The 144,179-nt window shown below is 49.9% G+C and overlaps 1 long non-coding RNA gene across 1 annotated transcript; it reads left to right on the forward strand.

Annotated features, from left to right (window-relative positions):
• Positions 1 to 1,121: 1,121 nt before the first annotated feature.
• LOC140411626 (uncharacterized) lies at positions 1,122 to 66,082 on the forward strand. Its single transcript, XR_011940904.1, has 3 exons — positions 1,122 to 1,184; positions 26,785 to 26,935; positions 65,954 to 66,082. It is a non-coding gene; the product is annotated as an uncharacterized lncRNA (long non-coding RNA).
• The last annotated feature ends 78,097 nt before the right edge of the window (positions 66,083 to 144,179 follow it).

Raw genomic sequence — 144,179 nt, forward strand, 5'->3', positions numbered from 1 at the left:
CCCTGCTTCATCATCAATCAATGGATTAGATAAATGTTTTGCTGTTCAATTAGTTGTGAATAAATGGTAAACAATTAAAACCATTAACATTAGGAGGTTGTGCCAATGAATATTCCCATCCTCCGTTGTAGTCCAGACATCGGTTCAAAAAGCGAGGCTGAAGTGCTTGCAACCATTTTTGGTCAGAAGTGCTGAGTGGGTGATTCAACTTGGCCTACTCCTGAGGTCTCCAGCATCACAGATGCCAGTGTTCACCCAATTCAGTTCACTTCATGTGATACCAAGAGCACAATGGATATGGCAAATGATGTCGGCCCTAACAATGTAATGTTGAAAACTGCTCTGGACCTAGCCGCAGCGCTAGGTAAGCGTTACCAGTATCACGGCTACTTGACAAATGACAACGTTCACATCTACTTGACAAATTGGGAAATTGCCCGTGAATGACCTGTCCCCTAAAATCAGGAAAAATCCAATCCAGCGGGTTACCGTCCAACAGCCCTACTCTGAATCTTCGGCAAAGTGATGGAAGGTGTCATCAGTGCTGTTAGCAACATTTACTCCCCTTCTTATCTATAAAAGGGAGAAGGGATGAAAGGAAAATGAGATTGGGATGAAAAGAGAGAGGGCAATGATGAGGAGAGTGTGGAAAACTAAGGAGAATGGATGGTGTGAAAATTAGGCAGATGGGGAGAAGGAGGGCTCTGAGGAAAGGAGAAGGACTGGAATAGTGAGGAGCAGAGACGGATAATGAGATGGGGAAAGGGAATGAATGAAGAAAGAGAAGAATGATAAGGGAGGAGAGAGGGGAAGAATGAAGGAGGGACAAAGGATAATGAGAGGGAAGAGGAGGAGGATAAATTGGAAGGGAGGATACTTGGGCAAAGGAGGGTAGAGAAAGAGTGGGACTAAGTGAGGGCAGTGAGAAAGGTTTTTAATTAAAAAAAATATATGTTGTGCTAATAAATGATTACATTATCTATTGGAATGTTGCCTTCAATCTAGGTTTTCAAACATATCACGGACTACAAAGAAATCTTTTCAATAATTTTGTACATTATTATAGAAAAATATCATTCATTTTTCTGCATCGCTGTTTTGACATTTTTTATACTTTATAGTTAAGTGTCAGCGACAGTGACCGAGCTCCCCATGATAAGTATGGACAAACTGAACTGCATAAGGTAAGATTTGCAGTATCGTATTTTATTGTCGTTAAACTGAATTGTTGATCTGTTACAGATGTCTGCTCAGCTCTTAACAGTGGTAAGAGACGGAACCAGATGTCATAACCTTTTAAGGTTTTAAGATGGTGTAGAAAGATAGATTTGTTCCAGGAGTGATAATATAAGAAATAGGCATTGGTTATTTTATAAACAAACTTTATTAAACGAAAAGAAAACAATATTTAAACTTCAATTCTAACACTAACAAATTACATGTAGATTCTTAACCTTAATGCACTAGTTCCCATTAAACACCACTTTAAAGAAACATGGAGCTCTTGTTCCGCTTTCACAGACAGGCAAACACAGTACTTGCATTTATCAAGCAATTTTCCTTCCATGAGGGATATTCTTTCAGAATCCTTTTCCAAAGCCTACCTCGGTGGCAATTCTTATGATCTCTCTCAGTCAATTTCCAAAGCCTTCTACTCTGTAACTGTTCAGAACAGCATTCTTTCTCTCTCTCGCTCTCTCTCTCTAAGCTCCACTCAGCCACTCACACAAAGGTTCTCTGCTGGGGTTTCCAGGCTTGAACCTATCATTGGTATCTTGGCTGTTCGATTACCAACTCCCATATGCAACTAACCTCCCATTGATAGGCAAAGAGGCCATCCGAGTGTAATGGGCTAATGGCTGGTCAGACAGGAATGTCCCGAAGAACAATGGATCCTGGGCTTCCTATGTTTTCCCACCAATGAGTTTATGTCTGATTGGGACAATGTAACTCAACCAGGTTTGGGCTCTGACTTCATGCTAGCAGTTTTTTTCCCCTCAGTTTGTTCAACCCCTAAATTGCCTACTACATTTGGAGTCTAATTTCTGGACCCAGTTTCCTCATATCTCCCTCGCGTAACCGATCTGATTTTAGTTTCTGCATGCTATCAGTAAATGGTTTCTATCTTAGGAATTGCAAATAGCAGAATAAATACTTGCCGTGCCACTGTACTGTTTAAATTATAAATTTAGAACACCTGTACAAACCTATAATTATGCTACGAGAGCTTATAAACATACAAATTAGGTGCAGAAGCAGACCACTTGGCCCTTGAACCTGTACTGCAATTCATAATATCTGATTGTAACTTTAGCTCATTCCTGCCTTATCCCGATAACCTTAATCAGCCTCTGCCTTAAAAAAGGCAAAGGTTTTTTTGAGGAAGGGAGTTCCAAAGACTCTCCATCCTCTGACGAAAAATAATTCTCCTCATCTTTGCCTTAAATGGGTGACCCCTTAATTTTGAATAGCGACCCCTAATTCTATTTTCCTACTGGAGGAAACATTCCCTCCACATCGACCCTATCATGACCCCTCAGGATTTTAAATGTTTCAATTAGGTCACCTCTGACTCTTCCAAACTCCAGCGAATACAAACCGAGCCTGTCCAACCTTTCCTCCTAAGACATTTCTCCCATTCCAGATATTAGTCTGGTAAACCTTCTCTGAATTGCTTCCAGTGCATCTTGTTACCATCCCAGTTGATACTCCTGGATAGATCAGATCCCAGGATGGAACCTGGCTTTATAGATCCTAACTTTTATATTTTGTTTTGATACGTGGATCAGAGACGCCTGATGCACTTTTAAAAAAGAATAAAACATTTCTTAAACAGGACACGATGAACTATATACACTACTCCTTCACTCCAACTATAGTTATAGAAATATATAAAGTAGTAGCAGGAGTAGACCATTTGGCCCATCAAGCCTGTTCCACCATTGAACGTGATGACAGCTGATCTTCTATCTCAATGCCACACACCCGCTCCCAGACCATTCCCCTTGATGCCTAATCTATTTCTTTCTTAAATACATTCAGTGACTCAGCTCCCACAGCCTTGTGTGGTAAAACATGCTTCAGGTGTACAGATTCGTAAGGATAACTTAAGTTAGAAAATCTATATCCCCCCCGCCTCCACCCGATGCTTGTCATCTTTCAAACTTGAGTTTCCAATTTCCACTCTCGTAGAACACATCTTGGAATCTTCTCCCAAACAACGCTTTCTCTTGGATGTCTTTCCTAAGGATCCACCTACAGGGTTGCAACCTCTTCTTTTAATATTTGTCTGCCCTGGAACACCATGTACATTCAAGCTTCGCCTTCCGCGCAATCTCTCAGATATTTGCCAACAGAACACCAGTGCTTCACAGGCCAGTAGTAAGGAGTCACCAACCTTTGGATCTCCTTGGACCTTCTGACTTTTTGCAACCCCCCTTTGTCCAGGTTTTTTGAATCACCTTTAGTTTGGTATTTGCTTTCTGTGACTTTTTGCATTATTTGTTTTCTGTCCCTGTTCTGCCACTTTCAGTGGAATGCTTCTTACATATGAACTAAAACTGCCATTTCTCTCTGTGGGCCCCGTGTTGCAAGACAACAGCATTTTTTTTTTACCCCCTAAAATCTTATTAAAATGCAGGCATCCTTTAAAGTGGAACTAAGTCTTAATACCGAACTTCAAAAATATAAATTAACTTAAACCTTAAAGCCATATCTTATTCCTAACACCCACAAAATACAAATATAACTTTCTTAAAACTATCTCTGTTTCCTAACAATTTACATCCTTCCTTAAATAAGGAGACCAATACTGTACACTGTGTTCCAGATGTTGTCTTACCAGTGCTCTTTATAACAGAAGCATGATCTCCTTACTTTTGTATTCACCTTGTAATAAATGATAAAATTCTGTTAGCTTTCCTAATAACTTGCTGTACCTGCATATTAACCTTTGCGTTTCATTCATCCCCAGATCCCTTTGCATCTCTGAGCTCTGCAATATTTCACCATTTCGATAATATGCTGCTTTTTTATTGTCCCTGCCTAAATGAACAGTTTCACATTTTCCTACCTTGTATTCCATTTGTCAGATCTTTCCCCACTTATCTAACCTATTGTATCCCTTTGTAGCCTCCTGATATCCTCTTCACAACTTACTTTCCTACCTATCTTTGCACCTTCGTAAAATTTAGCAACCATACTTTTGGTCCATTCATCCAAGTCCCTTTATTTATATTGTAAAATGTTGAGGCTCCAGCACTGATTCTTGTGGCACACCACTTGTTACTTTATCCAATCAGAAAATGATCTGCTTACGCCTACTCTCTGCTTCTTGTCAGCAAACTAATCTTTTATCCATGCTAACATGTTACCCTCTACATCGTGAGCTTTAATTTTCTGCAATAACCTTTGATGCAGCACCTGAAAATCTAAACATCCACCTCATATGTAACGTCTTCAAAGAACTTCAATACATGATTAAACATGATTTTCACAAAGCCATATTGTCTTTGCTTGATTACCCTGAATTTTTCCAACTCCTCTGCTATAGCATCTTTCATAATCGATTCTAACATTTTCCCTATAACAGATGTTAAGTTAATTGGCCTATAGTTTCTTTCTTTAGGGAGAGGTGATGGTGTTGTGGTATTGTCATTGGACTGGTAATCCAAAGACTCAGGACACTGCTCTGGGGACCTGGATTCAAAACCCACCATGGCAGTTGGTGAATTTTGAATCCACAACATCTGGAATTAAAAATGTCAGGAAAACAGGTTTTAAGGGATTTATACTTGTATTGTTAAATATTAGAAATAAATCCTGAAGGGGGAAGTGTGAAACCTTGATGGAAACAGCTAAGGGAAAGCATTATTTAAAAGAAGATTTGACAGCGTGTCTTTTTGAAAGTGCAATTTGAAATTATTCATGTGGAAGCTGGAGTATATTGAGACAAGGTGGCTCAAGATATCAGATTCATCTGGAGGGATTTTGAGAAATGCACAGAAATTCATTCAGGTTCAGAGTGGAGTGTGTCTGACCACAGCCAGCCTGTGTGTTTAAAAGTGTTACTGAGACCATTATAGTCTAAGGTATACTTTGTAACCTGTGTTCACCTTAAAATCTGTATATACTAGTCAAGCTAAGGGGAGAGGGTAAATGGGGAGTAAAGGAGTATTGTATCATAATCAAATGTTTCATTTTTAATATGTTCTTATTGTTAAAACTAATTAACGGTCCTGTGACTTTGTCCCTCCAACCTTTCTTTAAAAAAGTAAAATGTTACGATCTTTTGAGCCAGGGATCGTCCTGCAACATCAACTGGGGTTGTAACAAAAAGACTAATGATGACCACAAAAAAATTGTAAAAACCCACCTGGTTCACTAATGCCCTTTAGGGAAGGAAATCTGCCGTCCTTACCTGGTCTGATCTACATGTGACTCCAGGCCCACAGTAATATGTTTGACTATTAAATCACCTGGGAAACCACTCAGTTTAAGGGCAATTAAGATTCGGTAATTAATACTGGCTCAGCCAGCAACACCCACATCACATGTACGAATAGAAAACATTCACTCTCTTTCCCTTTTTAAATAATGGAGATCCATTTGTTATTTCTAATTTTTTAAAATGTTTTTATTGGCATTTTCACTTTTACGTAGTGAAACTTTTGTGTCCGATATTTACAATTTATACGGTTTCTTATGTACCTACATCTTTCTTTCATAGAATTTACAGTGCAGAAGGAGGCCATTCGGCCCATCGAGTCTGCACCGGCTCTTTGAAAGAGCACCCTACCCAAGCCCACATCTCCACCTTATACCCATAACCAGAACCCCACCCAACACTAAGGGCAATTTTGAACACTAAGGGCAATTTAGCATGGCCAATCCACCTAACCTGCACATCTTTGGACTGTGGCAGGAAATCGGAGCACCCGGAGGAAACCCACGCACATACGGGGAGAACGTACAGACTCCGCACAGACAGTGAACCAAGCCGGGAATCGAACCTGGGACCCTGGAGCTGTGAAGCAGTTGTGCTAACCACCATGCTACCGTGCTGCCCCTTAAAAATAACCTTTTATTGTCACATCTTTGGACTGTGGCAGGAAGTCACATTTGCCCCTTGTCGCCACATTTCGGCGCCTGTTATAAGCCGGTACGGGAATTGAACCAGCACTGCTGATGTTGTTCTGCATCACACACCACTTGTCTAACCCACTAAGCTAACAGGGGTGTTATATATCTTCTCCCCCCCTGCCCCCTTCCTCCCTCCTTGGTAACCCCTCTTCCACCCTGGGTGTTCTAACACTGAGCTCCTGTTCTCCCCTTTTTTCCCTCCTTCTGTGATTTTTGTTGCAGGTCTTGTGGGTTCGGGGTGGGGGAGGAGGGGATGGGAGGGAGGGTAGGGGGCCCTCCCCCCCCCTCCTCTCCATGCTTCTCCCTGTGGTTCCCCTGAGTTTCCTCTTCATTTCTACCCCCCTTCCCCTTTGTACCACCTAGCGTTGTGTGTTCTTGTCTGCTCTCCCCGCCTCTCCCTCGTTCCCTAGTCGGTTTTCTCCTCGAACAGGCCGGCGAATTGCCCCCAAGCTTTGTGGAAGTCTTCTTCCAACCCTCGGATGGTGTATTTGATCTTCTCCAGATGGAGAAATTCCGCCAGGTCTGCTAGCCAGTCTGCAGCTGTGGGTGGTGCTGCTGATCGTCAGCCAAGCGGGATTCTCCGGCATGTGATTAGGGAAGCGAAAGCAAGTGCGTCGGCCTCCTTCCCCTTGTGTAGCTCTGGCTGTTCCGATACTATGAAGACTGCCACTCTCGGGCATGGCTCCACCCTCACCCCCAGTACCTTGGACATTGCCTCGAAGAACGCTGTACAGATCCCTACAAGTCTGGGGCAAGCCCAGAACATGTGGGTGTGGTTGGCCGGGCCTCCCTGGCACTGTTCACATTTATCTTGCATCTCCAGGAAGACCCTGTTCATTTGGGTTCTGGTTGGGTGCGTTCTGTGCACCACTTTAAACTTCATGAGGCTGAGCCTTGCGCACGGGGAGGTGGAGTTGGCCCTGCTCAGTGCTTTGCTCCAGAGTCCCCAGCCCACATCCGTCCCCAGTTCGTCCACCCATTTTTGTCTGGCTTCGTCCAGTGCTTGTCTCGCCCTGTCTAGTAACTGTCCGTAGATGTTCCCGCAGTTCCCCCCTTCCTCACTGTCCGTGTTTATCAGGTCCTCTAATAGTGTGTTTCTTGAGGCCCTGGGGTACCCTAACGTCTTCTTGCGGAGAAGGTTTTACCTGAAGGTATTATTTTCTAATCTAATGGAACTGTACACAAATCTTGAGAATGATGGAAAATTAAAACCAACATATCAAATATTTCACTAGGCACTTTTTTAAGATTCTGGACGACACCCATCAGAACCTAGGGACTTGTCAACCCGTAACTCCAACAATTTTCTCCCACCACTTCCTTTGTGATTGTAATTTGCCTGTGTCCCCTCCCGCCCCCCCCCCCCCCCCCCCCCCACTTCCATTTCCTGATTTTACAGGTATTTCTGCTATGTCCTTTTTTCCATTATTAATTCGTCAGACTTCCTTTCTGTCAGGCCAGTGCTCACTTTGTTAACTTTTTAAAAATATCTACAGAAATATTTACTATATTCTTTTATTTTTCTAGTTAGCTTTCTCTTGTACTCTAGTTTTTTGCTCCTTATTAATCTTTTAGTCATTTTCTGCTGTTTTTATATTCTGTCCAATCTTCTGATCTGCCATCTATATTTTCACAATTACATGCTTTTTCTAGAAGTTTTATACCATCTTAACTATGGATGAAGGTACTCCCCTTGGAATTTTTTTGTCATTGGAATATGTCTGTTCTTTGTAATCTTGAGATATCTCCTTACATGTCTGCCACTGTATCTCTTGTTGACCTATCCCTTAACCTAATTTGTCAAACCACTTTGCCTAGCTCTGCTTTCATGCCCACATAATTACCCTGATTTCAGTTTAAAATACTAGTCTTTGACCCATTCTTCTCTCCCTCAAACTGAATGTAAAATTCAATCACATTGTGATCACAGTTCCTTTTGGGATACCTTCACTATGAGGTCGTTAATGAATCCTAGTTCATTGCACAATACTAGATCTAGTATAGCATACTCTCTGGTTGGTTCCAGAATAAGATGTCCTAAGAAACTATCTTCAACATATTCCATGAATTCCTTATTTAGGCAACCTTTGCCCATCTGATTTTTCCAGTCTTTATGTAGATTTAAATTCCCCACCTTTCTGACAAGCTCTCATTGTTTCTTCCTTTATACTCCTTTTGACCGTGTGGTTACTATTTTGGGGCCTGTGCACCACTCCACAAGTGACTTCTTGCCTTTATCATTCATCATCTCTACCTAAACTGCTTCTCCTGGGTTTCCTGAACTTGGATCATCCCCTCTCTAGTGTGCGAATATCATAATTAATGAAAAAGTCACTCCTTCACCTTTCCCTAGCTTCCTGTCCTTCCTAAATGTTATGTACCCATCAATATTCAGGTTCCAATCTGTGTTTCTGCAGCCATGTAATAGTTATTGGTTTGCACTTATTTATTTCGATTTGGGCTATCAGTTCATCTGCTTTGTTTTGAATGCTATGTACATGCAGATACAGAGTATTATATTATTTTTGTAACTTATCTGCTGATTTACTCTTAAATTTTTTTTCGCTATCCCTTCCTGTCACAGTCTGTTTATCATTTTCAATATTTATATCTTTCTCTCTTGCCTTGCCTCTAATCTTTGATTTACCATATCTTCCCAAATTTGATCCCTTGCCCCAATGAAGTGATGAAGTGCGCAAGAGGGCATGACAGGGGCAGCACCAGGCATACTGAAAAATGAAGTATCAACCTGGTGAAGCTACAACACGAGACTACTTGCCTGCCAAGCAATACAAGCAGTAAGTGATGGACAGAGTTAAACAATCCCTCAACCAACAGATCAGATATAAGCTCTGCAATCCTGCCACATCCAGTCACGAATGGTGGTGGACAATTAAACACCTCACTGGAGGAGGAGGCTCCATAAATATCCCCATCCTCAAATGATGGAGGAGCCCAGCACATCAGCGCAAAAGCGAAGCTGAAACATTCACAAAATCTTCAACCAGAGTGGACCATCTCGATCCCCTCCAGAGGTCCCCAGCATCACAGATGCCAATCGTCAGCCATTCGATTCACCTCACGTGATATCAATGAACGGCTGAAGGAACTGGATACTGCAAAGGTAATGGGCCCTGACAATATTCCAGCAATAGACTTGTGCTCCAGAACTTGCCTCGTCCCTAGCCTAGCTGTTCCAATACAGCTACAACACTGGCATCTACCCGGTAATGTAGAAAAACTGCCCAGGTATGTCCTGCACACAAAAAGAAGGACAAATCCAACCTAGGCAATTACCGCCATATTAGTCTACTCTCAATCATCAGTAAAGTGAATGAAGGGGTCATCAACAGTGCTACCAAGTGGCACTTACTCAGCAATAACCTGCTCACTGATGTTCAGTTTGGGTTCCACCAGGGACACTCGGCTCCTGACCTCATTACAGCCTTGGTTCAAACATTGACAAAAGAGCCGAATGCCAGAGGTAAGATGAGAGTGACTGCCCTTGACATCAAGGCAGCATTTGATCGAGTATGGCATCAAGGAGCCCCTAGCAAAACTGGAGTAAATGGAAATCAGGGGGAAAACTCTCCATTGGTTGATGTCATACCTAGCATAAAGGAAGATAGTTGTGGTTGTTGGAGGTCAGTCATCTCCGTCCCAGGACATCACTGCAGGGGTTCCTCAGTCCTAGGCCCAACTACCTTCAGCTGCTTCACCAATGACCAACATTCCAACATAAGGGATGTTTGCTAGGGCAGCAGGGTGGCGCAGTGGTTAGCATTGTTGCCTCACGGCGCCGAGGTCCCAGGTCACTGTCCGTGTGGAGTTTGCACATTCTCCCCGTGTTTGCGTGGGTTTCGCCCCCATAACCCAGAAGATGTGCAGGGTAGGTGGATTGGCCATTCTCGCCACACAAATGCCAGGCAATGACCATCTGCAGTAAAAGAGAATCAAACCATTGCCCCTTTACATTCAATGGCATTACCATCATTGAATCCCGCACTTTCAACATCGTAGGGCTACCATTGATCAGAAACCGAACTGGATTAGCCATACATAAAAGCACGTTACTGTGGATGCTGGAATCTGAAACGAAAGAGAAAATGCTGGAAAACCTCAGCAGGTCTGGCAGCATCTGTAGGGAGAGAAAAGAGCTAACGTTTCGAGTCCGATGACTCATTGTCAAAGCTAACAGACAGAAAAAGTGGGAAATATTTATACTGTGGAGTGAGAATGAAAGATTAGTCATAGCCACAGAAACCCAGGGAAACCGGGTGCTAATGGCCACAGAAACCAAGGGGAAAGAGTGCGAATGGCAGTCCCCAGAGAGAACAAAAGATGTGAAAGGTCAAACAGCAGGGAAACTAACATCAGAGGATGAACTGTAGATGTGGGGGGAGGGGAAGGGGGGAAGCAAAGAGGAGAAAGGTGAAGGAAAGGTGGATAATATTGAGGGAGGGGGTGAATTAAATATATATTAAGAAAGAAAAATGGTAAAAGACAGTTAAAATGAAATGGGATGAAAACAAATGGGTCGAGGTGGGGTAGAGCTGATCATCTGAAGTTGTTGAATTTGATGTTCAGGCTGGAAGGCTGTAGCGTGCCTAGCCGGAAGGTGAGATGTTGGTCCTCCAGTTTGCGTTGAGCTTCACTGGAACATGGCAGCAGGCCAAGAACAGATATGTGGGCATGGGAGCAGGGCCTTTGGTTAAAATGGCAAGCAACGGGAAAGTCACGGTCCTGAATGCGCACAGACCGAAGATGCTCATCAAAGCGATCACCCAGTCTCCGTTTGATCTCTCCGATGTAGAGAAGACCACATTGGGAGCAGCGAATGCAGTAGACTAAATTGGAAGAGATGCAAGTGAAACACTGCTTAACCTGGAATGAGTGTTTTGGGCCTGGGATGTTAAGCATGGAAGAGGTAAACGGGCAGGTGTTACACCTTCTGCAATTACATGGGAAGGTGCCATGGGTGATGGGAGAGGTACTGGGTATGGTGGAGGAGTGGACTAGATTGTCTCGGAGGGAACGGTCTCTGCGGAATGTTGACAGAGGGAGTGAAGCGAAGATGTGTTTGATGGCAGCATCACGCTGGAGTTGGCGTATGCTTTGCATACGGAGGCTGGTGGGATGAAATGTGAGAACGAGGGGGACTCTATCCTTGTTCTGGAAGGGAGTGGAGGGTGCGAGGGTCGTAGCGTGGGAGATGGACCGCACACTGTTGAGGGCCCTGTCCACAACTGTAGGTGGGAAACCACGGTTGAGGAAGAAGCACCATTTTGGAAAGTGGCATCATCGGAACAAATGCGATGGAGGCGAAGGAGTTGAGAGAAAGGGATGGAGTCCTTACAGGGTGTAGGGTGCGAAGATCTGTAGTCCAGATAGCTGTGGGAGTCAGTGGGCTTGTAGTGGATATTAGTGGATAGTCTATTGTCGGAAATGGAGATAGAAAGATCAAGGAAGGGAAGGGAAGTGTCTGCGATGGACCAGGTTTAAAGTGATGGAGGGGTGGAAATTGGAAGCGAAATTGATGAATTTTTCCAGGTCCGGGCGAGAGCATGACGTGGCACCAAAATAGTCATCAGTGTATCAGTAAAGGAGTTGTGGGAAGGGGCCCGGATAGGCCTGGAACAAGGAATGTTCCACATACCCCATAAAAAGGCAAGCGTAACTAGGTCCCATGCGGGTACCCATTGCTACACCTTTGATTTGGAGAAAGTGAGATGAGTTAAAGGAGAAGTTGTTGAGAGATAGAACGAGTTCAGCCAGGCAGAGGAGAGTGGTGGTGGATGGGAATTGTCTGGGCCTCTTTTCGAGAAAGAAGCGAAGAGCTCTCAGGCCATCCAGGTGTAGGATGGAGGTGTAGAGGGATTGCACATCCATGGTGAATAGAATGCGGTTAGGGCCCGCGAAATGGAAGCTGTCAATATGATGCTGTGCATCAGAGGAATCCCGGATGTAGGTGGGGAGGGAATGGTCCAGAGGAGAGAGGATGGAGTCAAGATAAGAGGAAATAAGTTCGGTGGGGCAAGAGCATGCTGACACAATGGGCCTGCCGGGACAGTCCATTTTGTGGATTTTGAGAAGTAGGTTAAAGCAGGCTGTCCGGAGTTGGGAGACTATGAGGTTGGAAGCCGTAGGGGGAAGGCATCCGGAGGAAATGAGGTCGCTAACAGTGTTGGAGATAATGGCTTGATGTTCAGTCGTCTGGTCATGGTCCAGGAGGAGGTAAGAGGAAGTATCTGAGAGTTGGCGCTCAGCCTCTGCGAGGTAGAGGTCAGTGCGCCAGACTACAACTGCACCCCCTTTGTTGGCAGGTTTGATGACAAAGTCAGGGTTAGACCTGACGGAGTGAAGAGCAGAAAGTTTGGAAGGAGAGAGGTTGGAATGGGTGAGGAGGGCAGAAAAATTAAGACGGCCAATGTCGCGTCGTCAGTTCTCAATGAAAAGATCAAGGGCAGGTAATTGTCCCGGCAGGGGGGTCCACGGAGGCAGAATGTTGGAGGCACATGAAAGGATCAGTGGAACGGGGGAGGATTCTTGCCCAAAGAAGTGGGCACGGAGACGAAGGCGGCGAAAGAAGAGTTCAACATCACGTCGAGCCCGGAATTCATTGAGGTGGGGACGTAAGGGTGGATTAGCCATATGATACTGTGGCTGCAAGAGCAGGTCAAAAGCTAGGGATCCTCTGGCGAGTAATTCACCTCCTGACTCCCCAGGCCTGTCCACCACCTAACAAGGCGCAAGTCAGGAGTGTGATGGAATACTCTCCACTTGCCTGGACAAAACAGCTCTACACAATCCAGGACAAAGCAGCCTGCTTGATTGGTACCCCCTCCACAAACATTCACTCTCTCCACCAATGATGCACAGTAACAGCAGTGTGTACCATTACAAGATACACTGCAGGAACAAACCAAGGCTCCTTAGGCAGCACCTTCCAAACCCATGACACTACAATCTAGAAGGACAAGGGCAGCAGATACCTGGGACACCACCACTTGGATGTTCCCTTCCAAGTTACTCACCATCCTGACTTGGAAATATATCGCTTTTCCTGCACTGTCCTTCCCTAATAGCACAGTGGGTGTACCTATGCCACATGGATGAAGCGGTTCAAGAAGACAGCTCACTTCCACCTTCTAAACGGCAATTAGTGATGGGCAACAAATGCTGGCCTAGCCAATGAAGCTCACACCCTGAAAAAATGAATTTTAAAAAACTATTTAGTTAAAAAACCTCTTTACTTCCCTAGTATTGCAGCTGACTTGAACACTGCACAGTTCAGATGTGGAATATGTGATGAGTATAAGAATGTATGTATTTGGTGCAGAAAGGTTAAAAGCCTGGGTTAGTGTGTGTGTGACTGCTGCAGTAATGTTTTTTAAAAAGCCTTGTTTGAAAGGTTTTGTGAGTCAGAGGTGCAATTCAGATATAAAGACTTGAGCTAATGGAGTTTTGTTTGGATTAAGGGAGTTCCCTGTGGAGTTAATTAAATACATTTAGCTTGGTACAATTATGCCATTAATGGGAGGAGCTAAGGTACAAGGCATTTTGCAGAAAACAGTTTAGTTGTGTTTTTGATTGGGATGTGAGCAGAAGTCACTGCAGTTCAGTTAAAGATATGTCTGTAGACAGATTAGCAGTTTCTTTCCAAAGAGTTCAGAATTGTTTGGCGGGAAGGTGAGCTGTAACCAGCTGATAAGCAGCTTCTGAAGAAATAAAGCCAGAATTTCTGCATGGTTCTGATTCAGGTATTTTCTTTAAAGCAGTGTCAAAAGATCTCTCTTTCTCAAAGAGTATCCAAACATAGAATATAGAACATACAGTGCAGAAGGAGGCCATTCGGCCCATCAAGTCTGCACCGACCCACTTAAGCACTATCCCCGTAACCCAATAACCCCTCCTAACCTTTTTTTTTGTCACTAAGGGCAATTTATCATGGCCAATCCACCTAACCTGCACGTCTTTGGACTGTGGGAGGAAACCGGAGCACCCGGAGGAAACCCACGCAGACACGGGGAGAACATGCAAACTCCGCACAGACAGTGACCCAGCAGGGAATCGAACCTGGGACCCTGGCACTGTGAAACCACAGTGCTAATCACTTGTGCTACCGTGCTACCCGAAGGACTTCTTTGTACAGAATTTATTCCTGAGTGATAACTGTATTTGAAAGTGGATTGGGAACTGAGATGGTTTTGTTATTTGAGTGGGAATAAAGATAGCAGTTAAGAGTTATTGTGTCACTATTGTTGAGCATTGTGTAAGGGGTATTGTAAGTTGCAAACCCTGCGACACATCAGGGAGGGGAATGGTTACTTGTGTGATATTAAAGATATTTTATTACTGTGTTAGTAATACAGTTTGTTTTAATAACCCTATTTTGCATGAAATCACTCCTGGAGTGAGGTATCCTTTCTTCACAGTCTTACAAAATTAAAATAGAATTTTAGGGTTTTTGCCCAGTAACTTAGCCACTGTTGGGGTCTAGTCTGGGATCGTAATAAGTGTCCCACTGGTGCAGTCCCTACCTTTCCCAGTACTGGTGCCAGGGCCCCATGAGCCGGAAATCACCTCTGTCACACCAGCCTTTGAGCCATGCATTTATTTCTTTAATTTTATGTTTCTATGATAATTTACATGGAGCTCAGGTAGTAATCCAGAGATGATTACCTTTGAGGTTCTGCGTCTTAGTTTGGTGCCTAGCTCCTCATAGTGATTACGCAGAACCTATTTCCTCACCCTGGCTATGTCGGTACTGACATGTACCAAGCCAAACTAGAACCTATTTCCTCACCCTGGCAATGTTGGTACTGACATGTACCAAGCCAAACTGGATCCTTCCCCTGTCACTGATAATTCATCTCCAGTTATGAGTAGGTATCCCAAACCATGGCACTGGACAGACAATGTAGTTGTTTGGACTCTTGCTCTTTGCTGCAAGGAACAGTGTCAATTCTCCCCTGTAAACTGCCCTCTACTACCACTACATTTCATTTTTGCTCCACTCACTTGAATGGATGCCTGCAGCACTGCGCCATGTTTTGTCAGCTCATCCATCCTGCAGCTACCACTCATCCAAACAAGCTGAAAAATGTCAAACCTGTTAGACAACTGCAAAGGGTCCGGCCCTCTGGGTTCCTTACCTGCTTCCCTTGCATTCACACTCACCTGTCCCTGATCACTGATGAAATCAGAAGACTCTATCCTAACGGTTATGACTGCCCCCAGAACCATCCAGGAATCTTTCCCCTCCCTGATGTGTCGCAGGGTCTGCAGCTGAAGCAAAAGCTTACCGCAGATGTATTTGCCCTGGATCACACTAGCTTCCAAAAGCAAAATGCCGCAGCCGTGGCACATCACTTGTCCTACGCATCCTTTTTTAAAAAATACTTTTATTCTCCTTTTTTGCATTTTCTCCCATATTTGCACCCACCAACAATAAACAATAAGCAGTAACGAGTATAATGTCAGTCCCCATATCAACAACAACAATCCCATCCTCCCACCAAGCCCCAAACAACTGCCCGCATGTTAACATAAACAAAAGGGAATCAGGAATCACCCTTAATCACCACTAACACATACAGTCTACCCTCACCGCCCCACCCCCCCGCTACGAATGTTCGATGCTATCCAATTCTTGAAAGTGCATAATGAATAACGCCCATGAATTGTAGAACCCTCCATCCTTCCCCTCAGTTCAAACTTAACCTTCTCAAGAGTCAAGAATTCCAACAGGTCCCCCTGCCACACCAGGGCACAGGGTGGAGAGATTGCTCTCCATCCCAACAGGATCCGCTTTTGGGCAATTAATGAGGTGAAGGCTACAACATCTGCCTCCGCGCCCGTTTCCAACCCGGCCAGTCCGACACCCCGAATATGGCCTCCCGAGGGCCCGGGTCCAGTTTCACGTGCACCACTTTATTACCCTGGAAACCTCCTTCCAGTAACCCTCCAGCTTTGGACAGGACCGAAACATATGAATGTGATTTGCGTTCTACATGTTCTACCCCTTCAAAGAGTCGGATCATCCTCGCCCTTGTGAGGTGTGCTCTATATACGACCTTCACCACCTTTCGGGCAGCATGGTAGCACAAGTGGATAGCACTGTGGCTTCACAACGCCAGGTTCGATTCTCCGCTGGGTCACTGTGCGGAATCTGCACGTTCTCCCCGTGTCTGCGTGGGTTTCCTCCGGGTGCTCCAGTTTCCTCCCACAGTCCAAAGACGTGCAGGTTAGGTGGATTGGCCATGATAAATTGCCCTTAGTGACCAAAAAAGGTTAGGAGTGGTTGTTGGGTTACGGGGATAGGGTGAGGGCTTAAGTGGGTCAGTGCAGACTCGATGGGCCGAATGGCCTCCTTCTGCATTGCATGTTCTATGTTCAGCTGTATCAGCCGCACCTCATGCACAAGGTGGAGATGTTCACTCTCCGGAGCACCTCCTCAATACCCTCTCCCAACTCTTCCTCCCACTTTGCTTTGATTCCTTCCAATGGTGCCTTGTCCTCTTTCAAAATAGCTCCGTAAACCGCCAACACTACCCTCTTCTCCAGTCCCCCTGTCGTCAGCACCTCCTCCAGCAATGTGGAGGCTGGCTCCTCTGGGAAGCTCTGTATCTCCCTCCTGGCAAAATCCCGAACCTGGATGTATCTAAATATTTCCCCCTGCTCCTCCAGCCCATACTTCGCTCCCAGCTGCTTCAATCCTGCAAACCGACCCCCAAGAAACAAATCTTTTAGTGTCTTAATCCCCTTCTCCTCCCATTTCTGAAATTTCCCGTCCCACTTCCCTGGCTCAAATCTGTGGTTCCCCGAATCGGCATTTCCCTTGACCCTGCCCCCAACCCGAAGTGTTAGCGAAACTGCCTCCAAATTCTCAATGAAGCTATTATTACCGGATTCCCTGAATATTTCCCCGGGGCCATCGGGAGCGGCGCTGTTGCTTGTGCCTTCCATCCCGGCCCTCTACACAAATTCTCCTCCATTCTGACCCACTGGGAATCAGTCCCGCTGACCCAGCTCCGCACCTTCTCCACATTCGCCGCCCAGTAATAATACATCAGGCTTGGAAGAGCCAAACCCCCTGCCTGCCTTCCCCTCTGTAGCAGCACCTTTCTGACTCTGGCCACCTTCCCTCCCCATATGAATGAGGTAATCCTTCCTTCAATCTCTCTGAAAAATGCCTTTGGCAGGAAAATCGGCAGGCATTGGAAAATAAACAGTAATCGTGGCAACACGTTCATTTTAACCACCTGTACCCGATCTGCCAGCGACAGAAGGAGGCCATCCCACCTTGTCAGATCCGTTTTCACCCTCCCCACCAAACGAGTAATGTTATACCTATGGAGCCCCCCCCAAACCCGTGCCACCTGCACCCCCAGATATCTAAAATGAATCCCTGTCCTACGGAATGGCAGCCCCCTACCCCTACCCCCGGCCGAGACACCACAAAATACTCACTCTTGTCTAGATTTAATTTGTACCCCGATAAAACCCAAACACCCGAAGCAGCTGCAATATTCCCCCTATTGACACACTCGGTTCCGACACGTATAACAACAAGTCTTTGGCATATAAGGACACCCTATGCTCTATGCCCCCCAGCACTATCCCTTTCCATACCCCCAAACTTCTTAACGCGATGGCCAACGGCTCAATCGCTAGTGCAAACAGCAGGGGGCACATAGGACATCCCTGCCTAGTTCCATGGTGGGAGAAAAGTATCTCGAGCTGATGGTTATTGGTTCGGACACTCGCCCTTGGCTCCCTATATAGTAGCTTTACCCAGTCCACAAATCTTGGTCCAATCCCAAACCGTTCCAGAACCCCCATTCTACCCGGTCAAACGCTTTCTCGGTATCCAGTGCCACAACAACCTCTGTTTTCTTCCTCTCCGCCGGTGCCATAAACATGTTCAATAACCGTCTAACGTTTGAAAACAGCTGCCTCCCTCTCACGAACCCTGTCTGATCTTCACCTATGACCTTCAGGAGGCACTCCGCCAGTCTACGTGCCAGTACCTTTGCCAATACTTTTGCGTCCACGTTTAAAAGTAATATGGGGCTATACGACTCACACTCCATCGGATCCTTATCTTTTTTAAGCAACAGGGAAATCGATGCCTGCCCCAAGGTTTGTGGTAACAGCCCCTTGCCTCCTCAAACATCCCCACCATCAGGGGTGCCTGCTAATCCTTGAATATTCCACTGGAAACCCATCCGGCCCTGCCACCTTCCCCGACTGCATCCTCCCAATCGCATCTTTTATCTCCTGCTCCACTATCGCTCCTTCCAATGTAGCCCTGTCCCCCTCCCCTAACCTCGGGTACTCCAACCCATCTAGAAATTCCTGCATCTTCTGGTCTCCCCCAGGTGGCTGTGACCTGTACAGCTCTCATAGTATTCCTCAAAAACCTTGTTAATCAGATCCGGAGCCACCACCAACTTCCCTGCCCTGTCCCTCACTTGAACAATTTACCCTTGCCCCCACCTCCCTCCGAAGCTGACCCGCTAACATACGCCTTCTCTCCATGCTTGTAAACTGCACCCCTTGCTCGCCTCAGTTGGTGCACCGCCTTCCTGGTAGATAGTCGGTCAATGCTCGCCTGTAGTTCCTTCCTCTTTTCCAACTTTGCTGGGTCCTCTTCTTCTGCATAACTCCTATCTACCTCCAGCATCTCATCTATTACCCTCTGCCGCTCCAACCTCTCCTCTTTGTCCATCTGGCCTTAAATGAGATCACCTCACCACCGCCTTTAGAGCCTCCCAGACAACTGCCTTCCACACCTCACCCCTACAGTTGAAACCTACATATTCCTCAATTACTTTTTCAATTTTGTCACAGAACCCTCGGTCCCTCAACAGTCCCACATCTAATTTCTACCCCGGCCTCTGTACTACCCCTTCTCCAGTACCATATCCACCCAATGTGGAGCATGATCTGATACTGCAATTGTCGAGTACTCTGCCCCTTAACCCCAGCCAGAAAAGCCTTCCCCACCATGAAAAAGTAAATCCGCGAGTACACCTTATGGACTGCTGAGAAAAACGAGTACTCCCGTTCCCGCGGGTGCAGAAATCTCCAAGGGTCTACCCCCTCCTATTTCCACCATTAGCGCAGCCAACGCCTTTGTCGCCCCTGATGGAACCAGCGAGCGTGGCCGTGACCTGTCCAACCTTGGTTCCTGCACCAAGTTCCAGTCCCCCCTCCCCACTATGAGTTTGTGTGTGTCCAAGTCGGGGATGGCCCCAAACACTTTCTTCGCGAATCCCACATCGTCCCAATTGGGACCATATACACTTACCAGCACCACCAACCTCCCCTTCAGCGCCCCTGTCACAATCACATATCTACCCCCTGATCTGCAACCACATTCTCCATCTGGAACCGTACTCTTTTGCTGACCATTACCGCTACCCCTCAAGCCCTTCCGTCAAATCCAGAGTGAAACACCTGACTAACCCAGCCCTTTTTAAGGTTCAGCTGGTCCTTCACCCTCAAGTGAGTTTCCTGCAGCATTGCTACATTGGCTTTCAAACTTTTAAGATGTGCAAGCACCCGTGATCTCTTGACTGGACCTCCTAACCCCCTCACATTCCACGTGACTATCCTAACTGGAAGTCTCTCACCGCTCCCCTTATCCACCATCATCATACCACCGGGCCCTGCCCCATGAGCCTGACCTGCCCCTATCCATTATTAACATTGAATCCCTTCCCCCCTCCCAGAATCCCCCCCGCCCCCCGCGCTGCCTCTCGAAGAAACATCTCCCAGTATCGATCCCTTCCCCCCCCCCCCCCCCCGCTCGCCTCGTAGGCCTATCGAAACCTGTTAACCAGGCTCCAATGTCCGCAGCCCTCCTCTCACTTCACCTCCATTCATTAGCCAACTTTAGTTGGCTAGCGTGGGTGGTCCCCCCCCCCCCCCCCCCCAGATTGTGCCACCTTGGGCGGTTCTCCAAGTCCTCGAGCTTTGCTCGGAGTCCTCTGATGACCTCCACCACCCTCCGCAGCTCGCCCCCATCGAGGTGAGCTGGTTGCAGTGACATTGAACTTGTGTGCTGGGCCTTTCCGGACATATCCAGCATACCCAAGTTTTCTTGGAATGAGAGCATCTGGTGGACCGCAGAGGACATTTGCCCCAGAAGAGGCAAGTACATCATATTTTCACTCAGTGTGAACAAGGGGAATGAGAGGGCAGTTAGCTTTGCCGCGATAGCAAGATCCTTGACAGTGCAGGATGCTATTGACAGCTTACACATACGCAGCTTTGCAGGGACCCCAGGACAACTGGGGAGATGTACAGGAATTGCAAGGCTACTGTTCTATCAATGTGCGATTTGTATGTGAACATACCATCAATATAATGTCAGTGATTGCCCTTTTATCCTGACATGATGCATTTGAACTGCGGTAGTCCATCATATCCACTGAGTTTGTCTCTCTACGGAAGTAAAGACTGCCATTATACTTATGACTAATGCCCCATTCCCCACCCATTGATAGTGACAACAGCCTGCATTCCCTTGTGTGCTGCCCCATCAATATCCTCATTAATGCCCCTGCAACTTGTCTGCAACTTCGATCTGTGGTAAGTGGCACATATGACAGTCCTGATTCTATAATACCCTGTAAATGTTATATGGAATGTCAGTATCTGAGTTGGTGGCTGTGAGAACAAATGGAGCTGCTTCCTCATTGTAGCATTGGTGTAAGGTTGCACTCTATTTTCAGCTTGGGTGCACTATGGCTCTCCAGGCAGTTTTTTGATATCTAGAAGCATGAGAACAGAAGGGAAAAGTAGGGATGAGGAAGGTGGTGTGTAGCTTCCATTTCTTGCTTGATGTCAGAATGAGAGTGAAGAGGGAGTTGTAAAGGGACGCATTGTTATCCTATAGAGTTTTGGTGGCACTTGAAGTTACCCCTCTGTCCAATTTTGCTCAACAACTCTTCACCTGCCTCCTCACTGCTCTGTCTGAGGTTTGCACAAATTTTCAAGCATTAAAATGGGGTCACAACGTGGAAATGTTTGGAAAGTACTTTACTTTCCCATCATGCTGATATTTTGGGCTTGGTTTCTGGCTGTAGATTCTGTTCTTTCCTTTCCATTTGGATGCCAGCTATTCAGGATTCCACCACCCATGCCCCCTTTAGACATATTTTCTTTAAATATTCCATTTGTAGTTGCTGCAACATGAAACCTTTAGTCATTTAATATCTCCTTCCTTCCACTCTATCACATACCTTCCTTTTAGTTCTTCTTCCCACCCTCTTCCCTTTTTAATTTCTCAAAATCTATTACATTTCTAACATTTCCCAGTGCTGAAGTAAGATCACAAATCTGAAACTTTTCAGTAGAACTTTACAGAGAGGCATTGGCTCCAGCTGTGCCCCCCACTACCACCAGTTTAAAAGTCAGGGCAAGTCCACATCCATCAAGATGATTTAACATCCATTGGTCTGGCAGCTTTCTGGACCCTGCAGCACCAACAGGAGTGATGAAAGAGAACTGGGTAAGAGGTTGCCATCAAAAACTGGTTGTAGGTTCTGTGACCGAGAACACATTAAATATTGCGTTGCTCAGTTCAATAGCTCAGTCTGCTCTTTACTATCCGATTAGCAGCCACACAGAAAGTAGCTCTGCCCAAGTTGTACACTTCGCAGAATCACCAAATTGATATGGCATAGAAGGAGGCCATTTATCCCATTGTGTCTGCACTGGCTCGCCAATTGAGCATTATGACTTAGTGTCATTCTCCTGCCTTTTCCCTGTACCCTTTCACATTGTTTCTACTCAAATAATCATCTAATACTCTTGATTGAACCTGTCTCCACCACACTTCCAGGCAGTGCATTCCAGATGCACTCTTTCCAGTGCGTTCAGATCCTTCCTATAGTGTGGCAGCCAGAACTGTACACACAACTCCAGCTGAGGCCTATCCAGTGTCTGGTATAAGTTCAGTATAACTCTTGTACTCTATGCCCCAATTAATAAAGCCTACTTTATGCTTTATTAATTGCTTTCTCCATCTGTCTTGCCACCTTCAATGATCTATACACATACACACCCAGGGCCCTCTGCTTAAAAATTGTACCCCTATTTTATATTGTCTGCCAATGTTCTTCCTACCCGAATTGATCACCTCGCGCTTCTCAGCATTGAACTTCATCTTCCACCAACCGCCCACTTCACCAACTTGTCTATGTCCTTTTGAAGTTCTACATTGCCTCCTCGGTTTACAGTGCTTTCAGGTTTTGTGTCATCTGCAAACATTGAAATTGTCCACTTCACACCAAGATCTAGATCATTAATACATTTCACAAAAAGCAAAGGTCCCAATACTGACCTATGTGGAAATCTACTACTATCTTCCCTCCAGCCTGATAAATATCTATTAGCCATTTCTGTTTCTGATTACTCAGCCAATATTGTATCCATGTTGTCCTTTTCATTCCATGAGCAATTACCTTTCTCGCAAGCCTTTTGCGTGGCGCTGTATTGAATGCCTTTTGAAAGACCATGTACACTACATCAACAGCAATACCCGCATTGACCCTTTCTGTTACCTATTCAAAAAAACCATAAGTTAGTTAAGCACAATTTTTATTTAGATATCCATTCTGCCTCTTCCTAATCAACTACGTTTTTCTATGTCACTATTAATTCTATCCTGAATAATTGTTTCTAGAAGGTTCCCCATCACTGTAGTTAAACTGACTGGTCTTTAATTGGTGGGCTTGTCCTTTTACAGCCTTTTGTGAACAAGGCCCCCATCAATACTGCTTATGTTGGACGTTTTGTACAAGACTGATTCATCTGTGTGCCTATCTCAGCTTGTAAAGTCAACACCACCAGAAAGATTTAATTGTACGGCATCTGTTTTAAGCCTGCCAACTTCTGTGAAGGAGTACCTCATTATCCTGGATCTCACGTGCGACACTATTTATTTTCTCTGGACTCTGTACTGTAAAAACATTCTTTCCTCCTTCCATCCATCTCTTTGTCGTCTGGGTGTGGAGGGAACGTTGCAAACCCTTCTCCCCAAGTTTTGAGTGCTGCAAATATACTAACCCTTCAATCTTGAGTTTGCTGTGGGCCTATGAATGGAAATTTGGATCACACAAAAACTGGGTGGCTTGGGATACCTCACACTACCTCATTATAAAGAGGGAAACAAATCAAAACACCTATCTGTGTACTGACGGGTAATGAGAGGTGAAATTAATGCAGTTTAAATTAACCCCCTCCTATCCATTACAGAAGACAGCATAAAAAAAGAATGAAGTGTAAGAAAATCACTATTTTGCCTGGAAGGAATGTTTGGGGTCTTGGGTAGTGCGAAGGGAGTAAGTAAAAGGGCAGGTGTTTTACTTCCTGTGCTTGCATTGAAAGATGCTGTAGGAAAGTGATGTGGAATTGGGGGTGACTGAGGAGTGGATCAAGATTTAGCAGAGGGATTTGAGCTTTTGGAATGCTGAAAGGGGAGGACAAGATGTGTCTGGTGACGGCATCATGCTGGAGGTGGTGAAAATGGCAGAGGATAATCCATTGAATACAGAGGCAGGTGAGGTGGGATGTGTGGACAAGGGTTCATACCAAAGCTCTGTGTGGGGTGGATGGAATGAGTACAGAAATGCATGAAATAGAACAGGCACACTCAAGGCCCTGTTCACCATTTTGAGGAGGAAGTTATTTTTTGAGGAAAAAGCAATAGATAGCACTAATATGCAAGGTTACATCATCCAAATGAATGGGATAGAGACATTGAAACTGGGAGCATGGAATGGAGTCCTTACAGAAAGCATGGTTTGAGGGAGCGTAAGCAATCACCACAGGGTTCCCACTGGGTCTTCACCTTCCAGACTCTTTGGGCTATAGATCAGTGATGAGCAATCTAGGCTAGCGAATGGACAACATAAGCGGCCTTTCTTCACCTCAGTGGACCATAAGGGCACACGCACTAACTATGACCTCATGAGTAGGATCAAATACATTTAATATATGCCAAATATTTTGTATGAGATATAGAAAATGCTTAACTATTCATATGTTAATAGAATTATCATCAACTTCAAATGGTAAAAACAACAAAAAATTATGCTTTGATTGGATTTAGGGCAGCACGGTAGCACAGTAGTTAGCACGGTTGCTTCACAGCGCCAGGGTCCCAGGTTCGATTCCCGGCTTGGGTCACTGTCTGTGCGGAGTCTGCACGTCCTCCACGTGTTTGCGTGGGTTTCCGCCGGATGCTCTGGTTTCCTCCCACAGTCCAAAGATGTGCAGGTTAGGTGGATTGGCCATACTAAATTGCCCTTAGTGTCCAAAAAGGTTAGGTGGGGTTACGGGGATAGGATAGAGGCGTGGGGCTGAAGTGGGATGCTATTTCCAAGGGCCAGTGCAGACTTGATGGGCCAAATGGCCTCCTTCTGTACTGTAAATTCTATGTTTTATGGATCACTGGTAGAAAAAAACTGCATGGATGGATACCAGTGAAATCTGGCAACCTTGCCCCGTGGGTGATGATCAACAAAATGTCTTGTGCGCCACCCTTAGAACCCTAATGGGCTGAAGTTTGCCCACAACTGCAATAGATCATTCTCTGCCATTTCCACAACCATCATCAACCAATGCTGAGATTTTCTGATCCTGCCCCCTGTGGGGTGAAAATGCCCACCTGAAGCCAATGGACCTTTTGCTGGTCTGTCAAATTTCACCTCCTGTCCACGCCGATTCCTGTGGTGGGTGGTATCGGAAAATTTAGGCTTGCATCTTTCCCTCCCATTAGCATTCTAACTGTCTTTTTGGAACACCTCGTTCAGTTTGCAAGTGTGCCCCTGTGCTCCTTGTCAGTTTTAATTACCACCTTACTTCACTTTGAATAGAAATTCAATGCAAGCTTGAAGACCAGCACTTCACCTTATGATTGAGCACTTTATAGGCAAGCATTTTAGATCATAGCCTTTGCACCTGGCACACTACCCCCAATTATGTTCAGTTTTTCTTTAGTCTACTTTTCTCCCTTCTATTTTCTCTCATTTCTTTTCATTTGCTTTCAAAAGACAGCTGCCATTTGTACCTCCCCTGGACACATCTTTTCTATACTTGTCTCATTGCCACTTCCTTTGGCCTTGCAACACAAGAGGTTTTGTCTTTTGATTTCCACTCTGTAATGGACCTTCTCTTTTGTTCTCGTTCCCACCTTCCCACTTTCATTTGCTGGAGTGTTATCACATTTCTAATTTTTCCCAGTTCTGTTGAAATGGCATAGGCATGAACCGTTGCTCTATTACTGTCAGAGCTAACTGATTATTTCCAACAAATTTTGTTTTTATAAGTTTTATAAAATTGTTTGCCTGATGGGAATGGGAATCTACCAAGGTCCAAGTTGAAAATTGGGGCACAGCGATCAGTTTGTTCAGCAAGATGTGATGTGGAATTTTGGATAGAATATCTTTTACGTCCTTGCTGGCATTCCTTTTTGAATTCCCAATTTATGGTCACAGTGGAGAAAGCTCCATGCTGGGAGTGCACATTTGTAGCTGAATTATGAGTCTGGCCAGAAAAGTTGTCGCATAATTAAATATCATCTGTATATCACTGAAATTGAATTATTTTGTATTCTAGCAATGTGTTTTCAGAGTAGCACCAATTAGATAGGAATGTATAAATTTATACAATACAGCATATTAGTGAAGGCAACTATACATTGAAACATTTTTAGATCTCATTATTGTCCAGAATGGCATGAACAATGTTAGAGTATAGCCCTTTATAATATGCAGTTCCCTAACAGAATTTCAACATTTATAGATACTGCTCTAGAGAAGTTAATTTACATAAAGTATGTGTCCACCATCATAGAATACTGCTAAACATTGCTATGATTGTTTTTGGATGCTGCATGCACTTCGAATTTGCACGGGTCTAATTTACTGATGGACAAGCATTTGATATCCATTCCTAATTGCCGTTGAATTGAGTGGTTTGCTAGGCCATTTTAAAAGGCAGTTACGGATCAACCACATTACTGTGGACCTAGAATCACATGTAGGTGAGGCTCGGCAATGATGGTAGATTTCCTTTCTTAAAGGGCATTACTGAACGAGATGAGTGTTTACGATGATCAATGATAGTTTCAATTCAATGCTAGCTTCAATTCCAGATTTTATTAACTAAATTTAAACTCCACTAGCTGCCATCGGGGCTAGTTTAGTGCAGTGGGCTAAACAGCTGGCTTGTAATGCAGAACAAGACCAGCAGCGCGGGTTCAATTCCCGTACCGGCCTCCCCAAACAGGTGCCGGAATGTGGCGACTAGGGGCTTTTCACAGTAACTTCGTTAAAGCCTACTTGTGACAATAAGCAATGATTATTATTATTATTAGTGGGATATGAAACCATGTGCCTAGAGCATTAGTCTGGGTTTTTGGATTACTAGTCCAGTGACATTATAATTAAGGCACCATCTGCCCCAGAATTAAGAATTCTCTGAGAATTATGCAGAGTGAAATTGGTGTAACATCAACATTTTGTAAAGGATAAGAATAAGTGAGCTTTTTAAAATGCAAAATTTATTTTAGCTGGATATTGTGCCATTGCATTTAAAAGTTCTTCAATTGGACTTTACTTTCAGGTTGCCCACTCACGCACAAATGAGTTGGCATCTTTGTTGGCCACAAATAAATTTGATATCAACCAGGGTGACAATCAGGGAAGGACTGCACTCCACATTGCAGCTGCTATGGATAATTTGGATGGCGTTGAGTTGTTACTTAGGAACAGAGGTAAACAAAAAATGGTTGCTTTGTCATTGATGTTGCTGAAGGAAAGTTTATTTTCTTCTGTGAATTTCTAATTTATTGTTTTGAACAGAAATTTGTACCAATAATGCAAATGGAAAGGAAGATATTTCTTTAGTGCTACCCACTGTCAACATATGGCACTAAATGGCCTGTTCTGGTTCTAAAATTATGCTTTTACCCCAGTTTCAGAAAGGCACCCGTTAGTCATGGAATTTATCTGCATCAGTCATCCTACTTTCCAAACCTCATATTTTCAATCAGAGGGATGCAGACTGTACTGTACTTTTATGCAACTCGGTTTAGGATTCTCAAAATGTTAAGTGTAGGTGAAAGATTATGGCCGGGATTCTCCGGTATCCGGCGTGAACCACTCCGGCGTCGGGCCGCCCGGAAGGTGCGGAATCTTCCGCACCTTCGGGGGCTAGGCCGGCGCTGGAGTGGTTGACGCAGCGCCAAAGGGCCTTGGCCGGCAGGCGTGAGTTGGCGCATGTGCAGGAGCGCCAGCGTGTTCCCAGAACCGCTGGCATGGTTCCTGCGCATGCGCTGGGGTTTTCTTCTCCTCGCAGGCCATGGCGGAGCTTTACACAGGCCGGCGCGGAAGGAAAGAGTGCCCCCATGGCAAAGGCCTGCCTGCAGATCGTTGGCCCCAATCGCGGGCCAGGCCGCCGGATCACCCCGCGCCTCCCCCGAGGACTCCACAGGCCGCCCTCAGAGCCAGGTCCTGCCGGTACGGACCTGGGCTAATCCACGCCGGCGGGACTGGCCGAAAACGGGCGGCCGCTCGGCCCATCGGGGACTGGAGAATCGCCAGGGGGGCCACTGCCAACGGCCGGCGAGTGGCATGGCGCGATCCCCAACCCCGCTAAAAAAACGGCAGCAGAAAATTCGGCAGCCGCCGTCGGAGTGGCGGGGCAGGATTCACTCCGCCCCCCGGCGATTCTCTGACCCTGTGAGGGGTCGGAGAATCCCGCCCTATGTATATGCTTGAAAAGTAACCTAAAAACTCACTTCAAGATGTGCAAAGTTATCGCAGTTTCAACCTGTAAAGAAAGTAGCTAAGTTATATATAGACTCCGATTAGCAACACATTGGGTGGAATTTTCCACTCCCAAGACTAATTGCTTTGTCGGGAAGAAAAGATGGCTCCTTTCCCGCTGTCTGACATGGTGGATTTCCCTGCCAGATTGTTTGCCTTTCTGTTCATTATGTGTATGTTAACATGATGCATGCCAAATGTTGTAGCGGATTGGGCTTGGATTCATCCGCCCTGCCGTTACCCAGTCGGCTCACATTTCAGGGTGCCATATTTCCAGGTGACCTATTTAAAAGGCACCTGTGCACACATTCACTCTCTACAGCTGGGACTTGTGGCAAGCACAGGAATGTCTCCCAAAAGGAAGAAGCGCACACTGACGTTTGTCGATACTGCACTGGTGGAACTCCTTCAGGCAGCTGAGGACTGGTGGGAGATACCTTTACCCCACGATGGGAGCCAGGAGTCCATCAATCTCACCAAGGCTTGTGGAAAGGTTGAAATGCACTACCGAAGAGGACTGCAATCTAGTGCAGAAAGAGGACGAATGATCTTATCCCCTCTCACACGGTAAGTGACCTTCTCCTGGCACTCAGTTCTCACTCTCGCAAAGTCATCAAGCATGGGGCAACACGGTAGCACAGTGGTTAACACAGTTCGTTCACAGCTCCAGGGTCGCAGGTTCGATTCCCGGCTTGGGTCACTTGTCTGTGCGGAGTCTGCACGTTCTCTCTGTATCTGCATGGGTTTCCTCTGGGTGCTCCGGTTTCCTCCCACAGTCCAAAGATGTGCAGGTTAGATGGATTGGCCATGATAAATTGCTCTGAGTGTCCAAAAAGGATAGTTGGGGTTACGGGGATCGGGTGGAGGTGTGGGCTTGGGTGCTCTTTCCAAGAGCCGGTGCAGATTCAATGGGCCAAATGGCCTCCTGCACTGTAAATTCTATGATTTGCAGGGTTACAATCCGGTTCCAGAGATCTCTCACACTATCAACACAATGGACATCACCATTCACTTTTATATATTCAACTCTGGTAACATTTTGCACAAGTCATGTCTTATAGAATCATAGAATCTCTACAGTGCAGAAGGAGGCTATTCGGCCCATCAAGTCTGCCCTGACCCTTGGAAAGAGTATCCTCCCTAGGCCCACGTCCAGCCCCTAACCCCGCAACTCAGTAACCCCATCTAACCTTTTAGACACTAAGGGGCAATTTGGCATGGCCAATTCACCTAACCTGCACATCTTTGGACTGTGGGAGAAAACTGGAGCACCCGGAGGAAGTTCACGCAGACACGGGGAGAAAGTACAAGCTCCCCACAGACAGTCACCCGAGGCTGGAATTGAACCTGGGTCCCTGGTGCTGTGAGGCAACAGTGCTAACCACTGTGCCATTGTTCCACCCAAATCAGCCTTAATCAGTGAGTGCTCACAGCAGGGACACATGCTAGCGCCTCCTTTTATATCTGTTCTGCTCACCCTGTCCGTGATTTATTTGGATTTCAAGAATGCCTTTGACAAAGTGCTGTATCGGAGACTGTTATTAGTTAAGAGCCAATTGGGCTTAAGAGTAAAGTCTTGGCATGGATAGAGGATTGGCTGATTGGCAGAAGGCAGAGAGTGGGGATAAACGGTCTTTTTCAAGATGGCAGTCGGTGACTAGTTGTGTACCTCAGGGGTTGGTGCTGGGACCACAAGTTTTCACAATATACATTAATGATCTGGAGGGAGGAACTGAAGGCACTGTCACTAAGTTCGCAGATGATACAAAGATCTGTAGAGGGGCAGGTAGTATTGAGGAAGCAGGTGGGCTACAGAAGGACTTGGACAGGCTAGGAGAGTGGGCAAAGAAGTGGCAAATGGAATACAATGTGGAAAGGTGTGAGGTTATGCACTTTGGAAGGAGGAATTTAGGCATAGACTATTTTCTAAATGGGGAAGTGCTGAGGAAATCAGAAGCACAAAGGGACTTGGGAGTCCTTGTTCACAATTCTCTTAAGGTTAACATGCAGGTTCAGTCGGCAGTTAGGAAGACAAATGCAATGTTAGCATTCATGTCAAGAGGGCTAGAATACAAGAGCAGGGATGTACTTCTGAGGTTGTATAAGTTTCTGGTCAGACCCAATTTGGAGTATTATGAACAGTTTTGAGCCCTGTATCTAAGGAAGGATGTGCTGGCCCTGGAAAGGGTCCAGAGGAGGTTCACAAGAACAATCCCTAGAATGAAGAGCTTGTCGTATGAGGAACGGTTGAGGACTCTGGGTCTGTACTCGTTGGAGTTTAGAAGGATGAGGGGGGTCTTATTGAAACTTGCAGGATACTGCGTGGCCTGGGTAGAGTGGACGTGGAGAGGATGTTTCCACTTGTAGGAAAAGCTAGAAGTAGAGGACACCATCTCAGACTAAAGGGATGATCCTTTAAAACAAAGATGAGGAGGGATTTCTTTAGCCAGAGGGTGGTGAATCTGTGGAACTCTTTGCCGCAGAAGGCAGTGGAGGCCAAATCATTGAGTGTCTTTAAGACAGAGATAGATAGGTTCTTGATTAATAAGGGGATCAGGGGTTATGGGGAGGAGACAGGAGAATGGGGATGAGAAAAATATCAGCCATGATTGACTGGTGGAGCAGACTCGATGGGCCGAGTGGCCTAAGTCTGCTCCTATGTCTTATGGGCCATGCCCCACATTTGAGGATTTGGTATTAGAGCCTGGTCCCTCTCAATGCCTCCTCTGGAGTTTGGAGATGGAGTTGCTGGCAGACAAAAGATATGATGAGTGCATATCCTCTGCCATTGGAGAGTATATTATGTTTAATAAGAGTCTGTCTCACTTTCTACGTTGTTAAAGGCCCTTAAAGTGGTAATTACGGGGGGAGATAATTTCCTACAAGGCACACCAGGGGCATGGTAGCACAGTGGTTAGCACAGTTGCTTCACAGCCATAGGGTCCCAGGTTCGATTCCTGGCTTGGGTCACTGTGCGGAGTTTGCACTTTCACCCCGTGTCTGCGTGGGTTTCCTCCAGGTGCTCCGGTTTCCTCCCACAGTCCAAAGATGTGCAGGTTAGGTGGATTGGCCATGCTAAATTGTCCTTAGTGTCCAAAAAAAGGTTAGGTGGGGTTACTGGGTTGCGGGGATAGGATGGTGATGTGGGCTAGGTCTGGTGCTCTTTCCAAGGATCGGTGCAGACTCGATGGGCCGAATGGCCTCCTTCTGCACTGTAAGTTCTATGATCTGTGAAAGGATTGGGAGGGTGGAATGATAGAGGCTGGTGAATTCCATCCTTCAAATGGACCATCAGTACTCACTTCCCCTACATCGAGTCAGAAGAAGTTGCAGACACAGTGTGATTTACTCTCAACGTGTAAGGTGGTGAGCCAGCTGCGACGCTCGAGGGTGACGTTCTATGCACACTGGGCGCAAGCCAGTTGCCTTTTAACGTACCAGCTGAGGTGGCAGGATTGTGCAGGTAAGGGTCTCAAGTAAGTTTGTTCTCCACCCCACTGAACGTTAAAGCTGCTTTTGAAGCCTTTTATCAAAGTCTTTATCGGTCGGAGCCCCCACAGGAGAGTTTGCCCATGAAGCAGTTTTTGGGTGGATTATCCTTCCCAGTGGTGGAGGGGGCGAAGAGAAGGAAAGAGTTGGACTCCCCATTGGGCCCTGAGGAGCTTATGAAGTGTATAGGTTTAATGCAGTCAGGAAAAGGTCCGGGCCCAGTTCCCTATCAAGTTCTATAAGAAATAAGATATTGGACATGTTTAATGATTCCTTGTCCTGGGGGGATATTGCCTGGTACATTAACACAGGCTTCTATCTTCCTGATTCTGAAGAAAGACGAGGACCCTGTGGGATGTATCGGCCTATCTCATTGTTGAATGCTGATGCTAATGCTGATGCTAAATTGCTGGCTAAAGTTCTTGCAGTGCGGTTAGAGCCTTGCCTTCCAGAAGTGATCTCAGAAGTACAGACAGGTTTTGTTAAGGGTCGGCAGTTGTCGGCCGGTATATATCGATTGTTAAACATCAGTCCTCTATCTTTTTAAAAGCATTTTTAGTTCAAATTTTCAACATTTTTACAATTTACAACAGTAACAAAACCCACCCAACGCATTAAACCCCCCACCCACACATACCTCCCCCTCCCTGCCCTTCACTCAGCAGCCAATGGTAAACGACTCTCCATAATGCAAAATGAACAATCCCCAACTTTTGTAGAACCCATCACCCGCTCCCCTTAGAGCAAATTTCACCGTCTCCAGGGCTGAAACCCCACCAGGTCCACCTGCCATGCCAAGGCACAGGGCGGAGAAGTTGACCTCTACTCCAACAAGACAAAGAGCAATCAGCAAGGCGAAGGCTTAGACATCTGCCCCCACACCCGCCTGCAACTGCGACTGGTCCGATTCCCCGAATGTGGCTTCCAGGGGACCAGATTTCATATCAACATGCAAAACCCCCGAGATGGTGCTGAAAACTGCACTCCAAAACCTTTCCAGCTTTGGGCAAGACCAAAACATATGCACATGGTTCGCATGGCCGCTCCCACATTGCTCGTAGACATCCTCTATCCCCTCAAACAACCGACTTCTTTGACTTTGTCAGGTGCGCCCTGTACACAACTTCAGCTGTTTATCAGCCGCAGCCTCTCACACGAAGTTGAGGCATTCACCCTCCTCAGCACCATACACCACAATCCCTCCTCCAGCGCCACTGCCAGCTCATCCTCCCATGAACACCTTATCCTCCTCCAATATCCTCCCATAAATCGCCGAGACAACCCCCCTCTCCAACCCCCCTGGTGACAGCACCCCCTCCATTACCGAGGAGGCGGACATTCTCGGAAAGGTCGGGAAGACCTTCCTTGCACAGTCCCGCACCTGCATGTACCGGAGATTCTTCTCCCGCGCCAACCCAAACTTCTCATTCAGCTCCTTCAAGCTCGCATACCACCCTCCCAGAAATAGATTCATTTCACTCATCCACTTCTCCCATCGCCAGAACCTCGGATCCATCCTCTCCAGCTCAAGACCGTGATTTTCCTCTGATCAACATCTCTTCCCCCCCCCACCCCACTCTCGACCGAAAATACTGCCGAAACTGCCTCCAGATCTTCAGCAAGACCACCACCTCTGGACTGACCGAATACTTCCCTGGGGCCATCGGGAATGGTGCAATTGCCAGCATCTGCCTACTCTGATCCCCTACATGAGCCCGCCTCCATCCTTACCCACAAAGGCCCCACCTCCCTATTCCATCCCTGAACTGGCTCTATATTTGCCGTCCAATAATAGTACATCAGCTTCAGGAGGCCCAACCCACTCCCAACTGCCATCCCTTGGCAATATCACCGTCCTTATCCTGGCCACCTTCCAGGCCCAGACAAACAAAGAGTTCAGCCTATCCACCCCTTGAAAAAGGACTTAAGCATAAAAGACCGGCAGGCACTGAAACAAAAACAAGAATCCCGGTAAAATATCCATCTTCACCGCCTGTACCCAGCCTGCCAACGACAGAGGAAGACTATCCTCCTCAAAAAATCAGCCTTCACCCTCTCCACTATAGACAATAGACAATAGAACATTACAGCGTAGTACAGGCCCCACCGCCCTCGATGTTGCGCCGACCTGTGAAACCAATCTAAAGCCCATCTACACTATTCCATTATCATCCATATGTTTATCCAATAACCATTTAAATGCCCTTAATGTTGGAGACTCCACTACTGTTGCAGGCAGGGCATTCCACGCCCTACTACTCTCTGACTAAAGAACCCACCTCTGACATCTGTCCTATATCTATCTCCCCTCAATTTAAAGCTATGTCCCCTCGTGCTAGCCATCACCATCCGAGGAAAAAAGCTCTCACTGTCCACCCTATCTAATCCTCTGATCATCTTGTATGCCTCTATTAAGTCACCTCTTAACCTTCTTCTCTCTAACGAAAACAGCCTCAAGTCCCTCAGCCTTTCCTCATAAGATCTTTCCTCCGTCCCAGGCAACATCCTGGTAAATCTCCTCTGCACCCTTTCCAATACTTCCACATCCTTTCTATAATGCGATGACCAGAACTGCCCGCAATACTCCAAATGCGGCCGCACCAGAGTTTTGTATAGCTGCAACATGACCTCATGGCTCCGAAACTCAATCACTCTACCAATAAAAGCTAACACACCGTATGCCTTCTTAACAACCCTATCAACTTGGGTGGCAACTTTCAGGAATCTTTGTACATGGACACCGAGATCTCTCTGCTCATCCACACTACCAAGAATCTTACCATTAGCCCAGTACTCTGTATTCCTGTTACTCCTTCCAAAATGAATCACCTCACACTTTTCTGCATTAAACTCCATTTGCCACTTCTCAGCCCAGCTCTGCAGCTTATCTATGTCCCTCTGTAACCTGCAACATCCTTCCGCACTGTCCACAACTTCACTGACTTTAGTGTCATCAGCAAATTTACCCACCCATCCTTCTACACCCTCCTCCAGGTCATTTATAAAAGCTACGGTAATCAATCTTCCGAAGATCTGCCCAATCCCGGGCCAGCTGCAACCCCAGATACTTAAAGTGAGGTGCTGCCAGACAAAATGGCAGCCCCCCACCTCAGCTCCCATCCCTGGAGAGGAAATCACAAAGTACTCACTTTCTCCCAAATTCAGCTTATACCCTGAGAACCTCCCAAATCTTTAAAGCCAGCCCATTATGTCTCCCACCGAGGCGTCCTTCTCCGAAATATATAACAACAAATCAACCGCATACAAGGACACCCTATGCTCTAAATCCCCCCCTCCCCCCCTCACAATCCCATTCCGCAACTCCGAGCTGCTCTATCACCATGCAAACAGAAGGGTCGACATGGGTGACCCTGCCTCATTCCCCGGTGCAATGAAAAATACCCTGAAGTCATATCATTTGTGCGCACACTCGCCATTGACTCCTTATATAGCAACTGCACCCATGCCATAAATTTCGGCCCAATCCAAAATTTCTCCAACACCGCCATCAAATAGCTTCACTCCACCCGGTCAAACACTTTCTCCGCATATAATGCCACTCTAACTCCCTTCCCTCTGCTGGAGAAAGCACCAATTCAACAGCTGCCTCACATTCGATGAGAACTGTCTCCCCCTAACGAACCCCATCTGATCCGCCCCAATCAGCCTCACCCCTCAACACTGCCTTCATAGCCTCCCAAACAACCAACGGCAAGACCTTCCCCGTACAAGTGAACCCAACATACTCTTCGATCACCTTCCCTATCTTATCACAGAAACTCCGATCTGTCAGCAACCCCACATCCATCCTCTATACCGTCTTCTGAGTCGCCCCCTTCTCCAGTACCACATCCATCCAATGCAGAGCCTGAGCCGAGATCACAATTGCCGAATACTCTGCCTCTTAATTGCGGCCAACAGTGCCTTCCCCACCATGAAAAAGACAATCCCAGAGAACACCTTGTGCACTGGGGAAAAATAAACTAATACTCCCGGTCCCTTGGGTGTAAAAAATCTCCACAGGTCCACCCCCATCATTTCCCTCGAGCCCGGGAAATCAACTCATGGGTATCCAGATTCGGAATGGCAGCCAGTGTTCTCTTCACGAACCCCGCATCGTCCCACTTGGGTGCATATATGCTTTCCAACGGCACAAACCTCCTCTCCAGTGTACCCGTAATCATCACAAGCCTGCCCCCTGATCCGCCACCACCATCTCTATCTAGACCTCATCGCTTGCCCACCAAGATCGCCACTCCCGGAGTCATAATATCGAACCCCGAATGAAACATCTGGTTCACCCAACCCTTCCTAAGTCTCATCTGGTCCTTCACTCTGAGATCGGTCTCCTGCAGCATCACCACATCGGCTTTTAAACTCTTCAAATGAGCAAAAACTCATGCTCTCTTCACCGGTCCCTCTAACCCTCTTTGGACGTCGCGAGGCGGTGCGATCGGCTAGATTCTGTGTGCGGATTGTCCCGGCTTCGTGGCAAGCTGCTTTTCCGGGGCAGTGTGGCTATTGGATTGCGCCCTAAGTGTCATTTGATAGTGGTGGGAAACTCGCGAGCAGAGCTGGTGGGAAACACCCTGCAAAACTCTCCTAAATGAACCGGATTTTTTCTGTTAAATTCTGCTCATATGTTGAGAGGTGGTGGATTTAAAACTGAGACGAGGAGGAGCTACGTCTTGCAGGGCGTGGAGAATTTGTGGAACTCGCTGCCTCATAGTTGGGATGGAGTCTGAGTCATTAAATGGTTTCAAGAAGGAGATAGATATATTTCTGATTAAGAACGGGTTAAAGAGATATAGAGAACAGGTAGAGAGGTGGATTTGAGACCAGGAAGAGATCAGCCATGATCTGATTGAATGGCAGAGCAGGCCCGAAGGGCTGAATTGCCCACTTCTGCTCCTAATTTCTATGTTCCTCTACTGCAGTGCACGAACTGAAGGTGATTGTCTCAATGGACGCCGAAAAGGTGTTGTGGTAAACCACTGTGTTCCTATATTAAGGGTTGTACGGTAGAACCTGCACTACAGGTTCACCTGGGCCACTGCACGCTAGCTCCGCCCAGGAGCCGGGTTATAAATATGCGTGGCCTTCAGCTAGCAGCCATTTCATCAGCTGCTGTAGGAGGCCACACTTCAGATACTAATAAAGCCTCAGTTTGAATTCAACTTCGTCTCCAGCCAAATTGATCGTGCCTCAGGTGTTTGATAGAGTGGAGTTGGGGTATCTCTTTCAGATTCTTGGGAGGTTTGGTTTTGGGCCAAAGTTCATGGGCGGGATTCTCCGTTTTGCCGGCCCCCGGGGGTTTCCCGACAGCGTGGGGCTGCCCCACAATGGAAAATCCCATTGACCGGCCGGCATAACGGAGAATCCCGCCGACGGGTCGGGGCAGAAATGTGGCGTGGCGGAGAATCCAGCCCTATATCTTGGATTCATCTTCTGTCCAGGGCCCCCACCGGAAGTGTTTGCACAAATGCCTTGAGCTTGGGTTACTTTCAGTTGAATAGGGTACGAGGCAGGGTTGGCCATTGTCTCCACTTTTGTTTGATTTGGCTATCGAATCATTAGCCATAGTGTTAAGATCTTCCACTGAATGGAAGGGGATAAACGGGGAGGGTGGAAGCACAAAGTGTTCTTGTATGCAAATGATCTGCTTCTTTATAACATGTACCCAGTCTCCTCCATGGATGAGAAATGAAGATTTTAGGTGTTTTGGCTGCTTCTCTGGGTGTAAGTTGAATTTGGATAAAGAACAAAGAAAAGTGCAGCACAGGAACAGGCCCTTCGGCCCTCCAAGCCTGCACCGACCATGCTGTCTAACCTAAAACCTTCTATACTTCCAGGGTTGTGTCCCTCTATTCTCATCCTATTCATGTATTTGTCAAGATGCCCTTAACAGTCACCTCCTCCGGCAATGAGTTCCAGACACCCACTACCATTTGTGTAAAAAAACTTCCTTTGCACATCTCCTTTAAACTTTGCCCCTCATACCTTAACCCTTGTTCATGTAACTGGCTCTTCCGCCCTGGGAAGAAGCTTCTGACTATCCACTATGTCCATGCCCCTCATAATTCTGTGGAATTCTATCAGGTCGCCCCTCAACCTCTGTCATTCCAGTGAGAAAAAACCTCAAGTTTATCCAACCTCTCCTCATAGATAATGCCCTCCATACCCAGGCAACATCCTGGTTAACCTCTCTGTACCCTCTCCAAAGCCTCCAAATCCTTCTAGTAGTGCGGCAACCAGAATTGAACACTATATTCCAAGTGTGGCTTGACTAAGGTTCCATACAATTGCAGCATGACATACCAATTTGTATACTCCATGTCCTGGTCGATGAAGGCAAGCATGCCGTATGCCTTCTTGACTAACATCTCCACCTGAATTGCCACTTAGTGATCTATGGACCTGGACACCCAGATCCCTCTGCCTGTTAATACTCTTAAGGGTCCTGCCATTTATTGTATATTTCCTACCTGTACTAGACCTTCCAAATTCATTACCTCACATTTGTCTGCACTAAACACCAACTGCCATCTCTCCACCCAAATCTCCAATTGATCCATACCCTGCTGTATTCTCTGACAGTCCTCGTCACTATCCGCAATTCCACCAACGTTTCTGTCATCTGCAAACTTACGAATCAGACCAGTTACATTTTACTCCAAATCATTTATATATACTACAAACAGCAAAGGGCCCAGCACTGATCCCTGCAGAACACCACGAGTCACAGCCCTCCATTCGGAAAAACACACTTCCACTGCTACCCTCTGTCTTCTATGACCGCGCCAATTCTGTATCCATTTTGCCAACTCACCTCTGATCCCATGTGACCACCTTCTGTACCTGTCTTCCATGAGGGACCTTGTCAATAGCCTTACTGGTGTAGACAACATCTACTACCCTACCTTCATCAATAATCTTCGTCTCTTCATAGAACTGTTGTGGGAAAAATCAACCACTTCAAGAGTCAGATTTGCTGTGATCAGATAAATGCAGTTTTATTGTTACACGAAGCTTCGGGAGAAAGCGTACGTACCCCGCGGTACAGTAGCCAGCCTTTCTCCCGGTTTGAATGGCAGTCATTAATTTTATACTTTGGGTTCACAATGAGCCCAGATACAAAACAATTATCACCTTGTTATCTTTAAACAGCCACTTCGGGTTCACAATGAGCCCAGATACAAAACAATTATCACCTTGTTATCTTTAAACATTTTATAGATTGTACATCGCTATCACAATGAGCCCAGATACAAAACAAGTATCACCTTGTTATCTTTAAACAGCCACTTTGGGTTCACAATGAGCCCAGATACAAAACAATTATCACCTTGTTATCTTTAAACAGCCACTTCGGGTTCACAATGAGCCCAGATACAAAACAATTATCACCTTGTTATCTTTAAACATTTTATAGATTGTACATCGCTATTTGTAAGCATTTTGCCATTTACACATGGCCACAGTCAAAGAGGTTTAACAGGTTACAGGCAGCAGCAGGAAAGTAGTATTGATTGTCCCTTTGTTTTAGGAAATGGCCCAAGGCATTTGTATTAGCATATCATTGTGTACACCTTGGCTGAAGTCAGCTTTATTCAAGTGGTGTCCTGCATTTATGTATTTCTTAATCTTCCTGTCTGGCTTCCTTTGTCCTGGATCTGTTCCTATCTGTCCTACTGGCACCCTGCTGGACTCCAGGCATCAGTTATGTCTGCTTTATTCTCTGTGTCTCCCTCTTGTGTGTCAGGCAGCCATCTTCTGTGCCAAGTGCCCTTTTGAACCATTTCCCACTTCAACCCCTCCTTTTGGTCCGGGCTGTTGTCGCCCCAACAGCCCCGTAGACCAACACAACGGTACTTCTCATAGGTATAGGTCCACAACTTCCCATCTTTCTCCACATCTCCTGGAGTCTTCGAGGAATATCGTGGTTTCGTTAAGGGTGACACTGGCTCCTGACACGACCTTTGTTACGGTACTACAGCAGATATTTAGACACTCAAAGCTATGGCAGCACACCAGTATGACCGATATGAACATGACCAGTCCGTGTATTAAATAGGGTCCCCAGATATTTCCCGCTAGCCACTCTAGCCAGCTACTTCCTTTTGTGGGTCCCTGTCTGAGGTTATCCAGTTGTTCCCTGATATTGTGAATGGCCTCTGTAATATTATAGGATTCGTCTATGACATGGGTTATACATTTATCTCCTATGATTGGACACACTCCCCCTTGTTGGGCTAACTGGTAGTCTACTGCATACCGTGTCTGTTGTGCATATAATCTGAGTTCAGCCATTTCTTGGTTGACAGCCTCTAGCGCTTTTGAGGTACTGTTTCCCAAGATTCTTAATCCACAAACAATTACATTTCTGTTCTTAGCACTAATCACTCCTGCTGCTCCCCCCAGAGATAGAGTCCCGAGGAACCCGCACCCCAGGGATGATCCTAATGTGCCCAGGGTTTCCCAATCAGCGCAGAATTCCTTGCTGATAGCCCGGGTCACTATTCTTCTCCGAATATGTCCCTTCTGAGGGCATGGTACGGTGAGTGGTCCTATGGTTCCCACTGCAAAAAGGCCTGGGAGATGTAGTGTTTCTGTCGCGTATGTTCCATTGAAGAGGAAGACGTATCCCTCCTTTGCCCGGTAGCATGTAGTGTCCTGATTATGAGTCTGCCTGTATTCCCAATTTTTCGGTTCCCCTGACTCCCCGTTGGATTCCACCACCTGGTAAGTATCAAACGGGTATGTCCATGTGGCTGAGCTTACGTGACTCCCATTGCACTGCCCACACAAGAGCTGTCTTCCTGCGGTTATGTTCAGGCATTTTAGTTCATTGCAGGTGCAAGTAAACTGCCCTTTATTAACCCGACAATGCTGGCGGATGCACTGCATCTGTATGCAGGAAGTATTTTTTTGGGCCCAGGGCATAGGCACATCCCCATCCTTGCCCTGTGAAACAAAGCGGATAGCTTGCTGTATCTTGACCTGCTTTCCCGCCCTCCTTTTGGAGCTCCCCGCCCCCAGAGTCGGTAGGATTTACAAGTTTCACACATCTCCCCTGTATCCCCTTTTTATACTTTCCAATTTTTCCCTTACAGGGTGCACCTGATGTATCAACTACATATAAATTGCTCGGGATCCACCCAGGGGTGGCTACAAATAGGGCTTCTACCGACTGTGCTAATGGGTAGCATACAGTTCGATTCCCGTGTAAGTTTATGTGGGCTTTGTAAAATAGATTATCCTCTAGCCCAGTCAAATTTACAGTCGCGACAACGCAAAGTATCATAATCACACCCGTGGTTACACACATTTTTACAACGAGCAAGTATCAATTCTAACACTATAGTTTATAATCTGTCTGTATGCTTGGTTGCAGAACTGTTCTACACTTTCCGAGTACACTGATCCTTCGCTCGCGGTCTCCTCCTGTGTTTGGGGGAAAGCAATCGGATTAGTTCATTCACGTTCAGGTTTATACAATTTGAGCTGGGTCCCGTGTTTCCATGTTCCCTTCCCTCTTATGTCAATACAGGCACAGGTGTCTCCACTAATTATGACTTCATATGGCCCATTCCATTTTGGGGCAAATCCTGGCTTAACAGGTAGTGTTTTTATTAGGACGCGACTTCCCACTGCTGGGACATCAGGGAATATTTCAAGCTCCCTTTGTGTGTCTTTTTGTTCCTGATTGTCTTTTACGAATTTGCGCATCCCTTTTAGCTGGGTGCTCAGTTCCGAAACATATCTCCAGATTCTGTCTTTTAGCGGACCTACATCGGTCCCACCTGTTATGATGTTTTCTGGTAATTGCATCGCTGTCCTGTCATTAGCTCATAAGGGGTTAATTCGGTTGTCTGGTTTGTAGTAGCTCTTAGCCTCATTAGTATAGTGGGCAACACCTCTGTCCACATTTTTCCCGATATTTGCATGGCTTTAGCTAATGTATTCTTAAGTATTCTATTCATACGTTCCACCATCCCAGAACTCTGTGGATGATAGGGGATATGGAATTTTTGTTTGATCCACATCAGCTTACATACTGTTTTCATCACTTTCCCAGTGAAGTGTGTCCCCTGGTCCGAATCAATTTGTAGGGGCACTCCCCATCTAGGGATTACTTCCTCTGCCAATATTCTGGCTACTGTGGTAGCAGTACAATTTCTGGTTGGGAATGCTTCTACCCACTGGGTGAATTGGTCTATGATGACCAGACAATAAGTTTTTCCATGGGATTGTGGTAGTGGCCCTGTGAAATCCATTTGCAGGTGTTCCCAGGGTCCCTTGGGTCTGGGTTGGTGTCCCATTTTAATTTTGATGGGTTTACCAGGGTTGTGTTGTGCACATATCACGCATCGGTGGCAGTGTCGGGCTACATCTCTTCCCATCCCTTTCCACCACCATTCTCTTCCTAAGCTGGTTATCATGGCCTCTCTACCCACATGCGAGAGCCCATGGTGTAATTCCAATAGGGTGTTCTGTATGCATTCCGGTGCTATCACCTTATCCTCTCGTCTCCAAACATTATCAGCCCCTTTGGCTGCACCCTGCGCTTCCCATCTCTCTCTCTCCTCACTTGGGGTGTTCTCCTGTAATTCCCTAATATCTATATCTTCTTCTACTGGTTCTGTAGCTGCTATTGGTAGCTCGCTAATCGTTTTTTGTTCTAGAGCCAGTTGTGCTGCTGCATCAGCTGCTTGGTTTCCTTTGATATTCAACCAATCCAGGTTGTCTCTTCCTGGCTCCTTCTGGTGCACTTTAATTTTGATTACTGCGGCTTCTCGGGGTTTCTCACTGGCTTTTAATAGCGCCTTAATTATTTGCTGATGTTTGATCGGGGTTCCGCCAGTGGTTATGAACCCTCTCCTTCCCCATGTTGTCATGTAATCATGTATAATTCCAAATGCATATCGGCTATCCGTGTATATGTTCACGGTTTTTCCCTCAGATAACTCTAGTGCCTGTGTGAGCGCCACTAGTTCAGCTACTTACGCGGATTGACCTCCGTCAATCCTTCCTGACCTTATGGTTTCTAGCTTATCATTCACTACTGCTCACCCTGTCCGGGGTGATCCTTCCACATATTTTCGTGACCCATCTACAAAGAGGGTCTCCTCAGCTATTGTTAATGATGTGTCTTTTATTCTACCTTCTCCTTCATCTCTGTCTACATCTCCACAGGTGTGTGGCTCTCCTGTATCTAAAATCCCTTCTGCTGGATTCTACCCTATATCTCTTACTATTACTACGGACTTGCTTGGGGGTAGGAGGACAGCTTCCCACTTGGCCCTCCTTATGTTCGAGACTGACCTCAATTTCCCCGTATTTAACATTTCCACCAAGGTGTGCTTGGTGTGGAGGATTATGTTCCCTGCCATCACTACTGGTTCGCTAATTCTTACGGCACAGGCGGCACAATCTAAAGCGGCTATGCATCTTGGCAACCCGGTGACTGTCGGTCCCTCTGCAGTCGAATAGTACCTTATGGGTCTCCTCTTGTCGCCATGGTCCTGTGTTACTACTGCGGAATAGAATCCTCCCTCATTGCTACAATGGATATGAAAGTCTTTATTCAAATCTGGTAACCCTAGTCCAGGGGCTGATATTAGTTCTGTTTTTAGTTTACTGTAAGCCTCTTCCTGCTCTGGTCCCCATTTTACGGGCTCTAACGCTGGTTTTCCCCCTTTGACTAGTCCCTGTATTGGTTCGGCCAATTTTGTGAACCCCGGGATAAAACTTCGGCTATAGTTGAATAACCCTAACACCTTCCTGACCCCTCTTCTGGTGATGGGTCGTGGCATTTGTTGAATTGCCTGCTTCCAATCTGCTGGTATTTCTTTAAGTCCTTGGGATATAAGGTGTCCTAGATATAGGACCTGTGCCTTCCCGATTTGTGCCTTCTTGGGGCTTACCTTTAACCCTGCAGATTCTAACTCGTGTAGGATTAGGTACAGTGCTTCCTGGTGTCCCGACTTGGACCCTGAAGCTATTAGGATATCGTCTACATATTGTAGGGCCGTGCTGCCCTCTGGTAGTTCTACCCTACTCAGGATGTCGCTCATTACCCGATGGAAGATAGCGGGGCTGTTGTGGCATCCCTGTGGTAGGCGAGTCCACGTGTATTGTCTGTCCCCTACTGTAAAGGCGAAATTGTCCTGGGATTCTGGATCCAATGGTAGGGACCAGAATCCATTGGCTAGGTCCAATACTGTGAATATTTTATGTTCCTGCGACAGTCCGTTCAGGATTGTCGAGGGGTTTGCTACAATGGGGTGCAATGTGGGTGTGACTTTATTAAGTCCGGTATAGTCTATCATGAGCCTATAGCTCCCATCAGGCTTGATTACTGGCCAAGTTGGGGAGTTAGTGGTGCTTGTGGTCTCCCTTAGGATTCCCCTCTCCACTAACCCTTTGACTATTTCTACTACGGCCTTTTCTGCCTCTGGCTTAATTGGATACTGTCGGTGGGGCTTATGCTCTGGTCCTGGTACCCTTATCGGGTCCGTTTTAGTCAGTCCAGTATCTAATTTTGTCTCCGCCCACACTCTGGGGTTGGAAGCACAGATGGCTCCGAACCCCCCTGTCTCTAATTCCCAATTTCTGGCGGTGACTGTGGCCACCTTAATGATTTCCAAGTGATTTGTAAGTTTCCCTATTTTAGTTTTCTGACCGTCCTGTCTTGGTCAAATCAATTCTCCCTTTCCACAATCTATTAAAACTTTATATTCCTTCATTAAATCATTTCCCATTATTGTCCCCTCGTTATTTTGGCATACATAGAATCTCATGGGTATATACAAATTATTTATTTCTACTAACGTGGTTTCGCTCAGGTAGGCGGGTGTTTTGTTCCCTCCTATCCCGGTTAGGTGAATCATTTTGTTTGTATGGGGTAAGGGTAGGTTGGTAACAGATATGGATGCTCCTGTGTCCACTAGCATCTCACATTGTCTGCCCCCTACTAGTGCAGACACATAAATTCTTCCCTCCTTTTTACCCTTTTGAGTGGGGGCTGAAGACAGTCAGCCCTGCTGACCTTGAAGGTTCCGTGATTCCTCCAGTTCTGTGGTGGTCCTGGATCGGGTCGTGGGTCTCCCATGCTTCTCCCAACACACTGTCTCTGAGTGTCCATACTTATTACAGTGGCTGCAATGCTTCCCACTGTCTCCTGGTCTGTCTCCTTTCTGTGGGGCCCCGCAATCCCTCGCATAGTGCCCTTGCTGGCCACAATTGTGGCAGGTCAGTTTCGGCTTGGCCCAGTTCCCGTTACTGGGGGTTGCTACTCTTTCTGGTCTTGCTCTGACCTGGGACGTCTCCTCTACCTGTACACCGCTAGCCCACTCTACCAACTCGTCATAATCCTGGGACATAATCACTCCCATTTTTAGGAAAGCCTGGTGGGCACTAGAGAGTCCATCTTTAAAAGTTTGGATGAATGCCCGATCCCCACGACATTGGTTCCCTTGCCCTGAGCACTCTTTGTACACGTGGAACAATCGTTCCCCATATTCAGAAGCTTCTTCCCCTTTCTGCTGTCTTGTGGTAGTGATCTTGCTCCAGTTAGTGGGAGCGTTCCCTAACACTCTCTGGATTTCCATTTTAAATTGGGCGAAGGGGTCCTGCTGTGCATCTATCTCTGCTGTTAAAGCGTCGGCATGTGTCCACCGTCCCCCGTTATAATCCTGGGCTGCAGGAGTGGCGGGTCCGCCCATACCTGCCTCCACTTATCTGCTGGACAGGCTGCCCTGACCAGCTGGTGTACGTCTCTTAGGTGTAACTGGTGTCCTACCCAGATTGTGTCTAATTCTTCCCAGAATTTGGTGTTTGCGCTTCTAGGTTGTAATTTGCCCAGGGAAGCCATTATCTGCTGTCTCTCACCTGGGGTAAAGGGTTTATAATTCGCTTTTGGCTGCGCCTATGTTCCCCCTCGGGTTACTGGCGCTAAATTGTATTCTAACGCACCCCACCCTGCCGGAGGGGCGGTTGGCCCCTGCTGTGTGGGCTCGTAAGGGGGTAGGGTATCAGTTTCCCCGCTCCCTTGTTGTTCTCTCAACACGTGGTTGTGTTTCTCCAGTTCCCTTACTCTAGATTCTAATTCCCTGATCTTCTCTTTGTCTTCCTTCCACTTTTCAGTAGAGATGCCTACTTGTTCAATTAGTCCTGCTAGCTGATGTACTAACATTATCCCTATCTTTTTAGTCTTGTTTCTCTTCTCTTTGTCTATCCAACCCCTCTGTTGTTCTAAGGTCTGGGAAGTGTCCCAGCCGTCCTTCTTCATCTTTTTTATCAACACTTGTATGTCTTTCATATATGTCTCGATAAGAGAACCTGCAGATCCCCTTTTTATATCATTGTCTGCCATCTCGCAGACTTCAATACCCCGGTTACTATGAGTAAAGTATGCTCTCTACTGGAGGGACTTCACTACCCCCCAGCCACTATTACTACCCTAGCACCGTCTGTACGGCCGCAGCTGCCTCCTAGCAAAGTGTGCTCTCTACTGAAGGGACTTCACTCCCCCCTTCGCGTGGGAGATTCCTCCTCTTGACAGCCAGTCTAAGGCTGGGCGTTTGGGGCAGCACTACCTTGTCCGTTTGTTGACCAGCACAAGCCACAAATCCTTAATACTATCAGCAGTTAGTACCAAATCTGATCTATTATCATGTCACTATACAGTCAAGATTTATATCACTATGCTTATCACTATAGGTACCTTATTTTAAACTGCACCTTTTGACCTGTCTGACTCCTGCAGATTCGAAACGACCTTTACCCCGGCTTTCCGATCGAGGCCTTCGATCGGAACTCACCAGAAGTAAGATCCTGCCAGACTATGCCAATATGTTGTGGGAAAAATCAACCACTTCAAGAGTCAGACTTGCTGTGATCAGATAAATGCAGTTTTATTGTTACACGAAGCTTCGGGAGAAAGCGTACGTACCCCGCGGTACAGTAGCCAACATTTCTCCCGGTTTGAATGGCAGTCATTCATTTTATACTTTGGGTTCACAATGAGCCCAGATACAAAACAATTATCACCTTGTTATCTTTAAACAGCCACTTCGGGTTCACAATGAGCCCAGATACAAAACAATTATCACCTTGTTATCTTTAAACATTTTATAGATTGTACATCGCTATCACAATGAGCCCAGATACAAAACAATTAGCACCTTGTTAGCTTTAAACAGCCACTTCGGATTCACAATGAGCCCAGATACAAAACAATTATCACCTTGTTATCTTTAAACAGCCACTTCGGGTTTACAATGAGCCCAGATACAAAACAATTATCACCTTGTTATCTTTAAACATTTTATAGATTGTACATCGCTATTTGTAAGCATTTTGCCATTTACACATGGCCACAGTCAAAGAGGTTTAACAGGTTACAGGCAGCAGCAGGAAGGTAGTATTGATTGTCCCTTTGTTTTAGGAAATGGCCCAAGGCATTTGTATTAGCATATCATTGTGTACACCTTGGCTGAAGTCAGCTTTATTCAAGTGGTGTCCTGCATTTATGTATTTCTTAATCTTCCTGTCTGGCTTCCTTTGTCCTGGATCTGTTCCTATCTGTCCTACTGGCATCCCGCTGGACTCCAGGCATCAGTCATGTCTGCTTTATTCTCTGTGTCTCCATCTTGTGTGTCAGGCAGCCATCTTCTGTGCCAAGTGCCCTTTTGAACCATTTCCCACTTCAGAACATACAGTGCAGAAGGAGGCCATTCGACCCATCGAGTCTGCACCGACCCACTTAAGCTCTCACTTCCCCGTAACCCAATAACCCCTCCTAACCTTTTTGGTCACTAAGGGCAATTTATAATGGCCAATCCGCATAACCTGCACGTCTTTGGACTGTGGGAGGAAACCGGAGCACCCGGAGGAAACCCACGCGGACAAGGGGAGATCGTGCAGACTCCGCACAGACAGTGACCCAGCGGCGAATCGAACCTGGACCCTGAAGCTGTGAAGCCACAGTGCTAACCACTCGTGCTACCGTGCTGCCCAACTTCCTCGAAAAACCCGATCAAGTTAGTGAGCTACGACCTCCCCTTCGCAAAACCATGCTGCCTCTTGCTAATACATCCACTTGCTTCCAAATGGGACTAAATCCTGTCTCAAAGAATCCTCTCCAATAATTTCCCTACCACTGACTTGAGGCGCACTGGCCTGTAGTTTCCTGGATCATCCTTGCTATCCTTCTTAAACAAAGGAACAACATTAGCTCTTCTCCAGTCCCCTGGGACCTCGCCTGTAGCCTGTGAGGATACAGAGATTTCTGTCAAGGTCCCAGCAATTTCCTCCCTTGCATTCTTCAGTATTCTGGGGTAGATCCCATCAGGTCCTGGGGACTTATCTACCTTAATGTTTTTCAAGATGCCCAACACCTCTTTTTTGATCTCAATGTGACCCAGATTATCTACACACTCTTCCCCAGACTCATCATCCGCCATGTCCTTTTCTTTTGTGACTACTGATGCAAAGTACTCATTTAGTACCTCGCCCATATCCTCTGATTCTACGCATCGATTTCCTCCCCTGTCCTTGAGTGAGCCAACCCTTTCCCTGGTTACCCTCTTGCTCTTTATATATGTGTAAAAAACCTTGGGATTTTTCTTAATCCTATTTGGCAATGACTTTTCGTGACCTCTTTTAGCTCTCCTGACACCTTGCTTAAGTTTCTTCCTACTTTCCTTTTTTTCCTCACGGACTTCATCTGTTCACAGCCTTTTAGCCCATACAAATGCTTCCTTTTTCTTTTGGACTAGGCTTACAATAACCCTTGCTATACAAGGTACATGAAACTTGTCATACTTATCCTTCTTCCTCACAGGAATACGGTGAGGCACGGTCAATTGGACAAAGACGATAGTTGAATCCAACTGAGGCTTTATTGCTATCAGATGTGTGGCCTCCTAGAGCAGCTGGCGAATTGGCTGCTAGCTGGAGGCCATGCATATTTATACCCTGCCTCCTGGGCGGAGCCAGCAGGCAGGGACTAACGGCGAACCTGTAGTACAGGTCCTACGTACAATACCTAATACAGGTTCAACAGTGGTTTACCACATTCACCTCCTGTTAAAAATTGAGTCCAGTGGGGGTGGTGGATAACTATACACAACAATGAGTTAATATTTACAAGATTTGAGCAACAACTGTCCTTTGATGTCCGGTGGACCGGTCAGAGGTTCAGCCGGTCCGGGGCCTTGATGTTCCTCTGGGAGCGACGCAGTGGTGTCGGCGATGTTGGTGCTGATCTAGTCAAAGGTGACTCCGGGAGCGTGCCGAAATCCTCTTCATCGTCGGGCGTGGGCAGAGGGGGGCCGGGGGGGGGGGGGTGCTGTTGTGAGCGACGGGGGAGGGGAGGGTGGCGCTGGGGGCAAAGGGTGTGGTGGGGTGGAACCTGCTGGTGCCAGGTCCCTGAGGGAGACAGTATACGGGCGGCCGTCGGGGAACGCCACATAGGCATACTGGGCGTTTGCGTGGAGCAAGTGCACCCTCTCCACCAACGGGTCCGCCTTGTGGAGTCGGACGTGCTTACGGAGAAGCACGGTTCTCGGAGCTGTGAGCCAAGTCAGGAGCGACACCCCAGATGTGGTCTTCCTGGGGAAGGCAAAAAGACATTCATGGGGTGTATTGTTAGTGGCAGTGCAGAGTAATGAGCGAATGTAGTTGAGTGCATCAGGGAGGACCTCCTGCCAGCGGGAGGCCGGGAGGTTTCTGGACCGTAGGGCCAGCTGGACGGCCCTCCATACCGTCCCATTCTCCCTTTCTACCTGCCTGCTTCCCCGGGGGTTGTAGCTTGTCGTTCTGCTGGAGGCGATACCCCTGCTGAGCTGGAGCTGACGCAGCTCATCACTCATGAATGAGGATCCCCTGTCACTGTGGATGTAGGCGGGGAAACCTAACAGAGTGAGGATTGTGTTGAGGGCTTTAATGACGGTGGCAGACGTCATGTCAGGGTATGGGATGGCAAAGGGGAACCTGGAGTACTCATCGATCACACTGAGGAAATATGTGTGACGGTCGGTGGAGGGGAGGGGGCCTTTGAAGTCCATGCTGAGGCTTTCAAAGGGGCGGGAGGTCTTCACCAGGTGCACGTGGTCCGGCCGGTAGAAGTGCGGCTTGCACTCCGCACAGACCTGGCAGTCCCTGGTGATTGTCCTTACTTCCTCGACGGAGTAGGGCAGAATTTGTGCCTTAATGAAGTGGTACAACCGTGTGACTCCTGGGTGACAAAGGTTGTTGTGCAGGGCCCGGAGTCGGTCTACCTGTGCGCTGGCACATGTACCTCGTGAGAGGGCGTCTGGGGGTTCATTGAGTTTGCCGGGGTGATACATAATCTTGTAATTATAGGTGGAGAGCTCGATTCCCCACCGCAAGATTTTATCATTTTTGATCTTGTCCCGCTGTGTGTTGTTGAACATGAAGGCTACCGACCGTTGGTCAGTGAGGAGAGTGAATCTCCTACGGCCAGGTAATGCCTCCAATGCCGCACAGCTTCAACGATAGCTTGGACCTCCTTTTCGACGGATGAGTGCCGAATTTCTGAGGCATGAAGGGTGTGGGAGAAGAATGCCACGGGCCTGCCCGCCTGATTGAGTGTGGCGGCAAGGGCGACATCTGATGCGTCGCTTTCTACTTGGAACGGCAGTGTTTCACCTACAGCGTGCATTGTGGCTTTGGCAATATCAGCTCTGATCCGGGCGAAGGCCTGTTGGGCCTCGGCCATCAGGGGAAACTGGGTGGACTGTATGAGTGGGCGGGCCTTGTCCGCATACTTTGGGACCCACTGCGCGTAGTATGAAAAGAACCCCAGGCAGCGTTTGAGGGCCTTGGGGCAGTGGGGGAGGGGGAGCTCCATGAGGGGGCGCATGCGGTCGGGATCGGGCCCCAGAACTCCGTTCTGGACCACATAGCCGAGGATGGCTAAGCGGTTCGTGCTGACCACGCACTTCTACTTGTTGTAAATGAGGTTTAGGAGAGTAGCGGTGTGGAGAAACTTAGCAAGGTTGGCGTCGTGGTCCTGCAGATGGTGACGTTGTCTAGGTACGGAAAGGTGGCCTGCAACCCATACTGGTCGACCATTCGGTCCATCTCCCTTTGGAAGACTGAGACCATGTTTGTGACGCCGAAGGGGACCCTAAGGAAGTGGTATAGGTGGCCGTCTGCCTTGAAGGCGGTGTATGGACGGTCCGATTTACGGATGGGGAGCTGGTGGTAGGCGGATTTCAGATCTACCGTTGAGAAGACCCGGTACTGTGCAATCTGGTTAACCATGTCAGATATGCGCGGGAGGGGGTACGCGTCGAGCAGCGTGTACCGGTTGGTGGTCTGGCTGTAGTCCACGACCATTCGGTGTTTCTCCCCAGTTTTAACCACTACCACTTGAGCTGGAGTTAGATTGGCAAAGAGGGAAGGTGGGTCGACCTTTAGGGTCGCGAGGCCGCACACAGTAAGGGGTGGTAAGGGTCCGCCGAATTTCAGAGTTAATCTCTGGAGGTTACACTGGAAGTCCAGGCCGAGGATTAGTGCAGCGCAGAGGTTAGGGAAGACGTAGAGGCAGAAGCCGCTGAATTCTATGCCCTGGACCGTGAGCGTGACCGTACAGTACCCCCGGATCGCTACGCAATGGGATCCGGAATCCAGGGAGATTTTTTGATTGGCGGAGTGTATCGTGAGGGAGCAGTGCCTTACCGTATCCGGGTGTATGAAGCTTTCGGTGCTCCCGGAGTCCAGCAGGCAGGAGGTTACATGTCCGTCGACTTTCACACTGGTGGATGGGTTGGTCAGGTTATGCGGATGAGACTGGTCGGTTGACATGGAGGCTTGGTTGGTCGTCGGGTAATGGGGCAGCTGGTGAGCCCGGGTCCTGGAACGCTGGTGGTGGCCATGTGCTGAGGGGTTGACAAGATGGCGGCATCCAAAGATCTTGAGTGTTACAAAATGGCGGCGCCCATGGAATGCACGTTGAGGGGGTGGAACAAGATGGCGGTGCCCATGAAACGCATGTGTCGCGCGGAGGGGAAAATGGCGGCGCCCACTGGCCGCACGTGGTCTGAGGGGGGGGATGACGGTGCGCATTGTCCGTGACCGATGGGAGTGGGGGCGATAGCGGCTACTGAGCGAGCCTGGCACACCGCGGCGAAGTGGCCCTTCTTCCCACAGGCTTTACAAAGGCAGCGTGGGCTGGGCAGCGTTGGCGGGGGTGCTTCTGTTGGCTGCAAAAATAGCATCGGGGCCCCCCGGGGTTCGCTGGCGGGCATGCAGGCAGGCATATTGGATGGCCAGCGCCCCCGCTGGGGCGGCTGTCTGTGGGGTCCACGAAGTGTAGGAGGGGTGGGCCGCTCGGTTGGGGGTGTAGGACTGGACATTGCGCAGGACAACCATCATGGAGAGCGCTAGCGTTTTAGTCTCTGCGAGGTCTCGCGTGGCCCCTTCTAGGAGCCGCTGGTGTATGAGATCTGACCCAATTCCAGTCACAAAAGCGTCCCGCATAAGGAGGTCTGAGTGTTCCTTGGCCGTAACGGCCTGACAGTCACAGTCCCGGACTAGTGAGATTAGGGCGCGCCAGAAGTCATCTATGAACTCACCAGGGAGTTGAGAGCGAGTGGCGAGTGCGTGCCTGGCGAAGAGCGTGTTCGTTTTCTGTGCGTAGTTATCCTTGAGTCGCGGCATGGCTTTGACGTAGCTCGGCGCGTCCTGGATTAACGGAAAAACTTTGGAGCTCAACCTGGAATATAAAATCTGAATCTTCTGAACCTCCGGAACAGGGGTTGGTGCCGTGTTGATATATGCTTCGAAGCAAGCTAGCCAGTGCTGGAAGTCCTTCCTGGCGTCGCCTGCGTGCGGATCCAGCTGTTGGTGATCCGTTTTGATATGGAGGTCCATCCTTAGAAACTGACAGCAATAAATTGAGGCACGATCAATTGGACAAAGACAATAGTTGAAACCAACTGAGGCTTTATTGCTATCAGATGTGTGGCCTCCTACAGCAGCTGCCGAAATGGCCGCTAGCTGGAGGCCACGCATATTTATACCCCGCCTCCTGGGCGGAGCCAGCAGGCAGGGACTACCGAACCTGTAGTACAGATCCTACCGTGCAATACCTAATATAGGTTCAACAGTGGTTTACCACATACGGCATTCCTGAATTCCTATCAATTGACATTTGAAAGCCTCCCACATGCCAGATGTTGATTTACCCTCAAACATCTGCCCCCAATCTAGATTATTCAGTTCCTGCCTAATATTGTTATAATTAAGTTCCTGCCTGACTTCCGGGTGCGGCGAGACTTCCGGGTGCGGCGATGACCAGCTGAGTCGCACGTTTCGGCAGCTCCCTGTGAAACGGACTTTTGGGCTCTTGATAGGAGCCCCAACGGCAATTTTGACGGCTAAAAACACTGTGCGGTAAACCAGAAGGGAATCCCCCCTGGATACGGATGGAAAAAGGAGGAGAGAGTGGCCAGATTGCAGTGGATCCTTTAGAACAGCGGCAAGGAAGGCAAGCAAAAACCAAGATGGCGTCGGAAGGTGGCAGTTTAACATGGGGCCCTGAACAACAAGAGTTCTTGAAATGCTGTGTGGAAGAGATCAAAAAGGAAATGAAGAAAGAGCTGTTGGCCCCGATACTACAGGCGATCGAAGGGCTAAAGGAGGAACAAAAGACCCAGGAGCGGGAGCTTCGGGTCGTGAAGGCAAAGGCAGCCGAGAATGAGGACGATATACAGGGCCTGGTGGTGAAGACGGAGACGCAGGAGGCACATCAGAAACGATGTGTGGAAAGGTTGGAGGCACTGGAAAACAACGCAAGGAGGAACAACCTGAGGATTCTTGGTCTTCCTGAAGGTGTGGAGGGAGCGGACGTCGGGGCATATGTGAGCACGATGCTGCACTCGTTAATGGGAGCGGAGGCCCCGGCGGGTCCGTTGGAGGTGGAGGGAGCATACCTGTTGATGGCGCGAGGACCGAGAGCAGGAGAAATTCCCAGAGCCATAGTGGTGAGATTCCTCCGTTTTAAGGATAGAGAAATGGTCCTTAGATGGGCGAAGAAAACTCGGAGCAGTAAATGGGAGAACGCGGTGATCCGCGTTTATCAAGACTGGAGTGCGGAGGTGGCGAGAAGGAGGGCGAGCTTTAATCGGGCCAAGGCGGTGCTTCATAAAAAGAAGATAAAATTTGGAATGCTGCAACCGGCAAGACTGTGGGTCACATATCGAGGGAGGCACCACTACTTTGAGACGGCGGATGAAGCGTGGACTTTTATTGTGGAAGAAAAACTGGAATGAGCGGGTTATTAAAAAGAACGTTCGAACAAAGTGGCGGGGCGAATGTGGGGGGCAAAGAGGGGTTTTATGTACTAATCCTGCGATGTGGTAACTTTTCTCTCTCCCACAGGTGGTGATGGGGGGAGGAGGGGAGGTGGAGGAGATGGGGCGTTGGCCATTGGGGGCGGGGCCAAGGGAGAAGCGCGGGCTTGGTTCCCGCGCTATGATAATCATGGCGGGAATAGAGAAGCAGGAAGGAGGGGGCGTCGCACGGTGCGAGCCGAGGTCACGGGGGGAAGCCGAGGTCAGCCAGAGTTTGCTGACTTCTGGGAGCAACATGGGGGGAGTAATTACGCTAGCGGGGGATCTAGCGGGGGGGGGTGGGAGGGGGGAATTACTGGGTTGCTGCTGCTGGGGAGAGGGGGGAGCTGGTATGGGAGAGGATGGGCGGGGGGGCACCGCCTGGGGGAGATACAGCTGCGTGGGAACCGGGTGAGGAGCTGGAAAAAGGTGATGGCTAATCGACAAGGGGGGGGGGTAGGAAGCCCCCCAACTCGGCTGATCACGTGGAACGTGAGAGGGCTGAACGGGCCGATAAAGAGGGCACGGGTACTCGCACACCTTAAGAAACTTAAGGCAGATGTGGTTATGTTACAGGAAACGCACCTGAAACTGATAGACCAGGTTAGGCTACGCAAAGGATGGGTGGGGCAGGTGTTCCATTCGGGGCTAGATGCGAAAAACAGGGGGGTGGCTATATTAGTGGGGAAGCGGGTAGTGTTCGAGGCAAAGACGATAGTGGCGGATAACGGGGGCAGATACGTGATGGTGAGTGGCAAACTACAGGGGGAGACGGTGGTTTTGGTAAACGTATATGCCCCGAACTGGGATGATGCTAATTTTATGAGGCGGATGCTAGGACGCATTCCGGACCTCGAGATGGGAAAGCTGATAATGAGGGGAGATTTTAATACGGTGTTGGAACCAGGGCTGGATAGGTCGAAGTCCAGGACTGGAAGGAGGCCGGCAGCAGCCAAGGTACTTAAAGATTTTATGGAGCAGATGGGAGGTGTAGACCCGTGGAGATTTAGCAGACCTAGGAGTAAGGAGTTCTCGTTTTTCTCCTATGTCCATAAAGTCTACTCGCAAATAGACTTTTTTGTGCTGGGTAGGGCATTGATCCCGAAGGTGAGGGGAACGGAGTATACGGCTATAGCCATTTCGGATCACGCTCCACACTGGGTGGACTTGGAGATAGGGGAGGAAACAGGAGGGCGCCCACCCTGGAGAATGGACATGGGACTAATGGCAGATGAGGGGGTGTGTCTAAGGGTGAGGGGGTGCATTGAAAAGTACTTGGAACTCAATGATAATGGGGAGGTCCAGGTGGGAGTGGTCTGGGAGGCGTTGAAGGCGGTGGTTAGAGGGGAGCTGATATCAATAAGGGCACATAAAGGGAAGCAGGAGAGTAAGGAACGGGAGCGGTTGCTGCAAGAAGTTTTGAGGGTGGACAGACAATATGCGGAAGCACCGGAGGAGGGACTGTACAGGGAAAGGCAAAGGCTACATGTAGAATTTGACTTGCTGACTACAGGCACTGCAGAGGCACAATGGAGGAAGGCACAGGGTGTACAGTACGAATATGGGGAGAAGGCGAGCAGGTTGCTGGCACACCAATTGAGGAAAAGGGGAGCAGCGAGGGAAATAGGGGGAGTGAGGGATGAGGAAGGAGAGATGGAGCGGGGAGCGGAGAGAGTGAATGGAGTGTTCAAGACATTTTATAAAAAATTATATGAAGCTCAACTCCCGGATGGGAGGGAGAGAATGATGGGCTTCTTGGATCGGCTGGAATTTCCCAAGGTGGAAGAGCAGGAAAGGATGGGACTGGGAGCACAGATCGAGGTAGAAGAAGTGGTGAAAGGAATTAGGAGCATGCAGGCGGGAAAGGCCCCGGGACCGGATGGATTCCCAGTCGAATTCTATAGAAAATATGTGGACTTGCTCGCCCCGGTACTGACGAGGACCTTTAATGAGGCAAAGGAAAGGGGACAACTGCCCCCGACTATGTCTGAAGCAACGATATCGCTTCTCTTAAAGAAGGAAAAGGACCCGCTACAATGCGGGTCCTATAGACTTATTTCCCTCCTAAATGTAGATGCCAAGGTCCTGGCCAAGGTAATGGCAATGAGAATAGAGGAATGTGTCCCGGGGGTGGTCCACGAGGACCAAACTGGGTTTGTGAAGGGGAGACAGCTGAACACGAATATACGGAGGTTGTTAGGGGTAATGATGATGGCCCCACCAGAGGGAGAAACGGAGATAGTAGTGGCGATGGATGCCGAGAAAGCATTTGATAGAGTGGAGTAGGATTATTTGTGGGAGGTGTTGAGGAGATTTGGTTTTGGAGAGGGGTATGTTAGATGGGTGCAGCTGTTGTATAGGGCCCCAGTGGCGAGCGTGGTCACGAATGGACGGGGATCTGCATATTTTCGGCTCCATAGAGGGACAAGGCAGGGATGCCCTCTGTCCCCATTATTGTTTGCACTGGCGATTGAGCCCCTGGCGATAGCGTTGAGGGGTTCCAAGAAGTGGAGGGGAGTACTTAGGGGAGGAGAAGAGCACCGGGTATCTTTGTATGCGGACGATTTGCTACTATACGTGGCGGACCCGGCGGAGGGGATGCCAGAAATAATGCAGGTACTTGGGGAGTTTGGGGATTTTTCAGGGTATAAATTGAACATGGGGAAAAGTGAGTTGTTTGTGGTGCATCCAGGGGAGCAGAGTAGAGAAATAGAGGACCTACCGTTGAGGAAGGTAACAAGGGACTTTCGTTACCTGGGGATCCAGATAGCTAAGAATTGGGGCACATTGCATAGGTTAAATTTAACGCGGTTGGTGGAACAGATGGAGGAGGATTTCAAGAGATGGGATATGGTATCCCTGTCAATGGCAGGGAGGGTGCAGGCGGTTAAGATGGTGGTCCTCCCGAGATTCCTCTTTGTGTTTCAGTGCCTCCCGGTGGTGATCACGAAGGCTTTTTTTAAAAGGATTGAAAAGAGCATCATGGGTTTTGTGTGGGCTGGGAAGACCCCGAGAGTGAGGAAGGGATTCTTACAGCGTAGCAGGGATAGGGGGGGGCTGGCACTACCGAGCCTAAGTGAGTATTATTGGGCCGCTAATATTTCAATGGTGAGTAAGTGGATGGGAGAGGAGGAGGGAGCGGCGTGGAAGAGATTAGAGAGGGCGTCCTGTAGGGGGACTAGCCTACAGGCTATGGTGACAGCCCCATTGCCGTTCTCACCGAGGAACTACACCACAAGCCCGGTGGTGGTGGCTACACTGAAGATTTGGGGACAGTGGAGACGGCATAGGGGAAAGACTGGAGCCTTGGGGGGGTCCCCGATAAGAAACAACCATAGGTTTGCCCCAGGGGGAATGGATGGGGGATATGGAATGTGGCAAAGAGCAGGAATAACGCAACTGAAAGATCTGTTTGTGGATGGGAAGTTCGCGAGTCTGGGAGCGCTGACCGAGAAATATGGGTTGCCCCAAGGGAATGCATTCAGGTATATGCAACTGAGGGCTTTTGCGAGGCAACAGGTGAGGGAATTCCCGCAGCTCCCGGCACAAGAGGTGCAGGACAGAGTGATCTCAAAGACATGGGTGGGGGATGGTAAGGTGTCAGATATATATAGGGAAATGAGGGACGAAGGGGAGACTATGGTAGATGAACTAAAAGGGAAATGGGAAGAAGAGCTGGGGGAGGAGATCGAGGAGGGGCTGTGGGCAGATGCCCTAAGCAGGGTAAACTCGTCGTCCTCGTGTGCCAGGCTAAGCCTGATTCAGTTTAAGGTATTACACAGGGCACATATGACTGGAGCACGGCTCAGTAAATTTTTTGGGGTGGAGGATAGGTGTGCGAGGTGCTCGAGAAGCCCAGCGAATCATACCCATATGTTTTGGTCATGCCCGGCACTACAGGGGTTTTGGATGGGGGTGACAAAGGTGCTTTCAAAAGTAGTCGGAGTCCGGGTCGAACCAAGCTGGGGGTTGGCTATATTTGGGGTTGCACAAGAGCCGGGAGTGCAGGAGGCGAGAGAGGCCGATGTTTTGGCCTTTGCGTCCCTAGTAGCCCGGCGCAGGATATTGCTAATGTGGAAAGAAGCCAAGCCCCCGGGGGTGGAGACCTGGATAAATGACATGGCGGGGTTTATAAAGCTAGAGCGGATTAAGTTCGTCCTAAGGGGGTCGGCTCAAGGGTTCACCAGGCGGTGGCAACCGTTCGTCGAATACCTCGCAGAAAGATAGACGGAATGGGAAAAAGAAGGCAGCAGCAGCAGCCCAGGATCGGGGGGGGGGGGGGGGGGGGGGAGGGGGAGGGGTGGGGGGGGGGGAGGAGGAACCAGAAGGACTCTCAGGGTTGTTAATATATACTGTATAGTATGTATAGGTCGTTGCTACAGATAATTATATATTGGACTGTTAAATTATATTTTTGGAGAGTGTTACTTGTGACAAGGCAGTTGCCAATTAGGGCTAGTTTTCATTTTTGTTATTTATTATTTATTCATTTTTTGTTTATAAAATAGGTCATTGTTATTTGTGTTGTTATAATATTGTGTAAAGGATGCACAATGTACTGTGTTGGTTGACCAAAAATTTTCAATAAAATATTTAATAAAAAAAAAAATTAAGTTCCTGCCTAATTGTCAGATTTAGCCTTTCCCCATGAGAGCGAGTACGTTCCAGTGAATACACCAGGGAGGGGAGCCGACCTGAGGATGTTGCCTTTTCGCCTTGCCTGATCTAGCTTTCGTTATCTTGAAAACTGGTTGGCTCACAATTAGACCTCACTTCATAAATTAAATCATGCTAGTCTGGTGAATGGAGTTAAATCTGACTTGCAGAAGCAGGATAACATCCCCGTCCTTGGCGGGCAGCGTTCGGACTGTGAAAATGAATGTCCTCCCGAGGTTTTTATTTCTTTTGCAGTGTCGCCACATTTTTCTCCCCAAATCTTTCTTTGTTAGAGTCTACAAATTCATAGTTTTCTTCATTTGGGTGGGCAAGACCCCAAAGATTCTGTAGAGAGGGACTGGGAAGCAGTCGGGTGACTTAGCTTTACCTAGTTTGTTATTTTATTACTGGGCAGCTAACGTTGATTAAGTACTGGGGTGGCTCAAGGATCTGAATTCCATATGGGTGCAGATGCAGGCAGACTCTTGTAGTGGTTCTAGCTTGAGGTTTTGATAACTGCCCAGTTTCTGTTTTCCCTTGCAAAATTTACCAGTAGTGTGTCCACTCTGAGGAGTTGGAGGTTTGGGGACCTGTTTGTGAATGGTAGGTTTTGCCAATTTTGAGGAGAAGTTGGACAAATTCCAACTCCCTGGGACTAATTTATTTGGATATTTCCAGGCTCCTGATTTCTTGCGTGAGGAGTTTTGTTCATTTCCCTTGGCACCTTTGCCATCTCTCTTGAATAGGATTTTATCTCTGGTCAACGCGGGTGAGGGGAGGATTTTGGACATTATGACTAGAACCTGCGGACGGAGCAGGCTCCATTGGATGAGGTGAAGAGGATTGGGAGAGTGAACTGGGTCTTGGGTGGGAGGGGGGGGGGAGTGGGATGCGGGAGGGGGAGGGAGGGTGTGAGGCTCTTTACAGGATCAACTCCACCTCTTCATGTGCTAGGCTGAGCTTGATTCAGTTCAAGGTGGTGCACAGGGCGCATATGTCCAAGACGAGGCTGAGTCTCTTTTCTCGGGTGTGGAGGATAGGCGCATGCGTTGTTCTCAGGGGGGCCGACGAATCATATCCACATGTTTTGGTTGTGTTCTCAGCTTGAAAGCTTCTGGATATCCTTTTTAACACCATGTCAGAGATTCTTGATATCGAGCTGGAGCCTTGTCCTCTGGTGGCCATTTCCGGGGTTCCGGACTCACGGACTCATCTGTGCTGCAGATGGGGGTGACTGCAGATGTCCACACTTTTGCATCATTAATAGCCCAGAGGCGGGTTCTGCTTGGGTGGAGATCTCCTATTCTGCCCAGTGCCTTGGCTTGGTTGGGTGACCTAATGGTGTTCTTGTATCTGAGAAGGTCAAGTACATTAGCGGATTGGTAACAGGGTTTTACTCAAGATGGCAGCCATTCATTTCCTTTTTCACAGAATTAGTCATCGTCAGCTGTTGGGGGTTGTGGTAATCATCACTGTTGTATATATTAGAAGATGTGTGGTAAGACCCTGTACTACAGGTACGGGGATAGTCCCTGCCTGCTGGCTCCGCCCAGTAGGCGGAGTATAAATATGTGTGCTCCCCGTACAGCAGCCATTTCGCCAGCTGCTGTAGGAGGCCACACATCTTAGAGTAATAAAGCCTCAGTTGTATTCAACTCTCGTCTCTGTGCAATTGATCGTGCATCAAGTGTTTAGTTATATGTTTGAAGGTTTGGGTTTAGTGGGATTGTTGATTATTGATTGCACTACTTTTGTATTGTACATTTATGTATTGGTGATTATTTTGTCATAATGAAAAATGCCTCAAAAATATTATCTTTTTAAAACAAAGGCATTTAAAAAAAATGTAAATATAAATTTAGTGGACTAAATTATTTTTTTCCAATTAAAGGGCAATTTAGCGTGGCCAATTCACCTACCCTGCACACCTTTTTAGAGTGAGACCCACGCAGACACGGGGTGAATGTGCAAACTCCACAATGACCTTGGGCTGAGGTTGAACCTGGATCCTCGGCACGTGAGGCAGCAGAGCTAACCACCACACCCAACGGCTGCCCTTAAAAGAGATGGCATATGGGATACTTGCCTTTATTCGCCAAACCATAGAATAGATTATAATGGAGCTGTATAAAATGCTTGTTAGACTACAGTTAGAGTTCTGTGTGCAATTCTGGTTGCTACACCAGAGAAAGATTGTGATTGAAGTTACTGTGAAAAGCCCCTAGTTGCCACATTCTGGATCCACAGAGGGAGAATTCAGAATGTCCAATTCACCTAACAGCACGTCTTTCGAGAGCACCCGGAGGAAACCCATGCATACCCAGGGAGAACTGCAGGCTCCGCACAGACAGTGACCCAAGACGGGAATCGAACCCGGACCCTGGAGCTGTGAAGCAGCAGTGCTACCCACTGTGTTACCGTGCTGCCTCTTTTTATGCTGCAAAACACTATGGGCGGAATTCTACGTTGGCCGATGGCAAAATCGGGAACAGCGATTGGGCCGAGAATAGCTTCCGACAGCAAAATCGCGTTGGCGCCTGTTTGACACCAAATTACGATAATCCGTCACCTCAAAAAGGCGTCGATGCATTTCACTCCGCGCGTACTTTAAATACTGTTTGCATATAATTAGTGTGCCCAGCCGTGATTCTCCACCTCCGATGGGCCCGGTACCAGATGGCGGGGTTCACTTGTGCTTTCAAAAATTGTGGATCTGGCATGGTGGTTGCCCAGAGAGAAAGAGGGCGTACGGACAGTGTCCAACATCGGCATACTTCGCCGACAGGCGTGCCGCTGTACGGACAGTGTCCAACATCGCCCTACTTCGTCGACAGTCGTGCCGTTGGCCGGGGACCTTTTTCCAGGGCCAGGGGGAGTAGTGCAGGGTGGCCAGGAGGTGGGTTGTGGGGTCGGGATGGATGGGTACGCAACACCATTACCGCAGCCGGCAAGGCAGCCATGCAGCTGCGCATGCCGCTGACAGCCCTCTTTAAACCTAGTGCTATGGGTCGTATAGATGTCCCCCCGGGCACTCCCTGGGAGCCCTTTGGCCCCAGCCAACCCATCAGCTGTATGGGCGCTCCAGCACAAACTGACCCATCTTTTTGGCATCTGTAAGCGTGTGTGTTTGGGGAGTGTAATGGGCGGAATTCTCCCTCCCCCCCATACGCCGGGTGGGAGAATCGCCTGGGCGCCGCGCGAGTCCCGCTACGCCGTCCCGATGCCCGCACGCGATTCTCCAAACCGGCGCGGCGCGAATCACGGCTGGCACTGGGAGAATCGCCTCTTGCCGTTGGTAATGGGCGAGCGGCGATTCTCCGGCCTGGATGGGCCGAGCGGCCTGCCCAACACGACAGGTTCCCGCCACGCCATCCACACCTGGTTGTTGCTGGCGGGAACAGCGCAAGAACACTGGGGGGCTGGCCTGTGGGGGGGCGAGGGGGGTTCCTGCACCGGGGGGGGGGGGGTTCAAAAGGGGTCTGGCCCGCGATCGGTGCTCACCGATCGGCGGGCCGGCCTCTCTGAAGGAGGGCCTCCTTTCCTCCGCTGCCCCGCAAGATCGATCCACCATCTTCTTGCGGGGCGGCCGCGGGGAGGACGGCAACCGCGCATGCGCGGGTTGCGTTGGCCAATCCGCGCATGCGTGGGTGACGTCATTTACACGGTGCGCGTAAATGATGCGGCGCCGCTCCTAGCCCCCCCCCCCCGGGGACGGGAGAATAGGGGGCTGCGAACGGCCTCCGATGGCGGTTTTCACTCCGGCATCGGGACTTAGTCTCCCGATGGGAGAATTGCGCCCAATGTGTATGTGTGGCTGCAGCTTATCAGCCCTGCGGGTGTTGATCACGGAACTGACGAATCCCGCACTGTTTTACATGGGAATCGATGGTCTCCACGCGGCACCGGGGCTAGCCCGTCACTGGTGGCGGAATCGGCGCAAGTGCACCGACGATTGTTGTGCCTTACAAGTCCACAGATTCTCCGTTGGCGTCAACACTTAGGGCTCGATTCTCTGATTCTGCGGCTATCTTCGCAGGATCCGTCTCGCCTTGCGGCCAAAATGTTGGCGCCGCCCCCGCATCGATCCTCCGCCAGGTGGGGGGCTAGCACCCGCGCCGTGTAACCTGCGGATACGGCCTCAGAATGGCCGAATCCCTGGCCGCGTATGAGCACTGTGGCGGCCTGTGGTGGCCGTGCCGTACAACATGAAGCCGGCCTCGCACGGACCCGGCCTGCCAAAAACTGCTCCCTCCCATAACCCCTCCTCACCATTCCAGGACCAGTCCCTCCCGCCAAAGCCCCCCCTGCCAGCGGAACCCTCCCCAACTGTGGCGGCGCTGGACACAGTCCGCAGCCGCCACGCGAGGTCCCCGAAGGTTGTGAGGGCACGCGCCCTACACCATTGGGGACTCGGCCCATCGGGGACGGCGCATCGGGGGAGGGCCTCAGATGGCGTTCTGAGGCCATCCTGACGTCGTGGGGCGTACTCCTTAGGTTTTTGAGGGGGCGGAGCATCGTAAAAACAGCGGCTCCCCTAATTCCAGCGTAAAATCGCATTCTCGGCCAATCGCCGAACGCGATTTCGGCGTCGGCGATTGGAGAATCCAGCCCTGTGTCTCAGAAACGGAGAATCCAGCCCTATGTTTCTATCGGCAGCTGATGGGTCCCTGCGCTATTTCAAACCCTGCTGTCAAGTAACATGTTTGTTCTTTGGCTGGGGCCAAAGGGCTCCCAGGGAGTGCCCGGGGGGGACATCTATACGACCCATAGCACTAGGTTTAAAGAGGGCTGTCAGCGACATGCGCAGCTGCATGGTTGCCTTGCCGGCTGCGGTAATGGTGTTGCGTACCCATCCATCCCGACCCCACAACCCACCTCCTGGCCACCCCGCACTACTCCCCCTGGCCCTGGAAAAAGGTCCCAGGCCAACGCATTGTCAAACTCGGGGGCGCGACCAGTGGGTGAGTCACGGGCGGGTGTCGGGAGGGTCGCAGAGCCGTCTGTCGCGGCGCACCCAATCGTGCAAATCTGCGCGCAACATCCGCAGCAGCCGGCTGTTAAAAACGCCGGCTGCAAGCAGCCTTCAAAATGGTCACGAACACGTAAAAAAAATGCAGCCGCACTATGCGCATGTGCGTTGATGATCAGGCATGCATGCGCAGTGCAGCCTTTTTTAAAAAATGGTCACAGCTTTTTGTTTTACAAGTTCGGGGTTTTTTTATTCATTTATTTTATTCCTTTAATTTTCCTTTTTTTCTTTCAATTTATCCATTTATTTTTATTTTTTTTACAAGTTCGGGGGGGTGTTTATTTGATAAAATCTTACAGGAAAAAAATACAGAACTTTGGACAGATGGAGACTCCATACTTTCCGACACCGGAAGGCTTCCCTTTCATCCAACGGGTTCCATTGGAGGAGCGTGTACGAGGGCCAAAGGGAACCAAAACCATTTCCTCCATTTTTGTCAGCAGCAAACAAGGTGAGAGAAAATGGTGGGTCGTGCAGGTCGGCCGGCGTGGGTCGCGAAGGTCAGCCAGCATGGGTCGCGAAGGTCGGCCGGATTGGTTCCCGAAGGTTGGCCGGTTGGTAAAAATGTGTCCCCGGAAAAAAGTTTGAAGAACACCGTGTTAAGGGATAAGACAATGAAGTCTCCTTATGTATAGGGTGCTGGCAGTCAGCAAACTGAAGAATATTGACTATATCACTGTTCCAGCTTAGAAAAATTGCTTACATAGAAATTGGAACCACAGTAAGATTGACAGATACTGACCGCCATTCTTGTTTGCTCTGCATCTGTAGTCTGCAGACACTGCTCTTGAGCTGAAGGTAGGAGGTTTAATAGTAGGAGATTGTAGGTGGGTACGACCTCCTGTTGGTTACTGATTTATCACACCCACCCACCTGCACACACACAGACACACACACATACATACACACACACTCCGCCTGTGCTCAGTCTCTATGTCATGTTGCAGTCCAAGATGTCAGCAACAATAGACACCATAATTGGGAGCAGGTTTTCTGCTCGGAGGCCTTTCAAATCCACACCACTCCCTTCTGACTGAAAGAACTTGTCAATTCCTCCAATAACACAGTACATAGTGCATGGTAATTCCACTAACTACAGTAAAGAAAAGCCAAAGGCACCTCATCTGAAAGTTTAAAAAAAAAATTTAGAGTACCCAATTATTTTTACCCAGTTAAGGGGCAATCTAGCGTGGCCATCCAACTACCCTGCACACGGGGAGAATGTGCAAACTCAGCACGGACAGTGACCTGGGGCCTTGATAAAACCCGGGTCCTCGGCGCCGTGAAGCAGCAGTGCTAACTACTGCACCACCGTGCCAACCAACCTGATCTGAAAGTTGAATGGTGGTCCCTTTCGCATTATGCAAACTGGGTGGGAGGTGGCAAGGGTGTGTGTGTGGGGGAGGGAGCATGTTTAACAGAAGGCAGTAGCAGGGCTTACAAGGTCCAAAATGGCAGGCTGTGAGCTAAATTAAAACTAGGCACTCATATTTGGCATCACAGTGGTGAGCACTGCTGCCTCACAGTGCCAGAGACCCAGGTTCAATTCTGCCTTGGGTGACTGTGTAGAGTTTGCACTTTCTCCCCGCGTCTGCGAGGGTACCTTCCAGGTGCTTCTGGTTTGCTCCCACAAGCTAAATGTATGCATGTTAGCTGGGGTTACGGAGATCGGGTGGTGAGTGGGCCTAGGTGGAGTGCTCTTTCAGAGTGTCCATGCAGGCTCGAAGGGCCGCATGGCCTCCTTCTGCACTGTACGAATTCTATGATTCTATTCTAAATTTCTCCTTCGTGTGTCCATAAAGGTTGGATGGGGTTATGGGCATGGCATTTGGGCCTGGGTGGGGTGCTCCTTTGGAGGGTCGGTGCAGAATTGATGGCTCAAATGGCTTCTTTCTGCACTGTAGGGATTCTATGATTGCTATCTTCCTTCAAAACATGGCAATTGGTAGATGTCATCAGGAGTGGGCTCCTTGCAATCCCCTCAGTTCCTGTAGCACAAAAGCCAGCTGCACTATAGCTGGATTTTGGAGCCATTGTTACATTAAAATATATTTTGTAGCAATTTACAAGCGGAAATCAGAGATCAGTGGAGACGTAGAAGCAAAGATTTGGGATCCCTGATTTGGGAGATCCATACTACAAAAAACGATTAAAAGAAAAGATGACAAAGATGTCTTTGCAATTAAAGAAAAAGAAAAATGACAACTCAAGAAAGTGGAAAAAATACAATTGCGTAATTTGACATCCAGTACTTTTTTATTGTTACTCAAAATGAACTGATGTGAAAATTGCAACCATGTGTAACCTGTGTAGGGCATACTTTTTGATTCAAAGCACCAGCATTAGTAAGTACTTCTACTTATGGAAATATTGAAAACCGATATATGAAGCTGTTTCTCATTGGACGTTATTGTATGTTGCAGCTAAAAGCGAGATAAAGTCTTCAGGGGATCAGCAGACAGCAATGCATCATGCTGCAAAGTTCAATGCAACCAGAACTCTGCAGTATCTGTGCCAACACTGTGCTAATATTGAATCAAGGGATTATAGATTTAGGACACCACTTTTTCTTGCTGTTGAATATGGTAAGGTTTGACTATTTATTTCAATAACCAGCTAACCTTAATCAACTTGCATTACTGATTTAGTAGATTCTTTTGGTGACATTCAAAACTATATGCGCTCAGCCATTTAATCTAATTTCAGTGCCTTAAATGTGATGTTAAATATGGACAAATTTGCCTGCTCCAGAAGTTCAGGTGAATGTTAAAAATTCAATAATTATATTCAACGTGGGCTCTTGTGTTTTAAAAAATATATATTTTTATTCTCCATTTTCACATTTTCTTCAGAATTTACACCCCACCAACAAACAGTAAACGGTAACGAATATAATGTCACTCCCCTTATTAACAACAACAATCCCATCCTCCCACCATCCCAAACAATGGCCCACCTGACAATATAAGCATCAAATAAAACAAAACCTCCCAAGGTGGAAAAAAAGGAAAAAAGAAAAAGAAATCGCCTATGGTCACCATTGACATATATAGTCCACCCCCCAACCTCCCCCCCCCCCTAATATTCAGCGCCATCCAATCCCCAAAAGAGTACCGTGAATGACACCCATGAATTGTAGACACACCCACCCCCCTCCCAGACTCCTCCCATCCACTTCCTCTTGTAAACTCCACCCCCCAACCTCGGTTCCTTCCCCCAATTCCCCCCTCCCCCCCGCTAGACTCATCGAAACCTGTCCTACCTGGTCCGATGGCCACAGCTCCTCCCCCCACCTGACTCCCGTTCACTGGACGGCTTTAACCAGCCAATGTGGAGGCCCCCGCACGGGTCTCCTTCCCCCTTGACCCGGTCCCAGGAAAACCAAGAAATCCCCTTTAGCACACAACCCCAGCATACACACCCAAGCCCCAAAGAATCATCATTGCAAATGAAAGTCCTAACTCTTCCCTTGTCCAAATATATACAGCGTTGACTCATTTAGTACATACACCAACACGCAGTGAAAAAATACAGTTACATGAGGCTACATCGGTACCATTTCTCCAATTCTGCCACAGTCCTTCTGCCTTCGCAAACTCCTCCGCCGTTTCCGCCGTCCCAAAATAAAAGTCCTTGGATTTGTATGGCACCCTCAATTTAGCTGGATATACTATACCGCACTGCACCTTGTTGATGTACAGTGCCTTCTTCACACGGCTGAAGGCAGCCCGCCTCCTCCCCACTCCACCGTAAAGCCCTGGTATATGCATATACCAGCTCCAGCCCATTGCACCACCCGCTTCTGCTCTGCCCAGTACAGGACTTTCTCCTTCACGCTATACCTACGGAAACACACTGTTACTATTCTTGGCGGCTCACTCGCCTTTGGTATAGGCCTCCACGACCGATGAGCCCGATCCAGTTCATATCGAGAGGGATCGTCCCCCTCCCCCAATAGCTTCGCCAACATCATGGCAAAATACTCCGTCGGCCTCGGGCCTTGCACCCCTTCGGTCAGACCCACAATTCTCAGATTCTGTCACCTGGATCTGTTTTCCAGGTCTTCCATTTTGGCTCGCAGATCCTTGTTGGTCTCTATCACCTTCCGCAACTCCTTCCCCATCGAGGTGCGTTGATCACTGTGCTGCGATAATGCCTCTTCCACTTCCTTCAGTGTCTCACCTTGCTCCCGCACCTCCGCCGCTGCGATTAGTACCGCCACCCTCACCGGGGCAATTGCCTCATCCACCAGCACTTTCTTTTTAAAAAAAAATATATTTATTAAAATGTTTTAACACAATTTTTCTCCCTTACAAGCAATAACCCCCCCCCCGTGACAAAAAAAAACGGGAAATCGCGCAGAGCAAGATATATACATGGCAAAATGATATATTTACACAGCTTTGTACACTGGCCCTCACCCGTATGTGCCAGTTTCCCCAACCCTTCATGTTATCTCTTGCTCATCCACCCTCCCAGGCAGTCCCCCCCCTCCCCCCTGCTCCCAGGACGTCCCATCCACAGCCCCCCCCCCAAGGTTGCTGCTGCTGACCGACCTTCCTCTAACGCTCCGCGAGATAGTCTAGGAACGGTTGCCACCGCCTGTAGAACCCCTGCGCAGACCCTCTCAAGGCGAACTTAATCCTCTCCAACTTTATGAACCCAGCCATATCATTTATCCAGGCCTCCAGGCTGGGGGGCTTCGTCTCCTTCCACATTAGCAAGATCCTTCGCCAGGCTACTAGGGACGCAAAAGCCAGAATGCCGGCCTCTTTCGCCTCCTGCACTCCCGGTTCGTCCACTACTCCAAATATTGCTAGCCCCCAGCTTGGCTTGACCAGGACTTTCACCACCTGAGATATTGCTCCCGCCACTCCTCTCCAGAACCCCTCCAGTGCCGGGCATGACCAAAACATATGGACATGATTCGCTGGGCTGCCTGAGCACCTTCCACATCTGTCCTCTACCCCAAAGAACCTACTCAACCTCGCCCCCGTCAAGTGCGCTCTGTGGACCACCTTAAATTGTATCAGGCTGAGCCTGGCACACGAGGAGGAGGAATTAACCCTATCTAGGGCATCAGCCCACAGATCGCCTCCCCCAGCTCCCCCTCCCATTTACCCTTCAACTCTTCTACCAGCGCTTCCCCCTCTTCTTTCAACTCCTGGTGTATTTCCGACACCTTGCCCTCCCCGACCCATATACCCGAGATCACCCTATCTTGAACTTCTTGTGCCGGGAGCAATGGGAATTCCCTCACCTGTCGCCTCACAAAAGCCCTCACCTGAATATATCTAAAGGCATTTCCCGGGGGTAACTCAAACTTCTCCTCCAGTGCCCCTAGGCTTGCAAACGTCCCGTCGATGAACAGGTCCCCCATTCTTCCAATCCCCGCCCGATGCCAGCTCTGGAACCCCCCGTCCATCTTCCCCGGGACAAACTGGTGGTTATCCCTGATCGGGGACCACACCGATGCTCCCATTGCACCCCGGTGCTGTCTCCACTGGCCCCAGATCTTTAGCGTTGCCGCCACCACCGGGCTCATGGTATACTTTGTAGGCGAGAGCGGCAGCTGTGCAGTCACCAACGCCCCCAGGCTCGTTCCTTTACAGGACGCCATCTCCATCCTCTTCCATGCCGCCCCCTCTCCCTCCATAACCCACTTGCGGATCATCGCCACATTTGCTGCTCAGTAGTAGCTCCCCAGGTTTGGCAGCGCCAACCCTCCTCGGTCCCAACTGCGTTCCAGGAACCCTGTCCTTACTCTCGAGGTCTTATTCGCCCACACAAACCCCATAATACTCCTGCCTACTCTCTTAAAAAAGGCCTTGGTGATCACGATGGGAAGGCACTGAAACACAAACAGAAACCTCGGAAGGACCACCATTTTGACCGACTGCACTCTACCCGCCAGCGAGAGCGGTAACATGTCCCATCTTTTGAAATCCTCCTCCATTTGCTCCACCAACCTCGTCAGATTCAGTTTATGTAGGGTCCCCAACTCCTGGCTATCTGGATCCCCAGATACCGAAAGCTCCCCTCCGCCCTCCTCAGCGGTAGGTCCCCTATCCCTCTTTCTTGGTCCCCCGCCTGTAATACAAAGAGCTCACTCTTCCCTACATTGAGCTTATAGCCCGAAAACTCCCCAAACTCCCTTAGAGTCTGCATGACCTCCACCATCCCCTCCATTGGATCTGCCACGTACAGCAACAGGTCATCCGCATATAGCGACACCCGATGCTCTTCTCCCCCTCGGACCACCCCCCTCCATTCACCAGCACTTTCAATACCGCCCCCATCTCCTTATTCATCGCTTCCATGTGTTTTGTGAACTATTTTTCAAGTTCCACAGCCATCAACTTGGTAATTTCTTTTGCTGTGAGCAATACGGCCTCCCCTGGTGCTCCAGCCTCCGCTCTCCTTACAGTTCCTGTGCTGACTTTTCCCTCACCGGCGGACTTTCATTAACCCCCTTTATCACAGCAGTTTTTTTCCCAAACTTGGACATTTCTCCTCCCTGTGCCTTCTTACAGCTTTTTCAGCCTCCGTTGCTCCTGGGACCGGGCGTTAAAACTCCGAAATTTCTATTCCCGAGCGGGAGCCCTCCAGTGTGCGGCTGCCTCCCACCCGCCGTCACCGGAAGTCGGGCTCTTGTGTTAAAAACTGTTTCATGTTTGTCTATATGTAAAACAAAAGTTTCAACAGAATACATTGTAAATATAATACATTCAATATAATACATTGTAAAAGGAAAGTATTTTTATTTTGAGGAATGTTTACTATTACTAATTTTTCCCCTTAAAATGTAAATATTTATGCAGCAGTTTTCCTTGCTTTGTGGCACAAACTTTTTTTCCTTAAAACCTGAGAAGGAAAATTATATTCTGATCACGGGAGTTTCTGTATTCAGCCAATTAAAACAACGATGATGAGGTACTCATTGCAAACTTATCATGTTAGGTACAAAAAGTGCCAGTTAAGGATATGTAGCATATTAAAATAGCAGCATATGAAACCCTGAATGTACAATATGCCTGAAAACTTTCTGGAGGAATATACCTGTTACATCTGGAGCAAACATGAGAAGAACCAGAACAAAAGCAAAATACTGTCGATTCTGAAAACATGAAATGAAAACTGAAAGGCAGAGAGTGGGGAGAAAGGGGTCTTTTTCAGGATGGCAGCCGGTGACAAGTGGTGTACCTCAGGGGTCTGTGCTGGGACCACAACCTTTCACAATATACATTAATGATCTGGAAGAAGGGACTGAAGACACTGTTGCTAAGCTTGATACAAAGATCTTTAGAGGGACAGGTAGTATTGAGGAAGCGGGGGGGGGGGGGGGGGGGGGGGCGCTGCAGGAGGATTTGGACAAGCTGGGATATGAAGTGGCAAACAAAATACAGGGCGTCATTCTCCGACCCCCCAGCGGGTCGGAGAATGGCCGTTGGCCGCCGTGGATCCCGCCCCCGCCGGTTGCCGAAGTCTCCGAAGGGAGAAAAGTCGGCGGGGCGTTAATGGCGCCGCTGACGTCGGAGAATGGCACGGGTCTGCGCAAGGCACCCAATTTTGGGCCTGCCGATATTCTCCCTTCCGGATGGGCCGAAGTCCCGTCGACGTGATGACTGTTCACGTCGACGTAAATCAAACCTCCTTTTCATCGGCGTGAACCTGTGCTCCAGGTTCACGCCGACCAGCGTGGAGGTGAGTGACGGCCTGGGGGGTTGGCCGCTGGGCAGGCGATGGCGTGGCCGCAGTCTGAATGTGTGGGGAGAGGTGTGTCTCGGGTTGTGTGTGTGTGTGTGCGGCGGGGGGGGCGCTGGTTAGAGTGGGCTGGGCTCCGGGGGAGTGCCGGGAGGGGGGTCCGTGCCGGGGAGGAAGATGGGGGGGTCCGTGCCGGGGAGGAGGGTGGGGGGGGGACCGTGCCGGGGAGGGGGGTGGGGGGGGGGTCCGTGCCGGGGAGGAGGTTGGGGTCCGTGCCGGGGAGGGGGATGGGGAGGGTCCGTGCCGGGGAGGAGGTTGGGGTCCGTGCCGGGGAGGAGGATGGGGGGGTCCGTGCCGGGGAGGAGGATGGGGGGGGGGTCCATGCCGGGGAGGGGGATGGGGGGGGTTCCGTGCCGGGGAGGAGGTTGGTGTCCGTGCCGGGGAGGAGGATGGGGGGGTCCGTGCCGGGGAGGGGGATGGGGGGTGGTCCGTGCCCGGGAGGAGGTTGGGGTCCGTGCCGGGGAGGGGGATGGGGGTGGGTCCGTGCCGGGGAGGAGGTTGGGGTCCGTGCCGGGGAGGAGGATGGGGGGGTCCGTGCCGGGGAGGGGGATGGGGGGGTCCGTGCCGGGGAGGGGGATGGGGGGATGTCCGTGCCGGGGAGGAGGTTGGGGTCCGTGCCGGGGAGGAGGATGGGGGGGTCCGTGCCGGGGAGGAGGATGGGGGGGGGGTCCGTGCCGGGGAGGGGGATGAGGGGGGGGTCCGTGCCGGGGAGGAGGTTGGTGTCCGTGCCGGGGAGGAGGATGGGGGGTCCGTGCCGGGGAGGAGGATGGGGGGGTCCATGCCGGGGAGGGGGATGGGGGGGTGTCCGTGCCGGGGAGGTGGTTGGGGTCCGTGCCGGGGAGGAGGATGGGGGGGTCCGTGCCGGGGAGGAGGATGGGGGGGGGGTCCGTGCCGGGGAGGGGGATGAGGGGGGGGTCCGTGCCGGGGAGGAGGTTGGTGTCCGTGCCGGGGAGGAGGATGGGGGGTCCGTGCCGGGGAGGAGGATGGGGGGGTCCATGCCGGGTAGGGGGATGGGGGGGGGGTCCGTGCCGGGGAGGAGGTTGGGGTCCGTGCCGGGGAGGGGGATGGGGGGGGGGGGGTCCGTGCAAGGGAGGAGGTTGGGGTCCGTGCCGGGGAGGAGGATGGGGGGGTCCGTGCCGGGGAGGGGGATGGGGGGGTCCGTGCCGGGGAGGGGGATGGGGGGGGGTCCGTGCCGGGGAGGATGTTGGGGTCCGTGCCGGGGAGGAGGATGGGGGGGGTCCGTGCCGGGGAGGAGGATGGGGGGGTCCGTGCCGGGGAGGAGGATGGGGGGGTCCGTGCCGGGGAGGGGGATGGGGGGGCAAGTGAGTTGGTCCACCTGGCCAGGTGCCAGCCTCCAACAGTTGGACCCATGCGGTCCATGCCACCTGGCTGGGGGGAAGGAGGGGATATGGGCAATGATGACATGTCGTCGTTCACCCCCCCCCCCCCAAACCAGGCTGTCATGTTTTCCGATCATCCAGCGATGTTGGCCGCCGTGGCGGCAGCCGCTAATGTCCATGTTGCCCTGGATGAGGAGGAGGAGGAGGAGCGTGCCAGAGAGGCGGCGCAGGCTGCCGCAGAGGGGCAGGCGGCAGCCGCCCAGGCTGGAGGGACACCTGACCGACAGGACCGGAGGGGGAGGAGGACGTCGCGGCCCCACGGCAACGGAGGCACCCGAGGGCGCCCCGTGTGTACCAGCCCCGGCAGTCATACCAGGACCTCACGGACCGGGAATGCAGGAGGAGACTCCGGATGAGGCGGGAAACCGTGGCACACATCTGCCACCTGCTGGCACACCTGTCACCGCGTGGCACTGGCGGGGGACACCCTCTCCCCGTGTCCGTCAAGGTTACGGTTACCCTGAACTTTTATGCAACGGGGTCATTCCAGGCACCAAGTGGGGACCTGACCGGCATATCGCAGACATCGGTATATCGGTGCATCCGGGCAGTGACAGATGCCTTATATGCCATGGCGCACCGCTACATCCGCTTCCCTGTGGACCGGGCCAGCCAAGGTGCCCGGGCCGTGGGCTTCTCTGCCGTGGCCGGGTTCCCCATGGTCCAGGGCGCGATCGATGGGATGCACGTCGCCGTGCGGCCACCTGCAGATAACAGGGCCGTGTTCACCAATAGGAAGGGGACCTATTCGATGAACATATAGGTGGTCTGCGACCACCGCATGATGATCCTGCAAGTCTGCGCCCGTTACCCAGGCAGTATACACGACTCATACGTGTTGTCGCGGTCATCCATTTTCGGCATGTACGAGGGACGCCATCCCCGGCTGAGGGGCTGGTTGCTGGGCGACAGGGGCTACCCATTGCGATCGTGGCTGATGACGCCTGTACGGAGGCCACGCAATGAGCCGGAGAACCGCTACAATGATGCCCATGTAGTGACAAGGGGAGTGATAGAGAGGTGCTTTGGCGTGCTGAAGATGCGTTTCAGGTGCCTGGACCTCTCTGGGGGCGCCCGCCAGTATCAGTCAGATAGGGTCAGCCGCATCATTGTGGTGTGCTGCGTCCTGCACAACATAGCCCAACAGAGGGGCGATGTGCCACAGGCAGAGGAGGGCGGAGTGGAGGAGCAGCAGGAAGAGGCGCAGTCCTCCCCAGATGAGGGGGATGGGGGCAATGGTCAGGGCAGACGGGCTAGACACAGGCGGGTAGCTGTCCACCGTTACCGGCTGGCCCAGTGGGCACGGGACAGACTGATAGCCGCCCGCTTCACTGACTAGATGGGCGTGGGAATCGGGTAGTATGGCCACAGACCGCACACCATGGCAACAGCCGACCACCCACACCCCCCACCCATCCACCCACCCAGCACCCTCACCCCCCTCCCCAACCCCACCCACCCCACCCGCATGCACACCACCCCCCCCATTGCCGATCCACCTGCGGCACAACGGCCGGGCTCACACAGTTGCGGGTGGACGCGTGTCTATTGCAGGCCATGGAGGATGATGACAACCCGCCCTGCGGTGAGCTCCTGGCTCCACATCGTTGGACTATGTCTGACCCATGGCCACAGTACCACCATCCACCCGGACCATCCCTGCATGCGGCTGTGACACTGCAGCGCATGGTCCCGTCCTCTGCCCGGGGGGATGTTGATGGCGGCCCAGGGGGAAGGGGGCAGACTCACCTGGGGCTGAGATAAGACCACCCCTCACACACACACTTGCGCTCAACGTACATGACACCCCCCGCACGCTTTGGACAGAGCACAAAGGCAGCTTCTGTAGGTGTAACATTGACTTTAATAACCAAACGAGTTCATGCACGTGCCCTAGCCCCTAAAACTCATCTGTGCCCTGCACCCGTGCCAACTTACTCAGTGTCTAATTGTTTGGCCTTACGGGCCCTTTGACTACGTCTACGTGGTTCCCCAGACGGTACAGCAGAACTGGAGGTGGACTCCTGTGATTCCTGCCCTCTGACACTGGATCCCTTTGGCGGCCGTTTCCTGGGGCGTCCTGGCCTAGATGGGCCAGGCTGCGGCCCGGGCGACTGGGATGGCGAGCTGCCAGCCTGTCCTGCCCGTTGCCCACCCGATGCACCTGGGACGGAAGGGGGGGAGTCCGAGGTGTCGCGGTGTTCCCGGACCTCCCCTACAGGGGGACCCGGGATGGACCACACCACCTCCTCCTCCCTCGGGGTGCCCGATGGCCCCCAGGCCTCTACATGGGTGGGGGATGCGAACGGACTGGCCATCCGATGCCCCCCGGCATCTGGCGCTGCCAGTCCTGGAGGCCTGTGCTGGTATCGACAGGGGTCTGCAGGTTTGCAGCCATGGAGCCCAGGGTGTTGGCAAACCCTGTCTGTGACAGTGCGACGCCGGCTCGCACATGGCCACTGGCGCCGATGCCCTCAGCGATGGCCTGCAGAGACTGGGCCATGGCCTGCAGACACTGGGCCATGGCCTGCTGAGACTGGGCTATGGCCTGCTGAGACTGGGCCATGGTGTTGAGCGCCTCTGCCATCTGGCGCTGGCATTGGCTCATGGCCCCCTGTGAGAGGGCAGCCATGTCCTGGGCCACAGACGCCGCCTGCACGGAAAGCCCCAGGCCTCGCAAACCGTTCCCCATGTCTGACACCGTCGCACCCATTGCCTCCACCGCGGACGCCACCCGTGCGGTGTCGGCCTGGGTGGCACGCATGACCGGCACCACTTCCAGCTCCTGGACATGGGTGGACTCCTCCACCTGCGACTGCAGCCGCCGCAAGCCGGCCGTCACCCTCTTCGCTCGTCTCCGGGTCGGTGGTTGCATCGGATCTATGTGTGGGTGTGGAAACTCCAGGAACCCGGGATCCATCTGGGCGGCAGATGTTCGCTTGGGCTGGGCTGCCCTCCGACCGCCCGGCCCCTCTGCTGCTCCTACCTCCACCTGCTGTACCGGGACGGCTGTGTTGTGCGCACCAGTGAGTGTACCAGACGCCTCATCACTAAAGTGCCCAACCGTGGTGAGTGTTTCTGCGATGGTGGAGGGTGTTGGTGACAGCAGTGGCGTTGTGTCGTGCTCTTCGTCCCACTCTGAGTCCATGGCACTTTGGGGTGGGAGTTCGTCTCCACCCATCCACTCTGAGTCACTGTCCGGTATTTCGTCTTCCTGGGTAGTGCTGTCCCGGGTAGGGGTGTCCTGGGTAGTGCTGTCCCGGGTAGTGGTGTCCTGGGTAGTGGTGTCCTGGGTAGTGGTGTCCTGGCTCGGATGTGACGGGGGCCTGTGGTTGCCCCCCTCGTCGCTGGGTGGCACACGCCTGCGTCGTCGCTCCCGCACGTGACGGGGGTGTCGTCTCCCTGTTACTCCAGGTCTCTCCGTCTCCCGTAGTGTGCGAGGGGCATCCTGCGAGCGTCGCATGCCGGAGGGTCCGGGTCTCTCCGTCTGCCGTGGTGTGCGAGGGGCATCCTGCAGGCGGTCTGCATCTGCGGGGATGGGTGCCTCGACGTTTGCTCCTGCGATACACAATGAAGCATGCATGGTTAGACACGCAGGCAGTGATCAGGTGATATGGGGGAGGGGGGATATGGGGGAGGGGGGATATGGGGACGGGCTGTCGGTGGCTCACTTGCTAGTACGCCCCCGACCTCTGCATCAGCAACCTCCCGGTCCTCAGGTCCACCAGCCAGTTCCAGGGCCCTTTCCTCGTGTTCGGTCAGTGGCCTCTCATCAGCGGGGCCTCCTCCAGTCCTCACATGCTCCCTATTATTGTGTGCGCGCTTCTCCTGTGGCGGGGGGGGGGGGGCGGGGGGGGGGATGGTGGCAGGGGTAAAAGGCAACAGTGTTAGGCAGGTATATGAATGCACGCCATCGGTTGCGCGTGCATTGCAGAGGTTAAGGTTAGGGCTGGATTCACTTGGGGATATGGGGGATATGGGGAGGGGGGATATGGGGGAGGGGGGATATGGGGGAGGGGGGATATGGGGGAGGGAGGATATGGGGAGGGGGGATATGGGGAGGGGGGATATGGGAGAGGGGATATGGGGGAGCGGATATGGGGAAGGGGGATGGGGGGGGATATGGGGGAGGGGGGATATGGGGAGGGGGAATATGGGGGAGGGGGATATGGGGAGGGGGGATATGGGGAGGGGGGCTATGGGGGAGGGGGATATGGGGGGGATATGGGGAGGGGGATATGGGGCAGGGGGGATATGGGGGAGGGGGGATATGGGGGAGGGGGGATATAGGGGATATGGGGAGGGGGGATATGGGGGAGGGGGGATTTGGGGAGGGGGGAAATGTGGGAGGGGGATATGGGGGAGGGGGGATATGGGGAGGGGGGATATGGGGGATATGGGGGAGGGGGGATATGGGGAGGGGGGATATGGGGAGGGGGATATGGGGGAGGGGGTATATGGGGGAGGGGGGGATATGGGGGAGGGGGGTATGGGGGATATGGGGGAGGGGGTATATGGGGGATATGAATATCGGGCAGGGGGAGGCTCTCCCTGGCTGCTCTGACAAGGTCGTTCATCTTCTTGTGGCACTGGGTGCATGTCCGTGGTGTCAGGGCCGCAGCGGTGACGGCCTCTGCCACCTCCCTCCACAGACGCCGGCTGTGGCGTGGGGCAACTCTGCGGCCGTGCCCGGGATACAGGGCGTCCCTCCTCTGCTCCACTGCGTCCAGGAGAGCCTCCACATCCCGTGACTGGAACCTCGGGGCTGAGCGGCGGCCAGCCATCCAGTCGGGTGTTCCGGTCGGGTGTTCCGGTCGGGTGGGGGGTAGCAGCGCGGCCTTATGAGCCGTCACGCCGTGCGGCGTGTATGACGCTGCACCGCGTGAACCACGTGCGGAAGCGCGGATCCCGTCACGACGCTGCTAGCCCATTTCGGGTCGGAGACTTTTGAACCATTTTTCCGACGTGATGCAAGTCAGATTTGCGCCGTTTTTTGCGCCGATCAGCGGACTTTGCGCCGATAACGGAGAATTTCGCCCACAATGTGGAAAAGTGTGAGGTAATGCACTATGGAGGGAGGAATTTAGGCATAGACTATTTTCTATATGGGGAAATACTTAGGAAATCAGAAGTACAAAGGGATTTAGGAGTCCTTGTTCATGATTCTCTTCAGGTTAATGTGCAGGTTCAGTCGGCAGTTAAGAAGGCAAATGCGAGCTGACTTCCGGGTGCGGCGATGACCAGCTAAGTCGCACGTTTCGGCACCTCCCGTTGAAACGGACTTTTGGGCTCTTATTAGGAGCCCCAACGGCAATGTTTAACGGCCAAAATCATTGTGCAGTGAAATAGGAGGGAATCCCCCCAGATAAATATGGATAAAGGAGAGGATAGCGGCAGGATTGCAGTGGATCCACTGGAGCAGCGGCAAGGAAGGGAAGCTCGAAGCAAGATGGCGTTGGAAGGTGGCTGTTTGGTATGGGGCCCGGAGCAACAAGAGTTCCTGCGGCGCTGTGTGGAAGAGCTGAAGAAAGAGGTGTTGGCCCCGATGCTACAGGTGATTGAAGGGCTAAAGGAGGCGCAGAGGACCCAGGAGTTGGAGCTTCGGGTCGTGAAGGCAAAGGCTGCGGAGAATGAGGATGAAATACAGGGCCTGGTGGGAAGGACAGAGACGCACGAGGCACAGCACAAAAGGTGTGTGGAGAGGTTGGAAGCCCTGGAGAATAACTCGAGGAGGAAGAATTTAAGAGTCTTGGGTCTTCCCGAAGGCACAGAAGGGGCGGACGTCGGGGCATATGTGAGCACGATGCTTCACTCGCTAATGGGATCGGAGGCCCCGACGGGCACTTTGGAGGTGGAGGGAGCTTATCGAGTTCTGGCGCGAAGACCAAGGGCAGGAGAAGTACCTTCGAGCCATAGTGGTGAGGTTTCACCGCTACAATGACAGAGAGATGGTTCTAAGATGGGCGAAGAAAACTCGGAGCTGCAGGTGGGAGAACGCGGTGATCTGCGTGTACCAGGATTGGAGTGCGGAGGTGGCGAGAAGGAGGGCAAGTTTCAACCGGGCCAAGGCGGTGCTCCACAAAAAGAAGGTTAAATTCGGAATGTTGCAGCCGGCGAGACTGTGGGTCACATACCAAGGGAAGCACCACTACTTTGAGACGGCAGAAGAGGCGTGGACATTCATTGTGGACGAGAAGCTGGAATAGTCTGGCGAGAGAAAAAGCTTCTGTAATAAAGTGGTGGGGTGATTATGTTGGACGAGGAAGGGGAAGGGGGGGGGGGATTTTTTCAATTTTTCAGTTTTGTAACTTTTCTCTTATCCCCTCGTGGGGGGGGGGGGGGGGGGGAAGCGGAGTATGGGGAACTGTGGGCGCCGGTGGGAAGGAAAGGGGAAGGAGAAGGGAACTGCGCCATCAGGGGCGGGGCCGAGTGGGAAACGCGGGCTTTGCTCCCGCGCTATGGTATTTGTGGCGGGAACGGGGACGCAGGAAGGTGGGGGCCTCGCACAATGAGGGGCCGAGGACAAACGGGGGAAGCTGAGGTCAGCCAGAGTTTGCTGACATCTGGGAGCAACATGGGGGGTGCAACTATGCTAGAAAGGGATCTAGCGGAGGGGGGGGCGGGGGTTAACTGGGTTGCTGCTGCTAAGGGGGAGCTGTTATGGGGCGGGGTGGTCGGGACGGGAGAGAACCGTCGGTGGGATATACGGGTACGTGGGAACCGGGTGAGGAGCTGGGTTAGAAAAGGGGATGCCTAGTCGACATGGGGGGGGGTGGTAAAGAGCCCCCCAACCCGGTTGTTCACGTGGAACGTGAGAGGGCTGAATGGGCCGATTAAAAGGGCACGGGTACTCGCACACCTAAAGAACTTAAAGGCAGATGTGGTCATGTTGCAGGAGACGCACCTGAAACTGGCAGATCAGGTTAGACTACGTAAAGGATGGGTGGGGCAGGTGTTCCATTCGGGCTTAGATACGAAGAATAGGGGGGTGGCTATTTTAGTGGGGAAACGGGTACTGTTTGAGGCAAAGACCATAGTGGCGGACAGTGGGGGTAGATACGTGATGGTGAGTGGCAGATTGCAAGGGGAGGCGGTGGTTCTGGTGAACGTATACGCCCCGAACTGAGATGATGTAAACTTCATGAAGCGTATGCTGGGGCGTATCCCGGACCTGGAGGCGGGAAAGCTGGTAATGGGGGGAGACTTCAATACGGTGCTTGATCCAGGGCTGGACCGGTCTAGGTCTAAGACCGGGAGGAGGCCGGCAGCGGCCAAGGTGCTTAAGGACTTCATGGAGCAGATGGGAGGAGTAGACCCCTGGAGATTTATTAGGCCTAGGAGTAAGGAGTTTTCATTTTTCTCCCATGTTCACAAGGTGTATTCACGGATAGACTTTTTTGTCCTGGGAAGGGCACTGATTCCGAAGGTGACAGGGACGGAGTACATGGCCATAGCCATTTCGGACCACGCTCCACAATGGGTAGATCTGGAGGTAGGAGAGGAAAAGGAGCAGCACCCACTCTGGAGATTGGATATGGGGTTGTTGGCGGATGAGGGGGTATGTCTAAGGGTGAGGGGGTGTATCAAAAGGTACCTGGAGCTTAATGATAACGGAGAGGTCCAGGTGGGAGTGGTCTGGGAGGCGCTGAAGGCGGTGGTCAGAGGGGAACTGATATCCATAAGGGTCCATAAAGGGAAGCAAGAGAGCAAAGATAGGGAGCGACTGTTGAGAGAACTTCTGAGGGTAGACAGGCAATATGCAGAGGCTCCGGAGGAGGGACTGTACAGGGAAAGACAAAGGCTACATATGGAATTTGACCTGCTGACCACGGGCAAGGCAGAAGCACAGTGGAGGAGGGCACAGGGAGTACAGTATGAGTATGGAGAGAAGGCGAGCCGGTTACTGGCCCAACAACTGAGGAAGAGGGGAGCGGCGAGGGAGATAGGTGGGGTGAGGGATGAGGAAGGTGAGATGGAACGGGGAGCGGAGAGGGTGAACGGGGCGTTTAAGGCATTCTACGAGAGGCTGTATAAGGCTCAGCCCCCGGAAGGGAAGGAGGGAATGATGCATTTCCTAGATCGGCTGGAATTCCCGAAGGTGGAGGAGCAGGAGAGGGCGGGACTGGGAGCACGGATTGAGGTGGAGGAGGTGGTAAAGGGGATTGGGAGCATGCAGGCGGGGAAGGCCCCGGGACCGGATGGGTTTCCGGTGGAATTTTATAGGAAATACATGGACCTACTGGCCCCGCTTTTGACGAGAACCTTTAATGAGGCCAGGGAAAGGGGGAAGTTGCCCCCGACTATGTCGGAGACGACGATATCGTTACTCTTAAAGAAGGAAAAATACCCGCTGCAGTGCGGGTCTTACAGGCCTATTTCCCTCCTGAACGTGGATGCTAAGCTCCTGGCCAAGGTGATGGCGACAAGGATAGAGGATTGTGTCCCAGGGGTGGTCCACGAAGATCAAACTGGGTTCGTTAAGGGGAGACAGCTGAACACGAATATACGGAGGCTGCTAGGGGTGATGATGATGCCCCCGCCGGAGGGGGAGGCGGAGATAGTGGTGGCGATGGACGCTGAGAAAGCATTTGACAGAGTGGAGTGGGACTACCTATGGGAAGTGTTGAAGAGATTTGGTTTTGGAGAGGGGTTTATTGGATGGGTACAGCTGCTATATAGGGCCCCGGTGGCAAGTGTGATCACGAACAGGCAGAGGTCCGACTACATACGTCTTTATCGTATCGAACCCTACATCGGCTTAATTTAACACGATTGGTGGAATAGATGGAGAAGGATTTTAAGAGATGGGACATGGTTTCCCTGTCACTGGTGGGCAGGGTGCAGGCGGTCAAAATGGTAGTCCTCCCGAGATTTCTTTTTGTGTTCCAGTGCCTCCCGGTGATGGTTACGAGGGCTTTTTTCAAAAAAATTGAGAAGAGTGTTATGAGCTTTGTGTGGGCTGGGAAGACCCCGAGAGTGAGGAGGGTTTTTTTGCAGCGTAGTAGGAATAGGGGGGGGGGACTGGCACTGCCAAGCTTAAGTGATTATTATTGGGCCGCCAATATCTCAATGGTGTGTAAGTGGATGGGAGAAGGGGAGGGAGCGGCGTGGAAGAGACTGGAAATGGCGTCCTGTAAAGGAACCAGCCTACAAGCATTGGCGACGGCGTCGTTGCCGTTCTCCTCGAATAAATACACCACAAGTCCAGTGGTGGTGGCAACGCTGAAAATTTGGGGGCAGTGGAGACGGCATAAGGGAATGACGGGTGCCTCGGTGCGGTCCCCGATAAGGAATAATCATAGGTTTGTCCCGGGGAGAATAGATGGGGGATTTAGAACATGGCAGAGAGCAGGGATTGTGCAACTGAGGGATCTGTTCCTAGACGGGACATTTGCGAGTCTGGGAGCGCTGACGGAAAAATACGGGTTGCCCCAGGGGAATGCACTTCGGTATATGCAATTGAGGGCTTTTGTGAGGCAACAGGTGAGGGATTTTCCGCAGCTCCCGACGCAGGAGATTCAGGATAGAATGATTTCGGGGACATGGGTGGGGGATGGTAGGGTGTCAGATATATATAGGAAAATGAGAGACGAGGGGGAGATCATGGTGGATGAGCTGAAGGGAAAATGGGAAGAAGAGCTGGGGGAAGAGATCGAAGAGGGGCTGTGGGCAGATGCCCTACGCAGGGTAAACTCTTCGTCCTCGTGTGCCAGGCTTAGCCTGATACAATTCAAGGTCTTGCACAGGGCGCACATGACCGGAGCAAGGCTCAGTAAATTTTTCGGGGTAGAGGATAGGTGCGGGAGATGCGCGAGAAGCCCAGCGAACCACACCCACATGTTTTGGTCATGCTCGGCACTGCATGGGTTCTGGGTGGGGGTGGCAAATGTGCTTTCGAAGGTGGTGGGGGTCCGGGTCGAGCCAAGCTGGGGGTTGGCTATATTCGGGGTTGCAGAAGAGCCGGGAGTGCAGGAGGCGAGAGGGGCTGATGTTTTGGCCTTTGCGTCCCTAGTAGCCCGGCGAAGGATATTGTTAATGTGGAAGGAAGCTAAACCCCCGGGCGTGGAGGCCTGGATAAACGACATGGCAGGGTTTATGAAACTGGAACGGATAAAGTTCGCACTAAGAGGTTCGGCTCAAGGGTTCACCAGGCGGTGGCAACCGTTCATTGACTATCTCGCAGAACGATAAAGGAACTGGGAAAGTAGCAGCAGCAACCCAGGGGGGGGAGAGGGGGGGAGGGCTCGGGTGGGTCCTCAGGGGTGTTTTTGTATGGATATTTTAACTTGGATATGTATATTGGCTTGTTTGACTTTATTATTTGGGAGAGTTAATATTTTGTTATGGCAGTTGCCATTTAGTTTATATGTTATGTATTTATTTGTTAAAAACGGTCACTATTATTTGTATTGTTTTATTGTAAAAGGGAAAAATTTTTGTCCTGTTTTGTTTGGCCAAAAAAAAATTTGAATAAAATATATTTAAAAAAAAAAAAGAAGGCAAATGCAATGTTAGCATTCATGTCAAGAGGGCTAGAATAGAAGGCCTGGGATGTACTTCTGAGGCTGTATTAGGCTCTGATCAGACCCAATTTGGAGTATTGTGAGCAGTTTTGGGCCCCGTATCTAAGGAAGGATGTGCTGGCCTTGGAAAGGGTCCAGAGGAGGTTCACAAGATTGATCCCTGGTATGAAGAACTTGTCGTATGAGGAACGCTTGAGGACTCTGGGTCTGTACTTGTTGGAGTTTAGAAGGATGAGAGGGGATCTTATTGAAACTTACAAGATACTGCGAAGGCTGGATGGAGTGGACGTGGAGAGGAAGTTTCCACTTGTAGGAAAAACTAGAACCAGAGGACACCATCTCAGACTAAAGGGACGATCCTTTAAAACAGAGATGAGGAGACATTTCTTCAGCCAGAGGGTGGTGAATCCACAGAACTCTTTGCGGCAGAAGGCTGTGGAGGCCAAACCACTGAGTGTCTTTAAGACAGAGATAGATAGGTTCTTGATTAATAAGGGAATCAGGGGTTATGCGGAGAAGGCAGGAGAGTGGGGATGAGAAAATATCAGTCTTGATTGAATGGCGGAGTAGACTCGATGGGCCGAGTGGCCTAATTCTGCTCCTATGTCTTCTGGTCTAATGGTGTGGGCTTAAGTGGGGTGCTCGCTCCAAGGGCCAGTGCAGACTCAATGGGCTGAATGGCCTCCTTCTACACTGTAAATTCTATTATTCTATGAAACAAAAATAAAGCAAATAATATAATAAATATCTATGTAATTCTGAGAAACTAGAGGATATTCATCCAGAGGTGCCTTACTTTGACACAGTCATTTTACATGTTCTACCATACTAATAGCCATCTGGGAAGCATGCTGAATTACGAGTGCATATCTGAGCATCAGTCTAAAGGGGAAGCACTGTGGTCTCTTTGTAGCAACCCTCCAGCCACCAGTACCTGAAGAGATTTGGATCAGCATCAAGCAACCTGACCCTCCCCTTGGCCCTTTGAATTTCAACATACAAAAATTGGGCCATTGATTTTTTTTAATAAATGTTTTTAATTGGGTTTTTGAACAAAGTATATTTGCCATTATGTACACAGGATATATGATATATATATATATAGAAGAAGAGAAGACCACACACACACAAATCACAAAGAGGAAAAAAAAGTAACAACACGAGAGAAATACAAAATCAAATAAAGTAACTGGTAGGGTATTGTGCACCCGCTCAACAGCAGCAACTCTGTACACTTGGCAAAATTATTTACACACATAAGTAGGCATCTGTTTGTGGGGGGCGGGTAGATATACATTTGGGTGCCGAGAGACAATTACGGAGGGCAATACTCGAATGGATCTGGTGCTGGTATTGTCCCTTGCTTCTCCCGGACGGATTTCGCTGCCGTTGTCATCTAGTGCTCACTTCCGCTTCAGCCGGCCCTCCCGTCTTCCGCCTGTATTCTCCTTTTTCTCTGTTCCTATGGATGCCAAGTTTGTTAACATTTCCCTGCCTCCCCCCCCAAATTGGGCCATTGCTGAGGGTCCTCCAAGAAACAGGAGAGCTTAATTAACATTCCAAAGTTGCAGCCTGAATTGGTACAGGAAATTAACTAGAAATGAGGAGAGACCCAATCTTAATGATAGGTCCTCCACATCTAGGTCGTGGAAGATTCTTCAGCTGATTAATTGCTCCCTCACAATTTCTCTGGAGCCTTGTTTATATCAGGACCTATGAGTTTTGTTTAAAACTAATTGCAATGAAGTCATGTGTGTAGACTGATCTTTTCCAGATTTAGAAGTAGCTTTGATGAAATGGTATGGCTAGAAATTGTGCACTGATAGGCATAACAATGGTTCTATATATGGAATTCATAGAATCCCTATAATATGGAAGGAGGCCATTTGGCCCATTGAATCTGCACTACCCTCTGAAAGAGCACTGTACCATGGCCCACTCTTCCTCTACCTCTTTAGCCCCACCTAACCATCACATCTTTAGATGGGGTAATTTAGCATGGCCAAACTACCTAACCTGCACCTGCACATCTTTGGACTGTGGGAAGAGACCCACCCGGAGGAAACCCATGCAGATTCGGGGAGAGCGTGCAAACTTCATACAGTTGCCTCAGGTCAGAATTGAACCTAGGCCCCTGCTGCTGTGAGGCAGTTGTGCTAGTCACTGTGTAATGGGAAGATAATAGGAGTTTTCCTGCAGTGACTATATGTGACTGTAAATAGAATGTCTTTAGTATTGGCGTGCACCAATGTATCTTCGAACCACATTCTCTTCAGGCTGCAGTTTCTACTCCTTGGCCAAAGAAGGCAGGAGTATCGCAACCCGAATACACGGATCTTCGTGCCAGTGAGTGGGTTCAATGCAGTTTTATCGCAGCTTCAAACTGCCTGACCTCCTGTTCTTCCATGAAGCCTGAATTGAAGCAAGTCCCAAACAAAAACTTTTGATTTGGTTTGGTGGGGACTGGCACTAGAGGAAGCAAGCAACCTGAGCGATATGGATAGCATTCAGCTTGAGAAAGGTATGACAAATTTTGGACAATTGGACCCACATGCCTTCATATTGGAGATATGGAACAGGAAAGACACTTTGAGGTCAGGAACTAGCAACCCCCTCAGAATGTGGTAAACAACTTGCCGAGGAAGGTGGCTATGGCAGTAAATACCGACTCCTTGAATCCAGGGAAAGTATCATGAATGCAACAAGGCAACCAATGTAAACTGGCTGCTCCTTGACCATTCCTTGGAATTTATTTATACGGGGAGCAGTTCATTATTCCAATGATGCCAGGGGTATAAGTGGGACCTGACAGCGAATAGTGGAGGTCCTACAGAAATTAGTACGAAGTCTTACAACACCAGGTTAAAGTCCAACAGGTTTGTTTCGATGTCACTAGCTTTCGGAGCGCTGCTCCTTCCTCAGGTGAATGCAGAGGTCTGTTCCAGAAACACATATATAGACAAATTCAAAGATGCCAAACAATGCTAGGAATGCGAGCATTAGCAGGTGATTAAATCTTTACAGATCCAGAGATGGGGTAACCCCAGGTTAAAGAGGTGTAAATTGTATCAAGCCAGGACAGTTGGTAGGATTTTGCAGGCCAGGTGGTGGGGGATGAATGTAATGCGACATGAATCCCAGGTCCCGGTTGAGGCCGCACTCATGTGTGCGGAACTTGGCTATAAGTTTCTGCTCGGCGATTCTGCGTTGTCGCGGGTCCTCATGGCTACAGAAATTAGCCATGGGTTCCTGAGCTGAGCATATGGACTCAGAAAACTAATACTCAATTATCAACATATTCCAGTTAATATCAAAAGCCAGACCTGAGACAAATGATTGGTGGAGTTCAATGCCATTCAGGGTACAATTGCATACAAAATGATCAGGGGGTTGGATAGGGTGGACAGTGAGAGCCTTCTCCCGCGGATGGATATGGCTGGCACGAGGGGACATAACTTTAAACTGAGGGGTAATAGATATAGGACAGAGGTCAGAGGTAGGTTCTTTACGCAAAGAGTAGTGAGGCCGTGGAATGCCCTACCTGCTACAGTAGTGAACTCGCCAACATTGAGGGCATTTAAAAGTTTATTGGATAAACATATGGATGATAATGGCATAGTGTAGGTTAGATGGCTTTTGTTTCGGTGCAACATCGTGGGCCGAAGGACCTGTACTGCGCTGTAATGTTCTATGTTCTATGTTCTATAGGACCAATGTCCAAGTATTAAATGACATGCATCACTACTTGGAACAGGTGATGCCATGATGAACACTGTAAGAGTCCTTCCTGTTAATTTCCAGTGATCCCTTTTTCTTTTCTTTTATTATTTTTGGTTCATGGACCCATAATTGGGATGTGCCTTTAAGCAAAAGAGTGCTTGCCAGGACAGTGTGTTTGTACTTCTGTATTTTGGAGAGGGGAAACCAGACTCGTTGGCGCTGAGTGAATCTTAGGAACTGGTTTGGGAAGTTGGTTTGATTTGCTAACTGATAACCGGTGGGTTGGTTAGGGACAGTGTTCTGCCTGACAATAGTCAGCAATTGGTTCCTGTGTGATGCTTTCTGAGAGAACTGGGCAGAAGCCTCTAAACTCTTGAAGGAAGAGGAGTTGTGTTTCTCCCTTTCTCTGCTGCTGGTTGCCTGCTGTCTCCGTGAGTCTGCAGTGAAGATCATTACAAGCTGAAGGAAAAGAAAGTACCCAACTGAAAGCCTAACCTTAAGAAAGAAACTAACTGTAAGACATCCATCTGAATCAAGGATCCTTATCCATTTATTATTTCTCTTCGCTTTCCACCACCCTTTCCCTTCTGTGTTGTTTGTGTGTGTATAGAGTGGGGGTAGTTAGAAAAAGGGGTGTTGGAAAGGGGTATTTTATAGTTACATTTTCTGTCAATTTAATTATAACTACTGTTAATAGTAAAAGGTTACTTGTGTTTACATTTATAAACTTGGTGGCTGTAGTCTATTTAACTCAACCAAAGACAGGGCTATTAATATAAAATCTAATTTCCCCTTTGCTTCAACTCTGGGTTAAGTGGGGCTGGAATTGATCGCGCACTAGCCCAGGATGTCGTAACAACATCTGCACCAGTCCCTTGAACAGTGGCTCTCAGACAAATAGTGCATCCAGGTGGGTGCTTTGACCATTGGTCTTCATAACATCAGGGATCATATGGAAATAATGATAGAAAACACCCGTCAAGAGCAAGATCTCCCAAACGTGAATGGATTAGATCTGCTGCTATTCTGATCAGTGGGCACTCAGATGCAAAAGATGCGTCGAGAATCCTTTTTTATCATGGTGTCCTCTATCTTGATGGCAGCTCACATGACCTATCTAGCCAGCTCCCTCAGATGCCTGGACAGAATCAGGCTGTCCGTTCTGAATTGTCATCTCAAGACTCAGAGGGCAGCTTAGGAATGCAACACTGGCATACCTGATCCTTAAGCATAAACGTAGTGCAACATTGGTTAGGTTTAATGGTACAGAAAGGCACTGGATAGGAAAGATGGTACTAAGAAGCACTTGTTGTAAATAGACATGTTCATCGCAAAATCACTTGTTGATATGGGGTGTGATTCTCCGGAAAACATTCTAAGTGTTATAGCAAGCGGGAATTGTGCAAGCTTTCCGGTGCTCGGGCCAGCATGGCTGGCAACGCAATTCAATGCTGACCTGAGGAGGCTCCTAGACACGTTGGAGGCCAGGAGGGATGTCCTGTTCCCCCGAGGGTCCAGAGAGTGCTGCCTGGGTTGAGGTGGAGACGGCAGCTGTGAGCTCTGGGAGTGTGACCAGGCGGACTGGCCTCCAGTGCCAAAAAAGGTCAACGAGCTACACTGGGCAGCACGAGTGAATAGTCACCAACTCCCCTCTCCCCTTCAACCCTCCCTCAGCCCCCTCCTCCTTCAACCCCTCCACCTTAACCCTCCCTCCACAACCCCTCCCACCACAGGTAACCACGCTTATGGCTAATGATGCTCCCTCTGTGTCCTCTCAGGAAAATCTCTTCCGTTGAGAGAGGGCCCAGAACTAAGGTGTGGTGCTGGACTTCTGAATCCTCACCACTTTCGAGGAGCTTGCCCTGGAGATGACTGGGGTGGTCGAGAACCGAGCAGTCACCCGCGCGGAGGCTGGCGGACGCTGCAGATGTGCGGAACCACCGGGTTCCACCCGGGGGACCTGTCAAACGTGAGTTGTTATTGCCTTACTGACTGACCATTCCTCCCTCTGACCACATGCCCATTCTCCTGCAGGTCCTCCACCCTCCACCAGCGCAGATACACTTACCTCAGTGCGACATGTTAGTGGAGAGACTTCGGGGACACAATCTGGTGTGCACAACACTGCTGATGATGAACATCAGGTGGAGGCAGGATCCCCCAACAAGACAGCAGTAGGAGGGCTGCTGGATCCCAGGACCATGCTGGGTCCCAACCTGATGCTGACCCTGTGGTACAGTGGTACCCAGAGCCAATGGAGACGATGAGGATCAGCTGGGACATTCAGAGGGAAGCATCAGCGTCACTCCATCCGACCCATAGTTGCTTGGAGGAGTCATAGAAGCTACGGGTGCAGGAGATGGTGCCAGCAATGCATGCCACGAGGCCAACACTGCTAGAGTGGAGGGGAGCGACTGCAGTGGAAAGCCTGGTGCACGACGTTGGCACCATTAGTGAAGGTGTCCAAGACATCGCACAGATGGTAGACGACCATGGGTGAGAGTTTCGGCAGTATGTCCAGGATCAGTCTGACCTTGATGAAGTTCTGTGGGCGCGGCTGAGGCACTGCAGAGCTTGTCCCAGGTGCAGGTTTCCGAGGCACTGAGGAGCATCGCGCTGGGTGTTGATACGATGGTGCAGACTGTGGGGAACCGCCAAGGCTGGCAGAGCTGGTGCAGGGGCAGCCGTGGCTCAAACCAGTTGTCCCTCCATCCCAAGGAGAACCGACCGGGAGGAGGGGGCCACTGGGTGCTAGAGTGTGGACGTTGGCCACCAACTACCCCGAGTTCCACCCCTCAGATGAGGTTGTGTCTCGATGTCACCACACAGGATAGGGCGGCACTGCTGTGCATGTGCTGCCGACAAGTGAGCTGGGGCCCTCCAGCCTCAGAGCCCTCGGTGGACACCCGCCAGGGGCATTGAAGACCATGGGATGAGGTAAGCAGCTGGCTGCCTCCACCTCAGATGCGCATCCTTGGGAAATACCTAAACGTAGTGGTAGAGCTAAGAAGGCAAAGCACATCAAGGATCACTGAGGGCACTGGGACAGGGGCGAATAGGTAGGCAATGAGGGTGGGGGAGCGGCACCAGCGAGAGAGTGGGGGCTTGCATAACACATGAACCACTCTTGTGCACAACCAGTAAGATGCCTCTGTCACTTTCTGCCGCAATGTGGGCTGATCGCTGAACCCCTGGCCCAGCTCTCCAGGCACCCCCAACCCCCGTTCCCTAGCACATCGCGTGCAGGTGATGGGCGTGAGCGAGCACTCAGCAGACAGGCAGGGATCAGACCATGGTATAGATTGAGGAGCACTGCCGCTCAGCTCTCTGCGGGTTATCATCACCCCCCTGTCTTTGTTGGTGCCGACACAGTCCCAGCACTGTGGAGTGATATGTCACATACCTTGGGAGGGTGGGAAATGAGAGTGGAGAGTGACATACCAGGCCATGTCCTAAGTGAAGAGGGCGAGCATGAAGACCTCCCTGGCCCTCCAGGCTTGCTGGACCTTCGCCTCTGCCGCCTGTCCTGCAGCGTCCGACTGGGCCTCCGGTTCCTCCCCAGCCTCGTCCTCTAGCCCCTTCTGGTTCGGCGCCTCCTCAATCTCCAGCAGGTCGCCCCACTGCTGTACGAGGTTGTGGAGGGCACAGCAAACCACCACAAAGCGGGCGAACCTCCAGGCGGTGTATTGAAGTGTACCATCGGAGCAATCGAGGCATCGGAAGTGCAACCTAAGGAGTCCGATGCACCGCTCAATCACAGCCCGGGTGGTCACATGGACCTCATTGTTCTGGGTCTCCGCTTTGGTCGCTGGTCTTCGTATTGGCATCATTAGCCAGGTACTCTGGATACTCCTTAACCCCCATGAATTGGCTGCCCATCCTGGGGTTCTCCTCAAAGAGGTGTGGATGGCTGACTGCTCCAGCATGAAGCTGTTTTGGACACACCCCAGAAAGCGGGCGCAGACATGCATTATCTTCATCTGGTGGGCGCACACAAGCTGGATTTTGAGGGAGTGGAACCCTTTCAGTCACCCCAGATGACCCAATGAGCGCAGGGCAACATGCATGACATCTATTACCCCTGGACCTGGGGCAACCGGCCCATTCCACCTCCAGGTGGTGATGTTCCCAGGTATCTGCTGATTTTGCCCTTCTAGATGGTAGTGGTTGTGGGTTTGAAAGGTGCCACCTAAAGTACCATGGTGAGTTCCTGCAAGTGCACCTTGTAAATGGTACACATGGCTGCCATTTTCTGTCGGTAGTGGAGAGATTGAATGTTTGTGGAAGGGGTAGCAATCTAGCAAGCTGATTTAAGTTGGATGGTGTCAAGCTTCTTGAGTTGTTGGTATTGCACAGGCGAATGTAGAGTATCCCATTACACTCCTCAAGACTTATGCCTTGTAGATGGTGGACAGACTTTGGGGAGTCAGGAGGTGAGTTACTCGCGCAGGATTCCAAGCCTTTGACTGGCTCTGGTAGCAGCAGTATTAATATGGCTGGTCCAGTTGTTTCTGGTCAATGAGAACCTCCAGGATGTTGTTGGTGTGGGATTCAGCAATGCCATTAAATGTCATGGGGAGATAGTTAGATTTTTCATGTTGGAGATGATCATTGTCTGGCACTTGTGTGATCTGATGTGTTACTTAGCACATATCAGCCCAAGAACCAAACATGTATGTTGTTCAGGTCTTTCTAGATATAGACATAGACAGTCTTAGTATCTGAGGAGTCAGAAATTATATCAAAAATCAGATCACAATTCTGATCTTATGATGGAGGGAAGATCATTAATAAAGTAGGTGAAGTTGCTTGAGCCCAGTATACTACTTGGGCTTCCTGCTAGTGATGTTCTGGAACTGAGTTGATTGACTTCCAACAACCACAACCACCTTCCTTTGTACTCGGGTACGACTCAAAACAGCAGAGAGTTTCCCCCCCTGATTCCCATTGACAACAGTTCTGCTGGGGATCCTTGATTCTACACTTGGTCAAATGCTGCCTTGATGTCAAGGGCAGTTACTCTCAACTCACCCATGGAGTTCAGTTCTTTTGTCCATGTTTGAACCAAGCCTGTAATGAGGTCAGAGGCTGAGTGATTCTGGCCAAACCCAATCTTAGCATTAGTAAGCAGGTTATTGATAAGCAATTGTTGCTTGATAGCATTGTTGATGACCCCTTTTCATCACATTAAAGATTATTGAGGTAGAATGATGAGGTAGCAATTGGCCAGGTTGGAATTGTCCTGCATTCTTTTATGTACAGAACATATCTGGGAAATTTTCCACACTGCTGGATAGATGCCAGTGCTTTCGCCAGCGTTGGAACAGCTTGGCTAGGGGTGTGCAAGTTCTGGAGTACAAATCTTCAGTTGCTGGAATATTGACATGGCCCATAGCCTTTGCAGTATCCAGTGTCTTCAGCCGTTTCCTGACATCATGTGGAGTGAATCGAATTGGCTGAAGGCCAGCATCTGAGATGCTGGGGTCTCTGGAGGAGGCCAAGATGGATCATCCACTCCACATTTGTGGTTGAAAATTGTTGCAAATGCTTCAGCCTTATCTTTTGCACTGATGTCTGCTGGGCTTCCCCATCATGGTTATATGTGTGGAGTCTGCTCCTCCAATGAGATGTTTAGTTGTCTGCCACCATTCACGACTGGAAGTGCCACGACTGCAGAGCTTAGACCTGACCTGTTGCCCTGTGGGATTGCTTAGCTAATGCTGTTTACACTATTTGGCATGCAAGTAGTCCTGAGTTGTGGCTTCACCAGGTTGACATCTCATCTTTGGGTACGCTTGGTACTGCTCCTGACAAGTCCTCCTGCACCCTTCAATGAACCAAGGAGTAATATCCGCAAGGGACATATGGGGTGGGAATGATTATCTTCCCAGAGGCTCACGTGGAGTAAGAACTCACCCGCTGAGGGGCGGGGGAACTCTCTGAACCATTGTATAAAAGGTTGGCCAGCAAGGCACTGACAATGAGAAGAAAGCTGGTATGAATCTACTGGGTAGTGTAAATATTGTTATTGTAAATAAATAGTTCTTTAATTTACTTGTGTGGATTCCCTTTGGCCTTATTAAACAGTGTTGATCCACAGGCTTGGTGATAGAGTAGGGTGTGTCAGGCAATGATGTTTACAGATTGTGGTTGCGTACATTCTGCTACTCCTGATGGCTCTTAGCGCCTTAATAAGTGGCCCAGTCTTGAGTTTTCGATCCCATTCAGCATGGTGGTAGTACCAGACGATGGAGGGTATCTTCAATGTGAAGACAGAACTTCATCTCCATAAGAGTAATGGACAGATGTATCTGCGGCAGGAGGATTGGTGAGGATGAGGTCAAGTATGTTTTTTTTCTCTTGTTGATTTCTTCACCACCTGCCGCAGACCCAGTCTAGCAACTATGTTCTTTAGGATCAAACCAGCTTGGTCTGTAGTGATGCTACCGAGCCACTCTTGGTTATGGACATTGAAGCCCTACCCAGAGTACATCCTCCATCCTTGCCATTCTCAGTGTTTCCTCCAAGTTGTGTTCCACAGCCGTATCTGGTCATCAGCAGGAAGTGTCCTTGTCCATATTTTACTGATGGCATGAGACTACATGGTGTCTGGCGTTGATTTTGTGATTTCCAGGGCAACTCCCTTCCACCTGTGCTGCCACATCTGCTGGGTCTGTCCTTACAATGGGACAGGACATGTTCGTTGAATGATGTCTGGACATTTTCTGTAAGGTATGATTCCATGAGTATGACTATGTCAGGTTGTTGCTTAACTAGTCTGTGAGACAGCTTTCTCAATTTTATCACAGGTGTTAGGAACGAAAATTTTGAAGGAGTGACAGGGCTGAGTTTGCCATAATCAGTTTCAGTGCCTAAATCGATACTGAGTGGTTGGTCTGGTTTCATTTGTTCGAAAATTTGTAGTGGTTTTGATGCAATTGAGTGATTTGCTGGGCCATTTCAGAGGACATTTAAGGGTCAAGCAGCTCTGCTATTTATGTACCAGCAGCAATATCTATGGATTTTAGTGTGCATGTGTTTAATTATTTATGGGATGAGGATAATAATAATCTTTATTGTCACAAATAGGCTTACATTAACACTGCAATGAAGTTACTGTGAAAAGCCCCTAGTCGCCACACTCTGGTGCCTGTTTGGGTACACTGAGGGAGTATTCAGAATGTCCAAATTACCTAACAACACATCTTTCGGGACTTGTGGGAGAAAACCGAAGCACTCGGTGAAAACCCATGTAGGCACAGGGAGAACATGCAGATTCCACACGGACAGTGATCCAAGTCGGGAATCGAACCTGGGTCCCTGGCACTATGAAGCAACAGTGCTAACCACTGTGCTACTGAGGATGTTTCTATCAAAACCAGCATTTAAGGCCCATTTTTAATTGAGTTGGCGCTGAACCACCTTCGTGAATAGCTGCAGTCTGTGGGGTATAGGTACACTACTGAGGTGGTAATAATAATCTTTATTAGTGTACAAGCAGACTGACATTAACACTGCAGTGATGTTCCTGTAAAAATCCCCTAGTCGCCACACTCCGGTGCCTGTTCGGGTACACTGAGGGAGAATTCAGAATGTCCAATTCACCTAACAAGCACGTCTTTCGGGACTTGTGGGAGGAATCCGGAGCACTCGGAAGAAACTTACGCAGAGACGGGGAGAACGTGCAGACTCTGCACAGACAGTGACCCAAGCCAGGAATGGAATCCTGGTCCCTGGTGCTGTGAAGCAATTGTGCTAACCACTGTGCTACCATGCCGTCATACCATGGAGTATTATGTTAATATGATTTTGGGGGGAAAGAATAAAAAAGTAATTTGCATCTAAAACAACTTATGCAAAGTGTGAAAATCTAAGTACAGAGCAAGTGTAATTTTGATATATTTTACTTACACCCCAAATTCTGATCTCCATGCCAGATATATATTATTTTTGTACCAAGAAAAGTCTTGGAATTTCAGGCCAATTGTACATGACATAATTAAGTTAATATGATTTTGGGGGAAAAGATAAAAAGGAATTTGCATCTGAAACAACTTATGCAAAGTGTTAAGTTGTAATCCAAAAATATGAAATTAGTATCATTCATTGTCAGTAAGTTTGTTTAATATTTCTACACTTTTAGTTATGCAATTTATTGCTTTAGTAGATTTGCCATTACAATGATGAACAAATTGTTGCGATATTTAGGCTACCGTTGTACTTTGGTAAAGATTAGTACCAGTTTTTTAATGTCAAACTACTTGTATGCAATGCATATAGCTGTATTAGCAGTTAATCTAATTCTTCAGTCTCTGCAGGGAGGAAAAGTTAATACATAGATACATAGATGATAGGAGCAGGAGAAGGCCTTTTGGCCCTTCGAGCCTGCTCCGCCATCCATCACGATCATGACTGATTATCCAACTCAATAGCCTAATCCTGCTTTCTCTCCATAGCCTTTGATCCCTCTTCTTCAGTCTCTGCAGGGAGGAAACCGACATAAGGAAGCAAGTTGACCTTGTACTTGATATAATACTTTATTTTGTATGTGGTATCTGGACTGAAAGGCATGGAGTGAAATGGAATTTTGGGGCCGATTTAAATTGACTTCTGAAAAATTTTAAGATGGTAATAAGTCTTTCATGACTGTAGTTCCATTTTTATCAGGTCATGAGGAGGCAGCTAAAATACTTTTAGATTATGGTGCTGGCGTTGTATCACAAGACAATTCCGGTCAATCCATTCTTTCGCTCATGATGATGAACATGCCTATTCTGGTGAGTATGCAATGTGCTATTGGCTTTAAAAGCTTGTATTTATGTAGTATTTTTCACATCCTTTGGAGCTCAAAGTGCTTCACTGCCAGTGGTGTATTTTTCAAATGTAGGGACTGTAGTATGAACATAGATACAGGAATAAGTTATTTACCCCCTTGAACCTGTTGTGTCGTTCAGTGAGATCATGGCTGCTCGGCAAACTAACACTCTCTCAGTTTTGCCCAATATTCTTTAATACCGTTGGCTAACAAAAATCTGTCAATAGCAGCTTTAAAATTAACAAACATAGCTTCCTGACTCCCCAGCAATGCATTTGGGGGTACCCCAAATATGCAATGGGGACATTCCCACATCAGAGTTTACCTAGATAGGCACTATCAATTACGACGAGACGAGAGTAGAGAGGAATCGAGGCTTTATTACACAGAGTTGTGTGGTCTCCTACAGCTGCTGCCGAAATGGCTGCCGTTCAGGGAGCACACACATTTATACTCCACCTACTGGGCGGAGCCAGCAGGCAGGGATTTACCCGCGTACCTGTAGTACAGGGGCCTTACCGTAATACCCTCATATGCAGTGCAGTATATACAATATAATACAACAGTGGTGACTACCACATTCACCCCCTGTTGAAAATGAGTCCAGCAGGGGTGTGGGAAAACTATTTACATACAGGTTGTCATTAAACTTTCAGAGAAGGTTACAAATTTAGACAGTCGGGCGCCTTAATCCGTCGTTGAGAGTGGCGCAGTGCTGGTGGCGAGTCAGGCGTCGGCTCGGTCGACGGTGACTCCGGGAGCGTGTCGACATCCTCTTCATCCCCGGGTGGGGCCAAGGGGAGGACGGATTGTCCTGCAGCGGGAGCTGTGGTGGTGTGCGCTGGGGGAAGGGAGGGTGGCGCCGGGGCAGAGGGGGGGGGGGGGGGGGGGACACCCAGCTGGTGCCAGATACCTGAGGGAGACTGTGTCTTGGCGGCCTTCGGTGTACGCTACGTAGGCGTACTGCGGGTTTGTGTGGAGTAGCTGTACCCTCTCAATCAATGTGTCCGCCTTGTGGAGCCCCACGTACTTGCGGAGAACGGGTCCTGGAGCTGCCAGCCACATTGGGAGCGAAACCCCGGAGGTGGACTTCTCGGGAAAGGCAAAGAGACGTTCATGGGGGGTTTTGTTAGTCGCCGTGCACAGGAGCGACCAAATGGAGTGAAGTGCGTCGGGGAGGACCTCCTGCCAGTGGGAGGCCGGGAGATCTTTGGACCGTAGGTCCAGCTGGACAGCCTTTCAAATCGTCCCATTCTCCCGCTCCACCTGCCCGTTTCCCCGGGGTTTGTAGCTGGTCGTCCTGCTCGAGGCAATGCCCCTGTTGAGCAGGTACTGGCGCAGCTCATCGCCCATAAATGAGGATCCCCGGTCGCTGTGGACGTAGGCGGGGAAACCGAACAGAGCGAAGATGGTGTTGAGGGCTTTGATGACGGTGGCAGACGTCATATCGGGGCATGGGATGGCGAAGGGGAATCTGGAATATTTGTCGAACACATTGAGAAAATACGTGTTGCGGTCGGTGGAGGGGAGGGGCCCTCTGAAGTCCACGCTGAGGCATTCAAAGGGGCGGGAGGCCTTCACCAGGCGCGCACGGTCTGGCCGGTAGAAGTGCGGTTTACACTCCGCGCAGACCTGGCAGTCTCTGGTGACAGCCCTGACTTCCTCGATGGAGTAGGGCAGATTGCGGGTCTTAATGAAGTGATAAAAGCGGGTGACTCCTGTGATTTGTTATGTTGTAGGCGTAACATAAGCGGCTTCCATGTGGTGCACTTGACAAAGGAAAGTTCAGACGTGGAGATATCTTCAACACGTTTATTAAACTATTTACACTTCAACTACTCGGGTTCGACACTACTGCTAATCCTACTATAGCTACCCAGACTGACTAACCAGCTGCTGCAATCCATGTGGTGGGTGTAATATTGAATCAATCTTGTGTCCGTACTCACTGACTGTCTCCACTGGAAAGAGGAAGATCATGTGTGTGGTGTCCTTTATATATGGGTTGTTGTAATGTCCCCCTGTGGTCGTGTCACCTCCTTGTGTATCATGAATGTCCATTGGTCGTCTCCTATCTAACTGATCTATTGGCTAAGTGTGTGTGTGTGATGTTTCTGGTGCTCCATCTAGTGTCTAGCTAGCCTACATGCATTCACATTGATGCACATCACCACATTCCCCCCTTTACGTGTAGGAATCTTAGCAGCACATTCACCTTTGCCACGTGCACCCTCCCTACCAGTGTCAGGTGTAATATCCCATCTCTTAAAATCCCCCCCATATCTCCTCCAACAACGTTGTTGTCAAACCCACCTGTGCAGCGTAGCCCATTGCCTTGTCACCTGAATCCACAAATATGTGAACCTTTCCCTAGCTAACTTGAACGACAACACTCCCAAGTTGGCCGTCCCCACCGGAAACACCTCACTTTTCCCGACATTTTACTTGTACCCAGGGTGTCAACAGCAGGTCATACACCTGGTGCACCCTGCTCCCCCTCACAATCTCCTGCCATTCCACTGACCCCCGTAAGGGCCATCGCCAAAGGCTCAAACACCAGTGCGACTAACAAAGGTGACAGCGGACACCTGTGTCTCTTTCCCCTGTGCAGTCCAAAACTCCGGGAACTCATCTTATTTATACGTGCATTTTCCACCGGGCTACATACAACACCATGTACCCATGCCAGAAACTTCCAAATCCAAACCTACCCAAGATCGCAAATAAATACCTCCACTCCACCTAATCAAAAGCCTTCTCTGCATCCATAGAGACTATAACTTTGGCATTCGCCCCATTGACGGAGTCATAACCATGTTTAACAGCCTCCTGATGTTATTAGAAAGCTGCCTGCCTTTTACAAAACCCGTTTGATCCTCAGCGACCACCCCCAGCACACATTCCTCCATACTCCCGCCACGCGCTTTAAAAAATCAACACTTTTATAATATTTCTACATCTGTACACTATGCAATAGGTGAGCAAGGTGGTTCAACTTATATATTCCCCCCTTCCCCTCCCCCTCCTCCCCTTTTTGTTGTTCGGACTCCATCTTGGGCCATTTCTTCTGTCGTAAATGTTCTCGGCTCTCTTTCGTTTTGTATTTGTTACTATTGCCCTTATGGCTTTGTTGTTGGTGGGGGGCCCTGGGCCCCTCCTCGGTCTTTTCCTGTGTGCCCTCCTGATATTTCCCTGGGTTCCTTCCTTGCTCCCTCCTCCATCTACACCTCCCGCTGCCTGGGGAAAGCGGTCAGCATAATCAAAGATCTCTCCCACCTGGCTTACTCACTCTTCCAACTTCTTCCATCGGGCAGGAGATACAGAAGTCTGAGAACACACACGAACAGACTCAAAGACAGCTTCTTCCCCGCTGTTACCAGACTCCCAAATTACCCTCTTATGGACTGACCTCATTAACACTACACCCCGTATGCTTCATCCAATGCCTGTGCTTATGTAGTTACATTGTATACCTTGTGCTGCCCTATTATGTACTTTCTTTAATTCCCTTTTCTTCCCATGTACTTAATGATCTGTTGAGCTGCTGGCAGAAAAATACTTTTCACTGTACCTCGGTACACGTGACATTAAACAAATTCAATCCAATCCAATCCCCTCCCCCTTGTTCCTATCTGCTCTCTATCTGCTCTTTATCTGCTCTGTGTGGTGCTGTCTGCCCTCATTAGCCCCACCGTCCCCTCCCTTCCTATCCGCTATTGGCTTTGAACAGGCTGATGAATAGCCCCCAGGCTTTGTGGAATCCCTCGTTCAAACCTCGGATAGTGTATTTGATCTTCTCCAGGTTGAGGAATTCTGGCAGGTCTGCCAGCCAGTCCGCTGCTGTGGGTGGTGCTGCTGATTGCCAACCGAGCAGGATTCTCCGGCGGGCGATTAGGGAAGAAAAAGCAAAGGCATCGGCCCTCTCCACCATATGTAGTTCTGGCTGGACGACACCCCGAAGACTGCCACTCCTGAGCACGGCTCCATCATCACCCCCACAATCTTGGATATTGTCTCGAAGAAGGCTGTCCAGAACCCGGCAAGTCTGGAGTAGGCCTATAATATGTGGTCGTGATTGGCTGGGCCTCCCTGACACCATTCGCACTTGTCCTCCACCTCCAGGAAGAGCCTGTTCATTTGGGTTCTGGTTAGGTGTGCTCTGTACATCACTTTAAACTGCATGAGGCTTAGCTTTGCGCAGGAGGAGGTGGAGTTCACCCTGCTCAGTGCTTCGCTCCAGAGTCCCCACCCTACCTCCGTCTCTAGGTGGTCCTCCCAATTCTCTCTTGCTCTGTCTAATGGTGTTCTTGCCCTTTCTAACAGTTATCCGTAAATGTCTCCACAGTTCCTCTTCTCCATACTGTCCATGTCCAGCAGTTCCTCCAGCGCTGTGCCCCTTTGGACCCTAGGGTATTTGTCATCTCCTTGTGAAGAAAGTTTTTGATTTGTAAATGTCGGAGCTCCTGTCTGTTCGGTAGCTTCAGTATCTCCGTCACCTCGTCCAGGGTTTCAAGTCTGTCTCCCATGTAAAAATCCCTAATCGCTAGCATCTCCAGTCCTGTCTCCATTTCTAAAAGTGGCGTTTAGCATCGTTGGGGGGAATTTGTGGTTTCTGCAGATGGGGGCCATGGTGGACTCCTTGGTTAAGACAAAGTGTTGTCTCATCAGATTCCAGGTTTTTAACATAGCTACTACCACTGGGCTGGATGTGTAATTGTAGCGCACAATGACTTACGAGGGAGACGAGAAGTGATGAAGTCGATTCAGGCTTTATTAAGCGAGACTTGTCCCCAGCAGTTCAGCAACAGAATGAAGCGGCGGGGAGAAGCTCGGCTTCTTATACTCCGCCTTCAGGGCGGAGCCAGGAGTCAGCAGCCAACCAGGACCCGGGATCTGTCAGCCAATAGCATCACGGCTTCACAGTCCCACATGACACCTAATACATACCACCACATTCACCCCTTGTTAAAAAGGAACCCGGCGGGGTGGTGGTTCGCATGGTGGTAGGGGTTTACAAGGCTGGCCCTGGAAGGAAAATTTCGGACATGTTACTACAGTTTAAGCCCTACACTGGGCTATGTACAAAGTTTGTGAAACTATTTACAATATTAGCAAGAGAAGACATTTTTTTTTGTTACAATACAACAACATTCTTGGTGTCACGCGGATGCCAAGAGTCGAGCGGGCGGTCTGGTCTTCCTCGTCGATCGCCTTAGCCCCGGAGGTGGTGCAGGTGCTTGTTCAGGCGTTGTCGTCTCCGGGAGCGTTTCGGTGTTTGTTCCTGTTTCACGCCTGGGCGGGCACGGGAGGAGGACCGATCCTCCCGGGAAGGGGGCGGTCGCGGGGTGCACCGGTGGTAGGGAGGGGATGATTGGTGTCGGGGGGGTGTGTGTGTTGCCGGCGGGCGCCAGGACCCGCAGGGAGACCGTGTCCTGTCGGCCGTCGGGGTAGGCGTACTGCGGGTTCGCGTGGAGAAGGTGAACCCTCTCGACCAACGGGTCCGATTTGTGCGCCCGCACATGTTTCCGGAGCAAGATGGGTCCTGGGGCCGCCAGCCAGGTCGGCAGCGACGTTCCGGAGGAGGACTTCCTGGGGAAGACAAGGAGGCGCTCATGAGGCGTTTGGTTAGTGGTGGTACACAGCAGCGACCGGATGGAGTGGAGAGCATCCGGGAGTACCTCCTGCCACCGGGAAACTGGGAGATCCCTGGACCGTAGGGCCAGCAGGACGGTCTTCCAGACCGTGCCGTTCTCCCTCTCTACTTGCCCGTTCCCCCGGGGGTTGTAGCTGGTCGTCCTGCTCGAGGCTATGCCCTTGCTGAGCAGGAACTGGCGCAGCTCATCACTCATGAAGGAGGACCCCCTGTCGCTATGGATATACGCGGGGCAACCGAACAGTGTGAATATGGTGCCAAGGGCTTTAATGACTGTGGCCGCTGTCATGTCGGGGCAGGGGATGGCAAAGGGGAAACGAGAGTACTCGTCCACCACGTTCAGGAAGTATGCGTTGCGGTCAGTGGAGGGGAGGGGCCCTTTGAAATCCAAACTGAGGCGTTCAAAGGGGCGGAAAGCCTTGATCAGGTGCGCTCTATCCGGTCTGAAAAAGTGCGGTTTGCACTCTGCGCAGATGTGGCAGTTCCTGGTGACTGTACGGACCTCCTCCACAGAGTAGGGGAGGTTGCGGGACTTTATGAAATGGTAGAATCGAGTGACCCCCGGGTGGCAGAGGTCCTCGTGGAGGGCTTGGAGACGGTCTATTTGTGCGTTGGCACATGTGCCGCAGGATAGGGCATCGGACGGCTCGTTCAGCTTTCCGGGACGGTACAAGATCTCATAGTTGAAGGTGGAGAGCTCGATCCTCCACCTTAAGATCTTGTCATTTTTAATTTTGCCCCGCTGTGCATTATCGAACATGAAGGCTACCGACCGTTGGTCGGTGAGGAGAGTGAATCTCCTGCCGGCCAGGTAATGCCTCTAATGTCGCACAGCTTCCACTATTGCTTGGGCTTCCTTTTCCACTGAGGAGTGGCGGATTTCTGAGGCGTGGAGGGTCCGGGAGAAAAAGGCCACGGGTCTGCCCGCTTGGTTAAGAGTGGCCGCCAGAGCTACGTCGGATGCGTCGCTCTCGACCTGGAAGGGGAGGGACTCGTCGATGGCGCGCATCGTGGCCTTTGCGATATCCGCTTTGATGCGGCTGAAGGCCTGGCGAGCCTCTGTCGACAGGGGGCAGGTAGTGGTCTGTATTAGCGGGCGGGCCTTGTCTGCATGCTGGGGGACCCACTGGGCGTAATATGAAAAGAAACCCAGGCAACGTTTCAGGGCTTTGGAACAGTGGGGGAGGGGAAATTCCATAAGGGGGCGCATGCGTTCGGGGTCGGGGCCTATTATCCCATTGCGCACTACGTATCCCAGGATGGCCAACCGGTTTGTGGTCTGTATTAGCGGGCGGGCCTTGTCTGCATACTGGAGGACCCACTGGGCGTAATATGAAAAGAAACCCAGGCAACGTTTCAGGGCTTTGGAACAGTGGGGGAGGGGAAATTCCATAAGGGGGCGCATGCGTTCGGGGTCGGGGCCTATTATCTCATTGCGCACTACGTATCCCAGGATGGCCAACCGGTTTGTGCTAAAAACGCACTTGTCCTCGTTGTATGTGAGGTTCAGGGCGTTAGCGGTCTGGAGGAATTTTTGGAGGTCGCGGTCCTGCTGATCGTGGCCGCAGAAAGTAACGTTGTCGAGATACGGGAACGTGGCCTGCAACCCGTGCTGGTCAACCATTCGGTCCATCTCCCGTTGGAAGACCGAGACCCCGTTTGTGACACCAAATGGGACCCTTAGGAAGTGGTATAGACGCCCGTCTGCCTCGAAGGCTGTTTACCTGCGGTCACCTGGGCGGATGGGGAGCTGGTGGTAGGCGGACTTGAGGTTCACGGTGGAGAAAACCTTATACTGGGCAATCCGATTTACCATGTCGGATATGCGCGGGAGAGGGTACGCATCTAGCTGTGTGTACCTGTTGATGGTCTGGCTATAGTCTATGACCATCCTTTGCTTCTCCCCTTACTACTACCACCTGGGCTCTCCAGGGACTATTGCTGGCCTGGATTATGCCTTCCTTCAGCAACCGCTGGACTTCAGACCGAATAAATATCCGGTCCTGGGCGCTGTACCGTCTGCTCCTAGTGGCGACGGGTTTGCAATCCGGGATGAGGTTTGCAAACAAGGACGGCGGTTCAACCTTGAGAGTTGCGAAGCCGCAGATAGTGAGTGGGGGTATTGGGCCGCCGAATTTAAATGTTAGGCTCTGCAGGTTACACTGGAAATCTAATCCCAGTAATGTGGGCGCGCAGAGTTGGGGAAGGACGTAGAGCCTGTAGTTCTTAAACTCCCTCCCTTGCACCGTTAGGTTCGCGATGCAGAACCCTTTGATCTCTACGGAGTGGGATCCTGCAGCTAGGGAAATCTTTTGCGTACTTGGATGGATGGTCAGAAAACAGTGTCTTACCGTGTCTGGGTGAATAAAACTTTCAGTGCTCCCGGAGTCGATCAAGCAATATGTCTCGTGTCCGTTGATCAGCACCGTTGTTGTCGTCGTTTGGAGCGTCCGGGGCCGTGATTGATCCATAGTCACCGAAGCCAGTCGTGGTAGTAGTGTCGCGGCGTCTTCTTCGGACCCCGTGGAGCCGTCGATGCTGGGGTCCTTTGTTGTCAACCAAGATGGTGGCGTCCATGAATCGCACGCGGCCGGGGGTGGACAAAATGGCCGCCCCCATGGATCGCACGTGGTCGGGGTGGACAAAATGGCTGCCCCCATGAATCACACGTGGCTGGGGGGTCACAAGATGGCGGCGCCCATCCTCCCCACGTGGTGCCCGGGACCCAAAATGGCGGCACCCGCGGGTCGCACATGGGGCGCTGGGGGGGGTTGGGTAGGTTTGGCCTAGCGACTCTCTTTCTAAAAGTCTTTGGCGGATTTGGGGAGAGTTCATACCTGCCACAAAAGCATCGCGAATTAGCATGTCCGTGTGTTCGATCGCGTTCACCGGCGGGCAGCTGCAGCCCCGTCCCAAAATTAGCAGCGCGGCGTAGAATTCTTCTAGCGATTCTCCGGGACTTTGCCGTCTCGTTGCGAGTTGGTGGCGCGCGTAGACCTGGTTCACGGGCCGAACGTAGATGCCCTTCAGTAATGCGAGCGCCGTCGGGAAATCCTCTGCGTCTTCTATGAGAGGGTAAATTTCCGGGCTTACCCTTGAATGCAGGACCTGCATTTTCTGGTCTTCTGTGATCCGGCTGGGGGCCGTTCGGAGGTAGCCTTCAAAACATGCTTGCCAGTGTTTAAATACTGCTGCCAAGTTCGCTGCGTGGGGGCTGATCCGCAGGCATTCCGGGGCGATCCGGAGCTCCATAGTCTTTTAAGCTCGCTTAATAAATTGTAGCGCACAATGACTTACGAGAGAGATGAGAAGTGATGAAGTCGATTCAGGCTTTATTAAGCGAGACTTGTCCCCAGCAGTTCAGCAACAGAATGAAGCGGCGGGGAGAAGCTCGGGTTCTTATACTCCGCCTTCAGGGCGGAGCCAGGAGTCAGCAGCCAACCAGGACCCGGGATCTGTCAGCCAATAGCATCACGGCTTCACAGTCCCACATAACCCCTAATACACACCACCACAGTACTTTGCCGGCGTGTGGGGGGGAGGGATGAGGATGTTGTCATGGCAAGGGCTCGGATGATCATTCCTGATTTGATTTGATTTATTATTGTCACATGTATTAGTATACAGTGAAAAGTATTGTTTCTTGCATGCCATACAGACAACGCATACCGTACATAGGGAAGGAAGGAAAGACTGGAGAATGTAATGTTACAGGCATAGCTAGGGTGTAGAGAAAAGATCAACTTAATACGAGGTAGGCCCATTCAAAAGTCTGATGGCAGCAGGGAAGAAGCTGTTCTTTAGACGGTTGGCCGTGATCTCAAACTTTTGTATCTTTTCCCTGACAGAAGAAGGTGGAAGAGAATATGTCTGGGGTGCATGGGGTCCTTAATTGTGCTGGCTGCCTTTCCGAGGCAGCGGGAATTGTAGACAGAGTCCATGGATGGGAGGCTGGTTTGCATGATGGATTGGGCTACATTCACGATCTTTTGTAGTTTCCTGCGATCTTGGGCAGAGCAGGATCCATACCAGGCTGTAATACAACCAGATTCTATGGTGCATCTGTAAAAGTTGGTGAGAGTCGTAGCTGACATGCCAAATTTCCTTAGTCTTCTGAGAAAGTAGAGTCGTTGATGGGCTTTCTTAATGAGGGGCCCAGGACAGGTTGTTGGTGATCTGGACACCTAAAAACTTGAAGCTCTCGACCCTTTCTACTTCGTTCCCATTGATGTAGACAGAGGCATATTCTCCACTACGCTTCCTGAAGTTGATGACAATTTTCTAGGTTTTCTTGACACTGAGAGAGAGACTATTGTCATCGCACCAGTTCACCAGATTTTCTATCTCATTCCTGTACTCTGTCTTGTCATTGTTTGAGATCCGACCCACTATGGTGGTGTCATCAGCAAATATAAAAATCTAGGTGGAGGGGAATTTGGCCACACAGTCATAGGTATACAAGGGAGTATAGGAGAGGGCTGAGGACACAACCTTGTGGGGCACTGGTGTTGAGGATGATCGTGGAGGAGGTGTTGTTGCCTATCCTTCCTGATTGTGGCATGTGGGTTAGGAAGTTCATGATCCAGTCGCAGAGGGAGGAGTTGAAGCCCAACCACAGAGTTTGGAGTTGAGTTTCGTAGGAATAATGGTGTTGAAGACTGAGCTGTAATCAATAAATAGAAGTCTGACATAGGTTTCTTTGTTATCTCCTGTACAGGAGGACTCCTCCATTTTCATCCATTCCTTGCTCGGCTCCCTTACCCCCTCACTCTCTCGGCTGCGGCTGCCTAGTGGTAGTATTGAAGTTTGGAAGGGCCAGGACCATGATTCTTCTCCTCTACAGTGTAGTCTGGGGGATTCTTGGATTCTTCCCCCCCCCCCCTTTCCCACACACACACGCAAATGCCATAATCGTTTCATCTATTCCTTGGAAAAAGACCTTGGAGATGAAGATCAGTATGGATCTAAACAGGAAGAGAAACCGTGGCAGTACTTTCATCTTGATCATCTGCATCCTCCCTGCCAGGGAGAGTGGGAGTGCAACCAATCTCTGTAGATTCTTTTTAACTTCCTCCGCCAGACTGGTCAGATTCCAATAGTGCCTCCATGCCCAGTCGTGGGCTATCTGGATCCCCAGGTAGCGAAATTGCTTTTGGGCTAGTTTGAATGATAGACCCTCCAGCTCCATCCCTCTTGGGGGCCATCAGAATTACCTCGCTCTTGCCCTTATTGAGTTTGTAGCCAGAGAAGGCCCGGAACTCTTCCAGAAGCTTCATGATTTTCTTCAAGCCGTTCTACAGGTCTGAGATGTAGAGGAGCAGGTCATCCGCATGCAGTGAGACTTGGTGCTCTCGCCTCTCGCGTCTCATAGAGCGATCGCCAGGTGTTCAACAAGGCCAACCTCAAGAATGTACTGCCAAAATTCCACCAATACATCTACTGTCCCACCAGGGGTGACAACACTCTCGTCCAATGCTACACAAAACTCAAGGGCTCCTACGGTTCCATCCCCCGACCGCACTCAGACCATAAGACTGTGCTCCTTTTCCCGGCACACAAACAGAAACTTAAGCAGGAGAATCCGGTTAAGAAGGTCATGCAGTGCTGGTCTGAGGAACCAGAAGAGCTCCTAGTGACTGCTTGGAGTCAGTGGACTGGTCCATATTTAAGAACTTAGCGCCCAACCTAAACGGGTATGCCACCACTGTCACAGATTTCATCAGCAAATGTGTGGACGTCTGCGAGCCAAAGACAGTAGTATGTACGTTTCCCAACCGGAAATCATGGCTTAATCAGTAGATTGACTCCCTACCGAAGGCCAGGTCTGAGGCATTCAGGCAACCCTGACCTATTCAAGAAATCCAGGTACGACCTCCGTAAAGCCATCCGGGATGCCAAGAGACAATATCAGATCAAGGAAGAGTCACAGACTAGCATTACAGACTCTTGTTAATTGTGGCAAGGCCTAAACAACATAACGGGCTCAAAGCAAAGCTGAGCAGTATCTCCCGCAGCAGCTCACCTCTCCCCAATGAATTCAATGCATTCTATGTTCAGTTTGAGCAAGAAACCATCAAACCGCTGTTGATTTGCCCAGCAGCCCTGGATAAACCCATACCCACCGTCACAGCTTGGGCCCGTCACCTCGTCCACCCACTGCTTGTGGCCTTTTCTTCCGCTCCTGCCGTCTCTGCGGCCTCTTGAGCTCCTGTATGCTGGCATGTTATTCCTATCCTCTCCATTTCTTAATTGTAGGTGAGTTAAGTCCGAATTTTCGGGCTAATTCTGACTAAAAGTGCCTATTTGGTTGTGTGATGGAGGAGAGCCACCTGATGTGTGTCTGCTCAGCACATCACCGTCACCGGAGGCCCAGTCCCCCGCCACTAACTTAGCCAATACTTTCACGTCTCAACAACGAAATGGGCCTATACGACCCACACTCCCAACGGATCCTTCTCCATCTTCGGGATTAGCATGATCGACGCCAGTGTCAATGTCTCTGGAAACTCCCCCTTCTCCAACGCCTCAATCCGTAAGAACAACACAAGTTACAAAATCTATGTTATATTCTAATATTCTCAGTAAATGAAAGCACCCATAGGTTGCAGTGATCATAATCTGATTGAATTTTATATTCAGTTTGAGGGAGAGAAGAATGCATCCAAGACCAGTACTTCAAACTAAATAAGTGCAATTATGAGGGTATGAAAGCGGAGATAGCTAGAGTGAACTGGTAAATGTGCTTAAGGATAGATCAATTGAGGTTCAGTAGCAGACATTTAAAGGGATATGTTAGATCTGAGGTAAGCAGCCATGCATAAACAGTAGTTTAGAAAAGCTCAAAGAGATTTATTACTAGTTAAAGCCAAACCTCACCACTCCCCGGAGGATCTCCTTCCCTGACCTGCAGCCAGACTGGGGCCTTTATACTAGAAGGGCTACTTCTGTTAAGGGTAAGCCCCGTCCCATCACCGAGAAAGTTTATATTGCCTGCAGGGCACAAGAAACCTGTTCCTATCAGAACAGGTGCCGGAATGTGGTGACCAGGGGCTTTTCACAATAACTTCATTGCAGTGTTATTGTCAGCCTACTTGTGACTGTGGTGAATGTATAGTACTAGTAATTCACCAGTGTATTAGTATCATGTTCTGCCGTTGTGTTACAGCTATGTTATGTTGTTGACCTTGTGGGCTCCACCTATGGGCCATTGTGTGGCTTCACCCACAGGGGGATATGTTGGGGCATGTACGGGCTCCGCCCATGGCTCCTCCCCTTGAAAGGAAGTATAAAGAGCAGTTGACCTGTAGGCGGTTCACAGTATTGTACCAGTTGCAGGCAGGCACTGTTCTAAGCTGATTAAAACCACGGTTTACTTCTACTCGTGTTTTTGAGTGAATTGATGGTCGCATCAGTGACAATAAAAGGTTTTTTATTTTTATTTATTTATTTATCCTGCGATCTCTGTTGGGGTTATAACAGGATTTTTCAGAATACACAATAGACCCATGCGAATGAGAAAGAAAGATTCTAAAGAGAGCCTCTGTTATCTGTGGTTAACGGAAAATTAAAGACAGGGGGCTGGATTCTCCGATTCTGTGGTCCCCATGCTGGTGTGGGGTTGGATTCTCCGATTCTGGGGCTATGTCCCCATGCTGGCGTGGGAACGGTGGCGTTTTATGCCAGAAACAACGGCATAAAACAGCCACCAATTCCCCATTTTGGTGCGGGCTAGCATGCCGGCAGCGCAGAGCACCCGGCTAGCTGCCGATACAGCCTGGCGAATTGCCGGGTCCGTGGCCAAGAATGCGCACCTGCAGCAGTTGCTCCATGCTACATGGCAGAGGCTGCTCGCGGACCCGGCCCGTGAAATAGTGCCCTCCCCTTTGGCTTGCTCGTGCGCCCCGGACCTCCCCCCACACTGTCCCCAGCCCCTGATAAAGTCCCCCCCTGCCCGCGGATCGGCTCTCCCACAACTGTGGCGAGGCTGGACTGAGTCCGCAGCCACCATGCCGAGTTCCCGACGGATGAGACCACACGCGACCGACGCCGGTCGGGAGAGGAGCATCAGGGGGCGGGCCTTAGGCAATGTCTAGAGGCCGTCAATATGTGGCGCGGCGTACTCTCCAAGTACGCTGCTTTGGAGGGGGCGGAGCATTGCAAACACAATGTTCGGACACTGTGATTCTCACGCTGATCATCGAACGCGATTTCGGCATTGGCGACTGGAGTATCCAGCCCACTATTAAACGTAAGAAACATATATTTGCGTCAAAACAAGTGGCGGGTCAGAAGATGGGATCGATTATAAAGAATATAAAAGAGTGACAAAAAGATTGATATGGAGGGGGCAACTAGGGTACATTTTATTTATTTTATTTTTATTTAAGAGAAATATAGCTGGTAATGTGAAGATGGATAATATGACTTACTATTTAAATAAGAAAAGAATTAACAAAGTGGGCATTAGTCATATAGAAAGTGCCTGTCGGAATTTATGATGGAAAGTATGGCAAAGGTAATTTGCATACAGGTAATTTGCAGTAGTCTATAGATGACTATAGAAGACACAAAAGCATCCCAGAAATAGCTGTAAATCGGGAAATGTGAGGGAGGGAGGAACTCGGGAAAATTACAATCACCAGTAAAGTGGTATTGAGCAAATTCTTGGGTCTGCAGGCTGACCCTAAGGTCTTGAAAGAGCACCTGGGTGGCATTGCCAAGGTGCTACGCTGGCATTTATCATGCAGTGGCGATCGGGCCGGGGGGTTCTCTGCACAGGTGTTTGGGGGGGGGTGCTGTGGGGAGCCTGGGGACCCCCTCATAGCGGGTTGGAGCTTCGGGTTGGGGACGGGGTCGGGGGTCGGGTTGAGGGCTCCAGAGATGGCGTTCCGATCTCTCGCTGAGGACTCCCAGCGAGTGGAGCTCCTCAGTGCAGAAAACAAAGCTAGGTGCGGCCTCGGTTGTGATCTTCCTGCTGCGGCCCCTTATCTAACCCGAGCGCTGCAGGATAGAAATAGTTATGTTTCTCGGCACTGCGTGTGCCGGGAAATACATGGCTAAACGCACCTGCTATGGGACTTTTTTTCCTCATGTGGAACACAAACATTCACGTGGAAGCAAATTAATGTTGTATTCTGTACTTTTCATCACAGGCTGAAGAAGGCTTGAATCAACTTTATGTACGTAATCCTGACACCCATCAAACACAGTATCAACTCAGATACTTGGAGCCAATTTACAATACCAGTAAGTAGCAATTTATGAAACTTAATCAGTGCAATTTTCTGGAGAGATTTCTAAGTGTGGTAGCGAGCGGAAATTGCCACAAACCCCCTGGTGCTCGGCCCAGCAAGGCTGGCAACGCTATTCAACGCTAATTGGTCCACTTAACGAGGCCCAATGGGCTTCCCGCAGCAAATGAAGGCTCGCCAGCAGATCTGCTGGAACTGTGCTTGGCAGCCACACACCATCCACCCCCCCCCCCCCCCCCCCCCGATAACTACGTTGAGCAACACTTAAAAGAGCAGTTGCACTGCCAACCACACTCAACTCGCAGCAATGGCGCCGGGATAACTGGCCCTAAGATTTGGGGTTGCAGACCTGGGGAGGCTCCTCAATGCCGTGGAGGCTAGGAGGAATGTCCTGTTTCCCCAAGAGGCCTGGAGGGTGAACAACAGGCAGCCAGTGTTGGCTGGGACGAGGTTGCGGCGGCCTGGGAGTGTGACCAGGAGGACTGGTCTCAAGTGGCACCGAGGCCAACACTGTTAGGATGGCGACTGCAGTGGAGAGCATGGTGCACAATGGCAGCACCATTAGTGGAAGTGTCCAAGGTGTGGCGCAGTTGACGACGGCCAAGGCTGAAGGCCTCGGCGAATGTCCGACTCGTTGGGGGACGTGACGTACCAGGCTGACCTTGATGAGGTGCTTCATATCCCACTCTCAGATGGGAATGGCCGAGGTGCTATGAAGCTTGTCCCCATTGCGGGTGGGCATTGCCGAGGCACAGCAGAGCATGGCCCAATCACTGAAGAGCATCGCCAGAGGTGTCGACACAATGGTTCAAACATTGGGGATCCACCAGGGCTGGCAGAGCAGATGACGCAGGGCAGCCAGGGCAAAACCAGCTGCCTCTCCGACTCAAGGTGAACCCCGGGGTCCTATGAGCACTGAGAGGAATGAGGGGGCGCTGGGTGTCAATCCGGACCTGTCCCATGTAGTGCGGATGGTGGTCAGCAGCTTCCACGAGTACCACATCTCTGATGAGGCCACGTCTCAAAGTCAGCACACGGAACAGGGCAGCCTGGTTATGCATTGCAGTGGACAAGTGCAACAGGGCCCTCCGGCCCCAGAGCCCAAGAGAATGCCTGCATGGGGATTGAAGGCTGGCTGCCTCCACCTTAGATGTGCATCCTGGGGACACACCTATACGTAGCGCTAGAGCAAGGACGGATAAGCACATTGATCGGTGAAGTGGGGGGAAAGGCGGGGGTGAGAGTGGGGTGGCTCCATCGGGAGAGTGGGGCATTGTTGGAGACCTGTGGCACAACCAGTATGACGCTTCTGTTACTTTCTTCCGCATTGTGGCCTGACCTCTGAACCCTTGGCCCTTCTCACCAGGCATCTCCCCCTCCCATATCACTCACCTCCACCCTCTGGCCGTAGACATGTTGTTCCCGGAGCTGTGTTGCATTCCTTGGTGTTCGGATGTTGGCTTCTGCGTGTGTTGCCTCCCACAGTGTTCAAGCACAGTGTTCATACATGAAGTTGTGATTTGGATGCCAGGCAATGACTCCCACATGCTACATGGCCCGCCCACCCATAGAAATCCATTTGGGTTGTGCAAAGTGCTCACTTAACCACGATTGCCAATTCCCTATTAGCAGTCACCTTCCGCCGCACGGCCAGAGGTCTCAGCAGTTGGTGGGGGTTATAGCAGATGGGCAGGGGTTAGAGTTGCCCCCGGAACGGGTTGGCATGCTGATGCCATGCGCGGTTGCCCACCCCTGCACTGGATGTCCCCACGACCACCGTCGGACTCTTTGCCTGTGTGCTACTCACCGCCTTGGCTCCCTGCAGAAGCCCTTCCACCAGGTTCATGTTTTTCAATCATGACCATTTGCTGTGGAGGCCGATGAATAATGGGAGGCTGTTGGTTATAGGGGTCAGTCCCTTTAATTGTATGGAAGTAGGGCTTAAGTAGTGATAATTGGTTACTCGTTACGCTATGGTGGGATCCTGATATCGCCTATGGGAGTGGGCCGGTTGCAATACAAACTGTTTGACGCCTGACGTGGTTCGCGATTTTTGGTCTCTCCTGCTATTCACCGGCCGCGATGTGCTCAAGCGAGAGTGCAACGAAACCTGGGAATCACGTCCCATATGTGCATTACTTTGCTGGTGAAGATGTGCGATGGTTCGAATATTATTGGCGGAATTTTCCATTGGGTGACGCCGAAATGCGATTGGGTGAATAGGTTCCGACGCCAAAATCGCAATTCTCTGTCACCTCGTCAGCAGCGCCATTGCAGTCTGGAACGCACGTACAATAAACACCGTTTGCATATTATTGGTGGACCTGACCCGGTATTCCCGCAATTCTCCACCTCCAATGGGCCGAGTTACCTACGGCACGGTTCACTTGTGTTTTAAAAGCCTAAAACTGGTGGCTGATGGGAGAGAGAGACGGGGTAGGACACAGAGAAGCGCGACTGGGCTGCCGGGCTGACACTGGGCAGGCTTGCTGGGTTTGGGTCCATGTCAGGGCCGGGTTGGGAGGGGGGTGACGGGGGGGACAGGCCGAGTGGCCGGCTGACACCCGCCCCCCCCCACTCCCCCCCCCACCCCCCCACAGGCAATAGACCGCCATTGCCAATGCCTGCAAGGCACTGACCACCCACCATGGCCCTGGTTCTGCAGAGTGACAACGGCCATATGGATACCCCTAGATGGCAGCCCACCCTCCACCATACCACTCCCATCACCCAACTGGCCGGCACTCGCCAGCGGGGCATCAGGTGGCCCACCCAGGGCAACTGTCACTGTAGACCTATGGGGGTGCCGGGTAGGGGCCGCAGAGCATACCGCTAGCAAGGGCAGTGCCAGCCGACGGTATCCCTGGCTTCAGGGATAGACGCCAGGGCCAGAGGCCACAACGGTGCAGGGATTGTTGGCGGGTGTGGGGGGGAACATGCGCTGCGGAGTTTGCAATGCCAACCTGAGCCACCATGCAGCCCGTTGGACCTGGTTAGACACTGTTAGCACCATGCTAACATCTCCTGCAGGCAATAGATATTTCAATTCAACCAGCAAAGGTGGCCTCCCTGCTAGCAGCCGCAACCTTGGGGAATGCCCTGCAGCTGTACAAGTTGGTGCTGCTCGAGGAGGAGGAAGCTGCAGCACCAGAGCGTGCCGCAGAGGAACAGGAGGCAGGTGTCCAGGATGGAGAGCTGGCTGACCAACAGGCCGAAGAAGAGGAGGTGCCAAGGAGCCGCCATATGAGGCCTCGTGGGTACTGCCAGCACCTATCATTCAAGGACCTGCTGGACCGTGTTTTGTTATGCTCTTGTCGTAGCATAAGCTGCTTCCTTGATGTGCACTCTGACAAAGGAAGGTTCAGACTTGGAGATAGCTTTAACACGTTTATTAAACTATTAACAATTCTCATACTTGTATTCGACGCTACTGTTAATCCTGCTAGCTACTCAGACTGACGAACCAGTCTGCTGCAATCCATGTGGTGGGAGTGATGTTCAATCAACCCTGTGTCTGCACTCACTGAGTTTCTCCACTGGAAAGAGACTGAGCATGTGTGATGTGTCTTTTTATATGGGTTGGTGTAATGCCCTCCGATGGTAGTGTCACCTCTGTGTGTATCGTGACTGCCCATTGGTCGTGTACTATCTTACTGACCTATTGGTTGACTGCCTATGTGTCATGTCTCTGGTGTTCCCTCTAGTGTCTAGCTAGGTGTAGTGTATGTACATTAACCCTTTGTGTACTTACAGTGATGTATATCACCACAGACCGGGCATGCTGTTGGAGGCTCCGGCTGAGCAGGGAAACAGTGCGACATATCTGCCTATTTATGGCACACCTGGCATCGCTGGGGTGAGGGGGAGGACACCCACTTCCAGTTGCCATCAAGTTTACAGACGCCCTGAACCACTACACCACCCAGGTCACTGAGTGGGGACCTGTCCGGGATCTCACAGACCTCAGTGCACAGGTGCATCCGCGCCATCACGAAGGCTCTATATGTCTGGGCGGCTCAAAACATCCAACTCAGTGTGGACTGAACCTACCAGGATGTCTGGGCAGCGGGGTTCGCTGCCATCAGCAACATACCCCAGGTCCACGGAGTGATCAGTGAGATGCATGTTGCTCTACGAGTACCTGCAGGTGTCAGGCCAAGTGCCCAACCGTGGTGAGTGTCTCTGGGCTAGTGGAGGGTGTTGGAGACAGCTGTGACAGAAAGTCAGTGTCATCCTCAGACTCTCGCTCCACGGTGTGCTGTGTCTCGGATTGAGGGCTGCAGTCCGAGATGCTCTCGTCAATAGTTCTCGGCTCGGGGAGAGGCTCCGGTTGTGGCACTGGCTGGGAGCAGAGAATACCAGATGGACTCCTCATCTCCAGCAGGTCCTGCAAGATAGAAGACGAGATGCATGAATAAATCGCTGGGGGAGTGAGGGTGGTGGGGGTGAGGGTGATGTCGGGATGAGGGTGGTGTCGGGGTGAGGGTGATGGTGACGGTGGTGTGGGGGTGTTGTAATGGTGAGAGTGGTGTAAGGGAATGTGTCTGGGGCTGAGGATGGGTTGAGGATGCTGTGAGGGTGAGGGTGGGTGTGATGATGAGGCTGGTGTGGGGGTGAGGGTGGCGCAGTGGGGGGGGCTGATGGTGAGGGTGGTGTGGGATGGTGTTGGGAGGGTTTAACACACGTATCATGGGGAACCGCAACTCAGCAGGGTCTCACTACCTCGCCCGCCGATGAACTCCACCACAGCGACTTCCCTTTCTTCGAGCACGCTGACCTCGTCGAGGATCCTCTACTCTGCCACGGTCAGGGGCCGCAGGTCTGGAGGCCCCCTCCAGTTTTCTCCCGCTCCCAGCGGTTATGGGCGGACTTCTGGGGGGTGGGGGGTAAACGGAATACAACAGTCTTCGACAGTCTGGCGCATGCAGCCCAGGGGGTGGGTAGCTGGTGGCCTCAGTGGCCAAGGCACCCTGCCATGGCGGCCGGTATGAATGTCAGCATGTGGTGCAGGGTAGAGGTTCTGCCGCTTTCCAGGTTGGGGGGTGGTCGAGTTACAGGTGTGTGGCACATGGGTTAGTGCCCTGAGGAGGACATGCAGTTTCTCCCGACACTGCTGGCCGATCCAGATGTTGTTGCCCACGGCGCTGTCCGCCTCTGCTACCTGCGCCCAGGCACGACGAGTGGAGGCAGCTGGCAGCCTCCTTCCCAGGCCAGGGTACAGGGTCATCCGCCTCTCCTCCATAGCATCCAGCTATCGATAAAGCGTGAAACTGCTCTCCTTGCTGCCATCTTGTTGGTTGGGATGGTGTGTGTGGGGAGTGAAGTGTGAAGATGCGGCTGCAGCTCGTCAGCTTCCTGAGTGTCAATTGCGAAGCCGGCGAATCATGCACTGTTTCTCATTGGCATTGATAGTGTTCCACTTGGCTCGGTGCTAGCCCCTTAACAGTAGCGGAATCGGTACAGGTTCAGCACCAGTTTTGCTGTCGTGGAACTCCACGAATCCCGTGTCAACACTTGGGGTGGGATCCTCTGTCCCGTCAGCTGGCCAATGGGGTTTCCCATTGTGGGCACCCTCAAGCCGTCGGGAAATCTGCAGGCGTGAGTGCCCTCCGACGAAACGGAGAATCCGGCCAACAGAGAATCTGGCCCTTAGTCTCAGAAATGGAGGATCCAGCCCCATGCCTTTTGCAAGTAGTTGGCATGGATGGACATTTTTGAAGTGAAAGAGGATTCTGAAATTTGAAAAATAAAAATACAGTTGTATCCAGATCATGTAAGCTGCTGCAGAAGCACTAGCTCACATGAAATACAGATTTTAGCCATGTTTTACAGAAACTAGATGCTTCCCCACAAAAAGGAGGGCAAAATGAGGTGAGCCATGTTAGCCTGCTTGCAAGAAACTTAGTTGGCCTGATTGATGTGAAATGAAATGAAATGAAAATGAAAATCGCTTATTGGCACAAGTAAGCTTCAAAATGAAGTTACTGTGAAAAGCCCCTAGTCGCCACATTCCGGCGCCTGTTTGTGGAGGCTGGTACGGGAATTGAACCGTGCTGCTGGCCTGCCTTGGTCTGCTTTAAAAGTCAGCTCTTTAGCCCTGTGCTAAACCAGCCCCTGATGTTGACATTGAACTTGTGAATGGTTCTGTTTCTCTTCATTCGGGCAAGCTGGGTATCATAAGGCAAAGAAATGAAGCATATTGTACTGTGGATCTAATTTTTTGAGTTCTCTTCACTGTTAATTGCTGGCTGTGTATATTGGGATATCATAGAGAAAATTTTCAACCATGAATTTTGATGAAAGGACAGCTGTGGATATCAGCCACACAATCTTTTGCCTCCACAGCTTTTTGTTGGAGACTGACCTGCCTGTTGATAGCGCAGAATTGAAATATCCTTAAACTGCTTATTTGACTCTTGAAATTAAATGATGTACTGGAGCAGATTTTGGTCTATAAATGTGAGCATTCGTTGCATTATTGAGCAGAGATTTTAGTGGAGATTAGTTGAACTAGATTTCTACCCAAAATGCTTATCTGCCCAAGACATAACTCCAACAGTGCAAATGATTTAATGGGGACTTTCTGCCAGTCATTGGCATGCCAGACACCCAGCTCCCCTGCCCCCCCCCCCCCCCCCCCCAATGGCATACCGGACCCCTCCCTGCATCCTACTCTCAGGTCTGCTGGACCATCTACAGTGCCCCAGCCCCCATAGCCAACTGGACTTGCGCCTGTTGAACCATCAACCCCTGAACCTGCCGTCTGGGACACAGTACAGCACTGTAAATCCCATGACCATTCCTAAATTACAGGACTTCTGGTCATCCTGGGTGGAGACCGAGGAACAATATCTGAAACCACAGGACTACATGGCAAACATTGATAGCGAGCATGTGGGCAAGGGTGTACAAACTCTGTCCAATCTGATAACACACAATAATGGGGAACGCTCGTCTGATCAGACAAATGTGACATACAGAATACAGGGGACCATATGGAGAAAAGCAGTGTCCTGGCTCTAGCTAGTCAATTCCCAGTTAAAGCAACTATTCCCAGTAAATCACAACCAGCACAGTCAAAGTCAGCTGCCAAGCATGGACACCAGTTCCCAATGCATACTGATTATTCCAATTAGAGACTGGTTAGATGCAGTTGCAGTTTTCAACTAGTTTTTCCTTCTGGGCTCTAGTGGAAGTCCTTATTCAAGTTTCACAGATGACATTTTGGGCTAGAAAGTAGTTTGCGCCAGCCTTCAGCCTCATTATCATTGAATTTGTGAGCTGAAAAGATCTAGTCATTGTACATAAAAGCACTATAACTTAGTTCATAGTAAATTCATTGAAAATTATATATTTTTCTATTCTGAACAGCATTAAAAGCATGTTACTCAAGGAGAATTGTAAGTAACATTTAGTGACATAATATGATGTATGAATTCTTATCGTAATAATCATTAAGCTGACTGTCGCCCCAATACAAACTGATGCATTTGCATCTGTAACTACATTTATCTGGTCAATAACACACTGACATGTTTAACTCTGATATGTAAATAAACCCTTTGGTCGGAAACATCAGATTTTGTGTTATGTTTCTATTACAGAACAGCTAGTTAAATACTGTAGCTTCTAATGATATGGAAAGTGCCCACAGGGAAATTGCAGCTGGAGTGGCCATTCAGTCCCTCAAACCTATTCCACTGTGCAATGAGTTGATGGCTGATGTACAACTTAACTTCATGGGCGTCATTCTCCGCCGGCGGGAGTCTCCGTTCTGCCGGCACCGGGGGGTTTCCTGACAGCGTGGGGCTGCCCCACAATGGGAAACCCCATTGACCGGCCGGTGTTACGGAGACTCCCGCCGGCCGGTCGACGCAGAAATGTGGCGGGGCGGGTAGGAGAATTTCGCCCCATATACCCACCTTTGTCCCACAACCCTTAATAATATTGGCTAGCAATCTGTCACTCTCAGTTTTAAAATTAGCAATTGATTTAGCATCAGCTTCCCTTTGGGGAAGAGAGTTTCAAATTTAGACACTACTAATTTTACTGCTGAAAGCTCTGACACTAATTTATAGACTGAGTTTGCCCGAGTCCGCGGCTCCTCACTCCGAGATTTATATTATGGGGTAGGTTCCACAGCAATAACCACAACAAGCAACTGCACTTATGTACTTCGTTGAAATTGGTAGCCTGGCATGGTGGTGCAGTGGTTAGTACTGCTGCCTTAAGGCGCTGAGGACTTGGGTTCGATCCCAGCCCTGAGTCACAGTCTGTGTGGAGTTTGCACGTTCTCCCCATGTTTGCGTGGGCCTCACCCCCACAACCCAAAGATGTGCAGGATAGGTAGATTTGACACACTAAATTGCCCCTTAATTGGAAAAAAAGCATTGGGGGCTGGATTCTCTGCATCCCGACGCTGAAATCGCATTTGATGATGGGGCGGAGAATCCATTTTCCTGCATGAAATCGGGACCGGCGCTGGTTGCGCTATTCTCTGCCTCAGGCCATTGCCTGAGGCCGCCTCGCTATTCTCCGTCCCTAATCGGCCAAATTCTCTACGGCGTGGTTCTAATCTGGTCCTGCCATTCGGGACCCTCGCATGGCGGCTGCGGACTCAGTCCGGGGTGGCCACAGTCAGAGAAGGAGCGATCGGAGTGCAGGGGGGGTTTCATTCGGGCTAGGTGTGCGGGCGGTCCGGGTCGGGCTAGTGGCCGATGCGGAGCACTATTTTGGGGGTCCAGGCCCATAGGCTGAGTCCGCTATGGAACATGGCGCGGCCGCTGGAGGCCACCGCCGTGCGCATGTCCGGCCTCTGACCTAGAAGTGCGGGGGGGCCTTATTGGCAGCTGGAGCTGCGAGTTCCATGACAACTGCCTGTTCACCCCCAGCAAAACGGTGAATCTGTGGCCTTTGACGCCAGTTTTCCTGGTGTAAAAGACCACAGTTTTCACGACGGCGTGGGGACATAGTCCCAAAAATGGAGAATCCAGCCCTGAGTACTTTAAATTTATTTTTAAAAATTGATAGCCCATTACTATATTTTTTGGTCATCAGAATCAATGATTGAGTAATATTTTTAACCAGTGGAATGAACTGCTTCAAATATACTTCATTCTACCCTTCCTAAAAGTGGGTAGCAGAGTGGTTAGCACTGCTGCTTCACAGCATCAGGGACTTGTGTTGGATTCTGGCCTTGGGTGACTGTCTGTGTGGAGTTTGCATGTTCTCCCAGTGTCTGAATGAGTTTCCTCCGGGTGCTCTGGTTTCCTTTCACAGTCCAAAGGTGTGAAGTTAGATGGATTGGCCATGATCAATGGCTTGGGGTTATGGAGAGGGGTAGGGGGAGTGGGTCTGGGCAGAGTGCTCTTTTGGAGGGTTGGTTCAGATTTGATGGACCAAATGGCCTCCTTCTGCCTGAGGCCGCCCCGCTATTCTCCGTCCCTAATCGGCCGAATTCCCTACGGCGTGGTTCTAATCTGGTCCTGCCATTCAGGAACCTCACGTGGCGGCTGCGGACTCAGTCCGGGGTGGCCACAGTCAGAGGAGGGGCGATCGGAGGGCAGGGGGTGGATTCTATGAATTGCCTAGTTGATAGGTTCTGGGAAGCAATATTGGTCACTATTTTAAGAGAGAATTATTTTGTTTTCTAATTATTAAACAGAAAATTGTAGACCAAGCTTGTCCACCTTTTTCACATGATGAGGCACATTTCAATTTTTCTCACACTCGGGTGGGGCGTGGACGAGAACATTTTGGAATAAGAGGTGGGATTCTCCGTCCCGCCGCGCCTGTTTTCTGGTGCGGCGTGCCCCTGCCAACAATGGGATCCTCTGTCCCGGCAGCCGGCCAATGGGGTTTCCCATTGTGGGCATCCCGAGCTGTCAGGAAATCCACGGGCGTGAGTGCACTGCTGGCGAAACGTAGAATCCCACCGACGGATAATCCAACCCACGGTTTGAAACAGCATTAAACATGAATTTCAAAATCAAAGTTGACATATGAAAAACAGCAACTTGTTAAACAACAAAATCGAAAAAAGTAAATTGACCATTAAAAATGAGTAATAAATAAAGACAATCATCAGTATATCAAAGAGTGAGAGTGTGTGTCCAGCTCACTCCCAGTCTCAGGGTGCTCATTTACATTCATCTACTGGTGAGAATGGGTAAGAGTGTGTGGGGGTGAGAGTAAATTAGAATACTGTGACTGGAATTGAGCCAGACGCACATCAAACATTCTATACACACATACACACACACCATATCACTCATTAAATCGGCTGTAGGAAGGGAGAGCGGTAAAGAGACCTGGAGCGAGGCCTGAGGCTGAGAATCAGTATGGAAGGAGGCGGATGGGGAGGGGAAGGAGTGGGGACGCAGGAAGGTGGGCTGGGGCTAGAGCACCAGGAGCGAGAGAAAAGTGGCCAGAGTTGGGCCAAAAAAACAGGAGCCAGGGTGAAAGCAGCCAGAGTCAAGCCACTGAACCAGGAGCGGGAGAGAAAGTGGTTGGTGCCGGACCCAAACACCGGGAGCAGGTGAAAGTGACCAGAGCACCAGAAGTAGAGGAAAAATGTCCAGAGATGGGAGAAAGCACCAGGAATTGGGCAAAAGGGCTGGAGCTGTGCGAGAGCACCAAGAGCCAGGGTGAAAGTGGTTAGAGCCGGGCCAGAGAACCAAGGAAGGGGGGAAAGAGGCTGGAGCCAGGCTTCAGCATCAGAAGTGGGGAAAAAGCACCTGGAGTTGGACAAGGGCACGGAGAGCCAGGGGAAAGTGGCTTGGCCACAGGAAAGCATGGTGAGTAGAGGCCCACGTGGTCCAGAGTCTTCACATTCTTGCAGTTGTCGGCATTCACTGTTCCAATCAGAGCCTGTTTCTCTCCCATGTTTGCTGATGTCTGACAAATCTGTTCTTTGAGGAGGCAGCAGGGAAGTTAGACAAAGGAGAACCAGTGGATATGATTTATTTCCAGAATTTTAAGATAAAGATAGATAGTTTTTTGAAGAATAAAGGGATTAAGGGCTATGGTGTTCGGGCCGGAAAGTGGAGCTGAGTCCACAAAAGATCAGCCATGATTTCATTGAATGGTGGAGCAGGCTCGAGGGGCCAGATGGCCTACTCCTGCTCCTAGTTCTTATGTTCTTATGTAAGGCCTTTGACAAGGTGCCGCATAGGAGACTGTTAAATAAGTTAAGAGCTCATGGTGTTAAGGGTAAGATCCTGGTATGGATAGAGGATTGGCTGACTGGCAGAAGGCAGAGAGTGGGGATAAAGGGGTCTTTTTCAGGATGGCACCGGTGACTAGTGGTGTGCCTCAGGGGTCTGTGCTGGGACCACAACCTTTCAGAATATACATTAATGATCTGGAAGAAGGAACTGAAGGCACTATTGCTATGTTTGCAGATGGTACAAAGATCTTTGGAGGATTGGGTAGTATTGAGGAAGCAGGTGGAGGGGGGCTGCAGAAGGACTTGGAGAGGCTAGGAGAATGGGCAAAGAAGTGGCAGATGGCATACAGTATGGGAAAGTGTGCGGTTATGCACTTTGGAAGGAGGATTGGAGGCATAGACAATTTTCTAAATGGGGAAATGCTTAGGAAATCCGAAGATTCTCTTAAGGTTAACGTACAGGGTCAGTTGGCATTCAGGAAGGCAAATGCAATGTTAGCATTCCTGTCGAGAGGGCTAGAATACAAGACCAGGGATGTACTTCTGAGGCTGTAAAAGGCTCTGGTCAGACCCTATTTGGAGTATAGCAAGTAGTTTTGGGCCCGTATCTAAGGAAGGATTTGCTGGCCTTGGAAAAGGTCCAGAGGAAGTTCACAAGAATGATCCCTGGAATGAAGAGTTTGTCGTACGAGGAACTCTGGGTCTGTACTCGTTGGAGTTCAGAAGGATGAGGGGGAATCTTATTGAAACTCACAGGATACTGCAAGGCCTGGATAGATTGGACGTGGAGAGGGTGTTTCCACTTGTAGGAAAAACTAGAACCAGAGGACACAATCTCAGACTAAAGGGACGATCCTTCAAAACAGAAATGAGGAGGAATTTCTCCAGCGAGAGGGTGGTGAATCTGTGGAACTCTTTGCTGTCGATGGCTGTTGAAGCCAAATCACTGAGTGTCTTTAAGACAGAGATAGATAGGTTCTTGATTAATAAGGGGATCAGGGGTTATGGGGGGAAGGCAGGAGAATGGGGATGAGAAAATATCAGCCATGATTGAATGGTGGAGCAGACTCGATGGGCCGAGTGGCCTAATTCTGCTACTGTATCTTATGGTCTTATGTGTGTGCTCAATGGTGAGCATATCAACAGCAAACACAGGAGAGAAATAGAGCGTCATTGAAGGAGTAGTTGTAGCCACCTAAAATGGCTGATTCCCGAGTATTTGGCCAAACCCCGATGTAAAATGGCGAACTGAAAAGGCTGATGGGAAAATCAGCCAACAGGGCACAAACGGACAGCTGCAGACAGAACAGTGTATTCGGCTCTGGGTAAGTCGGCCCAGACCGATACCTGCAACCATTAGCAGCACATCAACCCAGCCATCTGCAGTTTAATCGGCTATCCCCGGGAACAATTGCTACAAATTAGCAATTGAAAGCCGATCCAGACCTCTCGGCGCCAGCAGTGGCCGAGACAAAGAAAGGTGAACGACCACCCCGCGATCAAGGAATCGCCCCATTATTGGAGCATATCGAACCCAGTGATTGGGACCAAGTCCAATCACTTGGGACCAGGGTCAAGGTCCGCCCCGAGAGGCGGAAAGCCCCCGGGAACTATAAAGATAGGGGCCAAGTTCAGATCGACCCTTCTTCTCCTACTCGCAACCTTCGAGACCCTTCGACGAAAGAACAAGTAAGTCTTATTCCAGCGATCGCTACCTGATAGGTGTTCCAGACTATCGACCCGTACCAGCCTTTTTGAATCCCGCAGGCCAGACCCAATTCGATAAGCCATTTGTTTCCCTGACCTGGTGGGCCATCACCAAAGTTAAGTATTGGCCTTTAGTGGTAGGTAACAGTCTAGAGGTAGTATTATTGTGTAAGTATTTATTGCTGTATATAATAAATGATCGTTGATTTAACATTTACTAAGCGGTGTGCTGTATTATTAATCATTACTTGAGCTTGGACCACGTGGTGGTATCAGAAAGATACCTGGTGACTCGTGAGCAAAGGTGACAGAATTAGAACTAATAAAACTAAGGCTAATAAGAGCAACATTTTGGCGCCATCCTGACGGGACCCGATCTAGAAGTGGAAAACCACTCCGGAGAACTCAAGAAATTTGAATAGAATACAATTGGGAAAAAAAACCACAAGTGTTCAAGCGGTTCTGATTAATAATTCACAATTCGGAAGTGTGTGTATGCATGTGAAACTAACAGGGCTATAAGGTAAAACTGATAGATTTTTGTTGCATCAAAACTGTCGGAAGTCTGTATTTTCGGAAATTAGCGCAAGCCGTACCCGCATCTACGACACCACCTTAGCCCCCTGTTCCAAATTTAACCGAAGCAAGCAGATAGGAGAGATGGCCATGCAGGCAATGCAACGCCTCATGAACCCTGAGGAATTTGCGGTCGCAGCGCCCAGCAGCAGTAGAGTGGGACAGTGCCCCACTTGGGAAGAGGAAATTCGGAAATACTTCAAGGGCAAAGGATGGCCCATGTGGAATGATTTCTGTAATAATGACGACTCAGGTCCCGGAAGTATAGGGCATACATGGTGGGAGAACATGAGTGAAATCCACAAAAAGAATTTAACAAAAGCTCGCAAGCCGATGGCAATTGTGTCCTGTCTGGCACAATTGCGAGGCACAGAGGAGGTCGTCAGGACGCTCCGCAAAGAAGTAGAGGGCATACATCGTATGAGTAAAGTCGATGTATGCGAGGTGGAGAAAGAGAATCTGGAATTAAGGCGGAAATTAGGAGCAAAGGACGAAGAGGTGGCTGACGCCAAACGGGGTCACCAGTCTTGTCTGGCGCATTTGAGTAGTTTCCAGTCCCAGTACGAAAAGGCTTATCAGGACACGCAGCGTGCAGTCCTGGTAAAGAAAGAAACGGAGAAGCAGGTGGAGACGCTACAGAAGCAATGTAGTGATCTTAAGGCAGCCTTGAGAGCGCTCCACGCTGCAACCACGGAACAAAGGCAGAGCACCATAGACCATGCAAAGTGCCGGAAGCAAATTGCAGACCTGCAATCACTGCTTTCTGTCCAAAAGGGATTCCAAGAAACCTTTGGGGAAAGTTTAGAACAGGAAGGCGGCCCTGATTGGGAAGAATTGCAGGAAACAGCGCAGAGATATGTTCAGGGAACATGTGCGCAGGGAAAGCCCCAAAGGAGAAAAGCACCCCCACCCCCCACACAGCAGGTAGTTCAGGCTCCCATGAACCCTGTAACAACCCACCGCACAGCCACATCAGACGAGGCGGAATTCCTATATTCCACCCCCCTCACAGTGACCCAATTACGGGACGCGTGTGCAAAAATCACACCGTTCCTCCCTGCTTCAGACCCACACCATTTCTTTGCCACCGTCAAACATCAGGCGACCATGTACGGCCTGGATGAGAGAGAGCATGTAAAGCTCATGGTTCTAAGTTTAGATCCATCGGTAGCAGCAGCCCTTCCCGACCCACAGAACGTAGGAGGAGGCACCCTTGCAGAAATGCATACCGCAATCCTGGATGCGATCGGGTATAACCGGGGTGACCCCGTAGATGGCCTAAATAAGTGTAGGCAGAAGAAGTCTGAGCACCCCACAGCGTTTGCAGGACGCTTGTGGATTCACTTCGAAGCCGTTTTTGGAGACGTAGACCGTGCCCATTTGTCCCCAGACAATATAGCCAAATGGACCCGCACCCTTATCTCCCATGCCACAGAGGCAGGACAGAATGCCTGTAGTAATTATGATCCCTCGGAGGAGGCTCATAACGAGAAGTGGGTGGTTAAAAGATTGTCCCGCGTTTGGGAGCAGTCTGTTCACAATCGACCCGCCGCTAAAACCACAGAGGAAAAGCAATCCGCCGCAGACATGCAGGCAGTAAAAGCCACACCTCACAACCCCGCCTGGGTAAATGAGGGAAAGAACAGCCCCGCAACAAAACCACAAGAATGTTACAACTGCGGACAGTTGGGACATTTTGCCAAAGAGTGCAATGCCCCTAAAAAGCCACAGAGAGCCCAACAGACAGGCACTCTCAGTAAGAAAAAGGCAGAGCCCATACATAGCGTTGGCGCCCGTTCGGATCAGATGGACTTGACCGGAACGGACTGACGGTGTACAGGCTCCCCCAGTTGGTTCTGCGATACCCTTTGGGATAGGTCAGGACGACCCGTAGTCGCAGCGAAAATTCGGGGACAGCCTATCGATTTTCTTTGGGACACAGGAGGGTCCCGCACCACCATAAATTCCTCCACCCTTTGTCAGGACACGTGGCCCACTACAGCCACTATCACCCTCAGTGGCTTTACAGGCCACTCACAGCAGGGACACATCACAGCCCCTGTGTCCATTCAAATAGGAAACATTACCACAAAACACCCCGTAGTTTTAGTCGACCTGCCCCACACAGCAGAACACATTCTGGGAATCGACTTTATGAATTGCCACCACCTATCCTTCGATCCAGTCAACCAGTGTGTCTGGAAGATGGCGAAATCCGCTAGAGCCCCCGCAACGCTCAACATAGGGGACTATATGAACAAAATTAGTGCAGTAGGCGAGTTTTGGTTCAACCCCACCACACTCAGCACGGACCGGCAGGTTAGGGCAGTCCTGCAAAAGAACAGGGCAGCATTCGCGACCCACAAGCACGACTGTGGACGGATGACTGGCTCCATACAAGTAACAGGACTGGACCCTAGCCCCCAAAACAGTACAGATTCCCCCTAGAAGCAGAGGGAGAAATCCTAAAAGTTATAGAGAGCTTATTAGAGCAGTGCATACTAAGATCGGTAGCCTCAACTAATAATGCCCCGATTTGGCCAGTAAGAAAGCCCGACGGATCATGGCGCTTGACCATTGATTATCGGGAACTCAATAAAGTCACCCCCGCAGCAGCCCCCACCGTAGCAACAAGTCCCAAGACCATGCTCAAACAGGGACTCAATTCCCGATATTTCACGGTTTTGGACGTCAGTAATGGATTCTGGTCCATTCTATTGGCAAAGGCGTGCCAGTATAAATTTGCCTTCACTTTCAGAGCACAGCAGTACACGTGGACATGCCTGCCACAAGGCTTCCACAACTCCCCCTCCATTTTCCACCGACAGCTGGCAAATGGACTAGCAAAATTTTCTCGCCCCGAATGTCTGGTACAATATGTAGATGATCTACTACTGCAGACAGACACAAAGGAAGAGCACACTGAGCTTCTGTCCGAACTCCTGGAATTGTTACATTCCATTGGCTGTAAAGTAAACCCCAAAAAGGCCCAGATATTGGAAGAAAAAGTGGTATATTTGGGTACTATTATCACACACGGCAAACGCGAGATCGAGCACAAAAGAATTGACTCGATCGCTAAATTGCCCCTTCCCCAGAACGTTTCAGCCCTCCGGTCGTTTTTAGGACTGGTTGGCTACTGCCGAAACCACATCGACGGTTACGCCAGCAAGGCAGCGCCCCTCTCAGACCTCCTAGAGAAAGGAGCCTCCTGGGAGTGGCTTCCGTAGCATACGGATGCTGTGGAATCATTAAAACAGGCGCTCATAGCCGCCCCCGCACTACTAATTCCAGACCCGCTTGCCCCTTACGCAATAGAGGTAGCGACCACAGACCGCACCCTTTCAGCTGTGCTCCTGCAGGAACGGCACGACCAGCTAAGACCCGTGGCTTATGCCTCCTGAATTTTAGATGCTGTGGAGCAGGGATTTTCAGCCTGTGAGAGGCACCTGCTCGCAGTTTTCTGGGCAGTCCAGTACTTTTCATACATTACTGGACTGAACCCCATCACCATTCTGACCGAGCACACCCCAACCCAACTTTTACTGGACGGACGAATGAAAGACGGTACCGTCAGCCAAATATGCGCAGCTAGGTGGACCCTTCTCTTGCAAGGATGGGACATCACAGTAAAACGGACAAAGACCCACACATACTTAGCAGACAATTTACAGTACCCCGGAACCCCCCATGAGTGTGAAATCATCTCTCCACACCATAATACAGACCCCTTTATAGCTAAACCCCCCCCCAGAAAATTAGCCAATCCATCTCAGAGCCCCCCTCACCCGGACACGTGTGACCCCATTAAGATTTATGTGGATGGATCTTCCACAGTCTTAGATGGGCAACGCATAACAGGTTGCGGGATTTATGTTGAGGACGCGCAGGGACGCGCCCTCGAGGAGATAGCATTAAAACTCCCCGGACACTTAGGCGCGCAGGCAGCAGAACTTGCGGCCATCGCGTACATTGTAGAGCACCCAGATTCCTTCCCCAGCCCAGCAGACATATACTCAGACAGCCTATATGTCTGCAACAGCCTCACAGAATTTCTGCCCCTGTGGGAAACAAGAGGATTTGTTTCTGCGGATGGGAAACCCCTCCCCTCAGCCCCATTACTCCGCCATATTCTACAAAAAGCCCAGAATAGGACTTTTGGCATTATAAAAGTCTGCAGCTACCATCGTTCCTCCCCCCCTGGAAATGTAAAAGCCGACGCACTGGCTAAGGCAGGATCCAGACATGGGTACTTTTGGAAACCCCCCGAAAGCGCGCCAGTGAGTGCAATTCAGGTCACGCAGACTAGGATCGAGGATCTAGTAGAGGCCCAGAAGCAGAATAGCGCTCTCACTGAGATCGTGAAAGGGAAGTTTCCAGCCTCCTACGAGAGGTTCAGAAATACACTAACCACAAAGAACAAAGAACAAAGAAATGTACAGCCCGGGAACAGGCCCTTCGGCCCTCCACGCCCGTGCCGACCATGCTGCCCGACTAAACTACAATCTTCTACACTTCCTGGGTCCGTATCCCTCTATTCCCATCCTATTCATGTATTTGTCAAGATGCCCCTTAAACGTCACTATCGTCCCTGCTTCCACCACCTCCTCCGGTAACGAGTTCCAGGCACCCACTACCCTCTGCGTAAAAAACTTGCCTCGTACATCGACTCTAAAACTTGCCCCTCTCACCTTAAACCTATGCCCCCTAGTAATTGACTCCTCTACCCCGGGGAAAAGCCTCTGACTATCCACTCTGTCTATGCCCCTCATAATTTTGTATACCTCTATCAGGTCGCCCCTCAACCTCCTTCGTTCCAGTGAGAACAAACCGAGTTTATTAAACCGCTCCTCATAGCTAATGCCCTCCATACCAGGCAACATTCTGGTAAATCTCTTCTGCACCCTCTCTAAAGCCTCCACATCCTTCTGGTAGTGTGGCGACCAGAATTGAACACTATACTCCAAGTGTGGCCTAACTAAGGTTCTATACAGATGCAACATGACTTGCCAATTCTTATACTCAATGCCCCGGCCAATGAAGGCAAGCATGCCGTATGCCTTCTTGACTACCTTCTCCACCTGTGTTGCCCCTTTCAGTGACCCGTGGACATGTACTCCTAGATCTCTTTGACTTTCAATACTCTTGAGGGTTCTACCATTCACTGTATATTCCCTACCTGCATTAGACCTTCCAAAATGCATTACCTCACATTTGTCCGGATTAAACTCCATCTGCCATCTCTCCGCCCAAGTCTCCAAACAATCTAAATCCTGCTGTATCCTCTGACAGTCCTCATCGCTATCCGCAATTCCACCAACCTTTGTGTCGTCTGCAAACTTACTAATCAGACCAGTTACATTTTCCTCTGTTATAACCTGCCTACTTATGATTGGCTGGGGACTAATGACTATCCCACAATCCTATGGGAGTATGAACTTCCCCAATGAGGGGGCAGAGAAACTCCTAGTATAAATAAGCTGGCCAGTTCAGGAACCAGCAGGAAGGAGAAGGTAGCAAGGGAAGTTACTGCTACTGTTGTGTATATATTATTATAGTAAATAAACGTTATTACTTTGTATCCTTAAAACTCGTGCTGGATTCTTCGTGGCCCTTACAAAACTGGCGACGAAGGTAAAAGTGAATAGCTGTCTACACTGCTGAAGCCACCTCCCTGGATTTTTGTTGGATACAGGTTGGAAGTTGTTTTCTATTATACCATGCCTCTGTACGGACGTTTGGATGTTTTTGATGCTGCGCTGGAAAGCTGGAACCAGTACACACAACGGATGCGTTACTATTTCCGGGCAAACAATATCACTGAAAATGAGCGCCAGGTGGTCATATTGCTCACCGCCTGCGGGCCGCATACGTTTGGGGTGATTAGGAGCCTTACGTACCCAGCTGCGCCGGACACCAAAACGTTTGACGAACTTGTGAATATAGTGGGGCAACACTTTAACCCAACCCCGTCCACGATAGTCCAGCGTTACCGGTTTAATACCGCTGAGAGGACCCCTGGAGAATCCCTTGCCGATTTTTTATCCAGGCTACGCGGGATTGCGGAATACTGTGACTATGGTGAGACCTTGTCAGAAATGTTACGCGACCGTTTGGTTTGTGGTATTAACAATGCAGCAACCCAGAGAAAGTTGTTAGCGGAGCCAACATTGACTTTTCAACAGGCAATACAAATAGTCTTGTCCCGAGAGAGCGCAGAGCGAGGAGTACAGGAGCTACAGGGAATGGAAGTGCATGCCTTCGGGCGCAACCCTTTCCGCCCAAAAACGTCCCCCCGCACTCCTGCGGTACCTTGGGCGAGGCAGCGACCGGACCGACTCCAGTGGCCATCGGACATTCCTCCCCGAAGGGAGCCTTCTCCAGAGCCAATGGATGAGGAGCCATGTCCGTGTCAGACTTGTAGGCGCCGACCCCGTCGCGGACGGCGGTCCTGGGGACGCCAGAGGCGCCGTCGTTCCGACCGAAACTGGGACCAGCCCAGGGGCCGTAACTGGGACCAGCCCAGAGGCCGTACCTTCCATGTGGATGAACCTGTGGCGACCACTCCTGAGGACGTGGAGACGGAGGATGACTGCCTGCAGCTGCATTGTGTGGCTGCACCCCGTGTGGCCCCCATTAAGGTGACAGTATGGGTCAATGGCCACCCGCTGGAGATGGAGTTGGATACTGGCGCAGCGGTCTCCGTGATCGCCCAGAGGACATTCGACCGCATCAAGCAGGGTATACAGACCCTTATATTAACTGACTTACAGGTCAGGTTGGCCACCTACACGGGGGAACCACTGGACATTGCAGGAACTACAATGACCCCTGTTGTCTATGGACGCCAGGAGGGGCGTTTCCCACTTATCGTAGTGCGTGGCCATGGGCCCAGCCTGTTGGGTCGGGACTGGTTGCGCCATTTGCGGTTGCAATGGCAGCACATCCTCCAAACAGTTTCTGGAGGATTGACTGAGGTGCTAGGACGATACCCAGAGGTATTCCAGCCTGGTTTGGGGAAAATAAAAGGGGCCGTAGCCCGTATCCAAGTTGAACCAGGAGCCACGCCGCGCTATTTCCGGGCGCGTCCAGTGCCTTACGCTTTGCTCGAGAAGGTAGAAGGGGAGCTCACTCGTTTGGAGAGTTTGGGTATTATCAGGCCCGTCCGTTTTGCTGACTGGGCAGCACCAATTGTACCAGTAATGAAGCCAGGTGCCACAGTTCGCTTGTGTGGCGACTATAAACTTACAGTGAATACAGTTTCCCGACTCGACCGATACCCAATGCCTCGCATAGAGGATCTCTACGCGAAACTTGCAGGTGGACTCTCATTCACAAAATTAGATATGAGTCACGCCTACCTGCAGTTGGAGCTGGACCCTGCCTCCCGACCATATGTAACAATTAACACACACTGGGGCCTGTATGAATATACACTGTTGCCCTTTGGAGTATCCTCTGCCTGCGCAATTTTTCAACGTGTTATGGAGGGCATTTTGAGAGGTTTACCACATGTGGCTGTCTACCTAGATGACGTGTTGATTACAGGGACGTCGGAGCAAGAGCATTTGGAAAATCTGGAGGCTGTCCTTAGACGCCTTTCGGAGGCTGGAGTCCGTTTACGTCACACAAAGTGCGTATTTCAGGCAAAAGAAGTAGTATACCTAGGTTATCGGGTGGACCGCGAGGGTCTGCACCCCGTCGCAGAGAAGGTGCGTGCAATTCAACATGCCCCCACCCCGACTGACACTTCGCATCTTTGTTCTTTTCTCGATCTCGTAAACTATTACGGGAAGTTCCTCCCCAATCTGGCAACTACGCTGGCCCCCTTGCACCTGCTGCTAAAGAAAAATCACACCTGGGTTTGGGGTCAGCCGCAAGAAACCGCTTTCCGGCGGGTAAAGCAACAATTGTCGTCGTCTGGGTTACTAACCCACTATGATCCGGGAAAGCCTTTGCTTGTCACATGTGATGCATCCCCGTATGGTATTGGGGCCGTCCTGTCCCAGAAGATGGAGAACGGGGCCGAGCGACCGATAGCTTTCGCCTCCCGCACATTGACTGCAGCGGAGAAAACGTATGCGCAGATCGAGAAGGAGGGCCTGGCAGTGGTTTTCGCGGTGAAACGCTTCCACCAGTATGTGTACGGCCGCCATTTCACTATCGTGACTGATCATAAGCCCCTGCTCTGCTGGGACTCTTCAGAGAGGATAAGCCAATACCGCCCATTGCTTCTGCACGGATCCAGCGCTGGGCTTTGTTGCTTGCTGCATATGAGTATTCTCTGGAGCACAAACCAGGTACGCAGATAGCAAATGCCGACGCACTGAGCCGATTGCCTTTATCGACCGGCCCCATGTCGACCCCCACGACCGGTGAGGTGGTTGCAACCCTAAATTTTATGGACACCTTGCCTGTCACGGCATCACAGATCCGTGAGTGGACCCAGACGGAGCCAGTCTTGTCAAAGGTTCGGCACATAGTCCTGTATGGTGGGCAGCATAGACAGCTCCCAGGCGAGTTGCGGGCATTTTCCTCCAAGCTGTCAGAGTTCAGCATGGAAGACGGCATCCTCTTGTGGGGGACGCGTGTGATTGTCCCGGAAAAAGGCCAGGAGCTGATATTATCAGACTTGCACAATGGGCATCCGGGCGTGACCAAGATGAAAATGTTGGCCCGGAGTTATGTCTGGTGGCCAGGCCTCGACACCGACATTGAGAAGGTGGCCCAAAACTGCTCCATTTGCCAGGAGCATCAGAAGCTTCCGCCGGCCGCGCCCCTACATCACGGGGAATGGCCAGGGCGGCCTTGGGCACGCTTACATGCAGATTTCGCAGGCCCTTTTCAGGGATCCATGTTCCTTCTACTAATTGACGCCCAGTCCAAGTGGCTGGAGGTGCATAAGATGCAGGGGACAACGTCCTGCGCAACAATTGAAAAGATGCGTTTATCATTTAGTACGCATGGCCTCCCCGAGGTGCTGGTCACGGATAATGGCACTCCATTCACGAGTGAGGAGTTTGCTAGGTTTACAAAGATGAACGGCATCCGCCATATCCGCACTGCCCCTTACCACCCGGCTTCAAGTGGGTTGGCAGAGCGTGCAGTGCAAACATTCAAAAGATGCCTAAAGAAGCAGTCTTCCGGATCAATGGACACGAGACTGGCTCGCTTTTTGTTTACGTACAGGACCACCCCCCATGCAGTGACTAGGGTAGCTCCCGCAGAACTCCTAATGGGCCGAAGACTTCGCACCCGCCTTAGTATGGTCTTCCCGGACATTGGCGCAAAAGTACACCGCACACAAGAACGGCAGGGACAGGGATTGTCTCGGCATCGTCCGATTCGGCAGTTTGCGCCCGGTGACCCAGTATTCGTGCGGAATTTTGCTGGTGGTGCCCAATGGGTTCCTGGTGTAATCTTTCGCCAAACGGGCCCTATATCTTACCAAGTGCAAGCCCAGGGTCGTCTCCAGCGAAAACACGTAGACCACGTCTGGTCCAGAAGATCATCCCCTCAAAAGATTCCCCGTCCCCGGAGCTCATTTCAACAGCCACAAAGACCAGAGACAAGGGAAGGTAGTCCTCAAAATCTTCCACTGGTGCCTCACTCGAAGCCTGCGCAGGTCGTTACGGGACCGAATGGAGATAGAGACGCTGACATGACGGAGGCAGCAGACTCTGACTCCGAGATGGAGACACAGGATGCATCAGAGGGGGAATCCTCGGGTCCACAGGCCGTGGATGTACAACCGCGCCGTTCATCACGGAAGCGCCGGTCTCCGTCTCGTTACACGCCGCCTGATCCAGCGCCGCGTGCAAATGGCGTCCGGCCTGCGGCCAAACGAGTTTGACGCCTTCCTTCGCCAGGGTCTTCGGTGGATTCCTTGGACTTTGGGGCGGAGGGATATTATAACCTGCCTACTTACGATTGGCTGGGGACTAATGACTATCCCACAATCCTATGGGAGTATGAACTTCCCCAATGAGGGGAGCGGAGAAACTCCTAGTATAAATAAGCTGGCCAGTTCAGGAACCAGCAGGAAGGAGAAGGTAGCAAGGGAAGTTACTGCTACTGTTGTGTATATATTATTATAGTAAATAAACGTTATTACTTTGTATCCTTAAAACTCGTGCTGGATTCTTCGTGGCCCTTACAAAATCCTCCAAATCATTTATATATACTACAAACAGCAAAGGTCCCAGCACTGATCCCTGTGGAACACCACTGGTCACAACCCTCCAATTAGAAAAGCATCCTTCCATTGCTACTCTCTGCCTTCTATGACCTAGCCAGTTCTGTATCCCCCTTGCCAGCTCACCCCTGATCCCGTGTGACTTCACCTTTTGTACTAGTCTACCATGAGGGACCTTGTCAAAGGCCTTACTGAAGTCCATATAGACAACATCCACTGCCCTACCTGCATCAATCATCTTAGTGACCTCCTCGAAAAACTCTATCAAGTTAGTGAGACACGACCTCCCCTTCACAAAACCATGCTGCCTCTCACTAATACGTCCATTTGCTTCCAAATGGGAGTAGGTCCTGTCTCGAAGAATTCTCTCCAGTAATTTCCCTACCACTGAAGTAAGGCTCACCGGCCTGTAGTTCCCTGGATTATCCTTGCTACCCTTCTTAAACAGAGGAACAACATTGGCTATTCTCCAGTCCTCCGGGACATCACCTGAAGACAGTGAGGATCCAAAGATTTCTGTCAAGGCCTCAGCAATTTCCTCTCCAGCCTCCTTCAGTATTCTGGGGTAGATCCCATCAGGCCCCGGGGACTTATCTACCTTAATATTTTTTAAGACACCCAACACCTCGTCTTTTTGGATCTCAATGTGACCCAGGCTATCTACACACCCTTCTCCAGACTCAACATCTACCAATTTCTTCTCTTTGGTGAATACTGATGCAAAGTATTAATTTAGTACCTCGCCCATTTCCTCTGGCTCCACACATAGATTCCCTTGCCTATCCTTCAGTGGGCCAACCCTTTCCCTGGCTACCCTCTTGCTTTTTATGTACGTGTAAAAAGCCTTGGGATTTTCCTTAACCCTATTTGCCAATGACTTTTCGTGACCCCTTCTAGCCCTCCTGACTCCTTGCTTAAGTTCCTTCCTACTTTCCTTATATTCCACACAGGCTTCGTCTGTTCCCAGCCTTTTAGCCTTGACAAATGCCTTTTTCTTTTTGACGAGGCCTACAATATCTCTCGTTATCCAAGGTTCCCGAAAATTGCCGTATTTATCCTTCTTCCTGACAGGAACATGCCGGTCCTGAATTCCTTTCAATTGACACTTGAAAGCCTCCCACATGTCAGATGTTGATTTGCCCTCAAACATCCGCCCCCAATCTAGGTTCTTCAGTTCCCGCCTAATGTTGTAATAATTAGCCTTCCCCCAATTTAGCACATTCATCCTAGGACCACTCTTATCCTTGTCCACCAGCACTTTAAAACTTACTGAATTGTGGTCACTGTTCCCGAAATGCTCCCCTACTGAAACATCTACCACCTGGCCGGGCTCATTCCCCAATACCAGGTCCAGTACCGCCCCTTCCCTAGTTGGACTGTCCACATATTGTTTTAAGAAGCCCTCCTGGATGCTCCTTACAAACTCCGCCCCGTCTAAGCCCCTGGCACTAAGTGAGTCCCAGTCAATATTGGGGAAGTTGAAGTCTCCCATCACCACAACCCTGTTGTTTTTACTCTTTTCCAAAATCTGTCTACCTATCTGCTCCTCTATCTCCCGCTGGCTGTTGGGAGGCCTGTAGTAAACCCCCAACATTGTGACTGCACCCTTCTTATTCTTGATCTCTACCCATATAGCCTCACTGCCCTCTGAGGTGTCCTCCCGCAGTACAGCTGTGATATTCTCCCTAACCAGTAGCGCAACTCCGCCACCCCTTTTACATCCCCCTCTATCCCGTCTGAAGCATCTAAATCCTGGAATGTTTAGCTGCCAATCCTGCCCTTCCCTCAACCAGGTCTCTGTAATGGCAACAACATCATAGTTCCAAGTACTAATCCAAGCTCTAAGTTCATCTGCCTTACCCATAATACTTCTTGCATTAAAACATATGCACTTCAGGCCACCAGACCCACTGTGTTCAGCAACTTCTCCCTGTCTGATCTGCCTCAGAGCCCCACTGTCCCTATTCCCTAGTTCTCCCTCAATGCTCTCACCTTCTGACCTATTGCTCCCGTGACGGTGTGGTGTTAAAGGACACCCTTTATGTAGTTCCTGAGCAGGATAGCAACCGATTAATCTGTTTATTCCATGATGGTCATGGACACCAGGGAATTGATCCCACCACAGCCCACCTCAAACAGCTTTGTTGGTGGCCAAATCTCAAGGAATATGTAAGCCATTACATTGAGAATTGCCTTATCTGTGCGCAGAACAACCCCGATAGATATGCAAAAAAGGCCCAACTCAGCCACACCCGACCCGTTAACGGCCCCTGGACTAACCTCCAGATTGATTTTATAGGTCCATTGCCCCCTTGCAGGAATGGCTATAAATATGTTCTGGTGGTCATAGACACTTTTACAAAATGGGTGGAAGCATTTCCAGCCCGCACCAACACCGCGAAAACCACAGCCAAGATCCTCACCCACCACATCTTTACAAGATGGGGACCCCCAGCAGTATTGAATCGGACCAAGATTCTCACTTTACGGGACGGGTCATGCAGAACGCCCTCACAATATTTGGCATCACCCAAAAATTCCACATTGCGTACCACCCACAATCGAGTGGTATAGTGGAATGCATGAATCGGACCCTAAAAACCACTCTCCGAAAAATGGTCCAGCAGAACAACACCACTTGGGACTCAGTCCTCCCGTTCGCGCTGATGTTTTTGCGTAACACTGTTTCCACCTCCACAGGTTACACCCCACACGCCCTTATGACCGGACGCCCCATAAAAGGGACAGAATACTTGTTAGGTTTAGACCTGACCAGCTCTGAAGTTACGGCCCTCACCCACGAGAAAGCCGTTGAGCAATTAGTTGCTAATGTAAAAACGGCTCAGTTAGCAGCCGCAGTTAAATTGGGCACCAAAAAGAAACAGAGCAAGGCCTGTTTTGATAAGGCAGTGCATGCAATGGAGTATGATATACGACAGCAAGTGATGTTGTCTGTATATAACCCCAGCACATTCCTGTCTCCAAAATACTCGGGTCCGTACTCCATTACGGATAAAGTAAGCCCATCGGTATATAAAATCAAATACCCAAATGGTAAGACTGCGTGGTTTCATATCAACCAGTTAAAGGCTTATGGAGCACAGTCAAACCACGCCCACCACGTCATGCTTGACGCAGCAGACCACACCCCGCCCACAGCCAACGTAATCAGACCAACCCCCACCACGTCCAGCCCAGACACGGACTCGCCCTCGACTCCACCCCCAAAATCTACACTCCGCCCCGGAACGCCCACAGACTGCAGCAGCAGAGACAGCGACTGTGACTCGGACGATAGCCACAGCACGCCTCCCTAGTATCCCCATACAACCGGACCCACACCCAGCAACTCCGATTTCGACTCCAGTGATCCCTTCATGATCACTTTTCTAAACAAATCCCACCACCGACCACCGAACCACACGGACGACCCCGACTTTGTCCCCACACAACTCGACACAACTCATTGGCACCGCGACAACTCCTACAGACTCGTCCGCAACAACGAAAGCAACCCCAACTCACACCAAGCAGCCCTTTCAGCCCTAATTCACTCCAGAGTTTGGCACCCGGGAGAAGGGGACGACCTCGAGTCGGACTCCCAAACTGCCAACCCCTTTGCGACCCTGTTCGCAACAGAGAACTGAGGTGTCCACATGATGTTTAAAGGAAACGCTTGGGAGAAGTGTTGTCCTTCCTGATGGAACCTGCAGGATGTTTTATGTTGTTTGTACGTTTGTTTTGTGTTGTTCGTCCTACAGGAAAAAAAATTCCAGCCGCTTGTTCAGCGGTACCAACTTGTCTACAGACACTGGTCAACAGACCACACGCTTGTTCAGTGGAACTAGCTTTTCAGCAGATACCTGCTCACCAGACGCCCGATTGTAACTGCTCTTCTGATTCAAGGGTAGAATCACTATAGCAGCCCCACCACGATGACTACATTTTTGCCCGTTCTTGTCGGTTGCTCAGGCAGTGGAGAAACGGCGTGAGACCCGCCCTGCCTGGGGACCCCCCCGTTGGTCAAACACGCTCGGGTAGGGGAGATACGGCATTGGTAGCCGTCCTACCCGGGGACTCCATCCAAATCTTACCCGTCGCGGCCCATATGCACCTCATTTGACATTTTCATTTCAAAAAGTTTTATTTTGTTTCGGCGACCTTCAGGTTGCTGCCATATGCTATTTACATCCTGGAACATTCAGATGGTAAATCAGCACTGCTCCGTCATTGGGAAGTGTGCCGTGTCCTAAAATTTGGTTTTAGAAAAAAAAAATGAGGGAGTCACACATAGTGACCAATTATAAGGGAATAATTGGCCCCAAAAGGACAGACACACTAACACACTGGATATTAAACCAAGGTAGTTACAGATACTATGCTTGTTTTCACAGAACTCCAGAAGCTCCAGGACCGGAGAAAACAAAAGAACACCAGAAGGAAAAGGAAAGAGGATAGCCAGGACAGCCATGAGGACTTCTTTCATCGTGCTCAACATCTTTTTTATGAACATTTGGTTGCACGGGAACGCGGACCCCATTACTCCAAACCTCCCTGCCATTAATGTTTCACTGCCCCGCAGTACCCAAAGCCCAGTCACCAGCGACACTGCATCTTCCTGGTGTGCCAGGTTCATAACCTGGTACTCCATGTCTTACGTGATTGAAGCACTGTTAGCGTTGGCGATACTCTGCTGTGTAGTGCAGACTATGCGCCTCCGCAAATGGAGAAGGAGAGCGTACCGCGCTCGAACCCCGGTATATTAGATCCGATCCCCTATATTCGGTTATGACCAGACCCCCGACCCCCGCGACCTATAACACAATAATAAAGAACATGCACTTGCGTTTTTTCTGTAAATAAAAGATGTACAAAACTTTTCATGAACAAAAAATGTATGATCCTGAGCTTGACTGCCAAGCCAGTAAAGAGTATATTAAATGTTGTGATTGTTGTTGTATGTTTTAGGAAGATAGGACAACGCAATGTTTAGTGAATATAGTGTATTTAGGTAAAATTAGAGGTTCCAAGTTTTTATTTTGTAAATACATGCCCCTGCCTGACATAGCGCCCTTAGAATTGTTTAGGTAAAAGAAATTTGTGCATAGCTAGGGTCAGAGCAGTGGCCATGTAGGAGGTGTCCCCCCAGGTCAGGGAATGGAAAGAACAAATTTATGTGATCCTTCACGCTTCACGTTAGGATCACAAGGAGGGGTTGTAGCCACCTAAAATGGCTGATTCCCGAGTATTTGGCCAAACCCCGATGTAAAATGGCGAACTGAAAAGGCTGATGGGAAAATCAGCCAACAGGGCACAAACGGACAGCTGCAGACAGAACAGTGTATTCGGCTCTGGGGAAGTCGGCCCAGACCGATACCTGCAACCATTAGCAGCACATCAACCCAGCCATCTGCAGTTTAATCGGCTATCCCCGGGAACAATTGCTACAAATTAGCAATTGAAAGCCGATCCAGACCTCTCGGCGCCAGCAGTGGCCGAGACAAAGAAAGGTGAACGACCACCCCGCGATCAAGGAATCGCCCCATTATTGGAGCATATCGAACCCCGAGATTGGGACCAAGTCCAATCACTTGGGACCAGGGTCAAGGTCCGCCCCGAGAGGCGGAAAGCCCCTGGGAACTATAAAGATAGGGGCCAAGTTCAGATCGACCCTTCTTCTCCTACTCGCAACCTTCGAGACCCTTCGACGAAAGAACAAGTAAGTCTTATTCCAGCGATCGCTACCTGATAGGTGTTCCAGACTATCGACCCGTACCAGCCTTTTTGAATCCCGCAGGCCAGACCCAATTCGATAAGCCATTTGTTTCCCTGACCTGGTGGGCCATCACCAAAGTTAAGTATTGGCCTTTAGTGGTAGGTAACAGTCTAGAGGTAGTATTGTGTAAGTATTTATTGCTGTATATAATAAATGATCGTTGATTTAACATTTACTAAGCGGTGTGCTGTATTATTAATCATTACTTGAGCTTGGACCACGTTGTGGTATCAGAAAGATACCTGGTGACTCGTGAGCAAAGGTGACAGAATTAGAGCTAATAAAACTAAGGCTAATAAGAGCAACATAGTCCCCTGCAGAAACTTTCAAACTCACTGATGTTTAACCGGCTTTTTCAGCCCCTCCATATGGCCTGCAGATCGTGTGTTGGACACAGCGGCCATAGATGATGCTTACCCAGATCTTCAGTCTTGCAATGGCTATGCTGCAAAATGTACGCAAGGGAATATTTAATGTGAGCAGGCTAAACATTTACTGCAGGAGATTTCTGGGTTTTTTAAATAGAAAAAAGCATGTTTATTTAAAAAAAAATTGAAATGAGACAAGCATTGAGGGAGCTCTGACTCTTAGATGAAAGCTTCCCTCACATTCTGCACACCCAACTGCCTGTCCCCTCAGGCTATTGCTTGGGTAAGGAAATATTACGCTGCAAACGTATAGTCCAACTTAAGTACTTTTAAGTCCTGAGTAAGATAGGACTAGTTTACTGCAAGTAATATAGTTCATAAGTTCATAATGGAAGATAAATGATGTGTATTTCTAGGCTGTACATAATAAAAGCAATATAATGTGGATTCTCGAAATCTGAAACAAAAAACAGAAAATGCTGGAAAAAACTCAGCAGGTCTGGCAGCATCTGTGGGGAGAGTTAACGTTTCAAGTCCGTATGACTTTAGAGCGAAAGAAAGGGAGAAATCTGATGGATTATATACTGCATAGGAAACCATCCAATACAGTATAGAATCCATCACATTTGTTTCTCTCTAGATCTGAAGAGGAGTCATACGGAGTCAAATTTTTAACTTTTATTTCTCTCTCTATTGATGCTGGCAGACCTGGGTTTCTCCAATATTTTCTGTTTATGCCTGGAGTGCATATCTGGAATTAGCAAATGCAAAGGTAAATTCCAATTTTGCAGCTAGTATCAAGTTATTAGAAAATTATAGAGGGAAGATAGCTTTTATTGTGAATTTTTCTATTCAATATGTTGCCACTTTCAGATTTTGAAATACATTTATTTTCCAGATGCAGTTCATTGTTTATTATAAATTGCACAATTTAGCAAGCCATCCTGTTATTCAAAAATTTGTGGATATCAAATGGAATTTTTATGGACAGTAGGTATTTGTTAGTTGTTACTTTGTCAGTTTTTAAAATAGTATTTTGGACTAATCTGCTTTTTTGCCACTTGGTTTTAATATTTTCCTATGTTCCTTTGTCAATTTCATACAAATAGAAAATGTTTCATTTACTAATAATACAATGTAATTATACCCGAGGATATTTTTTTTTAAAGTTACACTTTGATATCAATTTCCAAGCAAGAAAGGATCAGGTGATTAAATAGTTAAAACTGAGGAATGCCTCCCCAATGTGCTGTGCTTTCACCTGCTGCCATTATATCACAGTGGACATCAAGGCATCCATGTGTTCCACCTTGGAGAGGGGTGGGAAACTATATTAATGTGGTAAACCACTGTTGCACCTATATTAGGTGATGTAAGGTAGGACCTGTACTACAGGTTCGCCGGTAGCCCCTGCCTGCTGGCTCCGCCCAGTAGGAGTATAAATATGCGTGTCCTCTATTCAGCAGCCATTTCGCCAGTTGCTGTGGGAGGCCACATATCTTACTGCAATAAAGCCACAGTTGTATCCAAACTGAGTCTTTGTACAATTGATCGTGCATCAATTTATTGCAGTAAGATTTTCTAGAAGATGGACCTCCGAATCAAACCACATCGCCTGCAGCTGGATCCGCAATCGAGCGACGCCAGAAAGGACTTTAATCACTGGCTAGCCTGCTTCGAGGCCTATATCAACTCAGCGACCACCCCTCTGACAGAGGCTCAGAAGATACCGATCCTGTACTCAAGGTTGAGCTCCAGCGTGTTTCCGCTGATCCAGGATGCCCCGAACTATACGGACGCCATGGCGCTTCTCAAAGAAAACTACGCACAGAAAGCGAACACACTCTTCGCCAGGCATGTACTCGTCACTCGCTCTCAACTCCCTGGTGAGTCCAGGCGGGCCCTAATCCCACTCGTCCGGGACTGTGACTGTCAGGCCGTTATGGCCACCGAACATTCTAACCTTCTTATGCACGATGCTTTTGTAACGGGGATTGGGTTGGACCTCATTCGCCAAAGGCTGCTTGAAGGGGCATGCTCGACCTAGCGGGGACTAAGAAGCTAGCACTCTCCTTGACGGTCGCCTCACGTAATGCTCAGCCCTACCCCTCCGGCCGTGCAGCCCACCCCTCCTATCCCTGAGGCACATCCGACTCCACAAGGTGGACCCGTTGGTGGATAGGGTGCACTTGCTCCACGCAAACCCCAGTCTGCCTATGTGGCGTACGCTGATGGTCGCCAAGGTACTGTCTCCCTCAGGGACCTGGCACCAGAAGGTTCCACTCATACACACTTCTCTGGCCCGGCGCCAACCTCCCCTCACCCAGCGCTCCCACCATTAAACCCACCAGGACCATCCCTCCTTCCCCTGCCCACGCAAGAAGATGAAGAGGATTTCGGCACACTCCCGGGGTCACCCGACTTAAGGCCAGCACCGACGTCGCCAGCATCAACATCACCACCACCGCTACGTCGCTCCTAGCAGAACGTCAAGGCACCAGACCGGTTGAATCTCTAACTGGCACCGGACTTTCAAAAGACACTTTTTTTGTCTCCTAATAAGACACTGTACATAAATTCACTACTGTATATAGTTCTCCACCACCCCCGCCGGACTCATTTTTAACAGGGGGTGAATGTGGTAAACCATTGTTGCACCTATATTCGGTGATGTAAGGTAGGACCTGTACTACAGGTTCGCCGGTAGCCCCTGCCTGCTGGCTCCGCCCAGTAGGAGTATAAATATGCGTGTCCTCTATTCAGCAGCCATTTCGCCAGCTGCTGTGGGAGGCCACACATCTTACTGCAATAAAGCCACAGTTGTATCCAAACTGAGTCTTTGTACAATTGATTGTGCATCAATTAACATATTTAAATACAGCTTCCACAGTGCTTTTGGGTTCTGATTTAAAATTGGCTGTTTCTGCTTGGACTTTCCAAGGCTTGGGAACAATATGTCCATTCATTGTTGGTAGTGCATGGGTGATTTGTTTAAATCTTTCACCTCCTATAAATTACAGTTGTTAATTGTACATTAATTTGGTTCATTATATGCAGGATGTGGATGTTACTGGTGTAGCCACCTGAGTTGGCCAACTCCTGATTTAAAATGGAGAACAGCAAAGGCTGAAGGGAAATTCAGCCAACACAGGCAGAAACCAGCAGGTGCAAGTTACTGTGTATTAAACGCTGCAAAAGCCCAGTCTGCATCGATACAAGCAGTCATCTGCATAATAATGTAGCAGCCACCTACATACTAATAAGCAATCCCCGGGAAGAATCGCAACATTTGGGACAAACAAAGCTAAGCCAGACTCCCCGGCGCCAGCAGGAGCCAACACAAAAGAGGTTAACGGACACCTCAAGACCGCCCATCGATCAGGGAACCGCTCCAGTATTGGAGAAATCGAACCAAGCGATTGGAACGAAGTCCAATCACCTAGAACCAGGTACAGGGTCTGCCCCGAAAGGCGGGAAGCCCCTGGGGACTATAAAAGTTAAGCCCCAAGTTCAAATCGTTCTTCTTGACCGGGTCACACAGCAACGTGAACCAACCTTGACCGGTTCAACTGCCGCCAAGAGACCGTAAGTCTTAAGTCAACGCTCGCTACGAGATAGGCGCTCCTAGCTACCAGTCCATAACGGCTTTGAATCCCGCAGACTCAGAATCCGAACGAAAGGCCATTTGTTCCCCTGACCTGGTGGGCCAGTCCGAAGCTAAGTATAGGCCTGTT

The sequence above is a fragment of the Scyliorhinus torazame genome, chromosome 4 (genome assembly GCF_047496885.1).
Source record: "Scyliorhinus torazame isolate Kashiwa2021f chromosome 4, sScyTor2.1, whole genome shotgun sequence".
Lineage (NCBI taxonomy): Eukaryota > Metazoa > Chordata > Chondrichthyes > Carcharhiniformes > Scyliorhinidae > Scyliorhinus > Scyliorhinus torazame.